Raw genomic sequence first — 144,179 nt, 5'->3', positions numbered from 1 at the left:
GTTCTGAGAATGTTTTTTCGTGACATATTGGGCTTCATGTTAGTGGTAAATTTAGGTCAATAAATTCTGCGTTTATTTGTGATAAAAACGGAAATTTGGCGAAAATTTTGAAAATTTCGCAATTTTCACATTTTGAATTTTTATTCTGTTAAACCAGAGAGATATGTGACACAAAATAGTTAATAAATAACATTTCCCACATGTTTAATTTACATCAGCACAATTTTGGAAACAAAATTTTTTTTTGTTAGGAAGTTATAAGGGTTAAAATTTGACCAGCGATTTGTCATTTTTACAACGAAATTTACAAAACCATTTTTTTAGGGACCACCTCACATTTGAAGTCAGTTTGAGGGGTCTATATGGCTGAAAATACCCAAAAGTGACACCATTCTAAAAACTGCACCACTCAAGGTACTCAAAACCACATTTAAGAAGTTTATTAACCCTTCAGGTGCTTCACAGCAGCAGAAGCAACATGGAAGGAAAAAATGAACATTTAACTTTTTAGTCACAAAAATTATCTTTTAGCAACAATTTTTTTATTTTCCCAATGGTAAAAGGAGAAACTGAACCACGAAAGTTGTTGTGCAATTTGTCCTGAGTACGCTGATACCTCATATGTGGGGGTAAACCACTGTTTGGGCGCACGGCAGGGCTTGGAAGGGAAGGAGCGCCATTTGACTTTTTGAATCAAAAATTGGCTCCACTCTTTAGCGGACACCATGTCACGTTTGGAGAGCCCCCGTGTGCCTAAAAATTGGAGCTCCCCCACAAGTGACCCCATTTTGGAAACTAGACGCCCCAAGGAACTTATCTAGATGCATAGTGAGCACTTTGAACCCCCAGTTGCTTCACAAATTGATCCGTAAAAATGGAAAAGTACTTTTTTTTCACAAAAAAATTCTTTTAGCCTCAATTTTTTCATTTTCACATGGGCAACAGGATAAAATGGATCCTAAAATGTGTTGGGCAATTTCTCCTGAGTACGCCGATACCTCATATGTGTGGGTAAACCACTGTTTGGGCACATGGTAAGGCTCGGAAGGGAAGGAGCGCCATTTGACTTTTTGAATGAAAAATTATTTCCATCGTTAGCGGACACCATGTCGCGTTTGGAGAGCTCCTGTGTGCCTAAACATTGGCGCTCCCCCACAAGTGACCCCATTTTGGAAACTAGACCCCCCAAGGAACTTATCTAGATGCATATTGAGCACTTTAAACCCCCAGGTGCTTCACAGAAGTTTATAACGCAGAGCCATGAAAATAAAAAATAATTTTTCTTTCCTCAAAAATGATTTTTTAGCCTGGAATTTCCTATTTTGCCAAGGATAATAGGAGAAATTGGACCCCAAATATTGTTGTCCAGTTTGTCCTGAGTACGCTGATACCCCATATGTGGGGGTAAACCACTGTTTGGGCGCACGGCAGGGCTCGGAAGGGATGGCACGCCATTTGGCTTTTTAAATGGAAAATTAGCTCCAATCATTAGCGGACACCATGTCACGTTTGGAGAGCCCCTGTGTGCCTAAACATTGGAGATCCCCCAGAAATGACCCCATTTTGGAAACTAGACCCCCAAAGGAACTAATCTAGATGTGTGGTGAGGACTTTGAACCCCCAAGTGCTTCACAGAAGTTTATAACGCAGAGTCATGAAAATAAAAAAATAAAAAATATTTTCTCAAAAATGATCTTTTAGCCTGCAATTTTTTATTTTACAAAGGGTAACAGGAGAAATTTGACCCCAAAAGTTCTTGTCCAGTTTCTCCTGAGTACGCTGATACCCCATATGTGGGGGTAAACCACTGTTTGGGCACATGCCGGGGCTCGGAAGTGAAGTAGTGACATTTTGAAATGCAGACTTTGATGGAATGCTCTGTGGGCGTCACGTTGCGTTTGCAGAGCCCCTGATGTGGCTTAACAGTAGAAACCCCCCACAAGTGACCCCATTTTGGAAACTAGACCCCGAAAGGAACTTATCTAGATGTGTGGTGAGCACTTTGAACCCCCAAGTGCTTCATAGAAGTTTATAATGCAGAGCCGTGAAAATAATAAATACGTTTTCTTTCCTCAAAAATAATTATTTAGCCCAGAATTTTTTATTTTCCCAAGGGTTACAGGAGAAATTGGACCCCAAAAGTTGTTGTCCAGTTTCTCCTGAGTACGCTGATACCCCATGTGTGGGGGTAAACCACTGTTTGGGCACACGTCGGGGCTCAGAAGGGAAGTAGTGACTTTTGAAATGCAGACTTTGATGGAATGGTCTGCGGGCGTCACATTGCGTTTGCAGAGCCCCTGGTGTGCCTAAACAGTAGACACCCCCCACAAGTGACCCCATTTTAGAAACTAGACCCCCCAAGGAACTTATCTAGATATATGGTGAGCACTTTGAACCCCCAAGTGCTTCACAGACGTTTACAACGCAGAGCCGTGAAAATAAAAAATTTGTTGGGCGCCCCTCATAGGGCCACGGTCCGGGTCGGGTCACCGTGACATCCCCGCTGAGGGAACTGAAGGACCCGGTACCGAGTACCCCATTGCCCTTACGTGGGGGCGATCCATATATATACTGCGACTATACACCGCAATCACAGTATCACCTATATAATGTATGTACAGCAGTCTATATACATTGTATAGGTGAAACTGCGACTGCGGTATGTACGTTATATAGGTTATACCACTGTGTGTAATATACTGCGACTGCTGTGTCTAGCCCATATAGGCCAGCCACAGTGTGTGTGTTATATACACACACACACATACACACTGCGGCTGGCCTATATGAGCTATACACAGCGGTCGCAGTATATTACACACAGTGGTATAACCTATATAAGGTACATACCGCCGTCGCAGTTTCACCTATATAATGCATGTGTGTGTGTGTCTGTCTATATATATATTTATACACACACAGCACTCTGATTGATTGTGATAAAAGTGTCGGACTCTTTATTGGCCCATGTGGCAACGTTTCGGATCAATAACTGAACAATTCTCTGATATGAAACTGAAATGTTGCCACATGGGCTAATAAAGAGTCCACTGTTTAAAGGGATTGTCTCCCACTAGAACAACCTCGTCTTAAACTGAATGTTCGTCCCCAATAAATTAATAAAGCCTATACTCACCTCCTGTGTCGGCGCCGTTCCCACAGTGGCTGTGATGACCCCCTCGGAGCTGTGATGTGCTGTTGTGATTCCCGGCACCTATCAGCGCTGGTGTCACTGTCTCCATCTTCGGACAAACTGAACGTGAAGAGGAAGTCCAGGACGAGGGTGTGAGTTTGGATCAGGATACCCTCCGCGAGGCTGGAGCTTGTGGTCTCTATACAGATCGTCAACTTCACTCTTGTGAACACAGCCTACAACCAATTCTGTAATAGTGCATGTATACTAACGCAGATCGTGTTAGTTCGTGCGTGTCGCTATTTCTAAGGGCTCCTTTCCACTTGCGAGATAAACGTCCATGTCTCGCATGTGAAAACCAAGCTCTGGCACCGGCACTTGGGAGCGGAGCGTGCAGCTCCATGTGATGCTATGAGGCTGCACTCTCCGCTCTGGAGTGCCGGCGCCACAGCTTAGTTTTCACATGTGAGACACGGACGTTTATCTCACAAGTGGAAAGGAGCCCTAATTCACCTATATATTTTTGCATGGGTGGGGGGCCCTATTTGAAAGTTCGCACCGGGGCCCATAACTTTGTAGTTACGCCACTGTGTAACAGGCTATTAAAATGACCGCCAATGAGCAAACAAGTAGCTGATTGGCATTCCTTTTGTGCTGCTGGTCATCATGTGTAAACTAAACACACCTTTAGGGCTCATTCTCACATGCGAGAAACTCGGATGAGTCTCGCATGTTAATACCCGGCGCTGCTGCTGGCACTCTGGAGTGGAGCGTGCGGCTGCATGTATTTCTATGTGGCCGCACACTCGGCTCCTGAGTGCCGGCAGCAGCGCCGGGTATTAACATGCGAGACTCATCCGAGTTTCTCGCAAGTGAGTATGAGCTCTTACTCATAGTTCAGAATTTAACCACTTAAAGGGAAGGTGCCGCAATTTTTTATTGTTTACTCCTCTTCTTCCAAAAGCTATAACTATTTTTGTCTTGCAATAGTGGTATTGGGGCTTGTTATTTTGCAGGGCAAGTTGTAGTGGTGAATGACACATTTCATTACATCATACAATGTACTGGAACATGGAAAACATGGAAAACAAATTCTATGTGGGATGAAATGGTGAAAAAAATGCAATTCCACCATTGTATTTTTTGGGCTTGTTTTTAAACGTCACATTCTGTGGAAAGGGTATGCGCTCATGGAGTCATTTTCTGGCAGATGCCTGAAAAAGTGCCACAAAAACCCCAGCTAGAAATGAACAAAATGCACAGCAATGGAAAAATGACATTGCTGTGCACATATTGATTTCTTTTAACTGTTTCACAGTTTGGAAATCGTAAAGCAAGCAAGTAAAAGTAACATGCTCATTCATCAAGCGGCATCCATTAGGAAGGAGCAATTAGAGAAGCTGCTTCAGGAAAAAGCCTGCCTCCTAGGGTATGTTTCCATGTTCAGGAAATGCTGCGTTTTTGACGCTGCGTTGAGCCGCAGCGTCAAAAACGCAGCGTCCAGATGTTACAGCATAGTTGAGGGGATTTCATGAAATCCTGTCTCCACTATGCATTAAAAGACGCATGCGGCAGACCTGCGAAAACGCACATGCGGAGCGTCTTTTAACCCCTTCATGACCCAGCCTATTTTGACCTTAAAGACCTTGCCGTTTTTTGCAATTCTGACCAGTGTCTCTTTATGAGGTAATAACTCAGGAACGCTTCAACGGATCCTAGCGGTTCTGAGAATGTTTTTTCGTGACATATTGGGCTTCATGTTAGTGGTAAATTTAGGTCAATAAATTCTGCGTTTATTTGTGATAAAAACGGAAATTTGGCGAAAATTTTGAAAATTTCGCAATTTTCACATTTTGAATTTTTATTCTGTTAAACCAGAGAGATATGTGACACAAAATAGTTAATAAATAACATTTCCCACATGTTTAATTTACATCAGCACAATTTTGGAAACAAAATTTTTTTTTGTTAGGAAGTTATAAGGGTTAAAATTTGACCAGCGATTTGTCATTTTTACAACGAAATTTACAAAACCATTTTTTTAGGGACCACCTCACATTTGAAGTCAGTTTGAGGGGTCTATATGGCTGAAAATACCCAAAAGTGACACCATTCTAAAAACTGCACCACTCAAGGTACTCAAAACCACATTTAAGAAGTTTATTAACCCTTCAGGTGCTTCACAGCAGCAGAAGCAACATGGAAGGAAAAAATGAACATTTAACTTTTTAGTCACAAAAATTATCTTTTAGCAACAATTTTTTTATTTTCCCAATGGTAAAAGGAGAAACTGAACCACGAAAGTTGTTGTGCAATTTGTCCTGAGTACGCTGATACCTCATATGTGGGGGTAAACCACTGTTTGGGCGCACGGCAGGGCTTGGAAGGGAAGGAGCGCCATTTGACTTTTTGAATCAAAAATTGGCTCCACTCTTTAGCGGACACCATGTCACGTTTGGAGAGCCCCCGTGTGCCTAAAAATTGGAGCTCCCCCACAAGTGACCCCATTTTGGAAACTAGACGCCCCAAGGAACTTATCTAGATGCATAGTGAGCACTTTGAACCCCCAGTTGCTTCACAAATTGATCCGTAAAAATGGAAAAGTACTTTTTTTTCACAAAAAAATTCTTTTAGCCTCAATTTTTTCATTTTCACATGGGCAACAGGATAAAATGGATCCTAAAATGTGTTGGGCAATTTCTCCTGAGTACGCCGATACCTCATATGTGGGGGTAAACCACTGTTTGGGCACATGGTAAGGCTCGGAAGGGAAGGAGCGCCATTTGACTTTTTGAATGAAAAATTATTTCCATCGTTAGCGGACACCATGTCGCGTTTGGAGAGCTCCTGTGTGCCTAAACATTGGCGCTCCCCCACAAGTGACCCCATTTTGGAAACTAGACCCCCCAAGGAACTTATCTAGATGCATATTGAGCACTTTAAACCCCCAGGTGCTTCACAGAAGTTTATAACGCAGAGCCATGAAAATAAAAAATAATTTTTCTTTCCTCAAAAATGATTTTTTAGCCTGGAATTTCCTATTTTGCCAAGGATAATAGGAGAAATTGGACCCCAAATATTGTTGTCCAGTTTGTCCTGAGTACGCTGATACCCCATATGTGGGGGTAAACCACTGTTTGGGCGCACGGCAGGGCTCGGAAGGGATGGCACGCCATTTGGCTTTTTAAATGGAAAATTAGCTCCAATCATTAGCGGACACCATGTCACGTTTGGAGAGCCCCTGTGTGCCTAAACATTGGAGATCCCCCAGAAATGACCCCAGTTTGGAAACTAGACCCCCAAAGGAACTAATCTAGATGTGTGGTGAGGACTTTGAACCCCCAAGTGCTTCACAGAAGTTTATAACGCAGAGTCATGAAAATAAAAAAATAAAAAATATTTTCTCAAAAATGATCTTTTAGCCTGCAATTTTTTATTTTACAAAGGGTAACAGGAGAAATTTGACCCCAAAAGTTCTTGTCCAGTTTCTCCTGAGTACGCTGATACCCCATATGTGGGGGTAAACCACTGTTTGGGCACATGCCGGGGCTCGGAAGTGAAGTAGTGACATTTTGAAATGCAGACTTTGATGGAATGCTCTGTGGGCGTCACGTTGCGTTTGCAGAGCCCCTGATGTGGCTTAACAGTAGAAACCCCCCACAAGTGACCCCATTTTGGAAACTAGACCCCGAAAGGAACTTATCTAGATGTGTGGTGAGCACTTTGAACCCCCAAGTGCTTCATAGAAGTTTATAATGCAGAGCCGTGAAAATAATAAATACGTTTTCTTTCCTCAAAAATAATTATTTAGCCCAGAATTTTTTATTTTCCCAAGGGTTACAGGAGAAATTGGACCCCAAAAGTTGTTGTCCAGTTTCTCCTGAGTACGCTGATACCCCATGTGTGGGGGTAAACCACTGTTTGGGCACACGTCGGGGCTCAGAAGGGAAGTAGTGACTTTTGAAATGCAGACTTTGATGGAATGGTCTGCGGGCGTCACATTGCGTTTGCAGAGCCCCTGGTGTGCCTAAACAGTAGACACCCCCCACAAGTGACCCCATTTTAGAAACTAGACCCCCCAAGGAACTTATCTAGATATATGGTGAGCACTTTGAACCCCCAAGTGCTTCACAGACGTTTACAACGCAGAGCCGTGAAAATAAAAAATCATTTTTCTTTCCTAAAAAATGATGTTTTAGCAAGCATTTCTTTATTTTCACAAGGGTAACAGGAGAAATTGGACCCCAGTAATTGTTGCGCAGTTTGTCCTGAGTATGCTGGTACCCCATATGTGGGGGTAAACCACTGTTTGGGTGCACGTCGGGGCTCGGAAGTGAGGGAGCACCATTTGACTTTTTGAATACAAGATTGGCTGGAATTAATGGTGGCGCCATGTTGCGTTTGGAGACCCCCTGATGTGCCTAAACAGTGGAAACCCCTCAATTCTAACTCCAACACACCCCTAACCCTTATCCCAACTGTAGCCGTAACCCTAATCACAACCCTAACCCCAACACACCCGTAACCCCAACACACCCCTAACCCTAACCACAACCCAACCCTAAGGCTATGTGCCAACGTTGCGGATTCGTATGAGATTTTTCAGCACCATTTTTGAAAAATCCGCGGGTAAAAGGCACTGCGTTTTACCTGCGGATTTACCGCGGATTTCCAGTGTTTTTTGTCCGGATTTCACCTGCGGATTCCTATTGAGGAACAGGTGTAAAACGCTGCGGAATCCGCACAAAGAATTGACATGCTGCGGAAAATACAACGCAGCGTTCCCGCGCGGTATTTTCCGCACCATGGGCACAGCGGATTTGGCTTTTCATATGTTTACATGGTACTGTAAACCTGATGGAACTCTGCTGCGGATCCGCAGCGGCCAATCCGCACCGTGTGCACATAGCCTAATTCTAAAGGTATGTGCACACGCTGTGGAAAACGCTGCGGATCCGCAGCAGTTTCCCATGAGTTTACAGTTCAATGCAAACCTATGGGAAACAAAAATCGCTGTACACATGCTGCGGAAAAACTGCACGGAAACGCAGCGGTTTACATTCCGCAGCATGTCATTTCTTTCTGCGGATTCCGCAGCGGTTTTACAACTGCTCAAATAGAAAATCGCTGTTGTAAAACCGCATTGAAATGCGCAGAAAAAACATGGTAAATCCGCCATAAATCCGCAGCGGTTTAGCACTGCGGATTTATCAAATCCGCAGCGGAAAAATCCGCAGAGGAACAGAATACGTGTGCACATACCGAAACCCTAACCCTACCCCTAACCCTACCCCTACCCCTAACCCTACCCCTAACCCTACCCCTAACCCTAGTTCTTACCCCAACCTTAGTGGAAAAAAATATATATATTTTTTTTATTGTCCCTACCTATGGGGGTGACAAAGGGGGGGGGGGGGTCATTTACTTTTTTTTTTTATTTTGATCACTGAGATAGGTTATATCTCAGTGATCAAAATTCACTCTGGAACGAATCTGCCGGCCGGCAGATTCGGCGGGCGCACTGCACATGCGCCCGCCATTTTGGAAGATGGCGGCGCCCAGGAAAGAAGACGGACTGTCCCCGGGAGGCCAGGTAAGTATAAGGGGGGGAGATCAGGGCACGGGGGGGGCGTCGGAGCATGGGGGGGTGGATCGGAACACGGGGGGGGTGGATTGGAGCACGGAGTGGGGGATCGCTGTGCGGGCGGGTGGATCGGAGCACGGGGGGGGGAAATCGCTGTGCGGGGGGGATCGCTGTGCGGGGGGGATCGGAGTGCGGGGGGGTGTGATTGGAGCACGGGGGGTGTGATTGGAGCACGGGGGGAGCGGGCAGGAGGACGGGGGAGCGGAGCACAGGACCGAGGGGAGCAGACCGCAGATCGGGGGGCTGGGGGGGCGATCGGAGGAGTGGAGTGGGTGCACATTAGTGTGTCCAGCCATGGCCGATGATATTGCAGCATCGGCCATGGCTGGATTGTAATATTTCACCATTTTTTTAGGTGAAATATTACAAATCGCTCTGATTGGCAGTTTCACTTTCAACAGCCAATCAGAGCGATCGTAGCCACGAGGGGGTGAAGCCACCCCCCCTGGGCTAAACTACCACTCCCCCTGTCCCTGCAGATCGGGTGAAATGGGAGTTAACCCTTTCACCCGATCTGCAGGGACGCGATCTTTCCATGACGCATATGCTGCGTCATGGGTCGGAATGGCACCGACTTTCATGACGCAGCGTATGCGTCAAAGGTCGGGAAGGGGTTAAAGGGACTCTGTCATCTGAATTTGGAGGGAACAATTTTCAGCCATAGGGGCGGGGTTTTTGGGTGTTTGATTCACCCTTTCCTTACTCGCTGGCTGCATGCTGGCTGCAATATTGGATTGAAGTTCATTCTCTGTCCTCCATAGTACACGCCTGCGCAAGGCAAGATTGCCTTGTGCAGGCATGTACTAACTGGACATCAGTCAAGCCATCTGGACATCGGTCAAGTCAGAAGTCTTCCCCAGGATTATGGAGCCTACTGAAACAGACTAAGGGACCTTTTTCATTGCTTTGGAAGCCTTTGCTGGTGTTTTCTATTAATTTTTCTAATTTATAATCTAATAGAGAGATAATGGCTTTTGGGTTTTCATTATGGCTGTAAGCCATAATCATCAACTTTAACAGAAATAAACACTTGAAATAGATCACTCTGTTTGTAATGACTCTATAAGGCCCCTTTCACACATCAGTTTTTTGCCATCAGTCGCAATCCGTCGATTTTTGAAAAAAAACGGATCCGGCGACTGATGCCGCCAGATCCGTTTTTTCTCATAGACTTGTATTAGCAAAGAATTGCGAAGGATGGCCTCATGCTTCATCCGTCGTTCGCCGGATCCGTCAAAAATTGTTTGTCCGGCGGCAGGAAACAACGGACAAAGTAACGTTTTCTGTGTACGTCGAAAAAACGGACAGCGACAGATCCATTGCCCTCTGTTGTTTGCTAAAATTGAAGCCTATGGCGCCGGATCCGTCAAATGACAGAGTCCGGTGATGGATTCTGTTTTTTTTTAACTGAGAATGCTCCGATTCAATTAGCCAGCTCCGCTTATTGGATCTGTCCAAAAAACAGATCCGTCGCATCAGTTTTTCACAATCTGCGATGGATCCGTCGATCCGTCAAGCCAATGAATTGTGACTGACAGCAAAAAACTGATGTGTGAAAGGGGCCTAATATACGAGTTTCACTTTTTGTATTGAAGAACTGAAATAAATTAACTTTTTGATGATATTCTAATTTAGTGAGAAGCACCTGTACTTAGCAGCACACCAGGACTGAGACACACATTGTCTGTAGGATGCCAGAGCGAGTGGGGACCGAATCTTGCCCAGGAGTACCTCACTTGTGCATCTTACACATGCAGGGAACTTCCTGTTTCTACGCAGAACAGAGGAAACAGAAGAATTAGCTCTGTAGAAAGGCAAAATAAGCAATTGTAAGTACACAGAGTTATATACAGTAATATGATTACTGCAATATATTAAGAGGATAAAACTTTGATGAGAGTGCTTTTTTAATCCCTTAACCGGGAGGTATTTTCGTTTTTGTGGGTTTTTTTTGCTCCCCTTCTTCCCAGAGCTATTTTTTAAACATTTTTTGGTTAATATAGCCATGTGAGGCTTGTTTTTTGCAGGACAAGTTGTGCTTTTGAACAAATCCATTGGTTTTAACAAATCGTGTACTGGAAAACGGGAAAAAAAATCTACAATTCTACAATTATTTTTTATTTTGCTTTTTTACAATGTCCACTAAATGCTAAAACTGACCTGCCATTATGATTTCCAGGTCATTACGAGTTCATAGACACCAAACATGTCTAGGTTCTTTTTTATCTGTTAAAAAAAAATCCAAACTTTGTAAAAAAAAAAAAACAAATTGTGCCATTTTTCGATACCCGTAGCATCTCCACTTTTCATGATCTTGGGTTGGGTGAGGGCTTATTTTTTGTGCTCCGAGCTGACGTTTTAAAAGATACCATTTTGGTGCAGATATGATCTTTTGATTGCCCCTTATTGTATTTTAATGCTATGGTGCCAGGACAAAAAAAACATAATTCAGGTGTTTTGGCTTTTTTTCTCATTACGCCGTTTAGCTATCGGGTTAATTCTTTTTTTATGTTGATAAATCGGGCGATTCTGAATGCGGCTATACCAAACGTGTATGTTTGATTTTATTTTATTGTTTTATTTTTAATGGGGCGATAGGGGTTATTTGAGCTTTTATTTTTTTTATATTTTTTAAAACTTTTTTTTTAACTTTTGACATGCTTCAATAGTCTCCATCGGAGACTAGAATCTGCTATAATCTGATCCCCTCTGCTATATACAGACCATGATCAGATCGCCTGTATGTAACAGAATTGCTGACTTGCTATGAGCACAGGTATCAGGATTTGCTGCGTTATTTTGTGCCAAAAAGGACTTTTTTTTTCCAACACTAAACATTATCAGCATGCACAAAAGACAAATCTAGCAAAAATGTGAGAAGCAAAAACAAAGGAAAACATGTTTTCTATAGCTTCTTTCCAGCCAAGTGATCAGGTTTTGCTGCAGAAAAAAAACCCCGCTGAAAAAATGCCTAGTGTGAACTTACCCTTAGAGAGCAATGGTAACCCCCAAAAATGCTATTTTGCTGTTTAATTAATTTTCTTGTCACAGGCTTTTACTGTATAAGTTAATTAGTTTTATGATAGGTTGGACAAACTTTTATGGATACGGCAATACCAGATATATTTTGCTTTTACTAAGAGGAGGGTATAACCAGATACAGAACTCCGGAGATCCTGAACTTTTTCCGTGGTGTGCAGAATAAGCATTGTGAAGTCCATACTGCTTGTATAAAAGGTATTTTGTTTACAGTCAGTATAGTTCTGTATTAATAACTAAGTTCATGCATACCATTACTAGAAAATACAGGAGTTACTGTAAAGGTTTGATTTTTTAGGATTCTGCACATTAAAAAAGTGATGGTAACTTAGCTAATGCAAAGGCGTCTGTATCCTCACAGTTCATGATGAAGTCTTGCTTGGGAAAGAATTCCATGCATGGAAAATGTCAGCTGCACTTTTAAGCCTTGTCATCATAGAGCAAGTGTTATGCAAGTTAGATAACTATGACATTGATAATTCCTTACTAGAACAGCTATTACAGGCATCCTAAATCCAATCCATAATGCTACGATACCAATAAACCTAAAAAAAGCAAAGTATTATGAAAGTTGAAAAGGCCACAACATACTAAGACAAGAATTCACATTGTTATGTAATTAGGTAATTTTTCTATCCAGAGTAAAACATTTATATTAAAATACATTACTTAATTATTTTAGTGTTTTAGTTATTCTTAACTTTTATATTGCTCTACCCAGTGGTGTAACTAGAGTTCCCAGTCCAAAATTTGGACCTGGGCCCCAATCTGCATGTTGGTTAGCTGTATGGGCCCTTGTAAGCGTTCCAGATCCTGTGAAGAAATACATGTTCACTCACCCACATGTAATAATCCTGGGCCCCTTCCTGTAATAATGTCCTCCATCCTGGCCCCTTCCTGTAATAATGTTCTTTTTTTTTTATTTAAATAGGTTTTTATTAAAGTCGAATATGAACAATACAATTTATGCATTTTTCCATTATTTTACAAAATTTTACATTTTCCAAATCCCCAACAATCCCAACAAAACCCAAACCTCCCCCTCCCCTGACAGCTCAGACCCATTTATACTTTTGTTACCAGTATTGATGGTTCTTTGAGCCATTTGACTCACTTATGTCCGCTTGTTCCTTTAGCACTCTCTTCCTTTCAGAGGCCCTCATCCTCCCATTTCCCATAACTACTCATACTAGCTCGAGCCACGGAGACCACATTTTGTCAAACGTTTCTATTTTCCCACGTCTTTTGTAGACCCCCTTTTCCAAATTGAGACCATGTTTAACATATTTCAGAAATTCACCCCTTGTAGGCGGTTCCTCCTTGATCCAGTTCCTTGCTATTACCTTCCTTGCCATATATAATAGCCTAGCTATTGCTATCTTCCAGGTGTTATCCACTCTAATTTCCTCTACATGTCCCAGTATACACACTATCGGATCTCTCGGCACTCTGCATTTATACGCCCCTTCCACACGGCTCATTACCATCAACCAGAAAGCAACCAGTCTTGGATATGTCCACATCATGTGGTATATTCCTGCATTCTCAGTCCTACATCTCGGGCATTCAGAGTCAGCACGCAACCCCGCTCTGCACAACACTTCCGGTGATTTATAGACTCTGTGCAAGATGTACAGCTGCGATAGTCTATACGGCTCGCTTAGTGACACTCGTGGAACCCACTCCAACACCGACTCCCAGGTTTCATCCTCCATTGGGCCTAAATCTCTTTCCCATTTCGCTCTCGCTTTTAGGGGGAAGTCTAGCAAATATGCATGTAGAAGGTCCTTATAAAGGGTGGTAATGACTCCCCTTGTGGATCCTTCCCCACATACGTATTCCAGAACTATGTCCTCCTGGATCTCAATACCACCGCCCTTGTTTTGAGCTTTAAAAGCATGTTTCATCTGAGCATATTGATACTCCCCAGTCGGTCTCAATCCAAACTCCCCTTGCAGCTGCGAAAAGGACTTTAATCCTCGTTGTTGAACTATCTGAGCCACCAAGTGGATTCCTTTGGCCTGCCACTCCGCCAGCACTCCAAGGGCCGCAAACTCAACCAAATTATTATTAAGCCATATCGGTGTAAATTTAGTCAGCCCGGTAACCCCCCGAATCTGTCGCAGTCTGGTCCATAATTTATGTATCAAAAACATAGTTGGGTATAATTTCCCCAATACTTTCAAGGAGCCATCCTCCAGACACTGCACCACCGGTCGTCGGTCCGTCACCCTCTCCATCAAGTACTGTACCGCACAGGCAGACGCCTCCCGCGCCCAGCCCTTCAAATGCTGGCTCTGGGCTGCAAGAAAATATAACTCAGGATTGGGTAAAGCCAATCCTCCATCTTCCTTGGGTCGCTGAAGCGTCTCCAGGCGAATACGTGGGTACCGCCTCCCCCATATCAGACTTCTAAAAAGAGCACTAATCTGCCTGAATTTCCCACGTGGAATCCAAACTGGCGCATTATGTAGGACGTAAAGTAATTTGGGCATCAGAACCATTTTAATGAGATTAACCCTACCCACCACCGATAGGTGCAATTTATTCCACGCATCCACTTTTGCTTTAAGGGCGCCCATGAGAGGTGTCAAATTCCTATACAAAAACTCTGTAACTGGCATCGAAATCCATATTCCCAGGTATTTGAAAAGAGATGCCACCTTAAGCCGCCCCTCTCCCAATGGCTCACTTCTGCTCTCCTCCACCCTATCCACCTCAAAGAGGACCGATTTATCCCAATTTATCCTCAATCCCGACAAGTCTCCAAATTTCCCAATGATCTCGATAGCCCCATTCAGGGCTTCATCCGGGTCCGCCAGGAACAGTAAGATGTCATCTGCATATAGCGCGATCTTCTCCTCAACACTCCCATATCTGAACCCAGGGACCTCATCCGATTGTCGTATCTTGGCGGCCAGTGGCTCCACAGCTAAGGCAAACAGAAGGGGCGACAGTGGGCAACCCTGCCTCGTACCTCTGGCCAACTTTATAGGCTGAGAGAGTTCTCCATTCACTCTAATTCTAGCTGTTGGTAGTTAATATAACAGTTGAGTCCACGCCACAAATTGCGGACCAATACCCATACACTTCAACACCCGCCAGAGATATCCCCACTCCACACTGTCAAACGCCTTATGGGCATCCAAGGACGCAATAACCCTTCGGCCACAGTTGTCAGACTTCAGCTGCAGGTTCATATGCAGCCTCCGCAGATTAACCGCTGTAGATCTGTCAGGCATAAAACCAGACTGATCCGGGTGTACAAGGTTAGCAATGACGCTGGACAAACGGGTAGCTAACACCTTGGCCAACAGCTTGACATCGATGGTTAACAGAGAGATTGGCCGATATGACTCAGGCTTCCCCAGATCCTTATCCTCCTTCGGAATAACCACTATAGTGGCCTCCCTCATAGATGCTGGGAGATACCCTTGGCGTCCAGCCTCCTCCAGTACTAACTTTAATCTAGGAATCAGCACTTCCTCCAAACTTTTATAGATTTCAGCTGGTAACCCATCAACCCCAGGTGCCTTCCCATTGGCCATAGACTTCAGCGCCCGACTCAGTTCCTCCTCGGTGATAGGGGCATCTAGGCTCACCCTATCCTCCTCACTCAATTTCGGAAGTCCCAGACTCTCAAGGAAAGTTTCCGTATCTCCAGCTGACTCATTGACCCTGGAGGAATATAAGTCCGCGTAGAAGTCCGCAAAGACCTTTATAATTTCAGGTGTTTCAGATACCCTGCTCCCCCCATCTGAAACCAACGAGTGCACATACGAGGTACTACGCTGAGCCGCGACCTCCACCGATAGCATGTGACCCACTGTTTCTCCCTCCTGAAAATAAGTCACCCTCTGAAACTCCCGCTTCCTTTCAGCTTTTCCCAGCAGAATCTTTTCCATACAATTTTGCGCTGTTCTCAACCTTTTCTCTGCTTCGGAAGTCCCCAGCACTACCATCTCATCCTCTGCGGCTTTCAGCTCCTCCATCGCCACCCTCTCCACCTCCCTTGTCCTCCTCTTACACCTACTAATGTCTCTAAATAGTAACCCTCTCAGGTACGCTTTCATTGCATCCCAAACAGTTAAAGCATCTGCACTCCCATCATTTAAAGCAAAGAATTCTGTCACCTCCTTCCCTATACCGTCCAAGTCAATACTCAGTAACCAGTTAGGATGGATCTTCCATTCTCTCCCACTTGCGGTCCGTGTCCCCAACAACCTAACCTCCACCTCAATTGGACTGTGATCCGAAAGGGCCCTCGACAGATAACGCACCTCTCCCACCATTGTATCCAACAGGCGGTTACCCAGTGCCATATCAATTCTGGATAGCGTAGCATGAGCCGGCGAATAGCACGAGTACCCTCTCTCCCCAACATGTCTAACTCTCCATAAATCAATCATGCCTATTTCACGCACATAGGAACCAAATGTTGTAGTGTGCCCCTCCGACCTGTTCTGGGTGTTCTTATTTTTATCCCAAAAGTCGTCACAGATATTGTTCAAATCCCCAATAATTAAGAGTGGTAGTGGTTCCCATCGTTCCACCTTCTCCAACACCTCCCTGATCTTCTTACTTGAATATGGAGGTGGAATATACATTGCCGCAACACACAATTTCACTCCATACAATATACATTGTATCACCACATACTGACCCTCAGCATCCACGCATACTTTCACCTCTTCATACTGCACTCCCATCGGCACCAACACTGACACCCCTCTTGAGTACGTCGAAAAGGTAGAGTGATACCCCTTCTGTATCCATCGTCTATTCAGTACATCCACTTTCTCCTGTATCAAGTGCGTCTCTAACAAGCATATCATAGAAGCCCGCTGATCCTTCGCATACTGCAAGCTCGCAGCTCTTCTTGACTTATCCGCCAGACCTCTCACATTCCAACTTAATATCTTAAAGCGGTCCCCTATTATATGACTCATCATCTTTAATTATGTCGTTACTCCCAGTTCTGAGCTGTCTAACTTCCCTCCCCACCCTTCCCCCCTCCCCCTCCCCCACACCCCCCAATACTATACATTCTGCCTCTTTTCAAGAGTGGGGCACCATCACCCATTGCGAACACTCTTGTTAACATAACCTTCTCCTTCCGCCTCCCGCTACCATTTATAACAGAATTCGGCGCAAGTCTTAGAAGAACAATATAATTCAACCTGTATTACATTACAACTACAAGAAACTAAACAAACTTTTAGTACGTTGCACACCCTTCCTCCCTCGTACTTCTCCGCCGTATCAGCACTCCCAGTGCATTCCCTGGATAATACCCAGCTCCACCCTCCAACCTGCACATTTCAATTATCAATGTACTGTCAGTCAAACTCTTTTTCTCCTTTTTGAAAGAATTAAAATACCTCCCGACCATTCCACCCCACATTTTCAATCTCCTTTCCCTTTAAGCTTTTTAGCGTTAAGATCTATCCACTGGGTAGCCTCCTCCGGCGTCTGGAAAAAATGAATCTTATCCAACGCTACCACTCTCAGTCGTGCCGGAAACATCATGGAGTATTGCACTCCCAGTTCCCTCAGCCGTCTCTTGATACCCGTGAACATCATCCGTTGTTTCTGTACCAGGGCGGAATAGTCAGGGTAGATAGCGATTCTCTGACCTCCAATTGTCAGATCCGTCATGTCTCTAGCCTTCCTCAGGATAGTGTCTCTATCTCTGTAGTCTAGGATTTTGGCAAGCATGGTACGGGGACTTGCTCCAGGGACAGGTGGTTTCGGTGGGACCCTGTGGGCTCTTTCTACCGCAAATACTTTTGTCAGTGCTGAATCACCAAAAGTCTCAAGGAGCCAGCTTTCAATATACTCCGTGGGATTCCTCCCCTCAGTTTTTTCAGGGACACCCACTATACGAATGTTATTTCTTCTGGACCTATTCTCCAGATCCTCATTTTTTGCAGCCAGCTCCGATATTGCCTGAGTAAACTTCCTCTCCGCTTTCTGCAGCTGCACTATATGGTCTTCTGCAGTGCTCACTCTTTCCTCCACAGCCCCCACACGTTTGTCAATCTTCTGCAGGGCTGCATTTATCTGGGCTGTATCCCCCTTGACCTCCTGTATCTGCTGGGTCAGGGATTGTTTGCATGATGATACCAGTGCAAAGACATCTCTAAGGGTGGGCTCTGCTCCTGACTCCTTATCTTCAGATCCCCCTACTACCACCGCCATGTCACCATCCCTGCTCCCCTGTTGTACCTCCTGCTCCTCTGTTGGGCTTTCCTCCTCTCCTTCTGTGTCTGTGTCTGCTCCGGCGTCCTCCTCTGCTTTTCCTGAGTTCCCTGCGGCCTCCACTCTAGCAAACTGCTGGAGCTTTGCCGCCGCCGCCATTCTCTTCTGGCATGCCGCATTGTCCTTCTCCGCCTTCTCTCTGGCATCGGCGCCATCTTGGCCGGTCCCAGCCTCGCCGGCTCCTGCATCTCTTTGCCTCCTCCTGGTCATACTCATTGACCTCGGGGCCGCCTCTATACACCGCCGCACTCCTGGGACTCTCCTGCAGCCGGTAAGCGCCTTGAATCGCCGCTCAGCTGCGGCTTATAAGGATAATGTCAGCGTTAGCAGCGGGAGCGCTCTATCACCCGTCCGCTCACATGGACGTTCAGGCCACGCCCCCTGTAATAATGTTCTTACCCTGTGTTGCTTCCTGCTGTAATGTTGTCCCACATCTTGAGCCCTTTTCTGGTATAATGTTCCCAATCCTGGACCCCTTCAAGTAATAATGTCCCCCATCTTGCACCCTTCCAGTAATAATGTCCCTGTTCTGTGGTTCTTCTCCAAGAAATGTAAAATAAACCATTCTTCTTACCTTCCTCTGCTCCCACATCATATGGCGCACTCTTCTAAATGACTTCAGCATGCAAGCGATGGGCAGTGCATGACATCGCTGCCATGCGCTGCCCGTGACTATCATGCCGACCTCTGGTTGTTTGGCAGTGTGTATTGCTACGCAGGGAGCTGTGCTACAATACATTTCAGCTGAATGAGTGTCCTCGGCTGTACATTTAGCTGAAAACACCACTGACATCGATGGCCCCCCTCCAGCATGGGCCTTATTGCAGTGAAACCACTGAGACTGCTATCATTATACCCTTGACTCTACCTTATTACTATTCTTCTTTACTGTGGAAGTAGATAATCATTAACTATCAGTATAATGAGCGTTGAGCTGACATCTAGTGAAAGTTTATTCGCTGCTGGAGATTTTGGGACAGCTGTAAAAATACTGTACACTATTATTTGTTTTAACTAGATTTCAACAACAAATACAGGACCATTTTTGTAAGCTAGTTAGCTCCAGGCATTCTGTATGTGCCAGATACCAGTTAACTGCGTCATGTTATAAAAAGAGATAAGTTTTATGCTATACTTTTGTGTACTTTTTCTATACTATTTAATTCACTCGTGCTTTTTATTTTAACTGTTTGTGCTTGATAGTTATGCATGTAGTCTTCAAATGACTATTTTTTATAAATAGGCACACAACCTCACATATTTTCTATATTCACCACAAACCTGTACACAGGACCGATTTTAGAAAAAGTGGGGCTCTGGGCAAAAGTTTAAAGTGGGGCCCCAAATGCTCACATATTACACCATCACACAGAAACATTCCTGTTGTATTTACATGCGCTGGGTTCAGGCCGCTAAACGAGCGTGATCGACAATATTGAAGTCATTCGACGCTTGTCTCCCGGCCTCTTTACATCAGCTGGGGAAGAATGATGGGTACAGATAGTCCTCAATACAGTATATTGCATGTTCCATATAGTATAATGCACCATCCCTCATAGAGTATAATGCAGCCCCCTCAGAGTATAATGCAGCCCCCCTCACAGAGTATAATGCAACCTCCCTCAGAGTATAATGTAGTCACCTCAGAGCATAATGCAACCCCCCTCAAAGTATAATGCATCCCCGTCAAAGTATAATGTAGTCCCATCATAGAGTATAATGTAGTCCCTTCATAGAGTATAATGTAGTCCCGTCATAGAGTATAATGCAGCACCCTCATAGAGTATAATGCAGCCCCCAGAGTATAATGCAGCCCCTTCAGAGTATAATGCAGTCCCTTCAGAGTATAATGCAGCCACCTCAGAGTATAATGCACCCACACACACAGTATAATGCAGCCCCACACACACAATATAATGCAATCCCCTCACAGTATAAAGCAACCCCCTCAAAGTATAAAGTAGCCCCACACAGTATAATGCAGCCACCCATACACACCACACACAGTATAATGCAACCCTCTCAGAGTATAATGCAGCCCCAAACACACAGTATAATACAGCCCCCTCAGAGTATAAAGCAGCCCCCTCAGGTTATAAAGTAGCCCCCACAGAGTATAATGCAGCCCCCTCAGAGTGTAATGCAGCCCCCCACAGACACATACAGTATAATGCAGCACCCCCACACACAGTGTAATTCAGCTCCCCCATAAACACACACACAGTATAATTCAGCCCCCTCAAACACATAAACAGTATAGTACAGCCAACCCTCACACAGTATAATGAATCCCCCTCCACACACATAGTATAATGCAGCCTCTTCAGAGGATAATGCAGCCCCCACACACAAACAGTATAATGCAGACCCCCAGAGTATAAAGCAGCCCCTTCAGAATATAATGCAGCACACACACAGTATTATGCAGCCCTCCCACACAGTATAATGCAGCCCCCTACATATAGTATATTGCAGCGCGCCCACACACAAAAGTATAATGCAGCCCCCTCCACTCACAGTACAATGCAGCCCCCCACACACACATAGTGTAATGCAGCCCCTTTAGAGGATAATGCAGCCCCCTCAGAGTATAATGCAGCCCCCTCCACTTAGTATAATGAAGCCTTCCACACCCCACATAGTATAATGCAGTCCCTCCACACAGTATATAGCAACCTCATACACAGTATAGCGCAGCCCCCACATACACAGTATAGTGCAGCCCCCACACAGAATAGTGCAGCCCCCACATACAGTATAGTGCAGCCCCCCACACACAGTATAGTGCAGTTCCCCCACACACAGTGTAGTGCAGCCCCTCCACACAGTATAATGCAGCCCCCTCCACACACACATAGTATAATGCAGCCCCTTCAGAGGATAATGCAGCCCCCTCACACACACACTATAATGCAGCCCCCTCAAAGTATAATGCAGCCCCCTCACAGTATAATGCAGCCTCACACATAGTATAATGTAGCCCCTTCAGATGATAATGCGGCTCTCTCAGAGTAAAATGCAGCCCCTCCACTGACAGTATAATGCAACTCCCACAGACACAGCATAGTGCAGTCCTCCCACTCACAGTATAGTGCAGCCCCACACACAGTATAATGAAGCCCCTACACCCACACAGTATAATGCAGTCCCCCCACACACAGTATAGTGCAGCCCCCACATACAAAGTATAGTGCAGCCCCCCACAAATGGTGCAGCCCCCCACAGTATAGTGCAGTCCCCCACACAGTATAGTGCAGTCCCCCCACACACACTATAGTGCATTCCCCCCTCATAGTATAGTGCAGCAGACACACACTATGATGCTTATACGCACACACACACTAGAATGCATTCACACACACAGTATAGTGCAGCAGACACACACACAATGCTTACCTCTCCTCCTCCTTCCTCCCTGCTCTGGTTTCTGCACTCTGCAGAGCATCTCAGCTCCACTTCTGCCACATGCTGAGTCAGAAGCATAGGGGGAGTGATGGGAGAGGGAGCAACTTGTGACGCTTTCTCCTCCATCACTGCTTTCAACTGTATCAGTGTCTATGATGCCAATAAGTTGAATGCGGGGGAGAGAGTGGTGCTGGGTCCCTCTTACTCATGGGCCTCATAGTGGCTGCATAGTGTAACGCTATTAGTGGCACGCCACTGGCTGAGGGCCCCTGGAGGAGCGGGGGCCCTAGGTAGCTGTCTGGTCTTCCTGCCCCTAACACCGGCCCTGCCTGTACAAGCAGTTTTTATTGTTTGCACAGTGGAAAGCTGGGGTCACACAAGTGTTCTATTTACATGATGCTTATACACACACACACTAGAATGCATTCACACACACAGTATAGTGCCGCAGAAGCACACACACACAATGCTTACCTCTCCTCCTCCCTGCTCTGGCTTCTGAACTCTGCAGAGCGTCTCAGCTCCAGTTCTGCCACATGCTGAGTCAAAAGCAGAGTGATGGGAGAGGGATGCTCTCTCCTCCATCACTGCTTTCAACTGTATCAGCGTCTATGATGCCAATAAGTTGAATGTGGGGGAGAGGGCGGCGCCGGGTCCCTCTTACTCATGGGCCCTATAGGGGCCATGTGGTGTGCCGCTATTAGTGGCATGCCACTGACTGGGGGCCCCTGGAGGAGCGGGGGCCCTAGCCAGCTGTCTGGTCTGCCTGCCCCTTACGTCGGCGCTGCCTGTACAAGCAGTTTTTTTTGTTTGTACAGTGGAAGGGTAACGTCACACAAGTGTTCCATTTACATGTTGCAATGACTAGACGGTCTTGGAAAATTAAAAGTTTTTAAAAAAAAATTCACCACTCAAATATGAAAAAAAATATACATTTGGCATCTGCGTAATTGTACTGGAATTTTACTGCTAGGTCAGTTTTACCATATAGTGAACATGGTAAATAAAAAACCCCAAAACCAATTGTGGAATTGCCTTTTTTGTTTTGCAATTTCAACAAGCTTGAAATTTCATTCGTGTTTTCCAGAACCCTATGTGGTTGAATGGATGGTGTCGTTCAAAAAACAAATTCATCCAGTAAAACACAAGCCCTCATACAGTTATATTGATGGAAAAATAAAAAAATCATGTCTCTTGGAAGGGCTGGAAAAAAAACAGAAAATCGTCATGTCATAAAGGGGTTAAACATCTGAACAGTAATTTTGAAAGAACTAGTACTGATTTGTATTATATACAGTTATTCAACTTTCTCATTTACTTTCATATATCCTTCTTTGCACAGTATAGTACAGCCCCACACACACAGTATAATTCAGCCTCCCACACACAAAGTATGATGCAGCCCCCTCCACAGTATAATGCAGCCCCTTTGGAGGATAATGCAGCCTCATCAGAGTACTGTATAATGCAGCCCCCTCCACTCAACAGTATAATGCAGCACCCCCACACAGTATAGTGCAGCCCCCCCACACACAGTATAATGAAGCCTCCCACCCACAGGATAATGCAGTCCCCCCACACAGTATAGTGCAGCCCACCACATACACAGTATAGTGCAGCCCCTACATACAGTATATTGCAGACCCTACACACAATATAGTGCAGCCTCCACACACTATAGTACAGCCCCCCACACACAGTATAGTGCAGTTCCCCCACACACAGTATAGTGCAGCAGACACACAGTATAATGCAGCCCCCACACTCACAGTATAGTGCAGTCCTCCCACACACAATATAGTGCAGCAGACACACACGATATGATGCTTATATACACACACACACACGCACACACTAGAATGCATTCACACACACACACACACACAGTATAGTGCCGCAGAAACACACACACACACATTGCTTACCTCTCCTCCTCCCTGCTCTGGCTTCTGCACTCTGCAGAGCGTCTCAGCTCCAGTTCTGCCACATGCTGAGTCAGAGGCAGAGTGATGGGAGAGGGAGCATCATGTGACGCTCTCTCCTCCATCACTGCTTTCAACTGTATCAGCGTCTATGATGCCAATAAGTTGAATGCGGGGGGAGAGGGCGGCGCCGGGTCCCTCTTACTCATGGGCCCCATAGGGTCCGTGTAGTGTGTCGCTATTAGTGGCATGCCACTGGCTGGGGGCCCCTGGAGGTGCGGGGGCCCTAGCCAGCTGTCTGGTCTGCCTGCCCCTTACGTCGGGGCTGCCTGTACAAGCAGTTTTTATTGTTTGCACAGTGGAAGGCTGAGGTCACACAAGTGTTCCATTTACATGTTGCAATGACTAGACGGTCTTGGAAAATGAAAATGAAAAGTTTTTAAAAAAAATTTCACCATTTAAATAAAAAAAATATACGTTTGGCATCTGCGTACTTGTACTGGAATTGTACTGCTAGGTCAGTTTTACCATATAGTGAACATGGTAAATAAAAAACCCAAAAAACAATTGTGGAATTGCATTTTATTTTGCAATTTCAACAAGCTTGAAATTTCATTCCTGTTTTCCAGAACCCTATGTGGTTGAATGGATGGTGTCGTTCAAAAGTAAAACTCGTCCAGTAAAAAACAAGCCCTCATACAGCTATATTGACAGAAAAATAAAAAAGTCATGTCTCTTGGAAGGGTTGGAAAAAAAAACTGAAAATCGACGTGCCATGAAGGGGTTAACCCCTTTCTGACATCGGACGTACTATCCCGTCGAGGTGGGGTGGGCCCTCATGGCCACGGACGGGATAGTACTTCCTGCGCGATCGCGGCCGGGTGTCAGCTGTTTATCGCAGCTGACATCCGGCACTATGTGCCAGGAGCCGTCACGGACCGCTCCCGACACATTAACCCCTGGCACACCGGGATCAAAGATGATCGAGATGTGCCGGCGGTATAGGGAAGCTTCCCGCAGGGAGGGGGCTCCCTGCGGGCTTCCCTGAGCCCCCCGCAGCAACGCGATGTGATCGCGTTGCTGCGAGGGTCTTACCTCCCTCCCTGCTTGTTCCAGGCCCGGATCCAAGATGGCCACGGATCCGGATCCTGCAGGGAGGGAGGTGGCTTCACAGAGCCTGCTCAGAGCAGGCACTGTGAAGCCTGCAGCGCTGCAAGTCAGATCAGTGATCTGACAGAGTGCTGTGCACACTGTCAGATCACTGATCTGTGATGTCCCCCCCTGGGACAATGTAAAAAAGTTAAAAAAAAATTTCAAAATGTGTAAAAAACAAAATATATATTATTCCCCTAAATACATTTCTTTATCTAAATAAAAAAAACAAAACAATAAAAGTACACATATTTAGTATTGCCGCGTCCGTAACGGCCCGACCTATAAAACTGGCCCACTAGTTAACCCCTTCAGTAAACACTGTAAGAAAAAAAAAAAAAACAAGGCAAAAAACAATGCTTTTTTATCATACCGCCGAACAAAAAGTGGAATAACACGCGATCAAAAAGACAGATATAAATAACCATGATACCGCTGAAAGCGTCATCTTGTCCCGCAAAAAACGAGCCGCCATACAGCATCATTAGCAAAAAATAAAAAAAGTTATAGTCCTGAGAATAAAGCGATGCAAAAATAATTATTTTTTCTATAAAATAGTTTTTATCGTATAAAAGCGCCAAAACATAAAAAAATGATATAAATGAGGTGTCGCTGTAATCATACTGTTAAATAAATAAGGCAGCACACTGCAGCGCTAGAACATACAAACTTGAAATACGAAATTTGAACTGCATTACTGCACTAGAAATATGAAAAATGAGAGCGTTTAGCGCATAAAAATGGCCAATTTTATGTGTACCTGGTAGCCACTTTAAGGCATCTCTCTTATACCAGGTCCTACGCTTGCCTTACCTCGCTGAGAATAAACGTCTCCATCTGAATGGGTACATGTGAAACCTCTTCCTAGACTAAAATTCTCTCTCTCTATGGAGGGGTATTGGACCTGCTGTAATTAAAACACCTGTGGCTAGAAGGCGGAGTGCACGATCAGAAGGCTAGAGAATACATTTCAAAAACCTGACCTGCACATCCAAACATAGACTAAGTGTGAACAGGTGCTGAACCTAGAGTCGCCAACTCGTATATAGTTAAATAAATAACTGTAATCGTACTGATCCGAAGAATAAAACTGATTTAGCAATTTTACCAAACGCGGAACGGTATAAACGCCTCCCCCAAAAGAAATTCATGAATAGCTGGCTTTTGGTCATTCTGCCTCACAAAAATCGGAATAAAAAGTGATCAAAAAATGTAACGTGCCCGAAAATGTTACCAATAAAAACGTCAACTCGTCCCGCAAAAAACAAGATCTCACATGACTCTGTGAACCAAAATATGGAAAAATTATAGCTCTCAAAATGTGGTAACGCAAAAAATATTTTTTGCAATAAAAAGCGTCTTTCAGTGTGTGACGGCTGCCAATCATAAAAATCCGCTAAAAAACCAGCTATAAAAGTAAATCAAACCCCCCTTCATCACCCCCTTAGTTAGGGAAAAAATAAAAAAATGTATTTATTTCCATTTTCCCATTAGGGCTAGGGCTAGGGTTAGGGCTAGGGTTAGGGCTAGGGTTAGGGTTAGGGCTAGGGTTAGGGCTAGGGTTAGGGTTAGGGTTAGGGCTAGGGTTAGGGTTAGGGCTAGGGTTAAGGCTACAGTTAGGCTTGGGGCTAAAGTTACGGTTAGGGTTTAGATTACATTTACAGTTGGGAATAGGGTTGGGATTAGGGTTAGGGGTGTGTTTGGATTAGGGTTTCAGTTATAATTGGGGGGTTTCCACTGTTTAGGCACATCAGGGGCTTTCCAAACGCGACGTGGCGTCCGATCTCAATTCCAGCCAATTCTGCGTTGAAAAAGTAAAACAGTGCTTCTTCCCTTCCGAGCTCTCCCGTGTGCCCAAACAGGGGTTTACCCCAACATATGGGGTATCAGTGTACTCAGGACAAATAGGACAACAACGTTTGGGGTCCAATTTCTCCTGTTACCCTTGGGAAAATACAAAACTGGGGGCTAAAAAAAAATTTTTGTGGGAAAAAAAGAGATTTTTTATTTTCACGGCTCTGCGTTATAAACTGTAGTGAAACACTTGGGGGTTCAAAGTTCTCATAACACATCTAGATAAGTTCCATGGGGGGTCTAGTTTCCAATATGGGGTCACTTGTGGGGGATTTCTACTGTTTAGGTACATTAGGGGTTCTGCAAACGCAATGTGACGCCTGCAGACCATTCCATTTAAGTCTGCATTCCAAATGGCACTCCTTCCCTTCCGAGCCCTCCCATGCGCCCAAACGGTGGTTTCCCCCAACATATGGGGTATCAGCGTACTCAAGACAAATTGGACAACAACTTTTGGGGTCAAATTTCTCCTCTTACCCTCGGGAAAATACAAAACTGGGGGCTAAAAAAATAATTTTTGTGGGAAAAATTTTTTGTTTTATTTTTACGGCTCTGCATTATAAACTTCTGTGAAGCACTTGGTGGGTCAAAGTGCTCACCACACCTCTAGATAAGTTCCTTAGGGGGTCTACTTTCCAAAATGGTGTCACTTGTGGGGGGTTTCAATGTTTAGGCACATCAGTGGCTCTCCAAACGCAACATGGCGTCCCATCTCAATTCCTGTCAATTTTGCATTGAAAAGTCAAACGGCGCTCCTTCCCTTCCGAGCTCTCCCATCCGCCCAAACAGTGGTTTACCCCCACATATGGGGTATCAGCGTACTCAGGACAAATTGTACAACAACTTTTGGGGTCCAATTTCTTCTCTTACCCTTGGGAAAATAAAAAATTGGGGGCGGAAAGTTAATTTTTGTGAAAAAATATGATTTTTTATTTTTACGGTTCTACATTATAAACTTCTGTAAAGCACTTGGTGGGTCAAAGTGCTCACCACACCTCTAGATAAGTTCCTTAGGGGGTCTACTTTCCAAAATGGTGTCACTTGTGGGGGGTTTCAATGTTTAGGCACATCAGTGGCTCTCCAAACGAAACATGGCGTCCCATCTCAATTCCAGTCAATTTTGCATTGAAAAGTCAAATGGCGCTACTTCGCTTCCGAGCTCTGCCATGCGCCCAAACAGTGGTTTACCCCCACATATGGGGTATCGGTGTACTCAGGACAAATTGTACAACAATGTTTGTGGTCTATTTTCTCCTGTTACCCTTGGTAAAATTAAACAAATTGGAGCTGAATTAAATTTTTTGTGAAAAAAAGTTAAATGTTCATTTTTATTTAAACAATCAAAAAATTCCTGTGAAGCACCAGAAGGGTTAATAAACTTCTTGAATATGGTTTTGAGCACCTTGAGGGGTGTAGTTTTTAGAATGGTGTCACACTTGGGTATTTTCTATCATATAGACCCCTCAAAATGACTTCAAATGAGATGTGGTCCCTAAAAAAAATGGTGTTGTAGAAATGAGAAATTGCTGGTCAACTTTTAACCCTTATAACTCCCTAACAAAAAAAATTTGGGTTCCAAAATTGTGCTGATGTAAAGTAGACATGTGGGAAATGTTACTTATTAAGTATTTTGTGTGACATATCTCTGTGATTTAATTGCATAAAAATTCAAAGTTGGAAAATTGCGAAATTTTCATAATTTTTGCCAAATTTCCGTTTTTTTCACAAATAAACGCAGGTACTATCAAAGAATTTTTACCATTGTCATGAAGTACAATATGTCACGAGAAAACAATGTCAGAATCACTGGGATCCGTTGAAGCGTTCCAGAGTTATAACCTCACAAAGGGACAGTGGTCAGAATTGTAAAAATTGGCCCGGTCATTAACGTGCAAACCACCCTTGGGGGTAAAGGGGTTAAAACATCTCTTCAGTAATTTTGAAAGAACTAGTACTGATTATATACAGTTATACAACTATCTCATTTACTGTTGTGTATCATTCTTTGCATGTTTTCATGATTTGACTTTTTATCAGTGAATGAAAACATTTTTATTAAGATGTAGAGGCAGAAAACCATCATGATTGATGTTTTTACAAGCAAACATCTTATGAAAAGAAAAGAAAAGTAATATGGACTTTTTTATTTTTCAATTCATTTTGATTGATTGGGTTTAAATAGTATATAACAGACTGCGGAATGAGTTAATTATGAATCAAAAAGAGAACTTTTCTAATATCAAAATTTATAACTCATATATCATTTTAATATGTCACAAATATACGAGATGACACAGTTCCCATAAAGAGCTGCTGTGTATACAGTACCTTGACAACTTGTATTTGAGGGAGCAGAGGGAAATAATGGCTTTTCTAGGATACATTACCTTTGCTAGTCTATGTTAATAAAATTATTAATGTTAACATGTCTATTATGGTCTTATCCGATGAGTAAAGTGAAGCTCTGGGAAAATTTTTCATAATTAAGAGTTGATAGTCTATCCTTTGTTTCTGACAAATGTAAAGGATAACCAATCAATAGTGTGATCCAATAAAACTCTTAGTTATGAACATTTTCAGAGTTTCACTTAACTTATGCTGGACTCACATAGACTCTAAAAGTCTTGGTGGACTGGCAACTACTCTTCTAAAACGTGACTGCATTGCAGTCCAGCTACACAAGCTCATGTAGCTGTGAGAGTGAGGATACAGCTGTCAGAAATAGACCCTGTCCCCATAGAGAAGACCTAGGTGGTGGTTTATTACCATCTCTATCGCTGTATACACAGTGCTAAACTAGTAATATCAATAAGGAGCACTGACGGTGCGGTCATGTGATCTTTGCATATAGTGAGGAAGCAGGAGATTCTGGGTCATAGGAGACCCACACTTAACTGCTGGGTATCCAGAAGAATGCATTTCCCTTGTAACTGGGGACAATATACCAGCATTTGAAGCATTTGACGTGCTCCCCAAACCTTTTTTATGACATACTATGTGTACAATAAATGAATTTAAAAAAAAGCATGTAAAAAAACTAAAATTCATAAAAACGCCACATCTGTTACATCCAAATCCAAATCTGTTACTAGACGATATAAATAAAAATAATGTTAAACAATGGTGAACAATTTGTTAAATGTATTTTAGTGGTTCTTTAGGTCATAAAAATGAAAAAAACTTCCACTTTAAAGAAAAAAACTTCCACTTTAAAGACAATGATAGAACTGTTAGCACTGATCATTTTTGAGAAACTTCCACTTACCATATTTGACACAAGTTATTTTCTTTCACATGGATTTTACAAGTTACAAAGTTTCTTGTCAATGGTACTATTGATTTTACTTTTACAAAAAGACCATGTTAAGACTTTTTTCAGGCAAACTAGTCCTTGCTTAACAGAATAGTGTGAAGAAAGCTGTTCCATCCACTGCACAGGTCAACGATAGGTAAGCATATAACCCAAGCACATTCTCCTGCACATAGGGTGAGAAACACTCCACTAAATATATGAACATACTGATCAATTAGCCATTAAACTATATTAAATCAAGAAGTGTCTTTATGTTTTTTTGAATAAGTTTTTTTCCTTTATTTAGACATATAAAAAATAAACACACAAAATTAATATAGTGCCTCTAAACCAAGATCAATAGTTCGTTATAGGTCAGCTAAAGCACATACATATATATCCAAAGAAAGACAGGGGAGACTGAAAATTCTTTAATGAGCCTAAGTAAATGTGAAATGCTGGCTATGGATACTAAGGGTTATATTCGCATAACATCCTCACCCATAACTTGTAAAGTATGCAGGAATATCCTTGTTGGGGGTGAAGCACATTGTAATCTAAAGTACTATGTATGTGCTTTAGCTGACCTCCTACGGACTATTGATCTTGGTTTAGAGGCACTGTTTTAATTTTGTGTGTATATTTTATATGTCTAAATAAAGGAAAAAAACTTTCATTCAAAAAACATAAAGACACTTCTTGATTTAATATAGTTTAATGATTAATTGTTCATACAGGTCAACGATAGTCAAGTCAGAAATTCTAAATGAACATACCTTTACATTAGAGTAAGGGTACCGTCACACTATACGATTTACCTACGATCACGACCAGCGATATGACCTGGCCGTGATCGTAGGTAAATCGTAGTGTGGTCGCTGGGGAGCTGTCACACAGACAGCTCTCCAGCGACCAACGATGCCGAGGTCCCTGGGTAACCACGGTAAACATCGGGTAACTAAGCGCAGGACCGCGCTTAGTTACCCGATGTTTACCCTGGTTACAAGCGTTAAACTAAAAAAAAACAAACAGCACATACTTACATTCTGGTGTCCGTCAGGTCCCTTGCAGTCTGCTTCCCGCACTCAGTGACTGCAGGCCGTAAAGTGAAAGTGAAAGCACAGCCGCTGTGCTCTGCTTTCACTTTACGGCCGGCAGTCACAGTGCGGGAAGCAGAGACGGCAAGGGACCTGACGGACACCAGAATGTAAGTATGTGCTGTTTGTTTTTTTTTAGTTTAACCCCTTCACCCCAAAGCCTGTTTTCACCTAAGTGACAGGGCCAATTTTTACAATTCTGACCACTGTCACTTTATGAGGTTATAACTCTGAAACGCTTCAACGGATCCTGGTGATTCTGACATTGTTTTCTCGTGACATATTGTACTTCATGATAGTGGTAAAACTTCTTCGATATGACTTGCATTTATTTGTGAAAAAAACAAACATTTGTCGGAAATTATGAAAATTTAGCAATTTTCAAACTCTTAGTTTTTATGCCCTTAAATTAGAGAGTTATATCACATAATATAGTTAATAAACAACATTTCCCACATGTCTGCTTTACATCAGCACAATTTTGGAAACATAATTTTTTTTTGTTAGGACGTTATAAGGGTTAAAAGTTGACCAGCGATTTCTCATTTTTGCAACAAAATTTGCAAAACCATTTTTTTACGGACCACCTCACACTTGAAGTGACTTTGAGGGGTCTATATGACAGAAAATGCCCAAAAGTGACACCATTCTAAAAACTGCACCCCTCAAGGTACTCAAAACCACATTCAAAAAGTTTATTAACCCTTCAGGTGCTTCACAGGAATTTTTTGAATGTTTAAAAAAATTGAACATTTAACTTTTTTTTCACAAAATTTTTACTTCAGGTCCAATTTGTTTCATTTTACCAAGGGTAACAGGAGAAATTGGACCACAAAAGTCGTTTTACAATTTGTCCTGAGTACGCCGATACCCCATATGTGGGGGTAAACCACTGTTTGGGCACATGGCAGAGCTCGGAAGGGAAGGAGCGCTATTTGACTTTTCAATGCAAAATTTGCTGGAATTGAGATCGGAGCCCATGTCACGATTGGAGAGCCCCTGATGTGCCTAAACAGTGGAAACCCCCACAGGTGACACCATTTTGGAAAGTAGACCCCCTAAGGAACTAATCTAGATGTGTGGTGAGCACTTTGAACCTCCAAGTGCTTCACAGAAGTTTATAATGTAGAGCCGTAAAAAATTTTTTTTTATTAATTTTCACAAAAAATGATCTTTTTGCCCCAAATTTTTTATTTTCCCAAGGGTAAAAGGATAAATTGTACCCCAAAAGTTGTTGTGCAATTTGTCCTGAGTACGTCGATACTTCATATATGGGGATAAACCACTGTTTGAGCGCATGGCAGAGCTCGGAAGGGAAGGAGTGCCATTTGACTTTTCAATGCAAAATTGGCTGGAATTGAGATCGGACGCCATGTCGCATTTGGAGAGCCCCTGACGTGCCTTAACAGTGGAAACCCCCCACAAGTGACCCCATTTTGGAAAGAAGACCCCCTAATGAACTTATCTAGATGTGTGGTGAGCACTTTTAACCCCCAATTGTTTCACTAAAGTTTAGAATGTAGCATTGTGAAAATTAAAAAATCATTTTTTCTTTCCACAAAATGATGTTTTAGCCCGCAATTTTTTTTTTCCCAAGGGTAACAGGAGAAATTGGACCACAAATGTTATTGTCCAATTTGTCCTGAGTACGATGATACCCCACATGTGGGGGGGAACCACCGTTTGAGTGCATGGCAAAGCTCGGAAGGGAAGGAGCACCGTTTGAAATGCAGACTTAGATGGAATGGACTGCAGGTGTCATGTTGCATTTGCAGAGCCCCTGATGTACCTAAACAGTAGAAACCCACCACAAGTAACCCCATATTGGAAACTAGACCCCCCAAGGAACTTATCTAGATGTGTTGTGAGAGCTTTGAACCAACAAGTGCTTCACTACAGTTTATAACGCAGAGCCGTGAAAATAAAAAATATTTTTTTTTCCACGAAAATGATATTTTATCCCCTATGTTTTTATTTTCCCAAGGGTAACAGGACAAATTGGACCCCAAAAGTTGTTGTCCAACTTGTCCTGAGAACGCTGATACCCCATATGTTGGGGGGAACCACTGTTTGGGTGCACGGCAGAGCTCGAAAGGGAAGGAGCGCCATTTGAAATGCAGACTTAGATGGATTGGTCTGCAGGCGTCATGTTGCATTTGCAGAGCCCCTGATGTACCTAAACAGTAGAAACCCCCCACAAGTGACCCCATATTGGAAACTAGACCCCCAAAGGAACTTATCTAGATGTGTTGTGAGAGCTTCGAACCAACAAGTGTTTCACTACAGTTTATAACGCAGAGCCGTGAAAATAAAAAATATTTTTTTTTCCACGAAAATGATATTTTATCCCCTATGTTTTTATTTTCCCAAGGGTAACAGGACAAATTGGACCCCAAAAGTTGTTGTCCAACTTGTCCTGAGAACGCTGATACCCCATATGTTGGGGGGAACCACTGTTTGGGCACACAGGAGAACTCGGAAGGGAAGGAGCCCTGTTTTACTTTTTCAAAGCAGAATTGGCTGGAATTGAGATCGGACGCCATGTCGCGTTTGGAGAGCCCCTGATGTGCCTAAACAGTGGAAACCCCCAATTATAACTGAAACCCTAACCCCAACCCTAACCCTAACCCTAGCCCTAACCCTAGCCCTAACCCTAGCCCTAACCCTAGCCCTAACCCTAACCCTAGCCCTAACCCTAGCACTAACCCTAGCACTAATGGGAAAATGGAAATAAATACATTTTTTTACATTTTATTATTTTTCCCTAACTAAGGGGGTGATGAAGGGGGGTTTGATTTACTTTTATAGCGTTTTTTTGGCGGATTTTTATGATTGGCAGCCGTCACACACTAAAAGACGCTTTTTATTGCAAAAAATAGTTTTTGCATCACCACATTTTGAGAGCTATAATTTATCCATATTTTGGCCCACAGAGTCATGTGAGATCTTGTTTTTTGCGGGATGAGTTGACGTTTTTATTGGTAACATTTTCAGGCAGATGACATTTTTTGATCGCTTTTTATTCCGATTTTTGGGAGGCGGAATGAACAAAAACCAGCAATTCCTGAATTTCTTTTAGGGGGGGCGTTTATACCGTTCCACGTGTGGTAAAATGGATAAAGCAGTTTTATTCTTCGGGTCAGTACGATTACAGCGATACCTCCTTTATGTAATTTTTTTTATGTTTTGGCGCTTTTACACAATAAAAACTATTTTATATAAAAAAATAATTGTTTTTTGCATCGCATTATTCTGAGAGCTATAACTTTTTTATTTTTCTGCTGATGATGCTGTATGGCGGCTTTTTTTTTGCGGGACAAGATGACGTTTTCAGCGGTACCATGGTTATTTATATCCGTCGTTTTGATCGCGTGTTATTCCACTTTTTGTTCGCCTGTATGATAATAAAGCGTTGTTTTTTGCCTTGTTTTTTTTTTTTTTTTTTTGCGGTGTTCACTGAAGGGGTTAACTAGTGGGATAGTTTTATAGAGCGGGTCGTTACGGACGTGGCGATACCAAATATGTGTACATTTATTGTTTTGTTTTTTTTTTACATAAATAAATGGATTTATTGGGAAATGTTTTTTTTTTTTATTTGGGGATTTTTTTTTATTTTTTTTTACACATTCTATTTTTTTTTTTTTTACTTTCTAACATTGTCCCAGGGTGGGACATCTCTGTATTAGATCAGATCGTTGATCTGACACTGTGCATAGCACACTGTCAGATCAACGATCTGACATGCAGTTTAGCTGGCTTTCCAGCGCCTGCTCTCAGCAGGCGCCGGCTAGCCAGGTCACTTCATGACCCGGAAGGAGTCCGGCGGCCATCTTGGATCCGGGGACTCCTTCCGGGTCACCGGAGCAACGCGATCTCATTGCGTTGCTCCGGTGGGAGAGCGCAGGGAGCCCCCGTCCCTGCGCGATCCCCCTCTATGCCGCTGTCACTACTGACAGCGGCATCAGAGGGGTTAAATGCCCGCGATCGGCGATAACGCTGATCGTGGGCATTGCTGCGGGGTGTCAGCTGTCATATACAGCTGACACCCGCACCCGATCACCGCGGCGCTCAGCGCGAGACCGCGGTGATCGATGCGCCGTACTAGTACTGCTGCTGGCACTAATGCAGTGCCGGCAGCGCAGTACTAGTACGGCGCATGGCGCGAAGGGGTTAACGCTTGTAACCAGGGTAAACATCGGGTAACTAAGCGCGGTCCTGCGCTTAGTTACCCGATGTTTACCCTGGTTACAAGCGAACGCATCGCTGGATCGCATCGCTAGATCGGTGTCACACACACCGATCTAGCGATGACAGCGGGAGATCCAGCGATGAAAGAAAGTTCCATACGATCTGCTACGACGTACGATTCTCAGCAGGATCCCTGATCGCTGCTGCGTGTCAGACACAGCGATATCGTAACGATATCGCTGGAACGTCACGAATCGTACCGTCGTAGCGATCGAAATGTTATAGTGTGACGGTACCCTTAGAGTTCAAAAAGCAGACACATCTCAACATCAACTATTCACAAGAAACTGTAAATCAAGTCTCCGTGGTAGAGTTGCAGCAAGAGAAACATTAATGAGGGAGAAAAATAGGTGATGGTCTGTTTTCACGGACCAACTGGTGGAACTCAATGAACACGATCACAAAACCTTTACCAATCGGTGGTCGTTTAATAACCCGTTTATAGAGAGCGATTTATTCAATCCGCATCGGATGGCATAATTCTCTTCAGTACGAGACCTGGATGACGAACTGCCGAGAATGACGATCTTTCAGCTGCGCAAGATATAATTTCACTTGATGAACAAGCAACATGCTTTTCCATTTGGTTTGTTCTTTGTTGGGCCATTGTTTTTTTTTACAAGATATTACTATTATTATTTATTTATATAGCACCATTAATTCCATGGTGCTGTACATGTGAAAAGGGGTTACATACAGGGTTATAGATATCGTTAACAGTAAACAAATTTACAATGACAGACTGGTACAGAGGGGAGAGGACCCTGTCCTTGCGGACTTACATTCTTCATATTGACGCAAACACACACCTACATGCTATGTACTAGTTCCCCAGTAATAATAAGGACTTGTCTCGTCTTCTATAGTCCCGTGAACAAAACTCAACATGGCTGGTTTGTAATGCACTGGACAATCAAAGACAGAGCTGCTGACACAGCAGACATATTTGCAAAACGCATGCAAATTTCTTCTCCCAACTGAATTGGTTAGCATTTATGCAATTATGTAGTATCATTGTTAGAAATACACATAATCAATATCTGTAGCAACTCTATAGAATACATTGTATGCTTTTATTATTGTGAGGCAAATGTCACAAATTCTAGCAAAGCTGTGTCACACTCTCCATTTATAACATTATATCAGCAATTACTGAAGCAGCTGGTGATGTCAGAAGCCTGGTAGAAGCTTTTGTGCCTCAGCAATTCAATTTGTGTGATGAGCGGGACTCCTAAAGGAAATGAAAAAAACGTATTACAAAGGATAACATTGAGTATGGTAATATTGCCTATTAATTTATTTGCTCGACATCTGCAAACACATCTGTGTGAAAATGTGAGCTCTTGTAAGTATGGCAGATGTTTGAACTAATGATAGGCCATGGTGACAAGCAGAATTTTCTACAGATTACAACCCCTTCTGCAGCAAACAGATTACCTACAGCCTATGATAAGTGTCACAGAAAACAACTTTTCCTTGAGCTCGGTGACTGCTGGATAAACTTTACCAATACACTAGCTTTGGAATTAGTCAAAGCAAGAGGATACAACCAGCAACTGCAACTCTACAATATGTCAATTTCCTAAAAATATAAAATCTACTGGATTTTTAAACAGATTGACATTTCCCAAATCACAATGGGGTCTTATAATAATGTACACAGACACATACACTATATACTGTATATATCTATATATATACATACATGCACAATGTAGTCTTTCAGTTGGTTTCCTGCTAGCATAGCTCTGCCTCCACTTCAATGTCTATATTCTACCTTTACAATACACTCTTAGCTCCTCCTGTACACTCTATGCTCCTTTACAGTATTCTGCTGACAGATTTTAGTTTCTGACATCCATATCAAAGATGTGGGTGTTTTTACATCTTTGTAAGCTGGTATTCAGCAGAGCTCAACTCTCCTGCACAACGGAGCTTGTAATAACTAGTGCTTGCGGCTGACAGATCCGTGATGTTAAACTGTAAATGATGCTCTTTTGATGAATATTGCCGAGTATTATCTTCTGCCATATGCAGCAGTAGCGCAGCAATTGCAATTTCACATCACTGATCTCTCAGCAGCAATCAACAAAACAGAGCTCAGCAATTACTAGTTATTACATGCTCTGTTGTGCAGGAGAGTTGAGGACAGTTAGAAACCAGCTAACAATAATGTAAAAACTAACTGCCAGCTATACGGATGTAGAAGGCAGAAGATAAAATCTGTCAGGCAATGTACTGTACATGATCATGTTTACAGTAGCATAAGGTGAATTCTAGATTTAAATTAGCTTGGTGGTGACTCAGAGGTGGGACTAGTCAGAAGCGCACATGAGAGGGGGTGGGTGATGTGTCTGCAGCACTAAGTAGAAGCAAGGTGCTATTGAGAAATGTAGTTTCACCAGTGAAAGAACAAGACTGTCCACTCAGCTATATAATGCTTGATGCAAAAAGGGGTAGATAAGAGATGAAAAAATACACGAAGCTGCAAGACATGAACTTTGTTTATATTGCATAGCCTCTATATTAACAATAAGTATGCATTTACAGTGTTCTGTGAAAAATAATGAAATTGTGGGAAAACCATTTAAGTTTTCCAGGCACAATAATGTGCACTACTTTTTTTTCAGTGGTTTTATGATTCTGTCATTACTCTGACATTTCTGTAATGTTAAAGGAGAACCTTAAAATCTTGCTTATTATGTCTCATTTCTATTAGAATATGTCGAAATTACCTGAATTATCCTCATTTATGCACTGCTGACAATCTGATCAAGCAGAGCATATATCAAAGGATAGAGAAGCAACCAGAGTATCTGATGAGACAAAGTGGATTTGAGCATCACATACTCCATTTAAGTTTGAATCAATCAGTGATCCCACAGCTACCCTATTATAACACACCTAGAAAAAAATTATTTAACCCTCCGTCACATACAACTGATCTGACAGGCGCTTCTCTTTTACTTTCATTTCTCCTTCCTCACCAGATTGTGAGGAAACCCCCTCCCTCCAGGTAGTCTCCTGTCTCTTGAAGGTCTGTGAAACCTGATATCACAGTTGGATTTCAGAGCTTCAGGGGAGAGGATATAGCTGCACAGATCTCTCAGGCTCATTGTATGTGAATACGTCACATTCAGTAAGGTTGGTATTTTATGTTTTTATTCATCACAATAGTTTATTTAGCTTGTTTTATGAATGTATAGCACAAAATGTGAGGATATTTCATAGAAATAAGGGAGATTTTATAAAAGAAAGTGTGCTGCTCAGGCATATACAGTAGTTCCCTAACATATTCCTTCTCTTGCTTCAGATTATCTGCTGAAATGGAGAGGAAAATGTACAATTTATCCAAACAACTTGATGTTGAGGAAGTAACATACATGCTGTTAGATGATAGAGACCTCACACTGAATGAGGATTTAGGAGAGGAAAGTGAGATTGATTCTCATGATGAGGTGGAAGAATGTGTCCTGGATTCTGAAACAGAGCAAGATGGTGACAGTGGTGAGGATGAAGAAGTTGGATCATATTATATTGGAAAAGATAAAAATACTAAATGGAACAAGAAGCCATAGTTCAGCTCAAAAGGTTCCGCCCAGAAGATGATGGTGAAAAGTCACCATCTGCACCACCTCACAAAAGAAGGAGATGCACCACCTGCCAAACGGAAAGCGGAACCAGAAGGCTTTCAAATTATGAATGTCTCAAATGTCATAAAGCAATTTGCCTGACACATGCAAAAATGGTGTGTAATTCTTGCTATTTGCTCTGCAAGTGTGACTTTTCTGGGGAAACCTCAGCATCTACTTCTGATTGAATATGTTTTTAATAGTACTTAAGGTACCTTAAAATTAAGTTTGTGTTCAAAAATTTTCTTTGTACATTTTTTTGAGAGAGTCGAACTGGGGACTATTTGGCGGGAGTTTTGAAAAGTTTGTATTTCATAGTTATTAGTTTTATGTTAAGTAAATGTTTTTTTTTTGCAACTGATTATGTGTAGTCTCTATTATTACATCCCTATGAAGGTCACTGATCACTTTTGGAGCACTGAAATTGCAAACATTAGATATTATAGGTATTTTTCCAGCAGGCGCCTGACAGGCACATTGTATGTGAACTCGTTAGTCCGAATATTGTATGTGACGGAGGGTTAAAATGATTTTCATGTGATTTTTGAGAACACAACTGAGGGAATCTTTGCAAGTCAGTGATCTGATTTTTTTTCTCATTTTTGCCAGTAATATGGATAAATTACTTGCTCACAATACGAAGTTTGTCCTATACATGATTTGGTCCGAGAAATCACTCAGTTCTTCTCAATAATTGAATATAAATAATTAATAATGTTTAGAAGCCACATATTCTTGACCTTGATTGTGCTCAGGAACCACACATCTTCACCTCTCACTTGCTCCCCACTGAATAAAATGAGGAAACTAAGCTCTATATTTAATGCTGAATAAGGCTGCCTGTAAGCCAATTATATAGCTCTCGTAGAAATATCTTGTTTTCAGGACAGAACAGAACAAGTGGATATAATTGGTTGCCAAGAGTTCTTATGATCATTCTGAACTATCAAGAAGATACCGGTAAGGCCTCTTTCAGACGTCCAGATAATTCCGGTACCGGAGAAATCGGTACCGGAATTATCTGTGTCCGTGTGTCCATGTGCTCACGTAGCACATCAGTGTGGCACACGTGCGGCATCCGTGTGCCGCCTGAGGACCACACGGACCGTGCAGGAGAGACAGCGCTACACTGAGCGCTGCCCCCCGTGTGGTGCTGAAGCCGCATTCATCTCTTCTCCCCCGCAGGAGAGAAGAGATGAAAGATCATTTTTTCTTTTTTTTTGTTAAAAATAAAGTTTTCTTGTGACTCCCCCATCCCATCCCCCGTGCGCCGCCCGGCCCCTTGCATAGAAATACTCACCTAGCTCCCGCGATGTCTCCTCTCTCCTCTCAGCGCTGGCAGCTTCTACTGTGTGAGCGGTCACGTGGGACCGCTAATTACAGTGAGGAATATGCGCATATTCCCCCACTGTAATGAACGGGACCACGTGACCGCTCACACAGCATAGGCTGCAGCCGATGAGAGGAGACATCGCTGGAGCTTGGAGCTGGGTGAGTATTTCCTGGCCAGCCGGGGGCGCGCACAAGGGATGGGAGGCGGGAGGGGCGCATAAACTTTATTTTTAAGGTGAAAGAAAAAAAAAAAGATGATTCATCCCTTCTTTCCAGCAAATGCTGCTGGGAAGAAGGGATGAATTCTGGATTCAGCACCGCACGCGGGGGGGGGACAGCGCTTAACTGTAGCGCTGTCTCTCCTGCGGGCAGTACGTGCACATGGAGGAGAGTGCACACTGTTCTCCGTGTGCACGTGTGCGGCACGTATTGCGGTACGTGCTGCCGGCGAAAAACGGACATGTCTCAGTGTCTCCGGTACGTGAGAAAACTGTCACTACACATATCGGAGACACTGACGTCTGAAAGAGACCTAAAGAAGATTTTCTAAGTGGTGACTTGTACTGCTGGTTACTCAACACAGGGATACTATGTTTAACCCCTTAACTTTGATGCAGGCTCCAATATTGAGCCCGCCTCTTTCACCGCACAGGATAGCTGATTTAAGCTGATGTGATATTGAGGTGCCGATGGATTGTCATGACAGCCAAGGGTCTGCTGAAGAACCCTGTACCTGTCATTATGATACTCTAGTGAACAATAACTCATGACTGGCGTTCATAGGAGATTGCAATTTCTGCTGCATAGCACTGCTATGTATGGCACAGGAGATCAGATAATTGCAGTTTCAAGTCTCCTAATGGGACAATTAAATATATCAAGGAGGATAAACACCTCTGTCAGGATATGGGTATCCCTGACTCCCTCTTAGGCTGCTTTCACACATCAGGTTTTTTCATTCCGGTTGATTGCGGCTCTTTTCCGAAAAACCGGAACCGGCTAAAATAAAAACGGAACCGTTTTTTCCCCATTGACTTGTATTAGCGCCGGATTGCGCCGGATGGCCTAGCATTCCTTCCTTTTTTTTCCAGATCCGGCGAACATTTTGATTCCGGCATCTGGAAAAAACGTCTACTGTAACGTTTTTTGTCTGCGGCGAAAAAGCCGGAAGGGCCGGCTCTTCCCGCTTTTTGCTACAATGCATGTCTATGGACGTCGCAATGCTCGGATCCGGAAAAAGGCAGATCCGGTGGCCTGATCCAGTTTTTTCATCTGAGCATGCTCAGAACCTATAGGGCTGCCCCCAGGACACATATATAAAAGAATGCCATTGAGGCCCTCACTCATTTCCAGCCTTCCGGCAAGAGAGCCAACACCCTGCCTTCCAGCAAGAGCCTGCCTGCCTTCCAGAAAGAGAGCCAACACCCTGCCTTCCAGCAAGAGAGCCAACACCCTGCCACACCCTGCCTTCCAGCAAGAGCCTGCCTGAATTCCAGCAAGAGCCTGGCTGCCTTCCAGCAAGAGCCTTGCCACACCCTGCCTTCCAGCAAGAGCCTGCCTGCCTTCCAGCAAGAGCCTTGCCACACCCTGCCTTCCAGCAAGAGCCTTGCCTGCCAGCAGTAGCCTTGCCTGCCTTCCAGCAAGAGCCTTGCCCCACCCTGCCTTCCAGCAAGAGCCTTGCCTGCCTGCCAACAGCAGACTAGCCTGCCTGCTTTCCAGCAAGAGCCTACCTGTCATCAGCCATGTCTTCTTCTGGGAGACCTCCCTCTAGTCGGCAGCGCATTGAGGTGAATATATCTTTTGTATATAATTTCTCGCTCAAGCTCTCTCGCGCTCTCTCTGTCTAGCTATCTAGCTCTCTCTCTTTGTCTAGCTCACTCTCTATCTTTGTCTAGCTCTCTCTCTCTTTGTCTAGCTCACTCTCTTTGTCTAGCTCACTCTCTCTCTGTCTCGCGCTCTCTCTCTGTATGTGTATATGTATATAGAAGCTGCTGCTGCAGAAGAGGTGCTTCCGGAAGAAAACCAAAAGGGTGGAGAAAGATCTGGAGCGGGATCACAATTGGTATGTTTCTTTCATGCATCGCGGAACCACAAACCACACACTACACCCAACACATAAAAACAAAAGATTACAGAAAGAACAATGCACACAACACATAGAAACAGATCATTGGACACATTTCACAACATGAACAGAATGATCATTATAGATATCAAAATGTACACAACACAAAAGGCAAACTACAAGCACATAATTGTTATGTTCGGATTCTGGTGCTCCATCAAGAGGTCCGAGTGGCTGCCTGGGTCGTCGGTGTGAGAGTCGTGGTGGCCGTCATCGTGTAAGCATCGTTTGTTTTTTTTTGGTATTTTCTTTGTTTTGAATTTAATTTTACTTTTTGGGGGGCTTTTTTTATAACAAGCTTCACAGCGTGCTCCTGATTCGGACGAGGAGGTCGGCCTCAATATTGACCTCCTCATCGATCTGATCCGAGAAAGGGAGCCGCTGTGGAACATGGGTGACCGCCGCCATGCTGATGCCATAGTGACCTGTCGACTCTGGGAACAAGTATGCCAATAGCTAGTTGAGAGGTGGGAGGACCTCGATGTTAGGGCCCAGACTCAAGAACGTAAGTATACACAGTTCAGTTATGTTGCTGCATTCAAAGGATTGTATCTTAACCAATTTGTGTTTCTCCTTTTTTACAGGTGAGAGGATTGTGAAGCGGTGGCGGTCTATCAGAGATCGCTTTAAGAGGGAATTCAACAAAGAGATGTGGGCCCCGAGTGGTTCTGGAGGACGCAGGAGCAGATACAAGTATGCCCAAGCCCTGTCGTTCCTCAGGTCAACGATGGTGACTCAAAGGTAAATATCACCCACCACATGTAATAAGCAATGTTTTACATGTCTAACCCTCTTTTGTTGTTTCAGCAAGGGCCATGCAATTTCAATATATATATTACTTTTTTTTTCTTTGTTCCACAGCACTGTCGGGAGCACTCGGGAGCCTGCAGCTGCGTTGAACCCTTCTGAGGCAATCCCTCAGGAGTCTGCCACCGAGGGACACTTCGACAGTCCCAGCCCCTCTGCACCTTCCCACTCTGCACCTTCCCAGCCTTCCCACCCATCTGATCCCTTGGTCCCATCCACCAGCGCTGGAGCATCCTAGCCGGTTCCATTGCATGAATCTGCTGGTGAGGATATAGCTTTTCCTGTACCCCACCCCTCTGCTGCTGCCACCTCTATTACACCTGTGGCTTTGGGGCGCCAGCGGCAGAGGGGTCAGGTACAGAGCTATGCGCCCGAGTTCTTGCACCTGAACGCATCATTTCAGAACTGTCTCAAAGTTTTGTCCGAGCAAATGGCTGCAGGTTTCAATTTAATAAATAAAAGCATACTCGAGTTGCATACACTTCTGCTAACGATGCAATCAGAGGCAAGTCAGTCACCAAACCACACTTTTTTCCAGTCGGTACTCAAGCAAATGGAGAAGCTATCTACTGATCAGCAGATGCAAGTAATGGAAGCCTGTCAGTCTAGCGCTCATTGCCTCCAAAGCCACCGCATTTGCCACCCCTCCTGTACCTGCACCCCCTTCAGCCACTGTCCATCACTACAGCCACTACCATCCTCCTGACCCGTTCCAGGAACGTGCCCGAGCCCCGTCCCACCAACCTCACCATTACCCACATCGTGACCGTGCCCCGTCCCACCATCCAGACCACTACCAGCATCCCGCCCGTGCCCCTTCCCACCGTCCAGACCAGTATGAGCATCCCTCCCCATACCAGTTTCCAACATCTTCCGCACCCCCTCTCCCTGCCCACTACCACCAGCCTCATTCACCCATCATGTCCCAACCCCCTTCTCCACCCCTCAACGCTTCAGCCTCCCAATCCTCCCAAACCATCAGCCACACCCCTCCATCATACCAAATTACTAACCCAACTCCCAGTTTCCTGTCCACCCGTTCACTTGCTTTCTCCACCCCTTCACCACTACCTATTGATCCTTCCCCACCACCACCACATTCCTCTCTCCACACTCCCACTGTCGAAGTGTCCCTATCTGACAGCCCCTCCAGCACTATCTCCACCCCGACATTCAAACCTCTAAGTTTGAGGTTATTTTTTGTGTTGGCAAACTGAATTTTATTATTGTTTTGTTTAAAAAAAATTGTAATAAAACTGTGTTTTTACAGCAAATTTGTATTTTATTTTATAAGGTATAGTTAACACTTGGGTTAAAGATGGTTTATTGGTAGAGGTTAAATACTTTGGATGGAACCCAAAGAGGTACACAACTTTGGTAAAAGAAGTTAAAATACTTTGGGTAGAACCGAAAGAGGTGCACAACTTGGGTAAAAGAAGGTAAAATACTTTGGGTAGAACCCAAAGAGGTACACAACTTGGGTAAAAGAAGGTAAAATACTTTGGGTAGAACCCAAAAAGGTACACAATTTGGGTAAAAAAAAGGTGAAATACTTTGAGTAGAACCCAAAGAGGTACACAACTTGGGTAAAAGAAGGTAAAATACTTTGGGTAGAACCCAAAGAGGTACACAACTTGAGTAAAAATTGTTCAAACTCTCTCATTCTGCCAGTCTATTCTTCCTTCCGGTGACATAAAGTATTCTGCGAATTGGTCCCTAATTTGGGAAACTGTCACAGAACTTCTATACGTTATGTTGTTATATTCAGCCAAGGTGGTTTCTTCAGAATGGTCCTCAATGGAAATCTGTTCCTTGGAAATCAAAAAATTGTGCAGAACAACACAAGCTTTCACCACCTCGTCAACAGTATCTGTATTCAAGTTTATAGATGTCAGTAGAACTCTCCATTTGGCGGTCACAATCCCAAAAGCGCACTCCACCATTCTCTGTGCACGTGTGAGGCGGTAGTTAAAAATTCTTTTAGTTTGGGTTAATCCACGACTGGAGTAGGGTTTCAGCAGATGCTCTGACAGCTGGAAGTCTTCATCCCCAACACAAACAAAAGGCATTGGTGGCCCAGAGGTTTGAGGCAATGGTCTTGGGGGGGGGGAATTGAAAGGTGTTTCCATACAGATAACGCCCCATTGCAGACAGTTTGAAAACTTGGCAATCATTAGAGCGGCCATACGCCCCAATATCCACCGCTACAAATTTGCAATCCGCATTGCCGATGGCCATCAGCACAATGGAAAAGTACTTTTTATAGCTAAAATATTCTGATCCAGATGCAGCCGGTTTCACAATACGGATATGTTTCCCATCCACCGCGCCCAAGCAATTGGGAAACTGCCACACTTGCTGGAATTTCTCGGTTACTTCCAACCAATTCTCCATTGTGGGATGTGGTATAAATTCATTATGCAAAGAGTCCCACAGTGCACGGCAAGTGTGCTTTACAATTCCAGAGATGGTGGAAATTCCCAATCTGAACTGGAAATGTGGTGATGGAAGCGATTCTCCTGTAGCAAGCAATCTGTGAACAAAATCAAGGCAGAAATTACTACAAAATCAAATTACAAACAATTAAAGTGTATTACAGGAGTACATACAATAAAAATGGCTTACCGAAGAGTGACCATCAGATGCTCGGCAGGTGAAATAGAGAATCAGCAATACGTATCACTCCTTCGGATGAGATGTTCAATTCAGTCCACCAATAGATCAAAGTTCTCCGCTTTCATCCGCATATATGAGAAAAATTTCTCTGGGTTTCCTCGTAGCTCCATGTGCAGAGTAGAAAACACCCCATGGGTCATTTTCTGTGCGGTGATGGGGTGGATCTACAAATGGCGTCGGCGCAGACGCATGATGCGTTGTCTCTCTCGCTCCTTCTCCAGAACAATTGCTTTCAAGCGATTCGCCTCCACAATGAAATCCACGTTGTTCTGCAGAACCTTCGCACTAATGACATCCATCTTCTCTCCAAACACTTGCTCCTCTCCAACCTGTCACTGATGGGCTGTAGGAAGACTGTATATATAGTTTTGAGGGGCCAATCACATTTTGGAGCCTACAAGGGGCGTTCTTAAAAATCGGATCTGTCAAAAACCGCATGAAAAAATGGACGAAACAGATGCCAACCGGAAGGGACGGATCCGGTTTCTCGCCGGATCCAGACATCGGATCCGGCTGAAAACCGGATCCGTCCCATACGGTTTTCACAAATTACGCTGCGGCGCGATGCCGGAATCGGCATGCGGCGAAAAAACTGATTTGTGAAAGTAGCCTTACCTGACATCAGGCTTCTTTATAATCCGTCTAAGATTCCTGGAAGTTAGTGAGGTGAAGGCCCTTTCCTAACTTAAAGAAAAAGAGTAACAAAATGCCTCCGATCCAAGGTGATTTATCCAACATTTACATTTTTGTACAACTCTTAAAAAAAGATTTAGAGGAACTTGGTGTCCAAGACTAGAGCAGGAGATTCAATTTAACCAGGTTGGAAAAGGAATCCCTTTTTAACCTTGAAAATGACTGTCATCTTGTTATAAAACCTTCCGGGAAAGGGGGAAATGTAGTTGTCATGGATGTTACCCAATATGTAAACATGTGCCTGACCATCCTCAACGGCACTTCTAATTGTGGAAAATGTACTTCAAACCCGATAGCATTATTTACTAGTCAACTCAAAACCATCCTGGTAGAGGGCCTCTCAATTGGTCATATTGACAAAAATGAATTTGACTTTATGCTCCCCTTACATTATATCCAGGCAACCTTTTTCTGTCTCCCTAAGATCCATAAAGGGTTATCACATTTGAAAGACCAATAGTCTCAGGAGTGAGTAGCCTCTGCCAGAATGTAGGGTTCTGCCTTGAGGAATTGTTAAAACCATTTGTACGCTCTCTTAACTCCTTTACCTGTGATTCTACCAATCTTTTAGGAAAACTGGAGGGCATTACCATTGAACCAGATATGTATTGGGGAGCATTGATGTAGAGGCCTTAGACTGATCTATAATTCATTCTAAGGGTCTTCAAATGGTATAGTACTTTCTACAAAGTAGAGGTCACCAATGTGCAGAACACAATGGCTTCATTCATGACACTACTCAAATGTTGTCTCACCAGAAACTTCTTTCTCTTTAATGGATCTTACTACTAGCAGCTCAGTGGCATGGCAACGGGTAGCCCTTGTGCACCTTTATAAGCCAATTTCTTCCTGGGCTCGTGGGAGGAGATGGTTGTTTTTGGTGAGAACTGTTTTGAGGAGACCCACAGAATATTTCTGTGGACACAGTCTATTGACGATGTTTTGGTCATATGGAGTGGCGATCCAACCATTTTTTTCCAATTTTGATGGTAAACAACCATAATTCCCTAGGTTTATCCTTTACATTTGAATGTCATCACTCGCCTTTCTGGAGGTCTCAATACAGAAAACTTCGGAAGGTATCTTGCACACAAAAAATCTATAGAAAACTCACTTCCTCCAATGCCCCATTAAGCTGGGATAGCCATCACCCCATACCACTAAAGGTATCCCGAAAGACCAATATCTCAGAGTCAAAGGCAACTGTTCTGATATAGACTTTGGTGATCAGGCTAGGGATCTCTGCTAACGATTCCTTGAGAGAGGATATTCAGGTGGCATTTTAAGAAAGGCATCAAGAAAAAGAATAGGACACATCTTTTAATTCCAGCCCCGCCAACAGAAAGCCAGGTTCCCCTTTGATCCGTCACAACCTTTGATAATGGCTCAAAGCACGTTCAATCAAACTTGCAGAAACACTGGCCAATTCTACAAATGGATGGGGACATTGGTGAGATGGTCGGACCACATCCCCTTATCACATTTAGAAAGGGGAGATCTATAGGTGATAAGCTTGTACATAGCCACTTCATTCCTCCCGAAACAAACAAGCTAGGTACCTTCAAACACCAGAGGTTGTTTCAAATGAAGCGGATGCATTGCTTGCCCAGTGATGACAACAGGAAACACCTTCACTAGTGAGGTAACAGGAATGGAATACCAAATACATTTCTTTATTAATTGTTACATCAAAGATGTTATATACAAGGCACCTGTGACATTGAATATATAGGGAAGAAAAAGCGTGAACTGAGGAGGATTGGGGAGCATCTCCGAGAACATACTAACAAAAAGGACACCTCTGGCAAGACACATGAACATCAATCATAATGGAGATATTTCACTATTGAGCTTTGTGGGAATCTTTAGAATGAATGCCCTGAAGAGGGGAGGAAATTGGGACAAACGTGTCTTATACTGAGAGACAAAATGGATTTTTTTGTCTCAAAACCCAACCACCCCTTGGACTTAATGAGACATTTACTTATAGGTATTCACTTTAAACTAGGGACTGCTAGAGATTTCCAGGGCCAGCCTAAATGGAGTGGGAGAGGCATATCGCTATTCTAGGGTGCCAACCCCCTCGGTCAAGTAGGCCTCCAGCCTCAGCTCTGTCCAGAAATTAAAAGTTTTTTTTTCTTTTTCATTCTCTTCATATAATTTCCTCCTCTCTTGACCATCTCCCCTTGGACCCATCCATTCTGTATTTATCTATATTTCCATCTCTTCTTTTTATGTAAAAAAAATTAATATGCAAAACGTCAACTGCCTCCAAGGCCATACTGATTGTTCCGCCCGAATAATTAATACTCCGGGAGGGTTTGAGTACTATGATTATCTTCTTCCCCTTTAATTACACGGGGACCTGTGATTTAATTATCATATGTGCACGGCCCCAGTATATATGCAGACACTCCCAAATGTTTTTTGAGTTGTTTCCCATTATAATGTATTACCTCTTTGTAAGCACTGTGACTGATGTGTGTGTATCAACTGTGCCATCCACACACCATCTGTCACGTCTCCCCATGTGCACTGTTTAACCCCATGATGCTTGCATTTCATCCATGCGCTCCATAGAGTGGCGAGCTGGAAATGATGCTTGCGGTTCAAATATGCACTCGACCAGGTTAGGTGTCGAAGGTGATGTACTTCCGGCGCCAATACATGTTATAAACAGGCATCGGCACCAAGTTTATACCAGGCATACCCAATCCGCAACACGTGGGATTTATTTCAGCCAACACAGCTGTCACTTCATCTCCCCTGAAGAGTCTATAAGTGAAACGCATCAGAGTACTGTGGGACATGTGTATGTCTGATCCCTGGAAGAAATGTGTGGCTTTTCCTGTGATTGGGCCCCCTCTTTCCTTTATCCAACACAAGAGATCAGTTACCTTGATTCGTATTATTTGGACTCCAACAAGAACCTAGGGTGGGACTGTTCCATATTACATTTTAGATTATGAAGAAAAAAAATTCCAAACGTCGGCAACTGGATAAAATCTTCAAAGTTTTATTTCAAGACATAGGATTAAAATTCATGATGGTAGATGGGACAATGCTCAGTCGTATTCCAGATAAAAAAAATTCCTTGAAATAGATCTTTGACGATTTTATCTGACAGCCAACAGTTCTATTCATAGTTTACCGTGAGTTAACGGTTTTCCTTGGAACGCCAATGCTATATTGTGAATGGTTTTGATATTGAAGAATACTGTGAGGCTCTCAACTTTTTTTTTCTTACTACATTAACATATTTTATATTGTTACGTAAAAAAAATCTCCCAGCGCTAAAGAATAGGAGACTGGGTTGAGAGCTGAATATATGGGCACTGATGTTGCTGTTAATATATTTGGTTCAATAAATTAATTTTGGTATACATGTTTTGGTGGCATAGTGTACCGCAAGTTCAGAGACCCAAAAACTGCAACAGAGCAGAAGTTGTGCTGTTAAATCCCTATCTGCTGTGTCGATATAGAGCGAGAGGGAAAGAAAAGGTATCTCCGTTAATAAAGCACTAACGGTACTTGTGTTATCAGTGGTGGTATAGTGTGTTGGGGTTGCAGAAAAAAGATAAGTCCCAAGAAGGAGTTCCAGCACTGCTCGAGGCTGTAGTGCATAGCGGACCCCCAATACAGGAACGCTGTTAGTGCCAGGAGGTGATGCGGGAGCATCCTCCCTTCAAGATGATCCTCCTGGCTGACTACAGAGAACCGCCGGCTCCTGTCGTGCTCTGACCGGAAGTGACACCGAGTCTGTGGCGGAGTGGATTGGGGGCATGGCAAAAATATGACATCACGAGGCTAGTGGACGGGTGCGTGAAGGGGCCAAAACAGTCCAACATGTTTTGAAGGATACATTTCTTCTTCGTCAGGGCTATGGTTCCTCCGTGTATCCTGTCCTTATATACCACCGCCCGCCTATCGCTTCCGCAGCCCGTTTGCGTGACATATGTAGCAGGTCACAGAGGCCTTTAAAGGATTTGGACTTGTGTTAGTGTTTATGCTGAACACTCATTGGGGGAAGATCTGTGTGGTGTATATGATATGAGTGCATGGCATGTTGATTTCCTAAAGGAATTCACCAAGTTACATTAAAGTCAGTTACGCTATCTGCCATATGTATTAGTAGATGTAAATTGCGCTAAGAATTAAGGTGAAGAATAGATTAGTTCAATTGAGTTAAAATAGATTTTTTTTTTTAATTCAAACCATATTTTATTACTACCGTAATATATGTTAAAATATGTATATGTGCCTTAAAATCAGATTATACGTACCTAGAAAAATGTCAAAAAAATTAATACATTTAAACAATGGAATAAAAAAACAGATAAGTGATATGAATCACATATCTAGCCTACTAGCGAACAGAATTTAAAGGGCGTATATTACATAAGAATTCATTATAAATGTTTATCTACTAGTAATACTGAGTATGAGAAATTCTGTTTCTTAGTTAGGGCGCTAAAAGGCGTATAGTTCAATTTCATAATTACGGTAAGTTCTTTAGGTGCTAGGCTATTAAGTGTAAAGATCCATTTGGATTCTATCCTAGACATGGATTTTAGGAAGTCACCTCCCCTGGGATTTTGTCGGACAGTTTGGATGCCGCAAAAGGAAACACCCACACAGGATTGATTGTATTTTAGATTGTGTTCCTGTTAAGTTTGCCCTATACCTCATTAGATATGAGGATTTTTACTCTATTTGAATCACACAAAGTGATATTTGCTACTCGAGGTTATATGTTCATAAGTGTCGTCTATCAATTAGCCTATGGATTTTTATCTTTTTTAGCACATCAAAAGTTAGGTTTTAGCATTCCTACCATGCAGTAACAAAGTTTAAATCACCCCCCTTTTGCTGTATTGAAAATAAAACAATAAAATTATATTAAAAAAACAAAAACACACTTATTTGGTATTGCAGAGTTCAGAAATGTGTGATCTATCTAAATAGAAAATATATTAATCCAATCATTGAACAGTATAAACGATAAAAAAAAAAAGTAAATGCCAGGATAACTTTTTTTTAGTTGCCACAACATTGCAATAATATGCAGTAAAAGGTGATCAAAACATTGTATCTACCCCAAAACGGTATCAATAAAAATGTCAACTCAGGGCCCAAAAGATAAGACTTCACACAGCTCCATATCCCAAAAAATAAAAATGTTTGGTATTGGTGTACTCATACTGACCTGGGGAATCATAATGCCAGGTCAGTATTTCCATATATTGAACATAGTAAATAAAAAAAAAACCAAAAACTATTGTTGAATTTCACAGTAAACTATGTGGTAAAATCAATTGTGCCATTCAAAAGTACAACACGTCCTGCAAAAGACAAGCCCTCATAGGACTATACTGACTGAAATGTTAAAAAAAAGTTAAGGCTCTTGGAATAAAAGGAGGAAAAAAATGTAAAAATGTCCTGGGGGTGAAAGGGTTAAATTAGCTTTATGTATAAGAATATTCCTCTCACCAATCCTGAAATGTTAATTAGAATAGATTGATGCATTGCAGGCTATGTTCACGTCAGTTTGGGAAAAGTTTGCAATGGATCCAGTTGAAAATAATAGAAATGTAAAAAACATGCATTTGTTTGATAAATCCATTTAAAAAAATAAATTCTGGTTTACATTTTGTATCTGTTTACATTCATTTTGAACAGATCGGTTTCTGCGTCTCTAAACACCTCTAGTGTACTGCATTTGCGCAGTGCTCAAAAATAAATTTATTAAAGGGAACCGGTCAGCAGGAGTGTACACAGTAACCTACAGACAGTGTCAGGTCAGCACCGTTATACTGATTACAATCATACCTTGGTTGATTAAATCCATCTTGTGGTTGTTGAGTAATGTTTATTTTAGTATTGAGTTTATGAGATTCTTGTGATATTCATAATATCAGCTATCAGATCACCTCTATATACACCGATAGCTGCTACTTTTTTTTAAATATCAGGATATTCTCAACCACATTAATTATAAACACAGGAAGCATGCGATTATGCTGCAGCGCAGGTGACACGGCTGGCGCCTGCCTGCAGAATGTTTTTTTTCTTTTTGCACATATAATATTCATTATGTAAACTACGGGGCAGGTCAGTGATGGATCAGTGACCTGTCAGCAGTCTTCATTATGAATAGCTAATCAGAGCACCACATGAAGACCCCCCCCCCCACAGGTCGCCCCCGAAGCATGAGCATGTCATTAACTCAAAACTGAAAATAAAGATTAAACAACAACCACAAGACAGATTTCATCAACCCAGGTATAATTTTAATCTGTATAACAGCGCCGACCTGACACTGCCTGTAGGTTACTGTGCACAATCCTGATGACAGGCTCCCTTTAAATGGATGACACAACAGTTAACTTCCCATTATGATCCATTTCCCATAGACTTTAATGTTAAAATAATCACCAAAAACTTACTATGTCTAAAAAAATGTATAGCAGGCAGAGCAATGTCTTTTTCATCTATGCCAAAAAAGACAGCAGATGGAACAAACCTAAGCTGATGAAATTTCAGAAAAAATAAAAAGACATTAAAATGAATGGGTCGCCAAATAGATCAGAAAAACGGAATTAACAACTGATGTGTGAATAGGTAATTGTAGGAATTCTGCTTACAGCATTTAGAACAGGATAATTTATCTCAAAAACTGAAAGCGTTTCTAGGTTAAAATTGTGAATGAAAATGACTTGACCTAAATCTGACTGTTCTTGGAAAATCCCTTAAATGACTGTCTTCCCTTCTAGTAGACCCTTCAAGTTATGCAACACCTGTCATGCTTCAGACTACCGAAATTCTGGATTGTCATATTTTGACACAGTTGTAGAAGAGGGAATGCCAGCCTTGAGGATCACAGCGTGAGATCAGGTAATTTGTCGTAATTCAGGACTGTTATCTCTCCAGGAACATTCATAAATATTCATTAGTTCCCACTAATATAAGGTACAACATGCTGATATGAGCAAACAGATGTGCTTTATTAATAACATTTATTTCCTGTCAATGAGTGTCTATTAGTTCGCATCTGCAATGTGCAATATCAGTTTTAGTTTAACATAAGTAGGAAAACCATGGCTAAGTCTGACGTACAAACAAGGAAAAGAAAAAAAACAACAAACTTATAACTGAATACATTTTTTTTCTGTGATTACACTGGTGTTGACTTATGATTCACTAATATTAGAAATTCCAAGCAGAATATCTTGCTTACAAAATTCTTGATTACATATCAAATCTGGATGTTGGAGAAGTTCCCAGTAATCATGAACTGTCAGACATAAATAACTATTTTCTGCAGCTCATACGACACAAAAACCAGGGTAGAGAATGCATGACAAGAATATCCTATGTCTTACATGTGTTACATTTAATTGGCAGCCGTTCAGTAGATGGGTCACATGTCTACAACATATTTATAATGACTACAAGGATTAAGTTTGATTATCTTACGAAATGCCTCATTTACCCTTAGGGTAATACCATGGGTGCCTGCAATGTCTTTAACATTTTCTTTATTAAAATGGCAACTATTAGAAGGCGTTGTCAAGAAATCAGTAGACAAACGGAATAATAAAAAAACAAACAAACAGTGAATATTAATAAATTACTGCTAGAGATGAAAGCAGCAAGTGGCACTTTGCTTTGAATAGTTGATGAGTCTTGACTATTATGAAGCTAATATTCCAAGAATTAGAAAGTTGAAGAATGGTTTGTTATGGTCCCTTTCCTGCTTTTTTTCTTTGTGGAGAAGTCGTGAACATGGATGGTAGGAGCACTCGAGTGTGACTGGTCTGGCGAGGCCATATGATAATAGTTTGGGAGTCGGATGTCAAATCGAAATCCACTGTCTACATAGACCTTTTCGTTTAATGCATAGAGTTTGTTTGCAATATCTCCCCTTATTAACATTGAGAAAATTCTTGAGATGAAGCGATGTTTCGCAAATAATAAATAGAGCTTTTTCCTCCTCCAAGTAATGTACTTGCACCTTGTTTCTGCAGTAAGTGTTACCTAAAAAAAAAGAGCATTAAAATATAAAAAAAACAAGTACAGATACTTAGCTTAACCAGAAAATGTAAAAGTATAGTTTATTGTCAGACATTTTGAGATTGTCTTAAAGCAGCTCTCCCGGCATTTTTTTGGCTACTCTTTTCTAAAATGTGTGTAGTGTCATGTGAGTGTAGTAAAATACTTACTGATTGCTGTATTCTCCGCTTTCCAGAGCTGTCCCAGTTCACTTCTGGATAATATGACAATTCTTCAGCTTTGCCAGGTCTCAGATAGTCTATGTTACGGCGCATTAGCCGCTTTCCTAATATACGTCTATTTGATTTAGAACAAGGCTGTCAAAAACTTACAGAGAGATAGAGACTTCCGGTCCACACAAACTGCTGTGGAAACCAGCTACTCTGATTTGAGGTCACATAGTCCAGAAGAGGACGGGAATCAAGCTAGAAATCGGAGAGGACAGCAATCTGTTAGTATTTTAACACATTTGCACTACACACAAACTTGGAAAGGATTAGGGGGAAAATGTTGGGAGAGCTTCTTTAGGATCCCTTGTAACTTTCCAGTGGAGAATACCTGCCATCATGCATGATTTAAAGTGGCGTTCTAGTCCTAATCAACAGCCATGTTGAGAACCCAAATATTTACAGCCAATGAATTACTCCCCAATAAGCTACATTTTGCCAAAAAAACTGATACTTTTTACCTGAAAAACACCCTCTTCAGAAGGTCTCAGCGAGTCCCATTCTGGAGAATCCAAAAACTGAAGCGGGAAAATATAATGAAGAAACTCTCCATCGACTGTCACGCGGATTCTGTAAAATTGATATGATATCCATTATTACATAGCCACTGACAACCTCAGATTACCAGAATACAGTGTTTGCTGCTATTTGGAGGTTGTTCAAGAGGAATTCAACTTAAAAAAATGCTTGGAATTCCATAAAATGTCATTTGATTAGTGTAGTATATGAGTGTTTACTATTACTACAGTAAGGCTATGTGCACACGTTCAGGATTTTTCGCATTTTTTTCGCTATGAAAACGCGATAAAACCGCGAAAAAAATGCATCCATTAAGCTTCCTATAGTTAGAATGCAATCCGCAATTTTTATGCACATGCGCGGAAAAAAACGCATTGCGGAAAAAAACCTAGCATGTTCATTAATTTTGCGGGTTTTTTTGCGTTTTCCCCTCTATATTATTTAATTGGGGAAGCTCCGGAAAAATACGCGAAAAATCCGCAAAAAAAAAGCGCAAAAAATGCGTGCGGATATCCTTTGGAAAAAGTCAGTTTTTGTCAGGAAATTTCTGCAAACATTTCTGACTGTGCACATCGCCCAAGAGATATGCCACAGTTAGTTTATATGGTAATGTCTGGATTATATGTAGATGAGGAGGAAGCAGGAGGTCTGCCTCTAGCTCTTCCCCTCTAATCTTATCAGTTGCAACTGCCATCTCCTATTTCAGTAATGGGAAAACTTATCTTCACTGAATACAGATTTTACGAGTAAATTGAGAACTATGAGAAAGAATGATCGGTCCAGGAGGCGAAAGAAGCAGATTTCTTGGATATGACACAATTCCTTGTTTTCACGTGTAGTATTGATTTATGGAATAAAAATTAAAATGGCAGTTACTCTTTAGATTTTTAGGTTTAGAACCTTTGCTAAGGTCTCTTATTTATGGTCAGTCATAATAAATGTAGAATTCTCAATATTAAATGTTAAATTTAAATTCAAGTTGTGTAAAAAATATATCTTCATTTACATGCTGTATAATTCAATTACGGTAGGTTTCCTCTATTTTGCTCCCTTTGAAATTAAACGAGTTGCCAGTCAGCCCTCAGAATATGTTGGTGTGAAAGAATAGTAGTTAGGAACATCACTTTAGAATTTAACAATTGACCTACCCCCTTAATTAACTAACTTGCATTCTAAACGACTTTATTTTGGGGTCTCAAGAGATTCTAATCAAGTATTGAAATTCCCTAAAGTAACAGAATGTCTTGGTTTACTACTTTTTCATGAAAAGGGTTGGCTATAATGGAAATGTATCACTCACCCACAAGATAGGAGAAAATTGTCTAATCATAGTGAATCCCTCTACTGGTATCCCCAAGGATCACTAGAATGAGGATCCGAAGTACAATCTAACTCCACTAAAACTTAGTCATGAGGTGAAAAGGAACATGAAAGGTCAGAAACTGTTCAACTGAGGGGATCCCCTTGGTGATGTTCCCAGCAATCAGACATTTATTGCCTATCCTGTGGTTGATAAATATCCACTGTGAAACTACCACTTTAAAGGGAATCCCGCCAAACAGTTTGGTCTTGATGAGGGGTGTTCTGGAGCGTCTGACGAGTGGAATGTGCTTCTGTATAATAAGGAAGAACTTTCATTCCAGTCAGTTACTACACATAGAAAAAAATTTGAAGTTGACAGGCCACATTGCTTACAGGATGAGGTAATGTTTTTAGGGATACCATTTCATCATCACAATCCAAGGGTGAATAATATCAGTCCTTTCAGGTTCTAATGAGAACTGGCACTGTCCATTAGGAAGTGAAAAGCCAGTGCAGTGATGGGAAATGTTAAGGGTGCGAGTGCGCTCCTCTTACTCTCTGCTGTCCCAACAATGTCTCAGCAGGTCTAGTGCCCTGTGGGCCATAGATGGAAGCCTCATGGGTTGCATGCAGCCAGTGGGTTGTGTTTGAGACCTCTAATAAATACTTTCGCATAAGTACCCATTTAAAACGGAATTAGTAGTCAGATAATCACCTAATGTTTTAATGATCTTTGTGTTTTACATGGGTTTTTCTCTACAGGATAACCTATGCTTTATCTTCGCTCACATTAGGATGTGAATTAATGTCTAGGGAAGTGGCTCACAGGAGTGAGTGTGTGGGGGCTCAGGAGCCGAGTTCCCTCTACACATGGCTGGTGCTGGCTATATTACATAGCTGACATCTGTGTCTTAACAGTCTGTTAACCATTTAAATTCCATCAATCTGATGTTAGTGGAATATTGGTGTGCACACAACATTGATTAAAGATGCCGATTGAACTGAGAGTGATCCCAATAATCAGTAGAAGAGAAGGATCAACTGCACTCAGTTTAAATGTTTCACAGGGAGATGCTTAATTCATGTATTATTCACAAAATCAGTGAAGGGTTATGTAGAGCCATAGGCGACCATTTAGAGGATGTTTTGACCCATCCAGCGTCTCTATCACTCAATCGCTGTAGCGGCAAGAAGCGATATATCAAAGTGCTGTACATATAAAATGGCGTAAAAAACAGGAGAAATACAGCAGTCTTGCAAATTCTGTAGATTAATAAAATTACTTTTTTTTTCTTCAAAAAAAAGAATATTAAAAAATTCAGCACATGAAACAGCGAAAAGTGCTATACATATACAACAATATAGGTACATATTCAAAAAAGAATGAAAAGGAAAAAATCCATAACAAAAACAAAAGGTTGAAAAAGGGAAAAATAATTCAAAGTGGGTAGTACACAAAGCAATTTGATAGTGTAAACATGACAAAGAATTCATAGTAAAGGGGTATAGGTCAGAATCACAGCTACCGTATATAAACAATATACAGTGGGTACGGAAAGTATTCAGACCCCTTTAAATGTTTCACTCTTTGTTTCATTGTAGCCATTTGGTACATTCAAAAAAGTTCAGTTTTTTTCTCATTAATGTACACTCTGCACCGCAGAAATGTAGAAATTTTTGCAAATTAAAAAAGAAAAACTAAAATATCACATGGTCATACCCTTTCACTCATATTTAGGTCACATGCTGTCCATTTCCTTGTGATCCTCCTTGAGATGGTTCTACTCCTTCACTGGAGTCCAGCTGTGTTTAATTAAACTGATAGGACTTGATTTGGAAAGGCGCACACCTGTCTATATAAGACCTCACAGCTCACAGTGCATGTCAGACCAAATGAGAATCATGAGGTCAAAGGAACTGGCCAAGAAGCTCAGAGACAGAATTGTGGCAAGGCACAGATCTGGCCAAGGTTACAAAATAATTCTGCAATACTTAAGGTTCCTAAGAGCACAGTGGCCTCCATAATCCTTAAATGGAAGAAGGCTGGGACCACCAGAAGTCTTCCTAGGACTGGCCGTCCAGCCAAACAGATCAATCGTGGGAGAAGAACCTTGGTGAGAGAGGTAAAGAACCCCAAGATCACTGTGGCTGAGCTCCAGAGATGCAGTAGAAATGAGAGAAAGTTCCATAAAGTAAACTGCAGCCCTCCACCAGTCAGGCCTTTATGGCAGAGTGGCCCGACGGAAGCCTCTCCTCAGTGCAAGACATATGAAAGCTTGCATAGAGTTTGCTAAAAAGCACATGAAGGACTCCCAGTCTATGAGAAATAAGATTCTCTGGTCTGATGAGAAGAAGATAGACCTTTTTGGTGATAATTCTAAGCGGTATGTGTGGAGAAAACCAGGCACTACTCATCACCTGCCCAATACAATCCCAACAGTGAAACATGGTGGTGGCAGCATCATTCTATGGGGGTATTTTTCAGCTGCAAGGACAGGACGACTGGTTGCCTTTGAAGGAAACATGAATGCGGCTAAGTACAGAGATATCCTGGATCAAAACCTCTTCCAGAGTGCTCTGGACCTCAGACTGGGCTCAAGGTTCACCTTCCAACAAGACAATGACCCTAAGCACAGAGCTAAAATAACAAAGGAGTGGCTTCAGAACAACTCTGTGACCATTCTTGACTGGCTGGGCCAGAGCCCTGACCTAAACCCAATTGAGCATCTCTGGAGAGACCTGAAAATGGCTGTCCACCAACATTCACCATCCAAACAGACGGAACTGGAGAGGATCTGCAAGGAAGAATGGCAGAGGATCCCCAAATCCAGGTGGAAAAACTTGTTGCATCATCCCAAAGAAGACTCATGGCTGTACTATCTAAAAAGGGTGCTTCTACTCAATACTGAGCAATGGGTCTGAATACTTATGACCATGTGATATCAGCTTTTCTTTATTAATAAATTTGCAAAAATTTCTACATTTCTTTTTTTTTTTTCTTTCAGTCAAGATGGGGTGCAGAGTGTACATTAATGAGAAAAAATGAACTTACCAAAAGGCTGCAATGAAACAAAAAGAGTGGAAAATGTAAAGGGGTCTGAATACTTTCCGTACCCATTGTAAATGTGTCCACGATAATATAAATGCATCAAGGGAATTTCAATAAAGAGAGGCGCCCATATGTCAATATATCAAATAGGAGTGGTCACATAGATCCAATGGAATATCCAGATATCAATGAAAAATGCAATCATATATAGATACACAGGTAGAATCGTAGGAACTAGGAAATAGCAGGTCAAATAAATTGTAGAAGAAATGTACATAAGTAAGAGCACTGGCTCAATGGATTACCTGCCCAGGGTGGAGAAGAGGTGATCAAGGTGCATTAAGTGCTGCAGGTGAGTGGGGGAGAATCCTGTATAAGCGGTTTACCAAAGCCAGGTAAGACAGGGTTAAGTCCTACTTCTGTTACATAGGTTAAAAAAAGACCTAGCTCCATCAAGTTTAATCTTTCTCCACCAATTATACATCTTTTGTCACTAAATTATCTATAATCCACAATGTTATGTGTACTGAAGAAATCATCCAGCCCTTTATTATAAGCTGCTCATGGTCTTTGGAAATAAGTTGAGTGCCATTTCATTGTATTACCACACGTGTACTTTTACCTGTAAATGATGCAAATTGTCTCTTCAGGGAGGAAGAGGACTAGAACTCTAGTGCCACCTATTGGAAGTAGCAATCCTAACAGTCAATGTCGACCTTTTATCGAGTCTTTTCACATGACTTAGGATAAAAGCCAAACCAGAATCTCAATTTGTAGACACTGTGTTTCGGGGTACTGCCCCTCATCAGTGCAAAGTGGAGATCTGGTTTGGCTGATTGAGAGGCGTCTGACCGGGATCCAAGAAGTATCATTTCTCCTTGCGGAGAGTGACATGATAAGCATGTCGAGGTGAGGAGACTTAAAGCCGCAATGCTCTTCTGGGAAATATGCAAATTGTCTCTTCAGAGAGGAAGAGGACTAGAACTCTAGTGCCACCTACTGGAAGTAGCAATCCTAACAGTCAATGTCGACCCTTTATCGAGTCTTGTCACATGACTATAATTCCATCCCTTGTAATAATCTATTTGCCCACCTTTGAACTAACTTCTGAATATCCTTTTTAAAATGTGGGGCCCAAAACTGGATCCCATATTCTAGATGTGGCCTTACAAATGGATTTATAGAGGGGTAAAAATATGTTGGGATCACGGGATTTTATTTCTCTTTTTATACACCCTAAAATCTTATCTGCTTTTGCAGCTGCTGCTTAACATTGAGTACTCCTGCTCAGCTTACTTATAAGGCTGCAGGCTACAGTCACACTATCAGTATTTGGTCAGTATTTTACATCAGTACTTCTAAGCCAAAACCAGGTGAGGAACAATCGGAGAAACGGTATTATGGAAACAAGTTGATCACTTCTGCATTTTTCACCCACTCCTTGTTTTGGCTGTCCGTTTGTTGTCCATATAACACTTGCGGCACACGTGTGGCAACCGTGTGCTGCATCAGCACCACACGGAGAGCCGTTGAGGAAGTAGAGCTACAGTAAGAGCTGTTCCCCGGCGGCGGGTGCTAAAGACGACTCTCATCATTCTCTTCTGCTCTGCCGGCAATTGGCACGAGCAGAGGAGAATGATGAGAGTTATATTAAAGTCTGAACAATGACAGCAGGTGGGGGCTTTTGGGACAATTACTCCCACCGTCTGACACCTGCTGCCGCTAATAACAGTAACAGCAGGAGGGGATGATCGGGGTATTCCACAGCCACCGCCTGCGATCTAACTAAATAAACGAATGAAAAACCCGACATGGGTTCCCCCCTATTTTCTTGAGCCAACCAGGCAAAACTCACAGCTGGGGACTGCAACCGTCAGCTGTCAGCTTCAGCAAGATTGGTAATTTTTTCTATTTTAGCAATGTGTTGTATTTTGGATTTGGTTTTTTTTGTAAATCACAATCTGGGTTAAAAAAAAAAAGTAAGCACTCTTACAATTTTCAGACTGTTCACTGTGGTTATTTTAGACTTGTGCTTCTTTTACTTTTAGGAAGATTTCTGCTGGCTTCATATCAGGATTACAATGACTGGCAGCAACTCTATATATAGGTGTTAAAGGAAACCTGTCCCCAGTTTTTGAGTCTCTGAACAAATTCCACCACGAGTATCTGCTCCTGCACAAAATTTCACACTTCATCTCCTAACTCCCCTGTATACCCACAAAAATACAATTTTAATTGCTCCTGCAATGTATTTAAATGGGGATGGTCTGGTCCGTTTAGAAAAAATACACTCAACACAAAAACCTGTCTAAATATTTCTTCAGGAGCACACCGCTCCAGTTTCCTGCTAGCCAGAGGTGAGTGGTGCCCTCCTGAAGATTGACAGCTTAGATCAGCTGTGTTTGTGTTGCTGGTCTGAACCCTGCCCTCTTCATTGCTACAAGCAGAATCAGATGAGCACAGGGGCACTGTAGCTGACTGGAGTGGTCCCGCCAGCTTCACAGCTGCAGTTGCAAGCTCTATAACAAACAGCTTGAAAGAGCTGGTGCTTTTTCACTAGGTAATCGGCCCAACTCTGATAGACACTTTTGATAAACTGTCCACAAGTGGAATGGGGGATGTACACTCCACATGCAAGTGTGGCGGCCTCCTTAAAAGCAGGATTGATCAAATAAGTCAAATTTAGAGCACCAAGTAAGTGCACTGCATTTGAGAAATGTAGACACTATTCAGTTCTTAGGTGGAGGGTTGCTTTAACCTATTAAACTTTTCATTTTCCCTATTTAAATATTTTTTAAATGGAGTCTAGTAACCTTGATAAAATGGTTTTAAGTGCACACAGGTATTATTAAGACTTGACAGTTTTCAGATAAGTTTAGTATAATAATATACTACCAATCAATCCTGTTAACAGCAAGAACTAACACTGTCATGTAAATGGTTAACACCATCAATAGAACAAAAAGTACCTTCTTCAAAACACTCTATGCCAAACTTAATGAGGGAAAGTGATTATCAAAGTAATTAATGATATACCAGTTCATCTACTGTAGATCTGCTGCTACAAGGCCTTGCAGTATGCTCCCGTGCTTGTCATACAATCTATAACTCTGCTGAGTGTCACAAGCACATGTAGGTCCCAGTCACAATTGGTTTCCTAGGGTCCCTCCTTATCTGCAGGTCATCTTTCTATTCTTGGCACACATACAATGGCTGTTAGAGATTTCATTCTCCTATTTGGGAATGTGCTCCTTGTAAAAGGAAACAGAGCAGGACAGAATCCTGTTATGACAAGTAACAAGTGTACAAAAAGTGATAAGGTTTGAAGCTTTGGTGGCAAATCTATGCTGCCTGGAAAAAAGGCTTCTATATATTTGCATTCATATTAACCCCTCTGTGACCTTAGACGTACTATCCCGTCGAGGTGCCCTGGGCTTATCTGACCCTGGACGGGATAGTACGTCATAGCCGATCGGCCGCGCTCACGGGGGGAGCGCGGCCGATCGCGGCCGTGTGTCAGCTGCTTATCGCAGCTGACATCCGGCACTATGTGCCAGGAGCGGTCACGGACCGCCCCCGGCACATTAACCCCCGGCACACCGCGATCAAAGATGATCGCGATGTGCCGGCGGTGCAGGGAAGCACCGCGCAGGGAGGGGGCTCCCTGCGGGCTTCCCTGAGCCCCCCGCAGCAACGCGATGTGATCGCGTTGCTGCGAGGGTCTCCTCACCTCCCTCCCTGCTCGAGCCCCGGATCCAAGATGGCCGCGGATCCGGGTCCTGCAGGGAGGGAGGTGGCTTCACAGAGCCTGCTCAGAGCAGGCACTGTGAAGGCTGCAGCGCTGCATGTCAGATCAGTGATCTGACAGAGTGCTGTGCAAACTGTCAGATCACTGATCTGTGATGTCCCCCCCTGGGACAAAGTAAAAAAGTAAAAAAAAAATTTTCCAAATGTGTAAAAAAAATAAAAAAAAATATTCCAAAATAATGAAAAAAAAAAAAAAATATTATTCCCATAAATACATTTCTTCATCTAAATAAAAAAAAAAAACCAATAAAAGTACACATATTTAGTATCGCCGCGTCCGTAACGACCCGACCTATAAAACTGTCCCACTAGTTAACCCCTTCAGTAAACACCGTAAGAAAAAAAAAAAAAATGAGGCAAAAAACAACGCTTTATTATCCTACCGCCGAATAAAAAGTGGAATAACACGCGATCAAAAAGACAGATATAAATAACCATGGTACCGCTGAAAGCGTCATATTGTCCCGCAAAAAAAGAGCCGCCATACAGCATCATCAGCAAAAAAATAAAAAAGTTATAGTCCTGAGAATAAAGCGATGCAAAAATAATTATTTTTTCTGTAAAATAGTTTTTATCGTATAAAAGCACCAAACCATAAAAAAATGATATAAATGAGGTATCGCTGTAATCGTACTGACCTGAAGAATAAAACTGATTTATCAATTTTACCAAACGCGGAACGGTATAAACGCCTCCCCCAATAGAAATTCATGAATAGCTGGCTTTTGGTCATTCTTCCTCACAAAAATCGGAATAAAAAGCGATAAAAAAATGTCACGTGCCCAAAAATGTTTTCAATAAAAACGTCAACTCGTCCCGCAAAAAACAAGACCTCACATGACTCTGTGGACCAAAATATGGAAAAATTATAGCTCTCAAAATGTGGTATTGCAAAAAATATTTTTTGCAATAAAAAGGGTCTTTCAGTGTGTGACGGCTGCCAATCATAAAAATCCGCTAAAAAACTCGCTATAAAAGTAAATCAAACCCCCCTTCATCACCCCCTTAGTTAGGGAAAAATAAAAAAAAATGTATTTATTTCCATTTTCCCATTAGGGCTAGGGTTAGGGCTAGGGTTAGAGCTAGGGTTAGGGCTAGGGCTAGGGTTAGGGCTAGGGATAGGGCTAGGGTTAGGGTTAGGGCTAGGGTTAGGGCTAGGGTTAGGGCTAGGGTTAGGGTTAGGGCTAGGGTTAGGGCTAGGGTTAGGGCTAGGGTTAGGGCTAGGGTTAGGGTTAGGGCTAGGGTTAGGGCTAGGGTTAGGGTTAGGGTTGGGGCTACAGTTAGGGTTGGGGCTAAAGTTAGGGTTAGGGTTTAGATTACATTTACAGTTGGGAATAGGGTTGGGATTAGGGTTAGGGGTGTGTCTGGGTTAGAGGTGTGGTTAGGGTTACCGTTGGAATTAGGGTTAGGGGTGTGTTTAGATTAGGGTTTCAGTTATAATTGGGGGGTTTCCACTGTTTCGGCACATCAGGGGCTCTCCAAACACGACATGGCGTCCGATCTCAATTCCAGCCAATTCTGCGTTGAAAAAGTAAAACAGTGCTCCTTCCCTTCCGAGCTCTCCTGTGTGCCCAAACAGGGGTTTACCCCAACATATGGGGTATCAGCGTACTCAGGACAAATTGGACAACAACTTTTGTGGACCAATTTCTCCTGTTACCCTTGGAAAAATACAAAACTGGGGGCTAAAATATAATTTTTGTGGAAAAAAAAATATTTTTTATTTGCATGGCTCTGCGTTATAAACTGTAGTGAAATACTTGGGGGTTCAAAGCTCTCACAACACATCAAGATGAGTTCCTTAGGGGGTCTACTTTCCAAAATGGTGTCACTTGTGGGGGGTTTCTACTGTTTAGGTACATTAGGGGCTCTGCAAACGCAATGTGACGCCTGCAGACCATTCCATCTAAGTCTGCATTCCAAATGGCGCTCCTTCCCTTCCGAACCCTCCCATGCGCCCAAACGGTGGTTCCCCCCCACATATGGGGTATCAGCGTACTCAGGACAAATTGGACAACAACTTTTGGGGTCCAATTTCTCCTGTTACCCTAGGGAAAATACAAAACTGGGGGCTAAAAAATAATTTTTGTGGGAAAAAAATTTTGTTTTATTTTTATGGCTCTGCATTATAAACTTCTGTGAAGCCCTTGGTGGGTCAAAGTGCTCACCACACATCCAGATAAGTTCCTTAGGGGGTCTACTTTCCAAAATGGTGTCACTTGTGGGGGGTTTCAATGTTTAGGCACATCAGTGGCTCTCCAAACGCAACATGGCGTCCCATCTCAATTCCTGTCAATTTTGCATTGAAAAGTCAAACGGCGCTCCTTCCCTTCCGAGCTCTCCCATGCGCCCAAACAGTGGTTTACTGCCACATATGGGGTATCAGCGTACTCGGGACAAATTGGACAACAACTTTTGAGGTCCAATTTCTTCTCTTACCCTTGGAAAAATAAAAAATTGGGGGCAAAAATATAATTTTTGTGAAAAAATATGATTTGTTATTTTTACGGCTCTGCATTATAAACTTCTGTGAAGCACTTGGTGGGTCAAAGTGCTCACCACACATCCAGATAAGTTCCTTAGGGGGTCTACTTTCCAAAATGGTGTCACTTGTGGGGGGTTTCAATGTTTAGGCACATCAGTGGCTCTCCAAACGCAACATGGCGTCCCATCTCAATTCCTGTCAATTTTGCATTGAAAAGTCAAATAGCGCTCCTTCCCTTCCGAGCTCTCCCATGCGCCCAAACAGTGGTTTACTGCCACATATGGGGTATCAGCGTACTCAGGACAAATTGGACAACAACTTTTTGGGTCCAATTTCTCCTGTTACCCTTGGTAAAATAAAACAAATTGGAGCTGAAGTAAATTTTTTGTGTAAAAAAGTTAAATGTTCATTTTTATTTAAACATTCCAAAAATTCCTATTAAACACCTGAAGGGTTAATAAACTTCTTGAATGTGGTTTTGAGCACCTTGAGGGGTGCAGTTTTTAGAATGGTGTCACACTTGGGCATTTTCTATCATATAGACCCCTCAAAATGACTTCAAATGAGACGTGGTCCCTAAAAAAAAATGGTGTTGTAAAAATGAGAAATTGCTGGTCAACTTTTAACCCTTATAACTCCCTAACAAAAAAAAAAAATTGGTTCCAAAATTATGCTGATGTAAAGGAGACATGTGGGAAATGTTACTTATTAAGTATTTTGTGTGACATATCTCTGTGATTTAATTGCATAAAAATTCAAAGTTTGAAAATTGCGAAATTTTCAAAATTTTCGCCAAATTTCCGTTTTTTTCACAAATAAACGCAGGTACTATCAAAGAAATTTTACCACTATCATGAAGTACAATATGTCACGAGAAAACAATGTCAGAATCACCAGGATCCGTTGAAGCGTTTCGGAGTTATAACCTCATAAAGGGACAGTGGTCAGAATTGTAAAAATTGGCCTGGTCATTAACATGCAAACCACCCTTGGGGGTAAAGGGGTTAAAAGGATAGATGAAGGTTTTGTAAATGTCACAGAGCAGAGTGGTAGTACTGGTAACCAAATAAGGCAACACAACCAGATTTGTGTAATAATGTTCTCCTGGAGCATTTATTTTCTAAAGTACCTTACATATTATTTGGAATCCGCACATTTAAACCTTTAAGGTACCGTCACACTAAGCGACGCTGCAGCGATACCGACAACGATCCGGATCGCTGCAGCGTCGCTGTTTGGTCGCTGGAGAGCTGTCACACAGACGTCACCGCTCTGCTTTCCGGCCGCTGTGCTCACAGCCAGAGCAGAGAAGCAGAGCGCCGAGGACAGACAGCGGTAGGTAAGTATGTAGTGTTTGCTTTTTTTACTTTTAGGATGGTAACCAGGGTAAACATCGGGTTACTAAGCGCGGCCCTGCGCTTAGTAACCCGATGTTTACCCTGGTTACCAGCGAAGACATCGCTGAATCGGTGTCACACACACCGATTCAGCGATGTCAGCGGGAGAGCCAGCGACGAAATAAAGTTCTGGCCTTTCTTCCCCGACCAGCGACATCACAGCAGGGGCCTGATCGCTGCTGCGTGTCACACTGGACGATATCGCTAGCCAGGACGCTGCAACGTCACGGATCGCTAGCGATATCGTCTAGTGTGACGGTACCTTTAGTGACAGAGCCAATTTGCTGCTTAACGACCAAGCCAATTTTTACAATTCTGACCACTGTCAATTTATGCGGTTACAACTCTGGAACGCATCAATGGATCCTACTGATTCTGAGATTATTTTTTTGTTGACATATTGTACTTCATGATAGGCCTCTTTCACACTTCCGGTTTTTACAATCAGTCACAATCCGTCAAAATGTTGAAAAGACGGATCCTGTGCAGATTATAAAAAACGGGTGCACTGGGTCCGTTTTTTGACGGATCCATCGAGGCTATATGCACACGTTGTGTATGCGTCTTTGCTGCTTTAATTCCGCTGTGAAAACGCATACACAACACAACCCAGGTTAAAAATAATTAAAAAAAATTAAAAATCGTGATATTCTTTCCTTCCGGCGTCCCCCGCAGCCTTCCTGATGCTCGCGATGCTGCCGGCAGCTCCCATTCCCAGTAATGCCTTGCGAAATGACCCGATGACGTAGCGGTCTCGCGAGGAACTTATCCGTGCAATGAGAAGAGCTGCAAAACCTCTACTCATGTAGAGGCCAAAGACAGGATACAGATTTCCAACACACAACAGGACTAGGGTTGAGCGAAACGGATCGTTCATTTTCAAAAGTCGCCGACTTTTGGCAAAGTCGGGTTTCATGAAACCCGACCCGATCCCTGTGTGGGGTCGGCCATGCGGTACGCGACTTTTGCACCAAAGTCAAGTTTCATATGACGCGCTTGGCGCCATTTTTTCAGCCAATGAAGGAGCGAGAGAGGAAAACAAATTGGGTTTCGTGTTTCGGTCGATCCCCCACTTTTCGCCATAATCGGCCGATTTCACTCGACTCGACTTTAGAGATAGTCGAGTTTCGCGAAACCTGACTCGACCCTAAAAAAGTAAAAGTTGCTCAACCCTAAACAGGACTATAAGATTCCCAGGACAGTCACATGTTCTTCTTCCAATGTGGTGTACTTAATTATGTGCACTATATGTCATTTTGGGAGCCTCTATGTGGGAGAAACAGGACAGAAACTGAGAGCAAAGATGAGGTCTCATCGCCACACAATTGCAGATAAAAAAACAAAAACATTTACCAGTGGCCAAACATTTCTGTAGTCCAGGACACAACATATACAATATGAAAGTTGTTATATTAAAAGTCAATTTTAAAATCACAAAAACATTGCAGGGTTTGGGAATACAATCTTATTAAAGTCTGTGATTCCATCCACACAGGACTAAATCTGTCAGAAGGATTTATGAATCACTACAGAATCTGAAGAATCTGCTTGAAAGAAGTTGAGGGCACCAGACCTCTGATCTTACTTACAACCTGTAAAGACCACACGGCCACCTCAACACCATCGGAACTACTGCAACCCCTGACCTACTGTCTCCTTCCCCATAATCCTGTAGAATGTAAGCCCGCAAGGGCAGGGTCCTCTTCCTTCTGTACCAGTCTGTCATTGTTAGCTTTGTTTACTGTAAGTGATATTTGTATTTTGATGTAACCCCGCCTAATGTACAGCACCATGGAATTAATGGTGCTATATAATGATAAAATATTGGGACTGTAAAACTTTCACACCACTAATCTAATCCAATTAAGGATTCAGTCTCTGAGCTTAAGGTACCTTCACACTGAGCGACTTAACAACGATAACGCTAGCGATTCGTGACGTTGCAACGTCCTAGATAGCGATATTGTTGTGTTTGGCACGCAGCAGCGATCTGGATCCTGCTGTGACATCGTTGGTCGGAGCAGAAAGGCCAGAACTTTATTTCGTCGCTGGATCTCTCGCAGACATCGCTGAATCGGCGTGTGTGACGCCGATTCAGCGATGTCTTCACTGGTAACCAGGGTAAACATCGGGTTACTAAGCGCAGGGCCGCGCTTAGTAACCCGATGTTTACCCTGGTTACCACTGTAAATGTAAAAAACAAACAAACAGTACATACTTACATTCCGGTGTCTGTCCCCTCACCGTCAGCTTCCCGCACTGACTGTGAGCGCCGGCCGGCCGTAAAGCACAGCGGTGACGTCACCGCTCTGCTTTACGGCCGGCCGGCGCTGAGACGCAGGGAAGCTGAGGCCGGGGGACAGACACCGGAATGTAAGTATGCACTGTTTGTTTGTTTTTTTACATTTACAATGGTAACCAGGGTAAACATCGGGTTACTAAGCGTGGCCCTGCGCTTAGTAACCCGATGTTTACCCTGGTTACCAGGGGACTTTGGCATCATTGGTCGCTGGAGAGCTGTCTGTGTGACAGCTCTCCAGCGACCACACAGCGACGAAACAGCGACGCTGCAGCGATCGGCATCGTTGCCTATGTCGCTGCAGTGTCGCTTAATGTGACGGTACCTTTAGTTTATTAAAAGGTTCATTTATTATACCATGCCCCTCTTATTATTTTTTTTTCTCTTTTTTTTGCTGTTTGTTCATATATTTGTGTTTCTTCAGAAACTTTGTTTTACCATGCCTGAGGAACGGACCTAAGAAATCCCAAAAGTTTGTTTTGTAAGAATTTTTTTTTTTTTTGTTAACCATTAAAAGGTATCAGAACTACAAGATTATCTTGTTTTTCCACACTGAGAGCATTATTTTTTTTTCAACTGGCTAACATGGTAGAAAACCTGCAGCGGTGTACTAAGGCCACCTTACCATATACGAGCTGATGTCACTGCTGTAGCACAGCTATAAGGAAGACATGGGCTATAATAAGCACTCCTGTAGTGAAGATACAAGGGACTTTATTGTAGATGGTGGGGGGGCGGTGTTAGTGTGAAAACACATTATGGAAGGGACAGTATGCAAAGTTTGAAAAAAGTGTGAAAGGGAGCAAAAAAAAGATGTATTGAAAATGGGCAGCCTGGGGATGTACAGTTTAAAGGCGTGCTGTGAAGAGGGGCTTCATGGGAGGGTGTCACTGATGGCAGGTACAATGTGTTGCAGCAGCTGTATGGAGAGAGACACAGCATCAGGGGGGCATAGCAATGAGTAGGAACTGTGAAAATGGGGAGAGTTTGTAGAGTGCAGCTTGGAGGAGATATGCGGATGGTGTGGAGGCTAAATTTCAAAAGCGCCATCGCCGTGAAGGTCATAGTTCTTAAGAGTCATGGAGACTACTGTTTATTTGAGGTGACAGATCATCTATTATATCTTTTTGTATCCTTCCCCTGAACAACTATGTTGAATAATCTTTGTTTTCAGATCATTAGACAGTTGTTTTGAGGAGCCCATGATGCCACTCTTCAGAGGAGATTCAAACAGGAGAACAACTTGCAAGTGGCCACTTTAAGTGGCTTTTCTCATGATTGCATACACCTGGCTATGAAGTTCAAAGCTCAATGAGGTTAGAAAACCCAAAAAAAGTGCTTTAGTAAGTCAGTAAAAAGTAGGTAGGAGTATTTAAAACAAGAAAATGATAAGGGTGCCCATACTTATGCACCTGTCAAATTTTGTTTGAATGCAGGTTGCACATTTTCTGTTAGTACAATAAACCTCATTTCAAGGTAGAAACATTACTGTGTCCAACAGTTATTAGATATATGAAACTGAAATAGCTGTTGAAAAAAAAACAATTTTTTATAAAACATTAAGCTTAAGATTAATAGGGGTGCCCAAACTTTTTCATATAACTGTAATTGTCTAAGGGTCCCTTCCGTCTTTCTGTCTGTCACGGATATTTATTGGTCGCGGCCTCTGTCTGTCATGGAAATACAAGTCGCTGATTGGTCATGGCTGTTTTGCCGCGACCAATCAGCGACGAGCACAGTCTGGCGGCAACATGGCCGCTCCTTCCTCTCTGCAGTCAGTGCCCCCTCCATACTCCCCTCCAGTCAGCGCTCACACAGGGTTAATTGCAGCGTTAACCGACCGCGCTATGCCGCGGTGTAACGCACTCGGTTAAAGCTGCTATTAACCCTGTGTGACCAACGTTTTACTATTGATGCTGCCTATGCGGCATCAATAGTAAAAAGATCTAATGTTAAAAATAATTAAACAAATAAAAAATCGTTATATACTCACCAACCGTCGGCCCCTCGGATCCACAACAGGCCTTTCCCACTCACGACGCTCCGGTAACCTGTCCATGCTGCGAGACCGCTACGTCATCATCTCGCGAGACCGCAATGCACTCTTGAGACCGGAGCGCGCGAGGTGCAGCAGTAACCACTTCGCTTGGATCCGGGGGCTCCGGAAGGTGAGTATATAACTATTTTTTATTTTAATTCTTTTTTTTTTTTTAACAGGGATATGATGCCCACATTGCTATATACTACGTGGGCTGGGCAATATACTACATGGGCTGTGCAATATACTACGTGGGCTGTGCAATATACTACGTGGCTGGGCAATATACTACATGGGCTGTGCAATATACTACGTGGGCTGTGCTATATACTACGTGGGCTGTGCTATATACTACGTGACTGGGCAATATACTACGTGGCTGGGCAATATACTACGTGACTGGGCAATATACTACGTGGCTGGGCAATATACTACATGGCTGGGCAATATACTATGTGGCTGTGCTATATACTACGTGGACATGCATATTCTAGAATACCCGATGCGTTAGAATTGGGCCACCATCTAGTAGTTCATAAGGAGGGACAGCGTAGCCGTTATAGATCATAGAAGCAAACGGTGAGGCAGTTATAGTTCATAAGGGGCGAGTGTGGATGTTGTAGTGGATGTTGTAGATCATCGGGAAGTACAATGTGAAGGCAGTATTTTATGGGACAGGACAGTGTGGGGCCAGTGTACCACGAGAGGGACAATATGGGAGATGTATTTTGTGCAGATATTATGTGCATTGAGCACAGTGAGGGGCAATTATTTCTTCAAGGGCACAGCTTAGTCATTATTTTGCCCCCTGAATAAAAAAATGTAATTTTTAGGCTAGGGCTACACAGCGACATGTGTTGTATGACACTGAAATCACAATTAAACATTGCAAAATTGGATTTAACTATTTCTCAAGGTGTCATGTTGTGTTGTGACATATGCACAGAAGCTTTTATTTATTAGGACTTTAATTGCCAAGCTTCTTCTCTTGCACTTGATGCACTTGTGCCACTGCAAGTTTTTCTTTATTTTCTGGCATTTGTTTGACAGGTTTCTATCGTCTGTACTAACGTTACCTGCTGCCCCGTATGTTCTGGATTACTTACTTGCATCCATTTGCCAATACTAATCCTGCACGCTCTGCGCCTGCAGAGTCATCTATTTCTGGTTCATGTTACTCGCGGAGTTGATCTGAGATGCTTAGTGAGTCTGAATTTGACATACATCATGGGATCGTGTTTCCAATCATTAGACCTCTGTCTAATTTACAATTATTGTTTTATATTGATTGACCAACCTTTCTCCTTATTCCCACTTCTTTTTCCCCAAGGAAGATCCTCTTCCTTCGTACATGTGGGGTCTCTTCACTCCTTCAGCTTGCACTTATTTTTTACATTTATTTCTTTGACATATGACACACGTCAAAATCTAGCCCACGGGCCACATCTGGAATGCAGGGTTATTATATTTGGCCCACGACCCTGGCATCAGTCCCCACCCTGCCCGGCCTTGCACTTTCAACTGTATCAGAATGCCGCTAAAGTTGAAAGCAATGATTGAATATTGAAACCGTCCGCTTCCTCCCCAATCATTTTCCCTCTGCGTCTGACGTCTCAGCATAGCAAGCGTGATGACATTACCATTTTGCACCACTGTGCCTAACAGTGAAGAGCTTCAGCACGCTCATTGCGGAGACTGGAGCAGTGGGGGAATGAGAGGAGAGTATTTATTTTTTAAATGCGTGGCACATTATACTCTATGGAGGTCTATGTGGAGCCCATTATTCTGTCTAGTGAACTATGTGGGGCCATTATTCTTTATGTAGGACTATGTGGGAACATTATTCTGTAAGAAAGATTAAGCAGGATCCATTATTCTATATGGAGGTCTAGGCAGGGCCCATTATTCTATAAGGAGGACTATGTGGGCCCATAATACTGCATGAAGGACTATGTGAGGCCTATTATACTGTGTGGAGAGCTGTAGGGGGATCACAGTTGAGGCATCATACTGTGCTGGGGGTCACTTTACTTTGCTGGGGATGTTGAGGGGGTGGTACTATAGGGTCAGGAGGGTATCAATGTGTTTGGGGAGCACTTTTGTTGACATCATAAAAAATTCACAGAAAAAACCCCAGTGGAAATATGAAATATTAAAATACATCCTTTATTAAATAATTTCTAAAAAATCTTAACCAGTGCATTATTCAAAACCATTACCATTATAAAATACATACAATAGAAAAGGTCAAGGAGTTGCCTGACCCTATACTGCACAATATGCACCCTATCAGCGGAGGTTGGCACCCTATACCTGCGCAGATGGCGCCCCCACTCACCGTCGTCTGTCTCTTCTACTCCTATGTAACCCTATGGGGTGGGGTAGGGAAAACCAATTGCATGCATGCGGTGTGCCCAATGATATAAATAGAGTCTCTAATAACTAGGGGCCAATAATAGGCTGTCCCTGCTATGATCCTACCTGTCTGCGGAGGTTAACATCATATTGTTTTGCGTAAATGGTGCCCCCGCTCCTCTTATAAGTTTGAGGACTTCTTCCAACACAAGGTGATTTAGTGCCTCAATGTGCAAAAATGGTTACACTACTGCTGGAATTTTCCAAAAATTCTTACTATATGGGTCTCCCAAGTGTCCAATCATACACAGCTCAGGAGTAGAGATACCCCCAGATAAATCTCCAAAATAAATAAGCTATTGATTGAAATGATTTCTCAGATATCCAATGATTATACCCATAACCAAAACCAGCCAATAGTATGTCCACAACAACAAAAAAAACTCATAAGTATGTCCATATCTCTACCATATAGTAAGAACGTTTGGAAAATTCTAGCAGTATTGTAACCATTTTTGCACATTGAGGCACTAAAGCGCCTTGTGTTAGAAGTCCTCAAACTTATAAGAGGAGCGGGGGCGCCATTTACGCAAAACAATAGGGTGTCAACCTCCGCAGACAGGATCATAGCAGGGACAGCCTATTATTGGCCCTTAGTTATAAGAGACTCCATTTATATTATTGGGCACACCGCATGCATGCAATTGGTTTTCCCTACCCCACCCCATAGGGTTACTTAGGGGTAGAAGGGACGGTGAGCGGGGGCACCATCTGCATAGGGTGGCAACCTCCACTGATAGATAGGGTGCATATAGTGCAGTATAGGGTCTGGCACCTCCATGGCCTTTTCTATTGTATGTATTTTATAATGGTGATGGTTTTGAATAATGCACTGGTTAAGATTTTTTAGAAATTATTTAATATATTTTAATATTTCATATTTTCACTGGGGTTTATTCTGTGAATTTTTTGTCATTAAATTGGACCCCAAAGGTTATCTTTTTTCTGTGATTACCATATTATCCATATACCGTATATACTTGTGTATAAGCTGAGTTTTTCAGAATTTTTTTTGTGCTGAAAACGCTTCCCTCGACTTATAAATGAGTCATTGTCCCAGAAAGGCGGCGGCCACAGAGGCAGGAGCCGGCGGCTGCAGCTAAAGACTGTGCCCACTGCTAAAGAGAAATGAATATTCACTGTGCTGGCAGTGAATATTCATTTCTCTTATAGCGCGCAGTTACAGCTGCAGGCACCAGCTTCCAGCACACATCCTACTTATGGTACCTTCCCTGTGCGCCCTCGCTGAATCTCATTCTGGCTGGCGCCAGCAGCTCTTCCAGCCGAGCGATCACGAGTCTCCTGCTCATTAAGGTAATATAAGAATATAAGAATATTCACGTCTCCACTCCCATAGGCGTGGAGCGAATATTCATTACCTTAATGAGCAGAGACACGTGAACGCTCAGCCGGAAGAGCTGCTGGCGCCGGAACAAGATGCAGCGAGGGCGCGCACGGAAGGTAAGTAGTATGTGGTTTTTTTTTTATAGGAACCATGCATACAGGGATAGGGGATAAGAAACCATGCAGACAGGGATGGGGATAAGGAGCCACACATACAGGGACAGGGAGCCAAGAATACAAGGACAGGGATGAGGGCACAATTCATACCCGGCTTATACTCAAATAAGTTATCCCAGTTTTTCGTGACAAATTTAGATGCCTCGGCTTATAATCGGGTCAGCTTATACTCGAGTATACACAGTATATTTATTTGCACTGGTGCCTATTACCTTAGATTTATACTGTATGTATTGATTTATCCTGGAGTTTCTGGTTTTCATTGTTTTTAATTCTGGAGTTATTGTGTCTAATAAACTAATATTTTTATACACATAAATGTGCCCGTTTCTGTATTCCTTTCTTTTTTTCATTTATGTGTGTTGTGACCTGTGACATAAGTCACATGTGTTTACAAAGATATTGAATTTTCTGTCACTGGTTGCAAGTTGCACTTGACACACTTTCCGCAAGCTTCAATGGAAGTCACAAGTGACTTGCATGCAACTTGGCTGTTTTATTAACAGCAAAATCAAATCTCTAAAATAGTCATGCTGCAGATAGTCACAAACAAGACCAACAAATGGATTTGGTCATGCAACAAGTTGTCAAGTAGCAAAAGTCTTAGGGGCACCATATTGGGATATGCTGCAAAAGGAAGAGAGAAGTCTAGAAGCCTATGGAGATGAGATGTGGATGTGAAAAATCATCATGGCTTATTGATCAAACGGAGACAAAATGGATGAACAACTCCAGTCAGAGAAGACGTCACCTACCAGATACCTGTATGTAAATGTTTATTTGTGATATTGACTACTTCTAATCAGTACTGTGTTTCCTGTATGGTTCTCAGTCTGATGACTGTTTAAACAACTCCCAGTATCGCCTTACTATTGTTAACAACATACTGGGAGTTTTAGGTTCATGCTATACAAACGCAGGGGCTGACTTGACATTGCAAATTATTACTGTACTACACTGGGTTGTCTATTCGTGTACTAATGGTGGTTTTAATGATATTTTCATGTACTGATGGTGCTTCTGGTGCTATATTCATGTATCGATTTCTATTCTGATGTTGATAGCGGCATTAAAATTTCTGACAGTGACATAAATGGAGCAGTCTCAGATGCCTATGGGTACCTGCTGCCAGGGGACGAGCAACATATTCATTGAATATAGAGGAGTCTGCAATAGATGGCCCTCCTGTTGCTGCCATTTTGGCTTTCCTGTGAAGCTCAGCCACTGGTTGAATTTCGTATCAGACATTTGCTCCACATACTGAGTGTAGTATTGCAGTACATAGTGTAAGTGATTAGACCATTCCAGGTGGTCTCTAAGGAAATAACAAAAAAATATATATAAAAAAGAAAAAAAAAACCTACTTAATCGATTTTTTTGTGAGTCAGAATTAACAAAAATAGCAATTCTGTGAGGATTTTTTTTCTTAATTTTTAATTGTGTTAATTCTTTTCTTTCCATTGATCACTGTATGGTAGAACTGACATGGTAACTTTATTCTGTTTAACAACTTTTGTAAAATAAATGTAAAAAGTACAAAGAAAACCATAATTTGTCAAAAGAGCTATAAGATGGTTTGTTTCCCTCAACACAAGTAATCGTTTTTATTGGTACCATTTTATAATACTGGAATATTTTATTACCGTACTTTACATGCAATCTCTGATTGAACAGTAATTATATAACTAGTTTTATGTTTTTGTTTTTTTTTGTGTATTTTCTGCACGGTTGGCATGATAACTAGTTGTAGGACAAAACATCTGTGACAATTCCTGTTATATTACAACCGCAATTCCAAAAATGTTGTGATGCCTAGTAAACTAGAATGCAATGATTAGAAAATCTTTTATAACCATATTTTATTCACGACAGAACAAAGAACATATCAGAAGTCTAGACATGTTTCCATTTCACTTGAAAACATTATCTCATTTATACATTGATTGCAGCAACAAACATCAAAATGTTGGGACAGGGTGAACAAAAGTCTGGAAAAGTGGTATTATTAAAAAAAAACCTGCACGGTCCTATGACTGAGCATGTTAGTGGAGTCCCACAGAAACAAAGATGGAAGAAGGTTCACCTACATCTACAGCACATAATACCAAAACATTCAGAGATTCTGTAGAAATCCCTGTGCACAAGGGACAATGCCGATGGTCAATATTGGATGTTTCTGATCTACAGGCCGCCATGTAGGACTGCATTAATAAGACATGGTTTGGTCATGCAAAGCACTGCATGGGCTTAGAAATTCTACATGCAATGCACAAGTGCAAATTAAAAAGCCATATATTCTCTCAATCTAGAAACCATGCCATCTTATCTGGGCCAATATTTAATTAAAATTGACCGATACAACATGGAAAACTATTATGTGGTCAAATTAATAAAAATGTGAAGTTCTGTATGGAATTCCCAGACGCCGTGATCAGTGGACTCAAGAGGTGACGGATCATCAGCATGTTATCAGGGCACAATCCAAAAGCTTGTATCCGATTTTATGGGGTTGTGCTAGTGCAGGTGGCATCGACAGCCATTTTGAAAGACACTATCAATCCTGAGCATAAGGGCTCATACTAATCACTGTGAATTAAATCGGTCCAATGTTAGTCAGACGAGCGGCATGCGATTTTCATGCGAGTTATCACCTAGCATCCAAATGACATACAAACACAACCCGTGTGCAATGAGATTTTAACATTAGCTATTACATAGAGAAATACTCTGTCATTTAAAGAGTTTTCAAAGGAAATATTCTTCAATACATATATATTATATAGAGTAGGTAGATAGAAACATGCGGGTGAGATATAGAATATTGCTTTGCATGTGTAGCTTACTGCATGAATTTTAATATGCAAGTTGCCTCGTCGGAGGCAATATTAGTAATTAATAAATTATTGAATAAAAAAGGCGTGGGGTCCCACAAAATTTTACTAACCAGCAGAGGGAACGTGGACAGCTGGGGGCTGATGTTTATAGTCTGGGAAGGGGGGTAATAAACGTGGAATGAAGAAAAAAAAATGATGATGATATGAAGGCTAGTGTCGAGCACAAGCGCTCGCTACTCGAGTTTGCATCGGGTGCTCAGGTATGCACGGAGTATAGTGGATCACCACGTTTTTTTTTTTAATGTTTAACAGTCGCAAAACATGCGGGGCAGGATATGTCGTTAAGGGGTTAAATTAGGATTTCTGTTTATTTACTTCTTTTTATAATTCAAATCATTTTTTATTTTTTTACAATATTCATTAATCCCACAAGGAAACTTGCAATCTTTTGATTGCTTACATAACACTGAGCCCTACACTTATACAGTGTAGTAAGAGGTATCTGAAGATGAAGCGTGAACCCACGTGAAGATCAAAGTCACAACAGTGCACTCACAATGCTTGAGAGAAATGTATCACCTGTCTATTCTGATACATATTATTCTACATTTTTTTAACTCTGTTTTTGTACAGAATTATGAAAGCTGCCATCTTGTCTAAGTTGTAACACCGCATACAGAAATATGCTTTACAGCTGCCACATGGGCGGCAGGAGCCTGTAGACTGCAGATGATGATGACACTGTATTTGGCATGCTCAGTGGAAAAAAATATACCGTATATCACAGAGATATGTCCTATGTTGATCTGAGTCATGGAGCAAAACCACCCATACAAGTCAGAGCGCCTGCTTTTAACATTGAAATGGATAGAAGCTTTACAATTTTCTTATTTTGCATACAAGAAATCACTGATAAAACTGACAGTGTTTTGTTCAGTATTTACCGAGGAAAATTAGAACCAAAATATTGATGTGCTATTCATACCTTTTTTATGTCAGAGAAAAATAAAATCACTGAAGGCTGAAGATTGTTCCCTCCAAATTCAGGTGACAGAGTCCCTTTAAGCTGCAGTCAAGCAGGCATTTTCCTTGCAGCAGGGAAATGTAGTATCACATGGTAGTATTACAAGGAGTCAGGAAAGGAGGTCTACACTCCCTGTCTATGTTGTCCATATACCCTATATAATGCTGTTCTATAATAGAAGATAATTCAGCGTAGATTAATTATTGTAGACTTTATGAAACACCGAGATCACTCATGGAGTCTCATTTCTGTTTAGTATCCATAAAATACTTGGCGTTACCAGCATTTTAATTTTTATTTCGTAAATCAATAGTACATATGAAAGTAAGCAACTTTGTAATCAATCTCAAAGAAATCTTCTCTTTCCCCTCCAGGACTGATCATTCACGTTCAAAATTCTCCATTCTGGGGTAAAATCCGTATTCAGTGTAGACAGATTCCTACATTACTGAGATAGGAGATGGCAACTGTTACTGAAAACACTATGAAGATGTGAGAAGGAAGGAACTACAGGCAGAGCTGCCATCTCCTATCTCCATAATGTAACAATCTGTCTTCACGGACTACAGATTTTACTTGAGAATTTTGAAAATGAATAATCAGTCCTGGCGGAAAAAAACGAAGCAAATTTTTATGATAAGATATAATACAAAGTTTCTTATTTTTATATGTACTATTGATTTATGGAAAAAAATAAAACAGACTGTTACTCTTTAACCCTTACACGATCTTTGACGCTCCCATATATCGTGATATGGTAGGGGTTCTCGATCTTTGATGTATGAGTACGTCATGGCTATCATGTGTGGTACAGGAGTTGTGCCAACGCAATCGCCACCAGAAGCTCGGCTTACATGATAGGTGAGCCCCAGCTGTTATTGCCAGGAGCGGTGCCCGCACTGATCACAGCAGTTTAACACCCTAAATGCCATAATCAATATCGATCGCAGCATTTAGGAAGGAAGGGGGTTCCCTCACCTTTACGATCGGCGCCTTTGCAATATCATTGCGAGCGCCCGATTGCTATTATGACGATCTCTGGGTCCGCCAGCAACGTTGGCCTGCTTAGACCATGCCAGGAGCGTGGTCTAAGATGATTCTGTCAGTGTAACACTGACAGGTCTAATGCATTGCAATGCATATCAGCAATCAGATTGATAAAAGTTAGGCTATGTGCACACGTTCAGGATTTCTTGCAGAAAATTCCTGAGAAAAACCTGAAATTTTCTGCAAGAAATCTGCATGCGTTTTTTGCGCGTTTTTGGTGCGTTTTTTTCCAGACATTTCCCAATGCATTTTATAGTGGGAAATCCGCAAAAAAACCTGCAAAATTAATGAACACTGCATTTTTTACCACGATGCGTTTTTTTTTCACAGAAAAAAACACATCATGTGCACAAAACATGCGGAATTTATTCTAAATGATGGGATGCATATTGTATGCTGTTTTTTGTGGTTTTATAGTGTTTTTATCGTGAAAAAAAGGCGAAAAATCAGCAACGTGTGCACACAGCCTGAAAGTCCCATAGAGAGACAGTAAAAAAATATACACTGCTCAAAAAAATGAAGGGAACACTAAAATCCCACATCCTAGATATCACTGAATGAAATATTCCAGTTGCAAATCTTTATTCATTACATAGGGGAATGTGTTGCGAACAATAAAACCTAAAAATTATCAACGCAAATCACAACTAATATCCCACAGAGGTCTGGAGTTGGAATGATGCTCAAAATCTGGCATTGTCCTGCATTAGGAGGAACCCAGGGCCAACCGCACCAGCATATGGTCTCACAAGGGGTCTGAGGATCTCATCTCGGTACCTAATGGCAGTCAGGCTACCTCTGGCAAGCACATGGAGGGCTGTGCGGCCCTCCAAAGAAATGCCACCCCATACCATTACTGACCCACTGCCAAACCGGTCATGCTCAAGGATGTTGCATGCAGACAGCAGATCGCTCTCCACGGCTTCTCCATACTCTGTCACGTCGGTCACATGTGCTCAGTGTGAACCTGCTTTCACCTGTGAAGAGCACAGGGCGCCAGTGGCGAATTTGCCAATCCTGGTGTTCTGTGGCAGATGCCAAGCATCCTGCACGGTGTTGGGCTGTGAGCTCAACCCCCATCTGTGGACGTCGGGCCATCCTCATGGAGTCGGTTTCTAACAGTTTGTGCAGACACAGGCACATTTGTGGCCTGCTGGAGGTCATTTTGCAGGGCTCTGGCAGTGCTCCTCCTGTTCCTCCTTGCACAAAGGCTGAGGTAGCGGTCCTATTGCTGGATTGTTGCCCTCCTACGGTTCCCTCCACATCTCCTGGTGTACTGGCCTGTCTCCTGGTAGCGCCTCCAGTCTCTGGACACTTCGCTGACAGACACAGCAAACCTTCTTGCCACAGCTTGCATTGATGTGCCTTCCTGGATGAGCTGCACTACCTGAGCCACTTGTGTGGGTTGTAGAGTCCGTCTCATGCTTGATACCACGAGTGTGAAAGCACAACCAACATTCATAAGTGACCAAAACATCAGCCAGAAAGCATTGGTACGGAGATGTGGTCTGTTGTCCCACCTGCCGAACCACTCTTTTATTGAGTGTGTCTTGATAATTGGCAATAATTTCCATCTGTTGTCTATTCCATTTGCACAACAGCATGTGAAATTGATTGTCAAACAGTGTTGCCTCCTAAGTGGACAGTTTGATTTCTCAGAAGATTGATTTACTTGGGAGTTATATTCTGTTGTTTAAGTGTTCCCTTTATTTTTTTGAGCAGTGTATAAATATTATACCAATAAATAGGTACATCTATGTAAAAACTTAAACAAAAAAGTACACATATTTGGTATCGCAGCATATGGAACGACCTGACCTAACAAAAAGTGGAATGAAAAGCAATAAAAAGTCGAATGGAAATAAAACTGGTATAGCTGAAAAAGTCATCTTGTACTGCAAAAAAACAAGCTGCTCCATCAGCCGAGAAATATAAAAGCTATTATAGCTCTCAGACATACTGATGCAAAGACAATTATTTTTTCTTTAAAAGTATCGTTTAATGTGCAAAAGTGGCAAAACATTAAACACTGACCTGAAGAATAAAGCGGTCTTACCACTTTTACTGTATGGTAAAAAAAGAAATTCCTGAATTGCTGGTTTTTATTCACTCTGCGTTCCAAACGTCCAATGAAAAGTGATAAAAAAAATTTTGTGTGTCTGAAAATGGTAACAATGAAAACGTCAACTCACATGAGTCTGTTTGCAGAAATATAGAAAAATAATAGCTCTCAAAATATGATGATGCAAAAACTTGTTTCTGCAAAAAAAAAAAAAGAAAAAAAAAAAGAAAGCATTCTTTAGTGTGAGATGGCAGCCAAACATAAAAAACCTGATACATATGGCATCGCTGTAACTGCATCGATCTGAAGAATAAAGTCATCTAATCACTTATACCGCATGAGGAATGGCGTAAAAAAAAAAAAAATTAAACCAATTCTTGACCTGCTGTTGGTTTGGTCATTTTGCCTCCCAATGAACGCAGTTAAGCTCAGCTAACATTTATCCTGCGGGCTTTCCATGTAAATCTCCGAAATATGTGATTTAGATGGAACCCACAACAGAAGATTCCCTATAATAAGGCAGATAGAGGCACGGTGGACTGTCTGTCCCTATGATTCGGTGGTGTCAGTCTTTTGAAGCATGTGTAAAAGCTTGGTATGCCACAGTTTTGTGCTCCTCTGAAAAGTAGGGCACCACTGATCGTAGACCAGACGGGACTCCAGAGTAACTCTGCTGCCTCATTAGAGTGAATGCATCGATCTGGGGTTTCATCTGATTCACGTCATTTGGAGATTTAGAAGGAAACCTGATGTAAGTACTCAGCTAACAGCGCAGGATAAATGTGATCCAAAATGTTATGTAAAATGTTACCAATAAAAGCTTCAACTCAATCCACAAAAAAGGTCCTCACTCAAGTCCATCATCTGTCAATGAAAATACCGTATATACCGTATGTTAGGACTGGCGGAATGCACCAAGTATAAGGTGTAATGGTATTAGGTGCGTTCGCCGTCCGAGGTCCACCGTGCAGGTGAAAACCCTGCTGCTAGTAGAGACGGACGAGATGGCGGTACAGTATGAATACACACTTGGGTTAACTTCACCCAGTGTGAAGGAAGCGAACCCTGTTGAGTCACAGGGCCACGGTACCGCACCAAGAGAATATATTTTAGAGGCACGAGAGTGCGTGCGGTGCCGCACTGGCAGACGCCACTAACCACCCAGGCTTGGGCTAGGAAAGCGCAGAGAAAGCGCACGGCGCCGCACTGGCGGTCACAGCAATAAGACGCTGTAATGTGTGTACCGTGCTGATGGCTAAGTCGGGTGCTAGGTAGCAATCACCCACCTTCCGCGAGCAGTCATACAATAGGGAGGGGATTTTAACCCCTTAGTGACAGAGCCAATTTGGTACTTAATGACCGAGCCAATTTTTGCAATTCTGACCACTGTCACTTTATGAGGTTATAACTCTGGAACGCTTCAACGGATCCCGCTGATTCTGAGACTGTTTTTTCGTGACATATTGTACTTCATGTTAGTGGTAACATTTCTTCGATATTACTTGCGATTATTTATAAAAAAAACGGAAATATGGCGAAAATTTTTTAAATTTTGCAATTTTCAAACTTTGTATTTTTATGCCCTTAAATCAGAGAGATATGTCACGAAAAATAGTTAATAAATAACATTTCCCACATGTCTACTTTACATCAGCACAATTTTGGAAACAAAATTTTTTTTTGTTAGGGAGTTATAAGGGTTAAAAGTTGACCAGCAATTTCTCATTTTTACAACACCATTTTTTTTTAGGGACCACATCACATTTGAAGTCATTTTGAGGGGTCTATATGATAGAAAATACCCAAGTGTGACACCATTCTAAAAACTACACCCCTCAAGGTTCTCAAAACCACATTCAAGAAGTTTATTAACCCTTTACGTGCTTCACAGGAACTGAAACAATGTGGAAGGAAAAAATGAACATTTAACTTTTTTTTGCAAACATCTTAATTCAGAAGCTTTTTTTTTATTTTCACAAGTGTAAAAACAGAAATGTAACCATAAATTTTGTTATGCAATTTCTCCTGAATATGCCAATACCCCATATGTGGGGGTAAACCACTTTTTGGGCGCACCGCAGAACTTAGAAGTGAAGGAGCGCCGTTTGACTTTTTCAATGCAGAATTGGCTGGAATTGAGATCGGACGCCATGTCACGTTTAGAGAGCCCCTGATGTGCCTAAACAGTGGAAACTCCCCACAAGTGACACCATTTTGGAAACTAGACCCCTTAAGGAACTTATCTAGATGTGTGGTGAGCACTTTGAACCCCCAAGTGCTTCACAGAAGTTTATAACGTAGAGCCGTGAAAATAAAAAATCGCTTTTGTTTACACAAAAATGATCTTTTCGCCCACAAATTCTTATTTTCACAAGGGTAACAGGAGAAATTAGACCACAAAAGTTGTTGTGCGATTTCTCCTGAATACGTCGATACCCCATATGTTAGGGTAAACCACTGTTTGGGCGCACCGCAGAGCTTGGAAGTGAAGGAGCGCCGTTTTACTTTTTCAATGTAGAATTGGCTGGAATTGAGATTGGACGCCATGTCGCGTTTGGAGAGCCTCTGATGTGCCTAAACAGTGGAAACCCCCCACAAGTGACCCCATTTTGGAAACTAGACCCCTTAAGGAACATATCTAGATGTGTGGTGAGCACTTTGAACCCCCATGTGCTTCACAGAAGTTTATAACGTAGAGCCGTGAAAAAAAAAAAAAAAAAAAAAAACCCCTTTTTTCTACAAAAATTATCTTTTTGCCCACAAATTTTAATTTTCACAAGGGTAACAGGAGAAATTAGACCACTAAAGTTGTTGTGCAATTTCTCCTGAGTACGTCGATACCCAATATGTGGGGGTAAACCACTGTTTGGGCGCACCGCAGAGCTTGGAAGAGAAAGAGTGCCGTTTTACTTTTTCAATGTAGTATTCGCTGGAATTGAGATCGGACGCCATGTCGCGTTTGGAGAGCCCCTGATGTGCCTAAACAGTAGAAATCCCCCACAGGTGACCCAATTTTGGAAACTAGACCCCCCATGGAACTTATCTAGATGTGTGGTGAGAACCTTGAATGCCCAAGTGCTTCACAGAAGTTTATAATGCAGAGCCGTGAAAATAAAAAATATTTTTTTTTCCACAAAAAAGATTTTTTAGCCACCAAGTTTTTATTTTCACAAGGGTAACAGGAGAAATTGGACTGCAATAGTTGTTGTCCAATTTATCCCGAGTACGCTGATGCGCCATATGTGGGGGTAAACCACTGTTTGGGCGCACGGCAGAGCTCGGAAGGGAAGGAGCGCCTTTTTGGAATGCAGACTTTGATAGAATGGTCTGTGGGCATTATGTTGCGATTGCAGAGCCCCTGATGTACCTAAACTGTAGTAACCCCCCACAAGTGACCCCATTTTGGAAACTAGACCCCTCAAAGAACTTATCTAGATGTGTGGTGAGAATTTTGAATGCCCAAGTGCTTCACAGAAGTTTAGAATGCAGAGTCGTGAAAATAAAAAATATTTTTTTTTCCACAAAAAAGATATTGTAGCCCCCAAGTTTTTATTTTCACAAGGGTAACAAGAGAAATTGGACCCCAGAAGTTGTTGTCCAATTTATCCCGAGTACGCTGATGCCCCATATGTGGGGGTAACCCACTGTTTGGGCGCACGGCAGAGCTCAGAAGGGAGGGAGCACCATTTGACTTTTTGAGCGCAAAATTGGCTGTTGTGTTTGGAGACCCCCTGATGTACCTAAACAGTGGAAACCCCCCAATTCTAGCTCCAACCCTAACCCCAACACACCTCTAACCCTAATCCCAACCTGATCCATAATCCTAATCACTAACCCTAACCATAATCACAACCCTTACCCCAAAACAACCCTAATGTCAACCCTAACCATAACCCTAATCAAAACCCTAAATCCAACACACCCCTAATCCTAATCTCAACCCTAACCTCAAACCTAACCCTAATCCCAATACATCCCTAATCACAACCCTAACCTTAACCCTAATCCCAAACCTAACCCTAATCCCAAGCGTAACCCTAATGCCAACCCTAACCCTAATACCAACCCTAATCCAAACCCTAACCCTAATCCCAGCTCTAACCCTAACTTTAGCCCCAACCCTAGCCCTAACTTTAGCCCTAACCCTAGCCCTAAGGCTACTTTCACACTTGCGTCGTTTGGCATTCCGTCGCAATCCGTCGTTTTGGACAAGAAACGGATCCTGCAAATGTGCCCGCAGGATGCGTTTTTTGCCCATAGACTTGTATTGCCGACGGATCGTGACGGATGGCCACATGTCGCGTCCGTCGTGTACGGGACCAGTTGTGTATTGGCGGACCATCGGCACAAAAAAAGTTCAATGAAACGTTTTTTTGTACGTCGCATCCGCCATTTCTGACCGCGCATGCGTGGCCGTAACTCCGCCCCCTCCTCCCCAGGACATAGATTGGGCAGCGGATGCGTTGAAAAACTACAGCTGCTGCCCACGTTGTGCACAATTTTCACAACGTGCGTCGGTATGTCGGGCCGACGCATTGCGACGGCCCCGTACCGACGTAAGTGTGAAAGAAGCCTAACCCTAAATTTAGCCCCAACCCTAACCCTAAATTTAGCCCCAACCCTAGCCCTAACCCTAGCCCTAACTCTAACCTAACCCTACCCCTAACCCTACCCCTAACCCTAACCTAACCCTACCCCTAACCCCTAACCCTACCCCTAACCTAACCCTACCCCTAACCCTACCTCTAACCCTACCCCTAATTTTAGCCCCAACTGCTGTTCTCCTGCCGGCCGGCAGATGGAGACAGATGGCGGGCGCACTGGGCATGCGTCCGCCATGTTCTTCTGCCGGCGGCCAGGAGGAGCAGCAAGAGGATCCAGGGACACAGGTGAGTATTGTAGGGTCCCCGAATCCCCCTATTTCTCTGTCCTCTGATGTGCGATCACATCAGAGGACAGAGAATTACACTTTACTTTTTTTTTTTGTGGTCGCCGGTAAACAGTTAATTACCGGCGATCGCAAAACAGGGGTCGGTAAAACCGACCCCGATCATGCTCTTTGGGGTCTCGGCTACCCCCGGCAGCCGAGACCCCAAAGATACTCCCGGTGCCGGCCGGCGGGCGCACTGCGCATGCGCCCGCCAATTTGAAGATGGCGGCGCCCACCGGGAGACACGAGGAGCATCGGGGGAGCTAGGTGAGTTTTGGGGGGCCACCTGGGACCCCTTTTCTCTGTCCTCCGATGTGCGATCACATCGGAGGACAGAGAAATTAAAAAGAGATCGCGTTTTTTTTTGTTTTTTTTGCGATCGCCGGTAAACGGTTAATTATCGGCGATCGCAAATGCGGGGTGGGTTAAAAACCCCCCGAATCATGTTCTCTGGGGTCTCGGCTACCCCCGGCAGCCGAGACCCCGGAGAAAATCGGCCTCTGGGGGGCGCTATTGACTTTTTGCACAGCGCCGTTAATTAACGGCGCTGTGGTTTAAGTACCCTTAGCGGCCGCCGTTAAAAGGCGTATCGGCGGTCGCTAAGGGGTTAAAGAACGACTTTCACTCACAACACACACACATTTACAATAGACAATACTAGCGCATGGCCGTGCGGCCATGCAAGGCTTAAATAGCTGCAGCATGTTTAGGACCTTTCAAAGAAGGACCAAAGGAGTGCTGCAGCACCTGAGCATGTGACCCTGGATCTCCACAGAGATCTCGCCCTGGGCATGCTCAGAGTGCAAAGCAGGATTTAGTCCTAGCAGCTACAAGGACCTTAGCTGCAGTATCTGATCATGTGACCCTCGATCTCCACTGAGAGATCTTACTCTGGGCATGCTCAGAATGTGAAAAGCAGGACTTAGCCCCAGAAGCGTCCGCTCGCCGCTGCCCAGCACTGACTTCAATGGGAGAAGCAGGAAACACAGCAGTAACTCTAAGCACAGAGTCAGACTGAGCGAGATGCTGGGATCGATGTCTCTGCTGAGCAAGCTCCACTGCGGCAGGAGAAGAATGGGAGACCGCAGCGGAGATGGCCCGAGATTCCCCCTGTGCAGAGGCAGGAACTCGACCCCTAACACCGTATTTTTTCTGATAATAAGACACTCCGGATTATAAGACGCACTCAAAATTTTCATGAGAAAAATAGGAAAAAAACTTTTTTTTTTAATAAAATGGTGATGCTTCTTATAATCTTGCCTTGCGCAGGCGTGTACTACGGAGGACAGAGAATGAACTTCAATCCAATATTGCAGCCAGCATGCAGCAAGCGGGTAAGGAAAGGGTGAATCAAACACCCAAAAACCCCACCCCTATGGCTGAAAATTGTTCCCTCCAAATTCAGGTGACAGAGTCCCTTTAACTAGTGGGACAGTTTATAGGTCGGGTCGTTACAGACGTGGCAATACTAAATATGTGTACTTATTTAGATAAAGAAATGTATTTATTGGAACAATTTTATTTTCTTTTTTTATTTAGGATTTTTTTCATATGTAAATATTTTTTTTTTACTTTATAATGTTGCCCCAGTGGGATACATCACTATATATTATCAGATCGCTGATCTGACACTTTGCAGTGCACGGTGTCAGATCAGCGATCTGACAGGCACTGCAGGGAGGCTTGCTGGCGCCTTCTCTGAGCAGGTGATTGCAAGCCACCTCCCTGCAGGACCCGGAAGGAGCCCCGCGGCTAATTTGGATCCAGGGCTTGCAGGGAGGAGGTAGGAGACCCTCTGAGCCGACTTCGTTTACGTGTCTTCAGAAACATGAGCAAAAGGAAGTGAACAGACACTACCGTAAAGCCCGCACACTACACCAAATATTAATAATATATGAAACTTTATTAGGTACACCAAAACAGCAGAAAAATACATAAAACATAAGTAAAAGCAGAACAATAGCACCCCACTCATGGACCCCCTAGGAGCACTACATATACATACTGAATGGTAAATAGAATGATGACAATAAATACATAATCACATAAATATCAATATAAATATACAGTAGTGACCATAAACATATGAAGCAATGCAAATGCACCAAGAGTAGCAAATGGAAAGGACCTCCTATGGCAATCATGAAATGTGCAAAAAACCATGCCACAGCTAATTAAGTAGCTAATATAAATCCTGTTCGGGCAAGTATATACACCTGTAACAGAAAAAAATGGCCACGGCCACAAATACTATAGGCAAACCACCATAGCCCATGAAAGACAGATAGTAAGGCCAGCACAAGTAGGTAGGTGTAAATAAAGGCCTTGTCATATGTGCAAATGAAGTAGCACAGAGCTGAACGCACAAGCCAAGATGTAAATCACAACCCGGCCAAGATAAGAAGGTGGATACCAACCAGGAGGGGGCCCCAGATGAAAGTAAGAGCGGGGTGCGACCCAACGCGTATCGCCGTAACCCGTACAGCTTCGTCTTCCCCTGTGTACTCAGAAGAAATTGCACAACAAATTGTATGGTCTATTTTCTACTGTTACCCTTGTGGAAATGAAAAATTTGAGGGTAAAGCATAAATTTTTGCAGGAAATGTGTTGTTTTTTTTCCAATTTCACTGCAAAACTTTATAAGATTATGTGTAGCACCTGTGGGTTCAATGTGCTCACCACACCTCTAGATAAGTTCCATGAGAGGTGCAGTTTTCAAAATGGGGTCACTTGTGGTGGGTTTCAACTACTTAGGCACATAAAGAGCTCTGCAAACACGACATGATGTCCACTATCTATTCCAACCAATTTTGTGCTCGAAAAGTCATAGTGTTTCTTCCTTACAAGCCCTGCTGTGCACCCAAACAGTAGTTTTCCATCACATATAGGGTATCGTCGTACTGAGGAGAAATTTCACAACATAATGTATGGTCCATTTTCCTTTCCTTACACCCTTGTGAAAATGACAAATTTGGGACTAAAGCAATATTTTTAAAGGAGAAAAAGTAACATTCATATTTTTTCATTCCACTTTGCTTTAATTCAAGTGAAGCCACTAAAGGGTTAATAAACTTCTTGAAAGTGGTTTTGAGCACTTTGAGTGAGGGGTCTAGTTTTTAAAATGGTGTTTGGGTATTTCCTGCTATATAGGCCCCTTAAAGTCACTTCAAATGGGATGTGGTTCCTAAAATAATTGGCATTGTAAATTTTGTTGGAAAAATGAAAAAATGCTTATAAACTATTAACACTTCTAACTTCCTACTAAGAAAAACTATGTTTAAAAAATGATGATGATGATGATGTGAAATAGACATGTGGTAAATGTTATTTATTAACTATATACCTATCTGGCTTAAAGGGCTAAAAAATTTAAAGTTTGAAAATTTCACATTTTTGGGGCAAATTTGTTATATTTTCATAAATAAAAAAGTCCTAATTGACCAAAATGTACCAATAACATGAAGTACAACGTGTCATGAAAAAATAAACACAATCTCGAAACTACTGGAATATGTTGAAGAGTTCCAGAGTGTCCTCAAAGTGACAGGTCAAAATTGAAAAAAATTGGCCTGGTCAGGAAGGTGAAGGGTTAACATTGAAATAACAAAGTTAGCTGCAAGCAGTATATTTTCAAGAGCATTGGTCACAAGCCTAAAGTGAAGGGCAACGCAGTGTTTACATTGCCCAATAATTGCCTTTGTGACATGGTCTTTTGGTTGTCTCTCCTACAGTAAACAGACTATGCAGAATAAATACAAGGGAACGCTTGGTTCCAGTGGGTTTCGTTTAATGCTCATTTGGACATTGACAATCCTTCTGTGCACTAGCCTACTCCATCCATCTAGCAATTCTCCCTTTGTTTTTACAAAAGGACACTGCCACTTATCCAGCAGGGCAGTAAAGAGCTTTAACAGAGATAAGGTTTAGTTCTCATCTGTGTAACCCCCTTGAATAATTTTCATCTGAAGAAAAAGTGCAAGCACACTAATGGATGCCAAAATAATACCATTATAGACAAGTAGTGGAGTGGAGTCAGAGTGAGTCAGGGTTGTGGAGTCTGGATCAATTTTGGTGGAGTCGGAATAAAATGGACCAAATTGGCTAAAGTAGTTCAATGCATAATGTGCTGTCAAATTTTTAACAAGAATTTGGGAAATTTATGAAATGTCCTATAAATGTCTTACTTTCCTGATGTAAGGATCTCGGCGTTAAGTTGAGAGGAATCTGCGTGCACTTTATGTACATGCTCAGTAGTGACCAGTGCCGTGGAGTCGGAGTCAGGGAAAGTGAGGAGTTGGAGGTTTGGTTTACCGATTCCACAGCCCTTTTGCCAACAGGGCCCATCTGGTGTTATTTGTGTCTGTCTATTGATGACTCACTTCCCTGCATGAATGCCAGTTTTCTTTTCCTATAAAGTAGCCGAAACACTAAATTCTAAATGCACGTGTGAGTCTTTAACCCCTTTCTGACCTCGGATGGGATAGTACGTCCGAGGTCAGATCCCCTGCTTTGATGCGGGCTCCGGCGGTGAGCCCGCATCAAAGCCGGGACATGTCAGCTGTTTTGAACAGCTGACATGTGCCCGTAATAGGGGCAAGCAGAATTGCGATCTGCCCGCGCCTATTAACTAATTAAATGCCGCTGTCAAAAGCAGACAGCAGCATTTAACTACCGCTTCCTGCCGGGCGGCCAGAAATGACGTCATCGCCGACCCCTTCACATGATCGGGGGTCGGCGATGCTTCAGAATTGTAACCATAGAGGTCTTTGAGACCTCTATGGTTACTGATCCCGGGCAGCTGTGAGCGCCACCCTGTGGTCGGCGCTCACAGCACACCTGATTTTCAGCTACATAGCAGCGAACAGCAGATCGCTGCTATGTAGCAGAGGCGATCGTGCTGTGCCTGCTTCTAGCCTCCCATGGAGGCTATTGAAGCATGGCAAAAGAAAAAAAAAAAAAGTTAAAAAAAATGTGAAAAAAAAAATAAAAAAATATAAAAGTTTAAATCACCCCCCTTTCGCCCCAATCAAAATAAATCAATAAAAAAAATCTCAAATCTACGCATATTTGGTATCGCCACGCTCAGAATCGCCCGATCTATCAACTAAAAAAAAGCATTAACCTGATCGCTAACCAGGGTAGCGAGAAAAAAAATTTGAAACGCCAGAATTACGTTTTTTTGGTCGCCGCGACATTGCATTAAAATGCAATAACGGGCGATCAAAAGAACGTATCTGCACCAAAATGCTATAATTAGAAAAAACGTCATCTCGGCACGCAAAAAATAAGCCCTCAACCGACCCCAGATCATGAAAAATAGAGACGCTACGAGTATCGGAAAATGGCGCAATTTTTTTTTTTTTTAGCAAAGTTTGGAATTTTTTTTTACCACTTAGGTAAAAAATAACCTAGTCATGTTAGGTGTCTATGAACTCGTACTGACCTGGAGAATCATAATGTCAGGTCAGTTTTAGCATTTAGTGAACCTAGCAAAAAAGCCAAACAAAAAACAAGTGTGGGACTGCACTTTTTTTGCAATTTCACCGCACTTGGAATTTTTTTCCCATTTTCTAGTACACAACATGCTAAAACCAATGATGTCATTCAAAAGTACAACTCGTCCTGCAAAAAATAAGCCCTCACATGGCCAAATTGACAGAAAAATAAAAAAGTTATGGCTCTGGGAAGGAGAGGAGTGAAAAACGAACACGGAAAAGTGAAAAATCCCAAGGTCATGAAGGGGTTAAGTCACTTCAAATGATCCTCCAGTGTAGAAAATGGACAATACATAGCAAATGTATGCTTCACATAACTGGTGTATACAAATCCTTCTTCTGAAAGCGGTTGTCATTATTTTGCATTCTTGAACCTTATTCGCACTCTGTAAAATGACTTCTAGGCTCACAATACCCTATACACATTGGGGGTTGGGGTGGATATGTCTCAGATTTCCTAGACTGCTCTACCATATGAAGTACTGGTTTTGTGACCTAGACAATCAGTACTGTCATGATGAAACAGCATGCTGGAGCCCTCTCTCCCAATCTATAACTGAGCTTGCTTAAATTAGCCAAGCAAGTGTGATCTTTTAACCCCTTCATGACCCAGCCTATTTTGACCTTAATGACCTGGCCGTTTTTTGCAATTCTGACCAGTGTCCCTTTATGAGGTAATAACTCAGGAACGCTTCTGGATCCTAGTGGTTCTGAGATTGTTTTTTCGTGACATATTGGGCTTCATGTTAGTGGTAAATTTAGGTCAATAAATTCTGCGTTTATTTGTGATAAAAACGGAAATTTGGCGAAAATTTTGAAAATTTCGCAATTTTCACATTTTGAATTTTTATTCTGTTACACCAGAGAGTTATGTGACACAAAATAGTTAGTAAATAACATTTCCCACATGTCTACTTTACATCAGCACAATTTTGGAAACAAATTTTTTTTTTTGCTAGGAAGTTATGAGGGTTAAAATTTGACCAGCGATTTCTCATTTTTACAACGAAATTTACAAAACCATTTTTTTTAGGGACCACCTCACATTTGAAGTCAGTTTGAGGGGTCTATATGGCTGAAAATACCCAAAAGTGACACCATTCTAAAAACTGCACCCCTCAAGGTACTAAAAACCACATTCAAGAAGTTTATTAACCCTTCAGGTGCTTCACAGCAGCAGAAGCAACATGGAAGGAAAAAATGAACATTTAACTTTTTAGTCACAAAAATGATCTTTTAGCAACAATTTTTTATTTTCCCAATGGTAAAAGGAGAAACTGAACCACGAAAGTTGTTGTCCAATTTGTCCTGAGTACGCTGATACCTCGTATATGGGGGTAAACCACTGTTTGGGCACATGGTAAGGCTCGAAAGGGAAGGAGCGCCATTTGACTTTTTGAATGAAAAATTATCTCCATCAAAAGCGGACACCATGTCGCGTTTGGAGAGCCCCAGTGTGCCTAAACATTGGAGCTCCCCCACAAGTGACCCCATTTTGGAAACTGGACCCCCAAAGAAACTTATCTAGATGCCTAGTGAGCACTTTAAACCCTCAGGTGCTTCACAAATTGATCCGTAAAAATGAAAAAGTACTTTTTTTTTTTCACAAAAAATTTCTTTTCGCCTCAATTTTTTCATTTTTACATGGGCAATAGGATAAATTGGATCCTAAAATTTGTTGGGCAATTTCTCCCGAGTACGCCGATACCTCATATGTGGGGGTAAACCACTGTTTGGGCACACGGCAGGGCTCGGAAGGGAAGGCGTGCCATTTGACTTTTTGAATGAAAAATTAGCTCCAATTGTTAGCGGACACCAGGTCGCGTTTGGAGAGCCCCTGTGTGCCTAAACATTGGAGCTCCCCCACAAGTGACCCCATTTTGGAAACTAGACCCCCAAAGGAACTAATCTAGATGTGTGGTGAGCACTTTGAACCCCTAAGTGCTTCACAGAGCCATGAAAATAAAAATAAAAAATTATTTTCTCAAAAATGATTTTTTTAGCCCGCAATTTTTTTATTTTCCCAAGCGTAACAGGAGAAATTTGACCCCAAAAGTTGTTGTTCAATTTTTCCTGAGTACGCTGATACCCCATATGTGGGGGTAAACCACTGTTTGGGCACATGCCGGGGATCGGAAGTGAAGTAGTGATGTTTTGAAATGCAGACTTTGATGGAATGCTCTGCAGTCGTCACATTGCGTTTGCAGAGCCCCTGGTGTGCCTAAACAGTAGAAACCCCCCACAAGTGACCCCATTTTGGAAACTAGACCCCGAAAGGAACTTATCTAGATATGTGGTGAGCACTTTGAACCCCCAAGTGCTTCACAGACGTTTACAACGCAGAGCCGTGAAAATAAAAAATCATTTTTCTTTCCTCAAAAATGATGTTTTAGCAAGCAATTTTTTTATTTTCACAAGGGTAACAGGAGAAATTAGACACCAGTAATTGTTGCGCAGTTTGTCCTGAGTATGCTGGTACCCCATATGTGGGGGTAAACCACTGTTTGGGCACACGTCGGGGCTCGGAAGTGAGGGAGCACCATTTGACTTTTTGAACACAAGATTGGCTGGAATCAATGGTGGCGCCATGCTGCGTTTGGAGACCCCTGATGTGCCTAAACAGTGGAAACCCCTCAATTCTACCTCCAACACTAACCCCAACACACCCCTAACCCTAATCCCAACTGTAGTCATAACCCTAATCACAACCCTAACCCCAACACACCCCTAACCACAACCCTAACCCCAACACACCCGTAACCCTAATCCCAACCCTAACCCCAACACACCCCTAACCACAACCCTAATTCCAACCCTAACCCTAACCCTAAGGCTATGTGCCCACGTTGCGGATTCGTGTGAGATTTTTCAGCACCATTTTTGAAAAATCCGCGGGTAAAAGGCACTGCGTTTTACCTGTGGATTTACCGCGGATTTCCAGTGTTTTTTTGTGCAGATTTCACCTGCGGATTCCTATTGAGGAACAGGTGTAAAACGCTGCGGAATCCGCACAAAGAATTGACATGCTGCGGAAAATACAACGCAGCGTTTCTGCGCGGTATTTTCCGCACCATGGGTACAGCGAATTTGGTTTTCCATAGGTTTACATGGTAAACCTGATGGAACACTGCTGCGAATCTGCAGCGGCCAATCCGCTGCGGATCCGCAGCCAAATCCGCACCGTCTGCACATAGCCTAATTCTAAAGGTATGTGCACACGCTGCGAAAAACGCTGAGGATCCGCAGCAGTTTCCCATGAATTTACAGTTCAATGTAAACCTATGTGAAACAAAAATCGCTGTACACATGCTGCAGAAAAACTGCACGGAAACGCAGCGGTTTACATTCCACAGCATGTCACTTCTTTCTGCAGATTCCGCAGCGGTTTTACAACTGCTCCAATAGAAAATCGCAGTTGTAAAGCCGCAGTGAAATGCGCAGAAAAACTGCAGTAAATCCGCGATAAATCCGCAGCGGTTTAGCACAGCGGATTTATCAAATCCGCTGCGGAAAAATCTGCAGAGGACCAGAATACGTGTGCACATACCGAAACCCTAACCCTAGCCCTAACCCTAACCCCAACCCCAACCTTAGTGGGAAAAAAAAAATTCTTTATTTTATTATTGTCCCTACCTATGGGGGTGACAAAGGAAGGGGGTCATTTACTATTTTTTTTATTTTGATCACTGTGATAAAACCTATCACAGTGATCAAAATGCACATTGGAACGAATCTGCCTGGCAGCAGATTCGTGCGCCCGCCATTTTGGAAGATGGCGGCACCCATGGAGAAGACGGACGGACCCCGGGAGACTTGGTAAGTATGTTGGGGTGGGGGGAGCACAGGGGGTGGATCGGAGCATCGGGGGTGGTGGATTGGAGCACGGGGGGTGGGATTGGAGCACGGGAGGAGCGGACAAGAGCACGGGGGGAGCGAAGCAGTATACAGGACTGATCGGAGGACTGGTGGAGGGGGATCGGTGGCGGTGGGGGGGCAGACCAGTGTTTCCAGCCATGGCCGATGATATTGCAGCATCGGCCATTGCTGGATTGTAATATTTCACCAGTTTTAATAGGTGAAATATTACAAATTGCTCTGATTGGCAGTTTCACTTTCAACAGCCAATCAGAGCAATCGTAGCCACGGAAGGGGGGGGGGGTGAAGCCCCCTGTCCCTGCAGATCGGGTGAAATTGGATTTAACCCTTTCACCCGATCTGCAGGGACGCGATCATTCTGTGACACAGCATATGCGTCACAGGTCGGATTGGCACGGACATTCATGACGCATACGCTGTGTCACAGGTCGGGAAGGGGTTAAATGGATAAAAAAAATTACATAGTAGATTGTTGGATGCCTTGTCTTAAATCAACGAACTTGAGAAACGTCCATCTGATGTGTGTGGGCAGATTAAAGTGAAATGTCTTATAACAAAAATAACTTCTTTAAATCAATTTGTCATTTTTTTAAATTTTTATAATTATTTTTCATATCAAAATGTGTAGTAAAAAAATTGTACTGACTACTGGGGTTTACATTGATACTTCTTGTTCTTTCAGTAAACTCATGGGCACACTACTAGCAGAAGACTTTTTTTTTTTTTATTATAAGCTTCTCTGGAGTGGAATTTCCTGAGGTCCCCTTGCTGCATTAGGGGTTGTCGAGGTGAAAGAACATTACTTCATATGTCCTAAGGTAAAGATTTGGTCTCATTACTATCACTTTATACAATCAGCTACTCATATTTTATTATTATTATTATTATTATTTTTTATTTACAGTGCCTTGTGAAAGTATTCGGCCCTCTGGAACTTTTTGTCCTTTTCCCACATATCATGCTTCAAACAAAGATACCAAATGTAAATTATTGGTGAAAAATCAATAACAAGTGGAACACAATTGTGAAGTTGAACGAAATTTATTGGTTATTTTAAATTTTTGTGGAAATTCAAAAACTGAAAAGTGGGGAGTGCAATATTATTCCGCCCCTTTAACTTAATACTTTGTTGCGCCACCTTTTAATGTGATTACAGCTGCAAGTTGCTTGGTGTATGTATCTACCAGTTTTGTTCATCTAGAGACTGAAATTCTTGCCCATTCTTCCTTGGCAAACAGCTTGAGCTCAGTGAGGTTTGATGGACATCGTTTGTGAACAGCAGTTTTCAGCTCTTTCCACAGATTGTCGATTGGATTGAGGTCTGGACTTTAACTTGGCCATTCTAACACCTGGATACGTTTATTTGTGAACCATTCCACTGTAGATTTTGATTTATGTTTGGGATCATTGTCTTGTTGTAAGACAAATATCCGTCCCAGTCTCAGGTCTTTTGCAGACTCCAACAGGTTTTCTTCAAGAATGGTCCTGCATTTGGCTCCATCCATCTTCCCATCAATTTTAGCCATCTTCCCTGTCCCTGCTGAAGAAAAGCAGGCCCAAACCATGATGCTGCTGCCACCATGTTTGACAGTGGGGATGGTGTGTTCAGGGTGATGAGCTGTGCTACCTTTACACCAAGCATATCGTTTGGCATTGTTGCCAAAAAGTTCAATTTTGGTTTCATCTGACCAGGGCACCTTCTTCCACATGTTTGGTGTCTCCCAGGTGGCTTGTTGCAAACTTTAAACACTTTTTATGGATATCTTTGAGAAATGGCTTTCTTCTTGCCGTTCTTCCATAAAGGCCAGATTTGTGCAGTGTACGACTGATTGTTGTCCTATTGTCAGGTCGGACGCTATTCACACCAGGGCGTCTGACAGACAGCGGTAATTCCACATACGTCTACTATACGCTCAGTGGTGCCGGCTAGACTTGATCCAGGTTGCCCAGGTTTTATCTAGCTGGTACTCGGGTTGGAGGCTGGGTCACGCCCACGGCCTTTAAATAGTCGTGCTGGACTTTGGGCGTCGACGATTATAGCTTGTGCCTCGTGCCTAGTGATTCTGGCCTTGAGTGGTGGTCTTGGAGAAGAAATATCGTATCTGGTAGTGTATGATCCTTTGTTATATTTCTCCTTCCTATATTTGTATTTGTTTTGCCCTGTGCACATTATTGTGTTTTCCTGTGTGTCTGCGGCGTGGTGTGTTTTAAGTTTTCCCTGTCTGTGCTTTCTGTGGGGGTTGGTGTGTGGTCTCTTCACTGGGTGGCGGGTGGTGGTTTCAGCATAGGGCTGAAACAGGAGTCAGGGCCAGGCCTGGTGGCCCAGACAAGCACACCTTTAGTGTATATTCTGGGAGAGGGACAGACAGGGTTCCCCCTAGTCTGAGGGATATCGCAGGGGCCCGGGTAACCAGCCTTAGCCTCCCTAGGCTCCCAGTGACACCTATGGCCAGAGTGTCCCACCTCAGCTGTAGATCTTTGCAGTTCATAGAGTGATAATGGGCCTCTTGGCTGCATCTCTGATCAGTCTTCTCCTTGTTTGAGATGAAAGTTTAGAGGGACGGCCGGGTCTTGGTAGATTTGCAGTGGTATTATACTCCGTCCATTTCAATATGATCGCTTGCACAGTGCTCCTTGGGATGTTTAAAGTTTTGGAAATCATTTTGTATCTAAATCCGGCTTTAAACTTCTCCACAACAGTATCACGGACCTGCCTGTTGTGTTCCTTGGTCTTCATGATGCTCTCTGTGCTTCATACAGAACCCATGAGACTAACACAGAGCAGGTGCATTTATACGGAGACTTGATTACACACAGGTGGATTATATTCATCATCATTAGGCATTTAGGACAACATTGGATAATTCAGAGATCCACAATGAACTTCTGGAGTGAGTTTGCTGCACTGAAAGTAATGGAGCCAAATAATATTGCACGCCCCACTTTTCAGTTTTTGAATTTCCACAAAAAAGTAAAATAACCAATAAATTTCGTTCAACTTCACAATTGTGTTCCACTTGCGTTGATTCTTCACCAAAAATTTACATTTGGTATCTTTAGGTTTGAAGCATGATTTGTGGGAAAAGGTTGAAAAGTTCCAGGGGGACGAATACTTTTGCGAGGCACTGTATATAGCACCATTGATTCTATGGTGCTGTACATGAGAAGGGGTTACATACAAATTACAGATATCACTTACAGTAAGCAAACTAACAATTACAGACTGATATAGAGGGGCGAGTCCTTGGGGGGCTATGTTAACTAGACCGATATCCCAAAACACATTCAGAAAGTCATATTAATCATGTTTCTTGCAGCTAGGATATCATTGCAAGTCCATGGAAGTCTACTTCAATTAACCTTGATAAAGCACAACTGAAACTTTCATGGCTAATGGTTAACAAGAATCTTTCTAGTCTCCTTTTAGATTGAACATCTTTGTACAAAAGGATTTGCCCTTCTTGGATCCAACACTCAGGACATTTGAATACTCTGTGTCGTAGTCATAAATTCAGTTGTCATTAATCTCGTCTTCGAAAATGAGATCTAGAGACTTTTTTTTTTTTTTACCTCCTATCGTTACCTTGTAATGTTTCTTCTCCTATTTCTAGTATATATAATAGTGTAGCAGCGCTGGTGGTGCAGCATAAACAGCAGCAAGTTACCCCCTTACCACATAGGGGGAAGAAAAAGGGAAATAATATATATGAATGATAAAACAATCAATCAAACTTGCGCTAGGAAATGCATGCAAATGAGACCCAAAAAATATATATACAGTGGGGCAAAAAAGTATTTAGTCAGTCAGCAATAGTGCAAGTTCCACCACTTAAAAAGATGAGAGGCGTCTGTAATTTACATCATAGGTAGACCTCAACTATGGGAGACAAACTGAGAAAAAAAAATCCAGAAAATCACATTGTCTGTTTTTTTAACATTTTATTTGCATATTATGGTGGAAAATAAGTATTTGGTCAGAAACAAAATTTCATCTCAATACTTTGTAATATATCCTTTGTTGGCAATGACAGAGGTCAAACGTTTTCTGTAAGTCTTCACAAGGTTGCCACACACTGTTGTTGGTATGTTGGCCCATTCCTCCATGCAGATCTCCTCTAGAGCAGTGATGTTTTTGGCTTTTCGCTTGGCAACACGGACTTTCAACTCCCTCCAAAGGTTTTCTATAGGGTTGAGATCTGGAGACTTGCTAGGCCACTCCAGGACCTTGAAATGCTTCTTACGAAGCCACTCTTTCGTTGCCCTGGCGGTGTGCTTTGAATTATTGTCATGTTGAAAGACCCAGCCACGTTTCATCTTCAATGCCCTTGCTGATGGAAGGAGGTTTGCACTCAAAATCTCACGATGCATGGCGCCATTCATTCTTTCATGTACCCGGATCAGTCGTCCTGGCCCCTTTGCAGAGAAACAGCCCCAAAGCATGATGTTTCCACCACCATGCTTTACAGTAGGTATGGTGTTTGATGGATGCAACTCAGTATTCTTTTTCCTCCAAACACGACAAGTTGTGTTTCTACCAAACAGTTCCAGTTTGGTTTCATCAGACCATAGGACATTCTCCCAAAACTCCTCTGGATCATCCAAATGCTCTCTAGCAAACTTCAGACGGGCCCGGACATGTACTGGCTTAAGCAGTGGGACACGTCTGGCACTGCAGGATCTGAGTCCATGGTGGCGTAGTGTGTTACTTATGGTAGGCCTTGTTACCTTGGTCCCAGCTCTCTGCAGTTCATTCACTAGGTCCCCCCGCGTGGTTCTGGGATTTTTGCTCACCGTTCTTGTGATCATTCTGACCCCACGGGGTGGGATTTTGCGTGGAGCCCCAGATCGAGGGAGATTATCAGTGGTCTTGTATGTCTTCCATTTTCTAATTATTGCTCCCACTGTTGATTTCTTCACTCCAAGCTGGTTGGCTATTGCAGATTCAGTCTTCCCAGCCTGGTGCAGGGCTACAATTTTGTTTCTGGTGTCCTTTGACAGCTCTTTGGTCTTCACCATAGTGGAGTTTGGAGTCAGACTGTTTGAGGGTGTGCACAGGTGTCTTTTTATACTGATAACAAGTTTAAACAGGTGCCATTACTACAGGTAATGAGTGGAGGAAAGAGGAGACTCTTAAAGAAGAAGTTACAGGTCTGTGAGAGCCAGAAATCTTGATTGTTTGTTTCTGACCAAATACGGTACTTATTTTCCACCATAATATGCAAATAAAATGATAAAAAAACTGACAATGTGATTTTCCGGATTTTCTTTTCTCAGTTTGTCTCCCATAGTTGAGGTCTACCTATGATGTAAATTACAGACGCCTCCCATCTTTTTAAGTGGTGGAACTTGCACTATTGCTGACTGACTAAATACTTTTTTGCCCCACTGTATACGTTAATAATTTAGCTGATAGGAAGGGAATAGCACTAATCGATGTAAAATTGGCAGTAAAGTTGCTTTGCATATAGTAGTAGATGCACTATTCCAGGTCTAAGGATAAAGACAAGTAGATAGATGTATTAAATGTATTCAGGGATATATATCCTCTGAAGCGGCTATCCGAAGTCCTAATACAAGTCTAGCAGTGAAGTGAATCCATCCTCATAGAAGCACATACAAACTAAACTGGGAAAAAAAGAGAGAAAGAGTCGTACCTGCCGTAGGGTGCACACGTGGTAAAAAGTGCAAGATGCCAGTACAAGCTGAAAGAAGTCTACGTGGCTTCGCTAACCTTGCGAAGATAAGGATAGCTGGCGGTGGTTCACGGCGTGCTGTCCCGGCCGGTGACAGCCGCCTCTAACCAAAGAACGTGTGTACAGAGCGCGCCGCGCTCGGCAACGCTGAAGATGGCAGGACCTGCGTGAAGTTCGGGTCACGTGTCCGATATGTCACGTGGTGCCCCTGTCGGCGGTACGGAGCGCTGTGGGAGCCAAGAATAACCAACGCGTTTCGGAATTACACGGATTCCTTCTTCACCCTGACCCGTGACCCGAACTTCACGCAGGTCCTGCCATCTTCAGCGTTGCCGAGCGCGGCGCGCTCTGTACACACGTTTGGTTAGAGGCGGCTGTCACATCTATCTACTTGTCTTTATCCTTAGACCTGGAATAGTGCATCTACTACTATATGCAAAGCAACTTTACTGCCAATTTTACATCGATTAGTGCTATTCCCTTCCTATCAGGTAAATTATTAACGTATATATATATTTTTTGGGTCTCATTTGCATGCATTTCCTAGCGCAAGTTTGATTGATTGTTTTATCATTCATATATATTATTCTCCTATTTCTACACTTCTTCCTGGTTCTTAAAAGGAACCTGTCAGCAGGATTGTGGATAGTATCCTACACACAGTGTCAGGTCGGCGCTTTTATACTGATTACAATGATACCTTGGTTGATGAAATTTGTCATGTGGTTGTTTTTTAATCTTTATTTTCAGTTTGCAGTTAATGAGATTCTCGTGCCCTAAGGCCCCGGGGTTAGTGTATGTGGTGCCCTGATTAGATATTCATAATGCAGACTGCTGACAGGTCACTGATCCCTCACTTACCTGCCCCCCATAGTTTGCATAATGAATACCTAACATACTGATGAAAGAGACAAAAAACGCTTCTGCAAGCAGTTGGCAGCCGTGGCACCTGCTCTTCAGCATAAATCACAGTTAGTGTGGCAATACATTTTTTGATGTCATCCAGCTAGGAAAAAAAAACTATTTGAAAATGTTGCCCGCCACACCTGCGCAGTAGAAGCTATTGGTGTCTGCTGTGATCCAATAGCTGCTACTACACATGCGCCGGCGGTGCCATCTTACTGGAGAAGAAAAAAAAATTTCTATTCCAAGATGGCGCCGCCTGCGCAGTAGCAGCTCTTGGATCATAACTATGGACACCGATAGCTGATTCTCCAGTAAGATGGCACCACCAGCACATGCGCAATAGCAGCTATTGGATCCCAGCTATCAAAACAGAGAGCTTCTATTTTGCAGATGCGGTGAGCGCCATTTTCAAATTTATTTTTTTCCCCTAGCTGGAAAACATCAAGAAAATGTATTATTACACACTAACCATGCGATTATGCTGCAGAGCAGGTGCCACGGCCGGCACCTGCCTGCAGAGGTGTTTTTTGTCTCTTTCTTCAGTGTTAGGTCTTCATTATGCAAACTAGAGAGCAGGTCAGTGAGGGATCAGTGACCTATCAGCAGTCTGCATTATGAATACCTAATCAGAGCACCACATACCCCAGCCCCGCCTTAGGGCACAAGAATTTAATTAACTACAAACTGAAAAGAATAAAAAACAACCACAAGACAGATTTCATCAACCAAGGTATCATTTTATTCAGTATAACGGCGCTGACCTGACACTGTCTGTAGGTTACTGTGCACAATCCTGCTGACAGGTTCCCTTTAAGGCACTTTTTAGTGAGCTACAATACTTTTGACCAATATGTGGTAATGTTCCTATTAAACAGATGAGATCATCCACATGTTTTTCTGTAAGAATGCCACACGATCCCGAGACCAGAGAGTCATCTTTTATCCTTCTTCTTACTCTCCACAATAAAAGATAATAAAAATTGCCAAATGCTGCACAAAGCTTCTCAAGATCGGTAACCTGAGGTGAAATTGCTGTGAAAATTGTCTGGTATAAAGTTTCTAAAATAAATATAACAATCTAATAAATAAGGGTATAGTTAAGAAACCGAAATCAGCAGGGCTTACTGTACTATACAACTCAAATCTGCTTTAGGCCCCTTTCACACATCAGTTTTTTGCCGTCAGTCGCAATCAGTCGAATTTTGAAAAAAAAAAAAAAATACGGATCCAGTGACTTATGCCACCGGATCTGTTTTTTTTTTTCTCATAGACTTGTATTAGCGACGGATGGCCTCATGTTTCATCCGCCATTCGCCGGATCCGTCGAAAATTCTTTGTCCGGCGGCAACGGACATAGTAACTGCGTCATTCGATAAAACAGACACCGTCCATCGTTTGCTCAAATGGAAGCCTATGGCGCCGGATCCGTCAAATGACGGAATCCGGCAACGGATTCCGTTGTTTTTTAACTGAGCATGCTCCATTTTTTTTTTAGGATCCAATTAGTCGGATCAGCTAGCCGGATCCAGCGAAAAAACGGATCTGTTGCATCAGTTTTTCACAATCTGCGACGGATCTTTTTCAAAATTCGATGGATTGTGACTGACGGCAAAAAACTGATGTGTGAAAGGGGCCTTAGCAAACCAAAGTAGGATATAATTTTGAAGCATATTTACCAGGCAATAATTTTTATTCCACATGTAAGTTATAGAAAATCCACTAACCTTCCAGACACAAGTAAAGAAAGTTTATCAATTGGCGTTTTCCCTTGAATTGCATAGCAATGTTCCCTTTCCAACGTTATCACCTCGGCGTTACAGTAAGAGATGATCTTTCGGAAAACAGTTAGTGAGATCCCCAGTGGTTGAAAGACTGAAGTATAGACATCTTGAAATTCTTTCTCAAAGGTGACACTCCTCAGCTGATAGGTCAAATGAATAATTTGCACAATACAGATTACCAGGAGGATGAAGTTCCAGGAGAAGACATCAGCGGCACAGACATTCAGCCAGGCCCAAATAGAAGTACAGAGAAAACTCAAGGCAAAGAAAATGTAGACATATAAAAGTCCCGAAAAACCACTTCCTCCCATGCAACCCAATACAAAGAAAATACTGGCCAGGTGGTATATAGATCCCTCAGCCTCTTGCTTCCAGCTGATGCACACAGGATGTCCAGTCACAAGACTCTCCCAAAAACTCACATTTCCGTCCATGCTTTCTGTTGTCATGTTGGCTTCTACACCTGAATTGCAGTGTTTCTTTCTTTCAAGTAACCAATCATGTTGTTTTCCCATATCTTTTGTTTCCTGAAATGTAACAATTTCACATCCACTCCAAAAATAACTCGATGGTCACGACAGCTCAGAATGAGGTTTGCGTTCATCCATATTAGATTACCGGTATGTATTTCAAGTAAGGTTCTCGTCATTAGGGAATGAGCAGATTTAGCATTAGAGCCGTCTTTCACAGCCACAGCAGCATCCTTATCCTCAGTAGTATTCAGATTTGTGCTAGCCTGTGGTGTCCAAGTGTAGAGAGCATTGCCTGTCTGAAAAGAAATTAAACACAATTATATGTATGCAGATATACTCCTTATATTCTACGACAATCAGAAAGAGCACCACGAGAATATATTATCCAATAAATTAAGTTGAATTTGCAGAGGACGCTCATGTTATGCAAAGGCATGCTTACCTCCTATTTACTGCTGACACACTTCCACTTCAATTCTCATTTATTTGGCTTCCCATGAGCAGGTTTACCTACTACGTATGATTTCTAGTGTGATTCCACGCTTATCTTTGCTGATATTATTTATACAAATGTATTTGTCCTTTTTTGTTATATAATGCATGTATTTCAGGTTGGGGGGTAATTTTACTTTGCTTTATGTTATTTCCTATACTATCCATACAAGTCACTGCAAAAACCCTTTGGAAGTGCCTATCTTTCTGCATTAATTACTAACAAAATGAGGTCTGATTGTTAGCAGAGTGACAATCATAGACAAACACAATATACGGTAAGCAAACTAATAAATTGACAGTTGTACAATTTGTGTATTTTATTAGACACACTGAGTAAACATCCAGTGCAGAGTTTAAAAAAAAACAAAAAAAAGTGTATGTGAACCCATTACGTTATTAACCTGAAGATCTACAATGATTTGAAGAGGCATTTTCAATAATTCCTTAGGATTCTGCCTTCAGTCTTCAATATTTCTGGGGTGCCTTACATGCACAGAACCCTTTACACTGTGTCACAAAATCTCAACACATTGGTCCAGACTCATTCTTTAGCTTAAAATTGTCTACCAATCAATGTCCCTTCAGCTTGAGGTCATAGACTACTGTCATTACGTTCTACTATAAAATGTTTTAATACACTATTGAATTCATTTTTTCCCTCAATGATCACATGGCATCCAGGCCCTGAAGTGGAAAATCAATTCAAAACCATGAAGCTCCCTCCACCATGCCTCACAGTTGGGATGGAGTTTTGGTGTTGGTGTGCAATGTTCTTATAACGTTTGTGCGAAAAAGGTTCTATTTTTGTTCCATTTCTTCATTAATTAATTTCTAAAAAGCATCATTGAAAGTATAGATGTCTCAGGCAAACGAGATAGATTACCAGGGCTGTGGAGTCAGTAAGCCAAACGTCCGACTCCTCAGTTTCCATGACACCGACTCCACCAAAATGGGCTCCAACTCCGGGGCTCCGACTCCACAGCCCTTTGGGTCACAATGTTTGTTGGACGGTAGTGGCTTCCTTTCATGAACATTATTCTTGTTGAGTATTTTTCTAGTAGTAAATACACAAGGTTTCTGCTGTAAAAATTTTTCACTGTTACCCTTTGGACCTTCCTTACCTCTTTTAGGATTACTTCTTTTGACCTTGGAGTGATCTTACTAGGACACTTACTAATAGTGAGAGCAGCAACAGTTCCATATTTTCTCTATTTGTAGACAATTTGTCTAACCATAAATTGATATACACCCAGGTTTTTAACATTGCTTTTGTATACTTTTCAAGCATCATGAGTCTGCATCCCATTCTTCTGGAACTTGTTAGGTCATTTACCTCCAAGCATGTTTCATACCAGCTAATCTTTCTAGAAAATAACAGATATGTCAATAAATAGGCTTTGCATGCTATAATTTACTAGAAAAAGTATATGGGACCCACAAAATTCCAATTATCTCCTTGACTGGAAATAAGTCTTTGCCAATTAGCTGTTGGTGACGTCACTTACACAGAGGTTCCCTGAAGATCCATTTAAAGGGGATGATAAGGGAACAAGCGCTTCAAGAAAACTTTGTTCTTCATTATTGGGCTGTTTAAATCAGCTATCTCCAGATGAATGAGCAAAACGATTGTTTGCTGGGAGCGATAATTTTTAAAGAAGCTTAAAAATAATCGTTGTTAGCAGCATATTGTACTGTGTAAACAGGTGTTGTGCTGCTAATCAAATGAGGTTCTATGTACACAAAACAATCATATTAGTGATCAAGCTGAGCGCATAAAACATTTATTGGCCAAAGGCCAATTAGACAACAGCTGATTGGCAGTCATTTAACGGGCATGGACAGCATGTCTAATAGCTCTAACTTGCTCTCCATGCCCTGTGAATGTTTACTCAATGTATACAATAAAAGGCATGAAATATACACTGTTGTTTGTTATTAGTTTAGTTAGTTTGAGTTTGTTTACAATTGTGATATAGATAATATAAAATATTCGAACCACACTATTAAAAACACAGGTATGCAAAATTTGGGTTCATGACTGATTCTTATGTACATATTTAAAAAAACAAACAAAACAAACCACACTTCTATTTTTAACCATCACATATGGATTTTGCACCAGATGCGTTTGAAATTACGTACAAGAGAGATGAACAAGAAAAATCATTATTTTAGCCAAAAATCTCCTTAATATCCTGATAGAATCTTTCGCCTTGCTCTTCCATAACAGCACCAAGGTTTTTAGGAAAGAAGTCCAAATGGAAACGTAAATGCAAATTCATCAGACAACCTAGGGCTTTGAACCCTTTCAGCGTGTTCTCCATGATGGACTTAAATTTCGGATATTTATTGTTACCTACAAATGTATTCACGACTTCTTTAAAAGAATCCCAAGCCCTTTTCTCAACAGCTTTCATTTTTGTTTTGAACATGTTGTACTTCATGAGGTTCCGAATATCTGGACTCACAAAAATGCCTTCCTTTGATTTTGCTTCGGACAGTTCCTGAAACTTGGTACACAATCTGCGACATCAGTCCAAGCTAAATCTGGAGTGGTGTCAGGAGAAGTTTAGTTGGATCAACTAAACTTTCTGCAACGATATTCTTGAGTTCAGGTTGCAAAGAGGTTCTCGTTGGCCATCTTTTTAGGCTCCAGTGATTAGTCCTATGCTGGCTGTCCCATTCACACAAAAAGCATGGGTAAGTTTCACACAAAAAGCATGGGTAAGACAGAACTTTCAGATCACCACGTATTTACCTTCCTTGATCCATGTAGTTAAGTTTCTTGAGAATAAAGTCTAAATTCTCATAGCTTTCCTTCAAATGCACAGAATGCCCTACAGTTAATGAAGCATACTTTCTGCTATTATACAGTAGCACAGTTTTCAGACTTTTGATTTTTTGATGAATCACTATAAATAGTCTCCACTGGCTCACATTGTACTCAATGTTACATTTTTCCATCATCCCAGGAACATCACTGTAATAAACTAGAGTTCCATCATGCGACAAATATGGAAGGAATTCCATGTCATTCAATGAAAAACAGGCACCAGGAGCGAGCAGGTTCTTTTCCTTTAGTCTAGAGCCTTAAAGTTCTTCAGAATGTTTAGGAAGATCCAAGTCCTTGACTAAATCATTTAAATTTCAGCAGTGAAAAAAGCTGAGGTTTGTTGGGACTAGCATGAAAGTCTTTGTCAGAATCCTGCTCTTCATGTTCGGAATCAGGTATAGCTTCAACTTTCTAAGGTGAGGAGGGACAGATAATTCCGGTAACATGAGGCACAGGGCAAATCGCTGATGTGAGGACCGGGTGTATAATTTCCTTTTTGATTTTAAAGGTTGAATCCCTCCATGCTGCACATACAAAAGTAGTAGTCATCACTAGGAATTTGCGGTTCCCTCCAGATCATGGGTACGCCAAAATGAAAAGCTCTCTTTCTTCCCTTTAGACCATTGTCGCAGTTCTTCTACACAAACAGAACATAATACACTACATGTGGAGCCCACGACTTGTCCTGATCACCTAGTTTTACACCAAAGTATGCATAATACACTTTTCTAACAAAGTTCGTAATGTTCCTTCATTGTTTCTTCACTAGAAAACAACTGCAAACGTGGCAAAAGTTGTCAGGTGAATTACAACACCCCCTTGTAGCCATTCTGAGCTCGATGTTATAAGTAGAAGCGTAATACACCACGACTATTAAACACTGAAATGAATAATGGTAAGCACACCACCACACTCTCTTCTGAACTCTGTCTAGAAGAAATCCTGTTTTTACATAGCAACCAATCACACTGCGGCTTTCAGTTCCTATGTACTGCTGAGGTAAAATGAAAGCTGTGCTCTAAATCAGTAGCGGACTTATAGCCGGGCAAATAGAAGGACGCAATGCTGCGGGGGAACGTACGGAAAGAAGTGTGTTTTGTTTTTTTTTTACAATACACTGGGGGGAGCAAGTGAATACACTGGGGAAAGGACGATGAGAGGGTGTTGGTAGAGGGTTGAAAAGGGGACCTCTGGGACTTATAATAAACAAGTGGAGGAGGACTTTCGATATTGATGTAGAATGCATTGGGTGATAGCTGATCGTGTCATAATTAATTGTGGGCTTGGAGAAGACGTTGTCAGGTACTAAAACATCCTCCTCCACTGCCAATTCATTATAAGGCTCTGATTGCTGAATTATGAATTATGAGATGGGAGAAGACACCATTAGGGACATATAATGACTAGTGGGGTGGATGAAGGACAGGAACCAAGATGATCTGTACACATTCAGGATTTGCGGCAGAAAATTCTCTCCACATGATGTGCTTTAAGATAGCAGTGTCATTGTAATGCTACTGAATAAAAATATCTGCCCTACGCTGAGCCCCTGAATAAATAATCACTATATGCCCTGCACAAAATCTGACCAACAGTGGGTACGGAAAGCATTCAGACCCCTTTAAATTTGTCACTCTGTTTCATTGCAGCCATTTGGCAAATTCAAAAAAGTTCATTTTTTTTCACATTAACCCCTTCATGACCCAGCCTATTTTGACCTTAAAGACCTTGCCGTTTTTTGCAATTCTGACCAGTGTCCCTTCATGAGGTAATAACTCAGGAACGCTTCAATGGATCCTAGCGGTTCTGAGATTGTTTTTTCGTGACATATTGGGCTTCATGTTAGTGGTAAATTTAGGTCAATAAATTCTGTGTTTATTTGTGATAAAAACGGAAATTTGGCGAAAATTTTGAAAATTTCGCAATTTTCACATTTTGAATTTTTATTCTGTTAAACCAGAGAGTTATGTGACACAAAATAGTTAATAAATAACATTTCCCACACGTCTACTTTACATCAGCACAATTTTGGAAACAAAATTTTTTTTTGCTAGGAAGTTATAAGGGTTAAAATTTGACCAGCGATTTCTCATTTTTACAACGAAATTTACAAAACCATTTTTTTTAGGGACCACCTCACATTTGAAGTCAGTTTGAGGGGTCTATATGGCTGAAAATACCCAAAAGTGACACCATTCTAAAAACTGCACCCCTCAAGGTGCACAAAACCACATTCAAGAAGTTTATTAACCCTTCAGGTGCTTCACAGCAGCAGAAGCAACATGGAAGGAAAAAATTAACATTTAACTTTTTAGTCACAAAAATGATTTTTCAGCAACAATTTTTTTATTTTCCCAATGGTAAAAGGAGAAACTGAACCACGTACGTTGTTGTCCAATTTGTCCTGAGTACGCCGATACCTCATATGTGGGGGTAAACCACTGTTCGGGCGCACGGCAGGGCTTGGAAGGGAAGGAGCGCCATTTGACTTTTTGAATCAAAAATTGGCTGCACTCTTTAGCGGACACCATGTCACATTTGGAGAGCCCCCGTGTGCCTAAAAATTGGAGCTCCCCCACAAGTGACCCCATTTTGGAAACTAGACGCCCCAAGGAACTTATCTAGATGCATAGTGAGCCCTTTAAACCCCCAGGTGCTTCACAAATTGATCCGTAAAAATGAAAAAGTACTTTTTTTTCACAAAAAAATTCTTTTAGCCTCAATTTTTTCATTTTCACATGGACAACAGGATAAAATGGATCCTAAAATTTGTTTGGCAATTTCTCCTGAGTACACCGATACTTCACATGTGGGGGTAAACCACTGTTTGGGCACATGGTAAGGCTCGGAAGGGAAGGAGCGCCATTTGACTTTTTGAATGAAAAATTATCTCCATCGATAGCGGACACCATGTCGCGTTTGGAGAGACCCTGTGTGCTTAAACATTGGAGCTCCCCCACAAGTGACCCCATTTTGGAAACTGGACCCCCCAAGGAACTTATCTAGATGCCTAGTGAGCACTTTAAACCCTCAGGTGCTTCACAAATTGATCCGTAAAAATGAAAAAGTACTTTTTTTTCACAAAAAATTTATTTTCGCCTCAATTTTTTCATTTTCACATGGGCAATAGGATAAAATGGATCCTAAAATTTGTTGAGCAATTTCTCCCGAGTACGCCGATACCTCATATGTGGGGGTAAACCACTGTTTGGGCACACGGCAGGGCTCAGAAGGGAAGGCGCGCCTTTTAACTTTTTGAATGGAAAATTAGCTCCAATTGTTAGCGGACACCATGTCGCATTTGGAGAGCCCCTGTGTGCCTATGCAATGGAGCTCCCCCACAAGTGACCCCATTTTGGAAACTAGACCCCCCAAGGAACTTATCTAGATGCATACTGAGCACTTTAAACCCCCAGGTGCTTCACAGAAGTTTATAATGCAGAGCCATGAAAATAAAAAATAATTTTTCTTTTCTCAAAAATGATTTTTTAGCCTGGAATTTCCTATTTTGCCAATGGTAATAGGAGAAATTGGACCACAAATGTTGTTGTCCAGTTTGTCCTGAGTATGCAGATACCCCATATGTGGGGGTAAACCACTGTTTGGGCGCACGGCAGGGCTCAGAAGGGAAGGCACGCCATTTGGCTTTTTAAATGGAAAATTATCTCCAATCATTAGCGGACACCATGTCGCGTTTGGAGAGCCCCTGTGTGCCTAAACATTGGAGATCCCCCACAAATTACCCCATTTTGGAAACTAGACCCCCAAAGGAACTAATCTAGATGTGTAGTGAGCACTTTGAACCCTCAAGTGCTTCACAGAAGTTTATAACGCAGAGCCATGAAAATAAAAAAAAAAAATTATTTTCTCAAAAATGAATTTTAGCCCGCAATTTTTTATTTTCCCAAGGGTAACAGGAGAAATTTGACCCCAAAAGTTGTTGTCCAGTTTCTCCTGAGTACGCTGATACCCCATATGTGGGGGTAAACCACTGTTTAGGCACATGCTGGGGCTCGGAAGTGAAGTAGTGACGTTTTGAAATGCAGACTTTGATGGAATGCTCTGCGGGCGTCACGTTGCGTTTGCAGAGCCCCTGATGTGGCTAAACAGTAGAAACCCCCCACAAGTGACCCCATTTTGGAAACTAGACCCCGAAAGGAACTTATCTAGATGTGAGGTGAGCACTTTGAACCCCCAAGTGCTTCACAGAAGTTCATAACACAGAGCAGTGAAAATAATAAATACGTTTTCTTTCCTCAAAAATAATTTTTTAGCCCAGAATTTTTTATTTTCCCAAGGGTTACAGGAGAAATTGGACCACAAAAGTTGTTGTCCAGTTTCTCCTGAGTACGCTGATACCCCATGTGTGGGGGTAAACCACTGTTTGGGCACACGTGGGGGCTCAGAAGGGAAGTAGTGACTTTTGAAATGCAGACTTTGATGGAATGGTCTGCGGGCGTCACATTGCGTTTGCAGAGCCCCTGGTGTGCCTAAACAGTAGAAACCCCCCACAAGTGACCCCATTTTGGAAACTAGACCCCCAAAGGAACTTATCTAGATGTGTGGTGAGCACTTTCAACCCCCAAGTGCTTTACAGAAGTTTATAACGCAGAGCCGTGAAAATAATAAATACGTTTTCTTTCCTCAAAAATAATTTTTTAGCCCAGAATTTTTTATTTTCCCAAGGGTTACAGGAGAAATTGGACCACAAAAGTTGTTGTCCAGTTTCTCCTGAGTACGCTGATGCTCCATGTGTGGGGGTAAACCACTGTTTGGGCACACGTGGGGGCTCAGAAGGGAAGTAGTGACTTTTGAAATGCAGACTTTGATGGAATGGTCTGCGGGCGTCACGTTGCGTTTGCAGAGCCCCTGGTGTGCCTAAACAGTAGAAACCCCCCACAAGTGACCCCATTTTGGAAACTAGACCCCCCAAGGAACTTATCTAGATATGTGGTGAGCACTTTGAACCCCCAAGTGCTTCACAGACGTTTACAACGCAGAGCCGTGAAAATAAAAAATCATTTTTCTTTCCTCAAAAATGATGTTTTAGCAAGCAATTTTTTATTTTCTCAAGGGTAACAGGAGAAATTGGACCCCAGTAATTGTTGCGCAGTTTGTCCTGAGTATGCTGGTACCCCATATGTGGGGGTAAACCACTGTTTGGGCACACGTCGGGGTTCGGAAGTGAGGGAGCACCATTTGAATTTTTGAATACAAGATTGGCTGGAATCAATGGTGGCGCCATGTTGCGTTTGGAGACCCCCTGAAGTGCCTAAACAGTGGAAACCCCTCAATTCTACCTCCAACACACCCCTAACCCTTATCCCAACTGTAGCCGTAACCCTAATCACAACCCTAACCCCAACACACCCCTAACCACAACCCTAACCCCAACACACCCCTAACCCTAACCACAACCCTAATTCCAACCCAACTCTAAGGCTATGTGCCAACGTTGCGGATTCGTATGAGATTTTTCAGCATCATTTTTGAAAAATCCGCGGGTAAAAGGCACTGCGTTTTACCTGTGGATTTACCGTGGATTTCCAGTGTTTTTTGTGCGGATTTCACCTGTGGATTCCTATTGAGGAACAGGTGTAAAACGCTGTGGAATCCGCACAAAGAATTGGCATGCTGCGGAAAATACAACGCAGCGTTCCCGCGCGGTATTTTCTGCACCATGGGCACAGCGGATTTGGTTTTCCATATGTTTACATGGTACTGTAAACCTGATGGAACACTGCTGCGAATCCGCAGCGGCCAATCCGCACCGTGTGCACATAGCCTAATTCTAAAGGTATGTGCACACGCTGCGGAAAACGCTGCGGATCCGCAGCAGTTTCCCATGAGTGTACAGTTCAATGTGAACCTATGGGAACCAAAAATCGCTGTACACATGCTGCGGAAAAACTGCACGGAAACGCAGCGGTTTACATTCCGCAGCATGTCACTTCTTTCTGCGGATTCCGCAGCGGTTTTAGAACTGCTCCAATAGAAAATCGCAGTTGTAAAACCGCAGTGAAATGCGCAGAAAAACCGCGGTAAATCCGCCATAAATCGGCAGCGGTTTAGCACTGCGGATTTATCAAATCCGCTGCGGAAAAATCCGCATAGGACCAGAATACGTGTGCACATACCGAAACCCTAACCCTAGCCCTAACCCTACCCCTAACCCTAACCCTAGCCCTAACCCTACCCCTACCCCTAACCCTAGCCCTAACCCTACCCCTAACCCTAGCCCTAACCCTACCCCTAACCCTAACCCTAACCCTAACCCTACCCCTAACCCTACCCCTAACCCTAACCCTAGTTCTTACCCCAACCTTAGTGAAAAAAAAAAAAATTCTTTATTTTTTTTATTGTCCCTATCTATGGGGGTGACAAAGGGGGGGGTCATTTACTATTTTTTTTATTTTGATCACTGAGATAGATTATATCTCAGTGATCAAAATTCACTCTGGAACGAATCTGCCGGCCGGCAGATTCGGCGGGCGCACTGCACATGCGCCCGCCATTTTGGAAGATGGCGGCGCCCAGGAAAGAAGACGGACGGACCTCGGGCGGCCAGGTAAGTATAAGGGGGGGGAGATCAGGGCACGGGGGGGGCGTCGGAGCACGGGGGGGTGGATCGGATCATGGGGGGGGGTGGATCGGAACACGGGAGGGAGGATTGGAGCACGGGGAAGGATTGGAGCACGGGGTGAGGGATCGCTGTGCGGGGGGGGGTGGATCGGAGCACGGGGGGGGGGGGTCGCTGTGTGCGGGGGGGGGATCGGAGTGCGGGGGGGTTTGATTGCAGCACAGGGGGTGTGATTGGTGCACGGGGAAGCGGACAGGAGGACGGGGGAGCGGAGCACAGGACGGAGGGGAGCGGACCACAGATCGGGGGGGTGGGGGGGCGATCGGAGGGGTGGGGTGGGTGCACATAAGTGTTTCCAGCCATGGCCGATGATATTGCAGCATCGGCCATGGCTGGATTGTAATATTTCACCAGTTTTTTAGGTGAAATATTACAAATCGCTCTGATTGGCAGTTTCACTTTCAACAGCCAATCAGAGCGATCGTAGCCACGAGGGGGTGAAGCCACCCCCCCTGGGCTAAACTACCACTCCCCCTGTCCCTGCAGATCGGGTGAAATGGGAGTTAACCCTTTCACCCGGCCTGCAGGGACGCGATCTTTCCATGACGCATATGCTGCGTCATGGGTCGGAATGGCACCGACTTTCATGACGCAGCGTATGCGTCAAAGGTCGGGAAGGGGTTAATGTGCGCTGTACGCTCTGCACCCTATCTTGACAGAAAAAAAAACAAAATGTAGAAATTTTTGCAAATTTATTAAAAAAGAAAAACTGAAATATCACATGGTCATAAGTATTCAGACCCTTTGCTCAGTACTGAGTAGACGCACCCTTTTGAGCTAGTATAGCCATGAGTCTTCTTGGGAATGATGCAACAAGTTTTTCACACCTGATTTGGTGATCCTCTCCAGTTCCGTCAGGTTGGATGGTGAATGTTGGTGGACAGCCATTTTCAGGTCTATCCAGATGCTAAATTGGGTTCAGGTCAGGGCTCTGGCTGGGCCAGTCAAGAATGGTCACAGAGTTGTTCTGAAGCCACTCCTTGGTTATTTTAGCTGTGTGCTTAGGGTTTTTATTTTGTTGGAATGTGAATCTTCAACCAAGTCTGAAGTCCAGAGCACTCTGGAAGAGGTTTTCATCCAGGATCTCTCTGTACTTGGCTGCATTCATGTTTCCTTCAATGGCAACCATTAGTCCTGTCCCTGCAGCTGAAAAACAGCCCCATAGCATGATGCTCCACTGTTAGGGCTAGCGGAACGCACCAAATAATAAGACAGAGTATGGTGCGTTCGCAGCCCGGGGTCCACCGTGCAGAGATGGAACCTGCTGCCAAGTAATGACGGACTATATGGCGGTACTCATAAGTATACACACGTGGGTTAAACTTCACCCAGCGTGAAGGAAGCGATCCTGTTGCGTCACAGGATCGCGGTACCGCACATAGAGCGCGAGCAAGTAGTCAGCGAACTCAACCCCAACTAGGATTGAAGTCCGATTAGACCCTTGCTGGCACAACACCGCAACTGGGTGTGTAAGGAAGCTAAATAACAATATTAAGGCACAAGAGTGCATGCGGTGCCGCACTGACGAACGCCACTAACCACCCAGGCTTGGGTAAGGAAAGCACAGAGGAAGTGCACGGCGCCGTACTGGCCGTCACAGCAACTGGACGCTGTAATGTGTGATTCGTGCTGTAGGATAAGTCGGGCGCTAGATAGCAACCATACACCTTCCGCGAACAGACATTCAATAGGGAAGGGGTATCCAAGGACGACTTGCACTCACAACAAACACACGTATGCAAATGTACACTAGCGCATGGCCGTGCGGTCATGCGCAGTTTATATAGTTGCAGCACAGGAAGTGGCCACAGAAACTTTGCCCTTCCAAGACCTGCCAAGAGGACCAATGGAATGTGCTGCAGAGCCTGAGCACATGACCCTCGATCTCCAACGGGAGATCTTGCCCTGGGCATGCTCAGTGTGTGCAGACAAGGACTTAGTCCCAGAGAAGTCCGCTCGCTGATGACCAGCACTGGCTTTAATGGCAGAAGCTGAAGAAGCAGCAGTAACTCTCTGTACAGAGTGAGACTGAGCAAGACGCTGGGACCGACGTCCCTGCTGAGCAGACTCCACTGCGGCTGGATAGGAATGGGAGACCGCAGCGGTGATGGCTCGAGATTCCCCCTGTGCAGAAGCGGGAACTCGAGACCTAACATCCACCACCATGTTTCACTTTTGGGATTGTATTGGGCAGGTGATGAGCAGTGCCTGGTTTTCTCCACACATACCGCTTAGAATTATCACCAAAAAGGTCTATCTTCATCTCATCAGACCAGAGAATCTTATTTCTCATAGACTGGGAGTCCTTCATGTGTTTTTTTTAGCAAACTCTATGCGGGCTTTCATATGTCTTGCACTGAGGAGAGGCTTCCGTCGGACCAATCTGCCATAAAGGCCCGACTGATGGAGGGCTGCAGTGATAGTGGACTTTGTGGAACTTTCTCCCATCTCCCTACTGCATCTCCGGGGCTCAGCCACCGTGATCTTGGGGCTCTTCTTTACCTCTCTCACCAAGGCTCTTCTCCCACAATTTCTCAGTTTGGCTGGATGGCCAGGTTTAGGAAGACTTCTAATGGTCCCAAACTTCTTCCATTTAAGGATTATGGAGGCCAATGTGCTCTTAGAAGCCTTGAGTACTGCAGAAATTCTGTTGTAACCTAGGCCAGATCTGTGCCTTGCCACAATTCTGTCTCTGAGCTCCTTGGTCAGTTCTTTTGACCTCATGATTCTCATTTGGTCTGACATGCACTGTGAGCTGTCACAAGGAAATGGACAGCATGTGACTTAAATATGATTGTTTGAGCAAAGGGTCTGAATACTTATGACAGGGGTGGATTAAGGGTAGCCAGGGCCCCGGGCTGTTCAGAGATTGTGGGCCCCCCCGGTCATGTGACGGGGGGTGGTCATGTGACGGGGGGTGGTCATGTGACTGGGGGGTGGGTGGTCATCATGTTATACCTGAACCTGATTATTCAAGAAAAATAGTTGCTGTGTGAAACTATAACCTGTCAAACATCCATTGATGTAGTCAATTTTCCCTTCAGTTAGGAAGAAAAACAAAACAAAAATAAAAACACTTTAAACCATAGCTTTGAACAGTCCAATTTTAACCACAGTGATCAAATTATATCACATACAATGAACAAATGCCAGACCACATATTACCACCAGTGACCGAATAATATCACATACAAGGAACAAATACCGCTACACCATGTCAAGAGCACATATTACCACCACTTGGTGACCAAATAGCACATACAAGGGACAAATACCGCAACACCATTTCCAGACCACATATTACCACCACATAGTGACTGAATACTACAATACTGACAGTAATAAAAAAATAAAAAACAAAATACTGTCACCATAACTGCCAGTATTCACAGGAGATCTGTAATTGGTATGCAGTGTCTGTGTAGAGGTTATACAGCGATCACTGGCGACATTATACACAGGAGCTCTGTATATGGTTTACAGCAGGGGTGTCAAACTGCATTCCTCGAGGGCCGCAAACAGGTCATGTTTTCAGGATTTCCTTGTATTGCACAGGTGACAATTTAATCACCTGCACAGAATGATTCCAGCACCTTGTGTAATGCAAAGGAAATCTTGAAAACACACACGGTCTGAGCTGAGGCCCTCGAGGAATGCAGTTTGACACCCCTGGTTTACAGTGTATAGTGTCAGTGTATAGATAACACTGACTCACCAGCAATGTCTCTAGGTGAAGTCCTTCATCTGTCATGAAGCACAGACCGCCATCATTTATTCCAGCCAGGGCTTGTTTGTTGTTTCTGCAGGAAATAACACAGTTATCTCGAGCTCCGCTTGCAGAACATATTACTTAATTTTTCCCAATTTCAACATTACACCACATGAAGAAAAAGGCAATATAGTGTCACTCTGCACAGTAACAGGACCGCCCCCCCCCCCCATTTAAAACAGTATACTCAAAAAAATAAAATAAATACATCACTGCAGTAATAATATCCCTTAATTAGCCCCTACGGAAATAATATTCCCCATCCTGGCCCCGTGTATCTCATTCCTGGCTCTGCAATATGTTTGCGCATCCTGCCCTCTTGAGTATCCATTCTACCCCATATGATTTCCCCATCCTGCCCCATCTGTCTCCATCCTGTCCCATGACAGTGTGTTCAACAATCTGCCCCAGTGTGGCCAGCATATTACCCCCAGTGTGTCCAGCATATTACCTCCACACAGTGTATCCAGCAATCTGCCCCAGTATGTCCAGCATTGCCCAGTTTGTCCAGCAATCTGCCCCAGTGTGTCCAGCAATCATCTGCCCCAGACTGTGTCCTCCTGCATTGCCCCCCCAGTGTCTCCTGCATTGCCCCCCCAGTGTCTCCTGCATTGCCCCCCCAGTGTCTCCTGCATTGCCCCCCCCAGTGTCTCCTGCATTGCCCCCCCAGTGTCTCCTGCATTGCCCCCCAGTGTCTCCTGCATTGCCCCCCCAGTGTCTCCTGCATTGCCCCAGTGTGTCCAGCAAATGCAATCATATGCCCCAGTCCCCTGTGCCCTCCAGCATTGCCCCCCCCAGTGTCTCCTGCATTGCCCCCCGTGTCTCCTGCATTGCCCCAGTGTGTCCAGCAAATGCAATCATCTGCCCCAGTCCCCAGACTGTGTCTTCCAGCATTGCCCCCCCAGTGTCTCCTGCATTGCCCCCCCAGTGTCTCCTGCATTGCCCCCCCAGTGTCTCCTGCATTGCCCCCCCAGTGTCTCCTGCATTGCCCCCCCAGTGTCTCCTGCATTGCCCCCCCCAGTGTCTCCTGCATTGCCCCCCCAGTGTCTCCTGCATTGCCCCCCAGTGTCTCCTGCATTGCCCCCCACCCCCAGTGTCTCCTGCATTGCCCCCCCAGTGGGTCCTGCATTGCCCCCCCCCAGTGTCTCCTGCATTGCCCCCCAGTGTCTCCTGCATTGCCCCCCACCCCCAGTGTCTCCTGCATTCCCCCCCAGTGTCTCCTGCATTGCCCCCCCAGTGTCTCCTGCATTGCCCCCCAGTGTCTCCTGCATTGCACGGTGCACCCCACCCCCAGTGTCTCCTGCATTGCCCCCCCAGTGTCTCCTGCATTGCCCCCCCAGTGTCTCCTGCATTGCCCCCCCAGTGTCTCCTGCATTGCCCCCCAGTGTCTCCTTCCTTTCTCCCCCCCAGTGTCTCCTGCATTGCCCCCCAGTGTCTCCTGTATTCCCCCCCCCAGTGTCTCCAGCATTGCCCCCCCAGGCCCCCAGTGTGTCCAGCAAATGCAATCATTTGAGGCCCCCAGTCCCCAGACTGTGTCCTCCTCCAGCATCATTGCCCCAGGCCAGTGTGTCCAGATTCAATCAGACTGCCCCAGACTGTGTCCTGCTCCCAGCATTGCCCCCAGTGTGTACAGCAACCTGCCCCCCAGCCCCAGTGTCCGACTCCTCTGCTCCACCGCCACGAAGGCAGACTCCGAAACGCGCGTCGGGGCTCGGCACATCCCAGGGACCTTCATTACAGCAAGCAGGTAATACCAGGTGGCTCTCTTTTCTCATTTTACAAAATAGTTTTGGCACATTATCAATTATCTGGCTCACATATTGCCTATTATCATAGGGGCCTCACACTTTGTGTCATAGCACATATTAGGTCCATTTATATATATTTTTTCCCCTTTTTTTCGCCCCTCCCATTTGTTCAATTACGCTTTAGCCACTTTTTCCTAAGCACTTTATGCTTCAGCCACTTTTTGCACAAGCACTTTATTTGTATTTTCCTGGTATCCTGCCATTTATGATTGTATGGCGTATATATATGCTAGCATGTACATATATCAAAAAAGTCCCATTGTGGTTTTATTGTAATTGTCTTTCCGCCATATTTATGTCCCTGGTGTGCCGTTTAAATGTATCTTCTCACCGCACCACCATTTTTTAATTAATAAATATTGTTATAATATACCCTTATTTTGGACTTTGTGTCGGTCTTTCTTCGTTCTTATTTCTTGTTTTCCGATTGTCCAGTACAATCCCTATTGGTGCACACTGGGGGTGATGGTTTCCTCCCTCACAGAAGTATCAGTGTGCACTGTGCCTTGAGTTTTCTATATTTAACCATTTTATTCAAAGTTCTATGACGTGTTTATCCATATAGATAGTTTAAGGCTCCTTGCCCTTCTGATAGATTGTCTAGTGGTTGTTTGGGCTCGGTATCAACAACTGCAGCAGCGTGACGAATAATGACAGCATTCATTTCTTGGCTTTCCAGAGGAATGCGAATGTGGCAGTGTCACGTAACCACATGTTTGCGATTTTCCTTATCTGCAGTCATGTGCTGACTAGACACGTATGGTTTCTCTCAGCAGAAGAGAATTGAAAGAAGCCAGATGTGATAAGCCTAGTTGGCACATGACTGCAAGTACACAAATTGCATACATGAAGTAATGTTACAGCCTGCTTGCACTGGGAATACCACAAAATTATGACAGCATGTGCACCACAAATTTTGAGAATTTAATAGTAGTCAGCTACTAAAATGACTATAAAAGAGTTACCCATTTGTTAGGCAATCCCTGCATGTGTTACGTATGTCGAATAGCCGAGAGGCATTCAGCTGCAGCGACTGGAACATTTTTCTCGAGCATGTCGAAAATACTTGATTATGACACGAGCGTGCTCGCTCATCACTAATAGGGAGGTAGCACATTAGGGTAGCAGACGTCGCAGTGTAAATGATGTCCGATTTTCTTTTAGAAAAAAAAAAAAGTACAATTAAAAATTGTTATTGCCGGGTAACTTTTAGTGCATTAGGGAAGTGTACATTGCAGTGTTAATGACGTCCGTATTTCTTTTGCAAAAAAAATAGTTAGCGCCTAGTAACTTTATAGGTAGGGCATTAGTGTAGTGAATGTCACTGATTATTTTTTTAATACAAACTTTTTTTTCCTACATCTACTGATTTCCTTTCATTTTTTACATCTAATTGTTTCTTCTAAATTTTTCATTTTTACTTTTTTCCCTAATTTTTATAATAAAAAGTAACTTTTACACAAGCCCCACACAATACACGTGTAAAAGCGCCAGTTACACATACATCCCCAGTGTAATAAAAATATCCCATTCAACAAAAAGATGGAAGACGCATTTACACCAGTATCCCACTCTTCCTCACCCTCTCTGTCAAAGGTAAGTTGCATGCATCTCCATGTGGCAAAAATTAGAGGCCTCCCTAAGCCGCTAATTAGGCAACTGCCAAGAGAGGGCGACAGCAGAGCCCAAAGCAGCAACAACATACTGGTGTTCAAGTACAAGGACAAGAGAGATGTCCTTATCCTGACCACCATACACTGTGACAACAGCTCCCATGTCACTGTCTGAGGTACCACAACATAAGTCCCAAAGCCAGATTGTATCTTGGATTATAATAAGTACATGGGGGGTATAGAACTCTCAAATCAGGTCCTCAAACCATTCAGTACCATGCAATAAGCTAAAGAATGGTACAAAAAAATTGGCCACGCACACTGTACAGACGGCTCCGTAGAATGCTTTTGTGCTGTTTCGATCTGCAGGCAGTATGGGGACCGTCCTTTAGTTTCAGGAGGTAGCCAGCAATGCCCTAGTGTTTAGCACTCAGGAAGGTGAAGGCCCCAGTACTTCTGAAACTGATGGTGCCTGTATCGTACCAGGTCAACATTTTCCAAGAGAGGTTACCCAAACCTGGTTTTAGTTGCTTACTGTAAAAACCCTCTCTAAAATGTAACTTTTATTTGATTAATAAAACCTAAATATGACCTAATTGAAGGTGACACAGTGTGCGCAACAAAGACAAGAAAAAGTGTAAAATACATACATATGAAAAAATAGAAAAAACATAAGGCTATCTACCACCCAAGGAGATCTTATAGTGATCATAGATAGATAACCTTGGGATTAGAACAGATACTTCTAAAGTACTGTTTTAAACAATCTCTGGTAGAAAAAAATGCAGATTATAGCACCTGCGAACACTTAGCCTCACAAAAAACCCTACGATACTGGGTACTACATAAAGTATACTTAGGTGCCACACTATATTGATCTATAATAGTGTTTAACACATGACATTCTTACTCAGCCGAGGTGTTGAAATGAGTGATACAACCCTGTCTTAGCACCTGTCTGAGAACCTACCTAGATGCGGAGGTTGGCACCCTAAAGCTACTTTCACACTAGCTGCCCCATTGTAAGGTCCGGGGACGAGGGGGTGGAGTTCCGGGCGCGGATGCGCGGTCAGAAATGGCGGACACGACGCACAAAAAAAGTTACATGCAACTTTTTTTGTGCCGACGGTCCACAAAAACACGACGTGTGGCCATACGTCGCAATGCGTCGCTAATGCAAGTCTATGGAGAAAAAAAAACACATCCTGCGGGCAACTTTGCAGGATGCGCTTTTTTCTCCAAAATGACGCATTGCGACGTACGTCACACAACGCTAGTGTGAAAGTAGCCTGAGATAACGAGAAGTGGTGCCTCCTCTCGTACGTCGGCTAGCCCTTTACTCCTATCTGACCCTAAGCAGACATGTAGTTAGAAAAAGAGGGCCAGATGGCCTGTATCCAATATGTCTATATGATGGTATAAAAAAAAAAAAAAAAAAAAAATTGGAAAAAAAAATTGTTATACAGTAAAGGGAAATAGTTCTCACACGTGCAACTCATATACACTTAATGCCAAAAACAAATACCCCCACATATATGTAATAGGACCCTAAGATCATGGACAAAAAAATATTGATATACAGATGTATGAACGTTACTTGACATCGAACCAACATGCGATCATTTTGAAACATACAAGCAACCAATACAGAAAATACTGATTATATGTTATGATGCATCATAACTAACCCTACCGCACAGATAGCAAATACTCAATTTCCAAAATTGATAATCATACAGTAGACAGTCATAGTCCAAAACAAATCAAAATATAAGGGTTGATATACTAGTTAAGAACAAATCACATGTTGTTAGATGTCAATACATAAAGTAACTCTCACACACAGAGAAAAGATATATAATAATAAATATTCCTGTATGGAAAGATAATAATTATGGCCACGCTAGGAAGCCACCATGATCATTATATTTCAGATACTGGCAAATATAAAGATCCCAAACTGGATCAATCTTATAGATATAGTAACACTTATCTGTCCATTAATGGTAAAGAATCCAAGTGACCATGGGCCATGATACACCAAACAGACTCCTTGAAAGCTCTCAACGCGTTTCCCCTCGAAAACAGGATCATCAGGAGAGACCGATATATGATAGTATGGCAGTGGAGAATTATCCAAATGATGAGGCTAAAACCTAGCTTACAAATACTGAGGTAAAATACTGACCAAATACTGAACGTGTGAATGTGGCTGAATACTGAGTATAGATCAATCTGCTCTCCAACATGGTATCTGCAGATCGGACTGCATTTTCTTGGAGACATCTTCCATTTAAGAAGACTAAGGGTATGTGCACACGCTGCGGAAAACGCTGTGGATACGCAGCATTTCTGCAGCTGCGGGTCCGCAGCAGTTTCCCATAAGTTTACAGTTCAATGTAAACCTATGGGAAACAAAAAACGCTGTGCACATGCTGCGGAAAAAAACGCGCGGAAACGCAGCGGTTTACGTTCCGCAGCATGTCACTTCTTTCTGCGGATTCCACAGCGGTTTAACAGCTGCCCCTATGGAAAATCGCAGTTGTAAAACCGCAGTGAAGTCAGGCTAGCTATTTTGTAAAGACATAAAACTCAGGACAGCTGCAGTGTAGGATACGGATAGAAAATCAGTCACATAAAGAATTGGATATAACTTAGGATTTTTTAATGACTGTCCACAGCACTCTTTCCATCATCTTTTTGTTCCAAGCTAATGTTTTCAATGTAAAAGGAATTACGGTAACATAACTGTAAAACGTTTCCTATCATATTGTGAACGTTAAAAAACAGTAATAAAAAAACAATAAACAGTAATAGTGCAGTGCTACAATAGATGCATATGACAAATCACGAGATGTGAGGCTATTGCAGTCACAGCAGATTACCATTGCAGATATATTTTATAGAACGTTTTGGTTAGTTTATTTTTTTTTGTTAGATGGAGATTGTCCGTGGTATAAAGCATTTAAGGAGGTTTTTCTGCAGACCATCTGCTGTGACTCAAGATGTGTCACATAAATGACCCATGTCACTACGTTAAGTCTTAGGCCACCGGGGTCCGAAGTCATCTTATCAGCTGTCCTGCAATATTCAATCTGTAAACAAGAAATCACTGTAGATTGCCATTTCTGCATACAACCGATCAATTTACACAGAAGTATTTGGTGTAATGACAAGACACTGCCTTGTGTTGTCTAAAGGGGGGTGAGCCTATAAGTTGGAGGTTATGTTACATAAGTGAAAGCATAATTCACAGTGAAGCAGTGCACGTTTCAGTTATAGATCTATTCCCATCTCAAATGTCACCATATAGCTAAAATGTGCCAAAGTGGGGTCCAACTTTTGAAACCCAAAAGACCCCATTCATTTTATTTTTAAAGCTGTGCTGCAGAGGAAGTGGTCAGGCAACGTAAAGAAGACGCCCCCTGAGGAAGTGTTACGAAACGCGTGTCGGGGTAAAGGAACGGACCCACGGACATCACACACCTCAGTAAGTATATTTATGGCTTACCCCATTTTCTGCCACAGATCTCGCTAATTGGGAATAGCATTGTTTAGTGGGTAGCGCCACTATATATATGCCGTATGGCAGTGATTAAGTGGCTTAGCCTCCCCCCTAATTTTGCCTTACCCTTTTAAACTGAGCCGTCCTGTTGGTAGGATGATTTCACCGGTTGGCCAGTGTTACTTTTAGTGTTAGTAGGCAGGTTTGTGTACTCTGTTTTGGTATTTGCCATTTTATACTCTGAGGTGTATTATTCCTGATGTTATGTGTATAGTTCGCTCTTTTTGCATTGGAGGTTCTCTCTGGTTTATGATTGTTGTTTCTGTATTATTTACATTATTAATAAACATACACTGATTTTATTATGGTTTATTGTGTATTTTGGGGGTCTGCGGCTCTTTGCGGCATTTGAGACTTCTGATTGGGTTTGAGTATTGCAGATTGCACATAATGATAATATAGTGATCATTTGGTTGAATCTAACGTAAAGAAGTTGCAGCACTAAAACAACATTGTGACCCTTCAGTGTAGTCCCAATGGGCCAGAAAACCCAGACCATAGGAATCAAAAGTAATTTGGAGTGTAATACTGAATGGAAAATTTGCAGACATTTTAACCAGAAATTGTTTTAGTTTAGCAATGCATTTTACATGTAAAGTATGCTTATTTATTATGCTTGCTTTTATACACAACTTTATCCACCTCTGAAATCTGTGAGGTCAATAAGTATATTATAACACCGGAGGAAATTTGCAGTATTCTTGTTTTTCCCACACAGTAATTGGTTGTGCTGCACACTACCACCAAAGTGATGACATATCGAGATGCCATAGGCTAAGTACACTGCTCAAAAAAATAAAGGGAACACTAAAATCTCAGATCCTAGATATCACGGAATGAAATATTCCAGTTGTAAATATTTATTCATTACATAGTGGAATGTGTTGAGAACAATAAAACCTAAAAATGATCACTGTAAATCACAACTAATATCCCACGGAGGTGTGAAGTTGGAATGATGCTCAAAATCAAAGTGGAAAATGATCCAACTTCAGTGGAAATTCCTCAAGACAAGGAAATGATGCTCAGTAGCCTGTGTGGCCTCCACGTGCCTGTATGACCTCCCTACAATGCCTGGGCATACTCCTGATGAGGCAGCGGATGTTCTCCTGAGGGATCTCCTCCAAGACCTGGAAAAAAGCATCCGCCAACTCCTGGATAGTCTGTGGTGCAATGTGACATTGGTGGATGGTGCAAGACATGATGTCCCAGATGTGTTCAATCGGACAATCGGATTCAGGTCTGAGGAGAAGGTGGGCCAGTCCATAGCTTCAATGCCTTCATCTTGCAGGAACTGCTGACACACTCCAGCCACATGAGGTCTGGCATTGTCCTGCATTAAGAGGAACCCAGGGCCAACCGCACCAGCATATGGTCTCACAAGTGGTCTGAGGATCTCATCTCGGTACCTAATGGCAGTCAGGCTACCTCTGGCAAGCACATGGAGGGCTGTGCAGCCTTCCAAAGAAATGCCACCCCACACCATTACTGACCCACTGCCAAACCGGTCATACTGAAGGATGTTGCAGGCTGCAGATCGCTCTCCACGGCTTCTCCAGACTCTGTCACGTCTGTCATATGTGCTCAGTGTGAACCTGCTTTCATCTGTGAAGAGCGCAGGGTACCAGTGGCGAATTTGCCAATCCTGGTGTTCTGAGGCAAATGCCAAGCGTCCTGCACGGTGGTGGGCTGTGAGCACAACCCTCATCTGTGGACGTTGGGCACTCAGACCATCCTCATGGAGTCGGTTTCTAACCGTTTGTGCAGACACATGCACATTTGTGGCCTGCTGGAGGTCATTTTGCGGGGCTCTGGCAGTGCTCCTCCTGTTCCTCCTTGCACAAAGGCGGAGGTGGCGGTCCTGCTGCTGGATTGTTGCCCTCCTACGGCCCCCTCGACGTCTCCTGGCATGTCTCCTGGTAGCGCCTCCAGCCTTTGGACACTACGCTGACAGACACAGCAAACCTTCTTGCCACAGCTCGCATTGATGTGCCATCCTGGATGAGCTGCACTACCTGGGCCACTTGTGTGGGTTGTAGAGTCCGTACCATGCTACCCCGATTGAGAAAGCACAACCAACATTCAAAAGTGACCAAAACATCAACCAGAAAGCATTGAAACTGAGATGTGGTCTGTGGTCCCAACCTGCAGAACCACTCCTTTATTGAGTGTGTCTTGATAATTGCCAATAATTTCCATCTGTTGTCTATTCCATTTGCACAATAGCATGTGAAATTGATTGTCAAACAGTGTTGCTTCCTAAGTGGACAGTTTGATTTCACAAAATCTAATAAAATATCCAAAACATAGTTCATTGTAGTCCCTATGCCAGAAACCTTACCACATGTCTCACATCCAGAAAAATCTCACCTGCAGCAGCTGAATGCATGCTGGCGGCCATGTACTGTTGTGAATTCTGCTCTTGGGCTCCCTCCGGTGGTTATGAGTGGTAGTGCTGTGGTAGTTGTATCCATTTTTTGCAATTTGGGCTGGGCTATTTAAGTCCTGCTTTATCCTTTAGTCAGTGCCAGTTGTCCATTGTTTTTGGAGGATTCACATCCTAACCTGGTCTCTCCTGTTCTGCTGTTCATTTCATCAAAGATAAGTTCTGGCTTTGTTTTTGCTGTCCACCTGCTGTGGACCTTATAGTTCTGTGCATTTTCATGTTTTGTCTTGTCCAGCTTTGTCTGTGAAGGATTTTTTGCAGCCAAGCTGTGTCTCTGGAGATGCAGATATACCCTCCATGTCTTTAGTCAGATGTGGTGATTTGTATTTTCTGTGGTGGATATTTTCTAGTGTTTTAATACTGACCGCATAGTACTCTGTCCTATTCTTCCTTTTTGGCTAGTGTGGCCTACTGTGCTGAATCCTGATTTCATGTCTGCGTGTGTTATTTCCCTCTCCGCTCACAGTCAATATTTGTGGGGGGCTGTCTATCCTTTGGGGATTTTCTCTGAGGCAAGATAGTTTTCCGTTTCTGTCTTTAGGGGTAGTTAGTTCTTAGGCTGTGTCGAGGGGTCTAGGGAGTGTTAGGTACCCCCCACGGCTACTTCTAGTTGCGCTGCTAAGTTCAGGGTTTGCGGTCAGTACAGGTGCCACCTTCTCCAGAGTACGTCTCATGCTGCTCCTAGGCCACTAGATCATAACAATGTACATTATACACAATGTCACTTTATTCCATTCAGTTAACCACACAAGATGCTTAAGCACAGCTGCAATATGTCACACATTGCTCTCTGCCATCACCCTAACGTATTCAATTCTAATCAGGGTACAAGACCATGTCTGGTGTAGAGGAGAAGTACATGTGCATCCTATGTGCAAATAAAATATGTAATAAGTATGAGGATGATCCTCACTACTCCAGCTCAGAGGAGTCATAAAAACTAGTTCAAGGGTGCAGATACCGATTGCTGATCACATATGCAGCAGATTTTCTGAGAAGAAAAAAAAAACTGCAGCAGATTACAATAGTGGCAATGTTGATGAGATTTTATCAAAGGGCCCCGTGTGCTGCAGAATTCGGATGGAAGCTGACCTATTGAATATTTGCAAAGGTTAAAATAAAAAAATAATATTATACTCCCATCCCCTGAAGCCTGGTCATTTGCCAGTCTCTGTATCACCTGCCATCTTTGAGGAGGTCTCATTCCTTGTGACCCCTGTAGCTAATAACTGGCTACAAGATCACATGGGACAAGTCATCGTTACAGGAGGCTGGTTTTCAGAAGAACAGCAAAGGATGACGATTTATCAGCAGTTTGTTCACATCTCCATTAGGCCAAGTTCACACAATCATATTGTAATCTGTATGCCATCTGTTTTTTGTTTTTTTTACAACAGCAGTAAATAAAATTTACAACACCACAATCAGTTTCATATGTTAAGAATTGCAATGCATATGTAAAAATTGGCTTCTGTGTGTATGGATGATCCATATAGGATGCAATTTTTCTGTGCACTCAAGACTTGATGAATCGAGTCTTATATGAAATACAGAAGAGAATACTCAGTGGTAAGCACTGCTACTCTGAAGCACTGGGTTCAAATCCTACCAAGGACAACATCTGGGAACTTGAGGAAAAAAACAAACAAAAAAAATAAAACAGGCAAGTACAATTAAAGGGAATTTGTCACCCCCAAAATCGAAGGTGAGGTAAGCTCACCGTCATCAGGGGCTTATCTATAGCATTTTGTAATGCTTAGAACTTCACCAAAAAAAGGTGATCATAAGGCAATTTTTAATATATCAAAACCATAATTTTATTAAAGCGCTAAATCATTTTAAATTATACTGCCAGAGATAGAGAAGTGGAACAACCATGGCAGGATTTGACCTCAACATTACAACAGATGGTTGTCAAGCGGACTAAGCTGTGGTGGAACCGCACATTTCTTGAAAAATATTTGATCAAAAAAAATGATTCCGAGGGGGCTGAGGGTAAGGGTTATCCCTACATTCCCAGTGGAAGATAGTGGATTTGTGTCCCGGTGGGAGGACGCTTGTAGCAGCTGTTCGCAGACTTTGATGCAGCTCCTAAGTGAGCATAATAACAGTATTATTCTACAATTGGATGTGAGCATCAAAAAAATGGAGGAGTTGAAAGCTATTGGTACGGCAGAGAGGTTGGATATATTCCATGGTCAACTTGACAAAACATTGGAAACGGTAGTTAAGAAAATCCAGTCTACCCAGTTGAATAAATTGAATCAAGATCGAAGTGACTATGAAAATGAGACAGTATCCATGGTGTAAACCAAACTCTCAGAATCGCCAATTGGGACGTGTCCCTTCTGAAACATCAATCTCATCTGTGAGTGATATATCGGAGACTTCGGGGTCATCTATGATTACCAGATCTGGATTGGTGAGTCGTGATCAGAGGGAACATTCTTTTCATCCGTATAGACGAAAAAAATCATTCTCCAATATTTACTAGGCATGCCAACAAGGTAATTAATCTAAGTAAACATGTCTTTACTAATACTGATCTGGCTATTCTGGAGAAGGGCCTGTCTTTTTCTCCTGCGGCACCGTTTGATGCATTCCTGGCTATTAAGGATTTGCATCTGTTTGCCCGTTCCTTGATCTTTCAGAAGCACTTTTTTGATAGAAACCTCTCTGAACGTTTTCCAACAGAAGAAGAACAAGTAGCCTCACGTGCTTTGGAGGAACTGTCCGTCGAGCAGAGTACCCCAGAGGGAGGTAAAGTACCACCTTCAATACGCCCCAAATCTAAGAAGTTTCCCCCATTGTCAACTTGTACAAATGTGGATATATTTGTGCAAATTGTCTCAAAAGAGTTTAGGGAGATTCCACGCTATATATCTATAAGGATAATCTTACAAGGGAGGAAAGGGGGCATCTGAGCGTCCTACAGAATTTGACTGATGTGGTGTATAAACCGGACGATAAGGGGGGTAATGTGGTTGTCTGGCTTTAAACATTGTATGAGAAGGAGGCATTTCGCCAACTTAACAACAACATCTGTTATAAGAAACTTACATTCAACCCATTATCCTCCTTCACCACACAACTCCTCCTGATTATTAATCAGGCTATGGAGGCAGATGTCATAACTAAAGAATTGGCAACACCTCTAATTGTATCTGAGCCAACCATTCCGACTTTTTATTTGTTGCCCAAAATTCATAAGGACACGCAGACTCCCCCTGGACACCCGATTATCTCTGGGAGGGGAAACTACCTAGAACACGTAAATCGGTGGATCGATTCCAAATTGCAACCAATAGTTGAGGGGTTGCCATCATTCCTAAAGGACACTGGAGATCTGTTGAAGCGGCTAGACGGTTTACAATTAGAAGAGGATATGATACTCGTGACGGGGGACGTCGAGTCCCTCTACACCAGCATTAGGCACGAGGATGTTATTCGAGCCACTGAGACCTTCCTAAGCATGTCAAACTTACCTCTTGACATCCAGGAATTAATTATCGAACTTCTCAGGTTCACACTAACCAACAACTTCTTCATCTTTAAGGAGTCTTCCTACAGCTCCAGGGAACAGCTATGCGGGTTTCCTTTGCCCCTGCGTATGCTAACCTGTTCCTGGGGCTGTGGGAGAGAGACCTCTCCCTGCCAGATCAATCGTCGCTGATGTGCCGTGTCCTATCTATAGCATTGCAGAATGCTGTAGATAAGCCCCTGATGACGGTGAGCTTACTTCACCATCGATTTTGGGGGTGACAGGTTCCCTTTAAACTTACCTTTATTTAGGTGAATTGGGTATGTGGTGGCACAGAAGGCGCTGACACAGAAAAGTGGAATAAAATATATAGATAAGTCGCATATCAATGAGCATAATATTTCAGTATATGGTATCAGGATCATTGCAGCAAAGCCCTTAAAAAGTGTATCAGTGCAACTAATATACATGATATCATACCAAAGGGTAAAGTAAATAAATATATTGCACATATTTCAATGTAGAGTGTCTTGAGATCTCCACTAAAAGCCAAGATCCTTAGATCAGGAACAGAACAGACATCTATAGGGCATTTCATAACTTTCCACCATTCTTATGAAAACATTTACAGCACATCCTGCATTGTGCTACTGCAACCAACATATTATATATTTTAGGAGTCGGTGCATTTTATACTGACTCCACCAAAATGGACACTGCTTCCACAGCCTTCCTGTGTATAGGTGGAGATGAGGCAGTGCTGCTCCCCTCATGTCACCAGGGACAGAGGTGGGGTGGGTTTGATCTGAGAAGACCATCCTGGAGGTTACTACAAGAGGTGACACATAAGGACCTGAAGTCTGCACACACCGCACTGCCATCACATTGCCAACTGCACACACTGCACTGTCATCACATCGCCATCTGCACACGCTGCACTGCCATCACATCGCCAACTACACACGCTGCACTACCATCACATCGCCAACTGCACTGCCATAACAGTAGCAACTGCACACGCTGTACTGCCATCACATCACCAATTGCACACGCTGCACTGCCATCACATCACCAACTGCACTGCCATCACATCACCAACTACACACGCTGCACTGCCATCACATCACCAATTGCACATGCTGCACTGCCATCTGCACACGCTGCACTGCCATCACATCACCAACTGCACTGCCATCACATCACCAACTGCACACGCTGCACTGCCAACACATCACCAACTGCACACACTGCACTGCCATCACATCACCAACTGCACTGCTGTAGCAGCAGCAACTACACTGCCATCACATCACCAACTGCACACGCTGCACTGCCATCTGCACATGCTGCACTGCCATCACATCACCAACTGCACACGCTGCACTGCCATCTGCACACGCTGCACTGCCATCACATCACCAACTACACTGCCATCACATCACCAACTGCACACGCTGCACTGCCATCTGCACATGCTGCACTGCCATCACATCACCAACTGCACACGCTGCACTGCCATCTGCACACGCTGCACTGCCATTACATCACCAACTGCATACGCTGCACTGCCATCTGCACACGCTGCACTGCCATCACATCACCAACTGCACACGCTGCACTGCCATCTGCACACGCTGCACTGCCATCACATCACCAACTGCACTTCTGTAGCAGCAACTGCACTGCCATCACATCACCAACTGCACACGCTGCACTGCCATCACATCGCCAACTGCAGACGCTGCACTGCCATCACATCGCCAACTGCACTGCCATCACAGTGCCAACGAAACATCATTGTAAAGAATATGAAAATTTTCAATATGACAACCTTGTGTTATCAAATACTTTGTAGATAAAATCCTTGAGGTGTGTAGTTTCCAGAAGGCACACAGTGCACTGTCACCACAGCACCAACTGCACACACTACACTGTCACCACAGCGCCAACTGCACACGCTACACTGTCACTACAGCGCCAACTGCACACACTACACTGTCACCACAGCACCAACTGCACACACTACACAGTCACCACAGCGCCAACTGCACACACTACACTGTCACCACAGCACCAACTGCACACACTACACTGTCACCACAGCGCCAACTGCACACACTACACTGTCACCACAGCGCCAACTGCACACACTACACTGTCACCACAGCGCCAACTGCACACACTACACTGTCACCACAGCGCCAACTGCACACACTACACTGTCACCACAGCGCCAACTGCACACACTACACTGTCACCACAGCGCCAACTGCACACACTAAACTGTCACCACAGCGCCAACTGCACACACTACACTGTCACCACAGCGCCAACTGCACACACTACACTGTCACCACAGCGCCAACTGCACACACTACACTGTCACCACAGCGCCAACTGCACACACTACACTGTCAGCACAGCGCACACTGTCACCACAGCACCAACTGCACACTACACTGCCATCACTGGCGCCGCTGCTGTCTCATCTCTAGCCCTGCTGGTTCCATACACTGTACCGGCGCTGCCTAGGAGGTCTGAGGGGAAGTTTAGCGCCGCGCCCTCCCGCCGCCCTCTTACCTGGTACAGCCGCCGTCCCGGGAAAGTTTGTCAGTGAGGAGCTGACAGCAGCCGGGAAGACGTGACTAAAATAGGCATGAAGAGGGGAGGCTGCAGCCTGAGCCGCACACACTCCCCTTCCTAGCAGCGGCAGCTCCCTCACTGCTGGGGAGGAGGAGACGGACAGGGACAGCAGCGGGCGGAGGGAGGAGGAGGAGGGCTGTGTGCGCCCTTGTGTGAGGAGCCATACTACATTATACAGTGGCCGGCGGAGCACACGTGCTCTTCTCACATCACAGGCAGGGCTTCTTCAGCTCGGGATACTTTTTATAGAAAAAAAAAAAACATTTTATTTTACTTTATTCTGTAATTGCTTCATCAAATTAAAGTTACTAGATGAACGTTCCCCTTGGTCCTGAGCACATCGCCATGCTTCCTTGTGGCAGTAGCGCAGAGGAGCCCATCGTTAGCCAAAGTTCACACCAATTACTAAAAAATCGTTTGGTTTTCAACCGGAAAACCGTCAGTATGTCATGTGTCTTGTCATCCGTATAACATCGGCAAACCGTTGCGGAATCCGCACAAAGAATTGGCATGCTGCGGAATAAACAACGCAGCGTTTCCGCGTGTTTTTTCCACAGTACGTGCACTGCGGATTTTGTTTTTCCACAGGTTTACATGGTACTGTAAACTCAGGGAAAACTGCGAATCCCCAGCGTGTGCACATAGGCTAACTATGGTTGGCTTTTGTGTGAGTGGACGAATCTTACCCAAAATACGGGAGAGGCTCATGTATGTTGTAATTCTTCTCAAATGGACATTTGGTCCTTGCAGATTCAGATTTTTAACAGGTCCCTTGTTTATATTAGGAAACCACACACATTTTAAAATACGCGCTAATTTAAGTGGCACTCCGCATTTTCACACCCGATTTCCTCAACCACAAAATACCATTTTTTTCCCCTTCTTCTACCCCACCTGTACCTTCATGTGTAGTCTCATTGCCTCCTGTCAAGTACATATTGTTACAGTCAAGCTATCAGTCACTTCTTAGTATGGTGTTTGGTATTAACCCTTTCATGACATGCGGCATACATGTACGGCACTTGTCGTGTTAATCCCTTTGATGTTGGCTCTGGTGCTGAGCTCATATCTTTCCCGGCACATGTCAGCTGTTTTGAACAGCTGTCATGTGCCCCTAACATCTGTGGGTGGAATCACGATCCACCCCCAGCTGTTAATCAGTTAAAGGGAATCTGTCACCCCAAAAATCATATATGAGCTAAGGCCACCAGCATCTGGGGCTTATCTACAGCATTCTGTAATGCTGTAGATAAGCCCCCAATATAACCTGAAAAGGAAGAAAAACAGTTTATATTAGGGTATGTGTCCACGTTCAGGATGGCCGGCAAAATCACTCCGCCGTCTTCTGGGGACGCGATGATGCCGGATGTGTTCATTGCACATATCCGGTATCATAGCATCACACACATAGGGCCCTGTGTTAAACCTTGCGGCGGCGCAGCGTCGCCGCAAGGTAAACGGACATGCTGCAATCTAAAAAAACATGTCCGGAATCGCAGGGCCGTCGGATGCGTGTTACCACGCATAGTGGAGACGGGATTTCATTAAATCCCCTCCACTATGCTGTAACATCTGGACACTGCGTGTTTGACGCTGCGGCTCTATGCAGCGTCAAACACGCAGCATTTCCTGAATGTGGAAACATACTCTAAGGGTATGTGTCCACGTTCAGGATTGCATCAGGATTTGGTCAGGATTTTATGCAGGTAAAATCCTGACCAAATCTGCACCTGAGGTCACTGGCAGGTCACCTGCCCTGTCCTTGCGTTGTTTCTGCAATGTAAGGACATGCTGCGTTCTTAAAAGACACGCCGCATGTGCATTTTCGCGGGTATGCCGCATGCGTCTTTTAATGCATAGTGGAGACAGGATTTCATGAAATCCCCTCCACTATGCTGTAACATCTGGACGCTGTGTCTTTGACGCTGCGGCTCAACGCAGCGTCAAAAACGCAGCGTTTCCTGAACGTGGAAACATACCCTTATACTCACCCAGGGGCGGTCCCGGTTTGTTTCGGGTCCAATGGGTGTCACGATCCGGGTCCGGCGCTTCCCATCTTCTTACGATGATGTCCTCTTCTTGTCTTCACGCTGCGGCTCCTTCGTAGGCGTGCTTTGTCTGCCCTGTTGAAGGCAGAGCAAAGTACTGCACGGCGCAGGCGCCGGGAAAGGTCAGAGAGGCCCGGCGCCTGCGCCCTGCAGTACTTTGCTCTGCAGGTAACATCGGGGGCTTATCTACAGCATTACAGAATGCTGTAGATAAGACCCTGATGGCGGTGGCCACAGCTCATATACGATTTTTGTGTTGACAGATTACCTTTAAATGATAGATTGGTCTAGTTCCAAAATGAGATCACTTGTGGGGGTTTCTGCTGTTTTGGTTCCTCAGGGGTTCTGCAAATGAGACATGGTGGCAGTCTGTTCCAGTTAAATTTACATTCCAAATACCAAATATCGCTTCTTCCCTGCAGAGCCCTGCCGTATGTCCAAACAGAACTTTTTGACTACATGGGAGATATCTCCATGCTCAGAAGAAAGTGGGTAACAAACTGTGTGCTCCGCTTTTTCTTGTTACCTCTTGAAAAACTGAAATATTTGAGGCTAACGAAACATCACCGTGAAAATTTTCATTCAACCCCTCTGAGCCGCTGCCAGTAGTGACAGTGGCATAGAGAAGCATCGCACAGGGAGGGTGCTCCCTGCTCGCTTCCATCAGAACAACGCGATACTTCCCTGCCTGTCAGATCGCTGATCTATTGTTCTGCAGTGCAGAGTATCAGATCAGCGATCTGACATTATATCGTGATGTCCCATCCTGGGACAATGTAAAAATTATTAGAATGTGTAAAAATATATTTTTTAAAATTCCTAAATAAAGAAAAAAATAAATATTTTTCCAATAAATACATTCTTTTATGTAAATAAAAAAACAAACAATAAAAGTACACATTTTTGGTATCGCTGCATCCGTAACGACCTGCTCTATGAAACTATCCCACTAGTAACCCCTTCAGTTAACACCGTAAAAAAAAGAGGCAAAAAATAATGCTTTATCATCATACCGCCGAACAAAATGCAATAAAATGCAATCAAAAAGATGGATGTAAATAAAAATGGTACTGCTGAAAACGTCATCTTGTCCCACAAAAACCAAGCCGCCATACAGCTCCTTCAGTTAAAAAGTTATAGCTCTCAGAATAAAGCGATGGAAAAATAATTATTTTTTCTATAAAATAGTTTTAATTGTGTAAAAGCACTAAAACATAAAAAAAGATATAACTGTGGTATCGCTGTAATCTTACTGCCCCGAAGAATAAAGCAGTCTTATCAATTTTACCATGCACGGAACATTATACAAAAACAAAAAGTAATTCCTGAATTGCTGTTTTTTGTTCATACTGTCTCCCAAAAATCAGAATAGAAAGCGATCATAAAATGTCATGTGCCGTCTTTTTTGGATTGCATAAAAGTGCCATCGGCCACAGTTTTGTGCACTTCTGAAAAGGACACCGCTGAACAGAGGCCAGACGGAGTCCAGAGTAACTCTGCTGCCTCATTGCATTGAATGGATCCCTTGGGGGTTTCATCTGTCACGTCACTCAGAGATTCAGATGGAAATCCCAAAGTAAGTGGTCATGGTAGAGCGCCAGATAAATGTGATCCCTAATTTTATATTAAATATTCCCAATAAAAGCTTCAACTAAATCGCCAAAAAAGCAAGCCCTCACTCAGGTCCATCATCTGTTAACGGAAATATAGGGGGATTCCACATTACTGTGAGCACAAAGGTTTTGGAAAATCTAAATGGCTTCACGCTCCCCAAAAGAAATTCAGCACATTTTGTGCTACCAAATCCAAATGCCCCCATGTTTGGCATTTCTGCCTAACTTATGGGTGCATGTTTCCAGAAGCATGAGCTGGACATAATGTACTGGTCACTACAATGGCAGTTTGCAATTTTCACTCAGCAATGTCCACTGCTGCCTGTTTCTGGAAAACACCCATGGAGTCAAAATCATCAAGCATTTTAGTAGATGATAGTAGTATATCATAGTGAACTAAAGTACTAAATAGTACTAGAAAGGATAAGAGAGAATGCCTGCATCCAAGTAGCAGCATGAATAGACTATAGGTCAGTAAAACACATCATGACACAAACATTGAGGATATTAAGGAAACATTACAAAGTCTTGAAAAGAGAAAAAAAATAAAGGGGGGGGGGGGGGGGGATATTTAGAGCCTCACCATGCCTTGTCATTGCTCCAGTCAAAAGGTATTGCAATCAATACTGCTGACAAACAGCGTTCAAACAGGCAATAGAAAAAATAATTATCAGTACTGAAATTAATAACATTTCTTTTTACTTCATCTGTTAAAAACGAGGATATCCATGGTTAAAATTAAAAGAGATTCAGAATGAATGAAATAAAAGGAAGTTTTATTCATTTATGTAGCGGTCCTTATTTCTTCTTTTTGCCTCGGTAATACATTAACCCCTTTATCCCCTAAGGGTGGTTTGCACGTTAATGACCGGAATTCTTTCGTTTATCAATTTAGATTGGGATAATAAAATATAGTATTCATGTAAAACCCAAAGTATATTTATTATAAATATCTAAAATGCCACCAACCTGTGGCTGCACCAAAAAAAAACAAAACAACAAAACACACCATGAAAAAAACAAGTGTTGGGGGGAAGAATAATCCCTAGATAGTATCTATATTGATGGCTGCCTATCAGCTGGGGTTGGCGCCCTAGGGGGAACGTTGTGGCGCCCCCGCTCCACGACGACTTGCCCTGGGGTCCCTAAAAAGCCCTAGTATTACCAATGGGTCCCTCTACCCACACAATATTGATAGACTAAAGGTACCCCTAATTTACTAAACAATAACACTCCTATATGTAGGGAATCCTAAACCCCAGCACCGTGAATGTAAAAACAAATGAGAACATGTGGTAGGCTTATGACGGGCATGAATGATGTAGATGGAACACCTAGTCACTCTAGCTTAGACCAGGAATTTTTTGTATTGATAACTACAATTCAAAAGCACCTATACAGTGGGTCACAAACAGCATCATGTCCTATGGACTAATTGATAAGTCCAAAGCTGGGCAGTCTGCCCGATAGTGACTTGCAGTACATAAATAAATGCCAATGCTGTAAGCAAAAAGAAAAAAATGTCAAAATAAATCGATCATATATAAGTCTGCACGATTGGTACTCATTGTCAGGTGCCGCGCCATCAGCCCACTGTCATAAATCGCCTCAACGCTTTTTGCCCCTCTGGCTCATCAGGAGGCCCGATAGATCTGTCATGTGTCTCGATGGTAAAAGATGAAGGTCAAGGTCAATGCCTTGTGCAGGCATGTACTACGGAGGACAGAGAATGAACTTCAATCCAATATTGCAGCCAGCATGCAGCCAGCGGGTAAGGAAAGGGTGAATCAAACACCCGAAAACCCCGCCCCTATGGCTGAAAATTGTTCCCTCCAAATTCAGGTGCCAGAGTCCCTTTAAGGGTAAAAAGTTGACCAGCGATTTTTCATTTTTCCAGTACAATTTACTAAACTTTTTTTTGGGACCACATGACATTTGAAGTCCCTTTGAGGGGTCTATATGATAGAATGGTGTTACTTTGTGGTATTTTCTAAAAACTGCACCCCTCAAGGTGCTCAAAACCACATTCAAGAAGTTTATTAATCCTTCAGGTGCTTCACAGGATTCTTTTGAAAAAAAATAAACATTTAACTATTTTTCATAAAGTATTGACTTCAGATCCAATTTTTTTTTATTTTGACAAGGGTAACAGAAAAAAATGGACCCCAAAATTTGTTGTGCAATTTCTCCTGAGCATGATGATACCCCATATGAGGGAGAAATCCACTGTTTGGGCGCACTCTAGAACTCAGAAGGGAAGGAGAGCCATTTGACTCTTTGAATGCAAAATTTGCTGGAACAATTGTCGGATGCCATGTAATGTTTGGAGAGCCCCTGATGTGTCTGTCTAAACAATGAAAATACCCCACATGTGACAACATTTTGGAGACTAGACCCCTCAAGGAACTGATCTAGATGTGTGGTGAGCACATTGAACCTCAGGTGCTTCACAGAAGTTTATCTGCCATTTTCCTCCAGGGGAGCAGATTTTACTAGAATAGTTTGTGGACTCCAAATACACAGCTCCTAATTGCTAGAAGAGCAGACTCCCCCCCCCCCCCCCCAAGTGATCCCATTTTGGAAACTATACCTACAGGTGTAGTGATGATTTTGACTCCATGGATATTTTGACAGAAACAAGCAGCAATGAGTGTTGCCAAGTAAGAATTGCTAACAGCCGTTGTAGTGACCAGTACATTGCAGTAACCAGTACATTATGCCCAGTCCATGCTTCCGGAGGCATGCACCCGTAAGTTAGGGGGGCTCTCATCTCTTCAGAAATGCCAAATGTGAACACTTTATGTGGTTTAGGTACACTGTGGGGCTCAGAAGGAAGGGTAACATTTGGATTTGAGAGCGCATAATTTGCTGAATTTCTTTTGGCGGGTGAGGAGCCATTTAGTTTTTCCAGAGCCTTTGTACTACCAGTTACGTGGAAGCCCCCTATATTTCCATTAACAGATCTGAGTGGGGACTTGCTTTTTTTTGTGGATTGAGTTGAAGCTTTTATTGGGAATATTTTACATAATGTTTTGGATCACAGTTATCCGACGCTCTCTAGCCCTGGTGACCCGGATGTCTGATGACATTGGGTCACCATAAGAATGATTGGGACCCCGCGTCACGCCGCGGGGTCTCTGATCCAAAGGCAGAGGGGCTGCCGGCTCATGGAATGCTGTGATTGCAGTATTTAGGGGGCTAAAGTGCCGGAAGCAGTGCGTGACTGCTCCTGGCACTTGGTGTCAGCTGTCACAATCAGCTGACACCCGGAGGCGATCACCCGACTACAGCTCGTGTACAATGGTGATCGAGATGCCATAATATGTCCCTGTCAGATAGGCCCAGGACACAGCAAAGTATTATTACGACACATGTCAGGGATTAAACATATGCATATCCAATTGAAGTGATGCAGAAACCATGGGGAACAATTAAATATAGAAGACTTCATACTCACAGTACAGGCCACATAGCTCCATGGTCTGTAAGGTTTATATCTAGAAAGCCAGTGCACGAGTGTGAAAGAAACTCACCTTTGATAATGTTGGAGCACTGATCTTAATTAATACATGGGTGGTATATAGAGTGTATTGGACTAGCTTTGGTTGTTGTGACCCAATGTCGGCTCTCACTAATTGGTCCTCTAAGCTGCAGGGCGTTTGTGGCATGAGGGGAGGATTTTGAAAGTGTGGTATAGCTGGGTATGACTTAAGATAGTAGGGACCAGTGTCATCTGATGATCCTACAAATCTTGTTCATAAAAGGGTGGTATCTCATGCCTGTACTGCTAATCTGCCCTTTCCATGTGGCGCAGCTTGGGGGGCTACCAGCCTGTTTTTAGCTGCCTGACCCTTTAATTTTTCAGGCACCTGACCGGGTGCAGGGGAGCACACATAGCATTCAGTTACATGTCGCTGGAGCCATATTTGGCCTTAGCTATGTGCAGTGGGGTGCTCTGCTACCTGGCACATAACTTTAAAAAAATAAATACAGGAGGGTGAGTTACTTACATGGCAAGCAGGAATTCTCCCGTGTGCAGAGTTGCCTTTAGTGTTCAATCAGCCATGGAGAGGGGTATCGGAAAGCAGGTCTAACACAGCAGAATAAGATGAGAACTGCCCTGTGTTGTGCCCACTGCCCCTCTACTTAAGGTATCCTCTGCAGCTGGTTATCAGCTGCACTGCCCATCTCAGCTTTTGAGTTAAGAAGGAGGGGGACTTGACAAATGATAGATAAACATGGCTGACCTTAATGTGCTTAGTGCAGAGAGTGCATGATTTCAATTTCATGCTCCATATATCCCATATGTAATGGCCATACACCGGCCCCCAGCGTATCCTGTGTGATGCATATACACCGGCTCCCGGCGTATCCTGCATGATGCATATACACCGGCCCCCGGCGTATCCTGCGTGATGCATATACACATCTAGATAAGTTCCCTAAGGGGTCTAGTTTCCAAAATGGTGTCATTCGTGGGGGGGGGTTCCACTGTTTAGGCATATCAGGGGCTCTCCATACGTGGCAAGACTGTAATGAAACCTCCACCAGGGGGAGCTGGTGAGGGAAGAGAGGTTAAACACTAAGCAAAGTAACACAGAGCTCAGGCACAGGTGTCACAGGTAATGAGAGAAGTCAGACAAGCCAAAGTAATACACAGAGATATCAGCACTGTACACAGGGGCAATCAGGAGATTAGTCAGGGACACGCAAGGAATCAGAGCCTACCGGGAACGTGGTAACCAAAATGTGAGATGTAAGACAAAGTCGGGGTACAAGACAAAGTCAGAACCAGGAGGGTAACGTGGTATCAGAGACAGAAAACAAGAGCCAAAGTCCAGGGAACAGATCGAGTCATACACAGGTACGGGCAGTCAGAGACACAAGGATCACCAAAATCAGGATACAGGTCAGAGGCTCAAGCTGGGAAGCATGAACTATCACTAACAGCGGTAGGCAGGCTGTGAGGGACTGAAATAGCCCAGCTAGCTCAAGAACGAGGCTGAGGAGATTAACCCCCGCATGACCAGTCTCAAAAGAGGAAAGATGAAAATAAACTCCGGACTGGACCATGACAAAGACAATCGCTAATTATTCCAGCAAATTTTACATTCAAAAAGTGAAATGGCACTCCTTCCCCTCCGAGCCCTGCCGTGTGCCCAAACAGTAGATTTCCCCCACATCTGGGATATTGGCATGCTCAGGAGAAATTGCACAACAAAATGTATGGTCCATATTCTCCTATTACCCTTGCAAAAGTACAAAAAAATTAGGTCTGAAAGAAAATTTTTGTGAAAGAAAAGTAAATGTTTGTTTTTTCTTCCACATTCCAAAAATTCATGTGAAGCACCTGAAGGGTTAATAAACTTCTTAAATGTGGTTATGAGTACCTTGAGGTGTGTAGTTTTTAGAATGATGTCATTTTTGTGTATTTTCTGTGATATAGGCCCCTCAAAGTCACTTCAAATGTGATGTGATCACCGCTGTGAATGATGGGAGCCGGCACCCCAGCGAGAGCCATTAAATTCTCTTAATGGCTCTCACTGGGTGTATAAGTCCCCAAGTTCAGCAGGCATAACCTTGCCCACCTGAAGCAAACCCCACCCATTCACAAATTTAATTGGCTGGTTGCACATGGGCATGGTTTTGACCACTGGTGAGCGGAGTTTCAGCCATATTGA

The 144,179-nt window shown here is 43.0% G+C and overlaps 1 protein-coding gene across 2 annotated transcripts; it reads right to left on the bottom strand.

The window, feature by feature from the left end:
* Positions 1-53,297: 53,297 nt before the first annotated feature.
* Positions 53,298-134,932, bottom strand: POPDC3 (popeye domain cAMP effector 3). 2 transcript variants are annotated; one of them, XM_069726301.1, is made up of 4 exons: positions 134,775-134,932; positions 105,015-105,840; positions 55,053-55,161; positions 53,298-54,349 (listed from the first exon to the last, which is right to left on the bottom strand). In XM_069726301.1, exons 2-4 carry the CDS (start codon positions 105,584-105,586, stop codon positions 54,029-54,031), a joined length of 1,002 nt encoding a protein of 333 aa, XP_069582402.1. In that variant the 5' UTR covers positions 105,587-105,840; positions 134,775-134,932; the 3' UTR covers positions 53,298-54,028. The 2 variants fall into 2 exon arrangements, with proteins under 2 accessions (XP_069582402.1, XP_069582403.1); XM_069726302.1 differs by lacking the exon at positions 134,775-134,932 and adding an exon at positions 119,228-119,309.
* Between the last annotated feature and the right edge of the window lie 9,247 nt (positions 134,933-144,179).

The sequence above is a fragment of the Ranitomeya imitator genome, chromosome 5, assembly GCF_032444005.1.
Source record: "Ranitomeya imitator isolate aRanImi1 chromosome 5, aRanImi1.pri, whole genome shotgun sequence".
Taxonomy (NCBI): domain Eukaryota; kingdom Metazoa; phylum Chordata; class Amphibia; order Anura; family Dendrobatidae; genus Ranitomeya; species Ranitomeya imitator.
Note: the sequence above shows the minus strand (reverse complement) of the source record. Positions and strands in the feature narration are given on the sequence as shown.

What these genes read in the sequence shown, in the direction of transcription:
- POPDC3 (XM_069726301.1), bottom strand. Translation starts at nt 105,586, where the DNA reads ATGGGAAAACAACATGATTGGTTACTTGAAAGAAAGAAACACTGCAAT. An exon ending in TCTTTACTTGTGTCTGGAAG is followed by an intron (nt 55,162 to 105,014) that starts GTTAGTGGATTT and finishes TCAATTTTACAG; the next exon opens with AATCCGCGTGACAGTCGATG. An exon ending in CTGAAGAGGGTGTTTTTCAG is followed by an intron (nt 54,350 to 55,052) that starts GTAAAAAGTATC and finishes CTTTTTTTTTAG; the next exon opens with GTAACACTTACTGCAGAAAC.